Source organism: Folsomia candida, unplaced genomic scaffold, assembly GCF_002217175.1.
Source record: "Folsomia candida strain VU population unplaced genomic scaffold, ASM221717v1 Fcan01_Sc001, whole genome shotgun sequence".
Taxonomy (NCBI): domain Eukaryota; kingdom Metazoa; phylum Arthropoda; class Collembola; order Entomobryomorpha; family Isotomidae; genus Folsomia; species Folsomia candida.
The window spans coordinates 22,139,192-22,263,401 of NW_019091193.1; the positions used below are offsets into that span (position 1 = coordinate 22,139,192).

General features: G+C 37.8%; 28 protein-coding genes and 1 long non-coding RNA gene across 46 annotated transcripts in view; 19 read left to right on the forward strand and 10 right to left on the reverse strand.

Annotated features, from left to right (window-relative positions):
- Positions 1-2,295: 2,295 nt before the first annotated feature.
- Positions 2,296-11,000, forward strand: LOC110844278 (intraflagellar transport protein 172 homolog). Its single transcript, XM_035846975.1, has 29 exons — positions 2,296-2,437; positions 2,498-2,641; positions 2,749-3,062; positions 3,155-3,239; positions 3,316-3,698; positions 3,770-3,951; positions 4,054-4,210; positions 4,307-4,434; positions 4,516-4,790; positions 4,880-5,160; positions 5,276-5,458; positions 5,533-5,647; positions 5,918-6,012; positions 6,082-6,371; positions 6,464-6,534; positions 6,630-6,774; positions 6,877-7,063; positions 7,173-7,365; positions 7,483-7,629; positions 7,716-7,764; positions 7,856-7,961; positions 8,093-8,273; positions 8,391-8,528; positions 8,605-8,924; positions 9,034-9,400; positions 9,519-9,737; positions 9,807-10,001; positions 10,079-10,114; positions 10,184-11,000. Exons 1-29 carry the CDS (start codon positions 2,387-2,389, stop codon positions 10,442-10,444), a joined length of 5,298 nt encoding a protein of 1,765 aa, XP_035702868.1. The 5' UTR covers positions 2,296-2,386; the 3' UTR covers positions 10,445-11,000.
- A 165-nt stretch (positions 11,001-11,165) lies between these two features.
- On the forward strand, positions 11,166-13,900 carry LOC110863191. Of its 3 annotated transcripts, XM_035846978.1 has the most exons (5): positions 11,166-11,362; positions 11,449-11,472; positions 11,917-11,988; positions 12,054-12,152; positions 12,688-13,900. In XM_035846978.1, exons 4-5 carry the CDS (start codon positions 12,079-12,081, stop codon positions 13,484-13,486), a joined length of 873 nt encoding a protein of 290 aa, XP_035702871.1. In that variant the 5' UTR covers positions 11,166-11,362; positions 11,449-11,472; positions 11,917-11,988; positions 12,054-12,078; the 3' UTR covers positions 13,487-13,900. The 3 variants fall into 3 exon arrangements, with proteins under 3 accessions (XP_035702871.1, XP_021968136.1, XP_021968135.1); XM_022112444.2 differs by lacking the exons at positions 11,166-11,362; positions 11,449-11,472 and having other exon boundaries at positions 11,587-11,988; positions 12,688-12,954; positions 13,015-13,900; XM_022112443.2 differs by lacking the exons at positions 11,166-11,362; positions 11,449-11,472 and having other exon boundaries at positions 11,591-11,988.
- Positions 13,901-13,903: 3 nt separating this feature from the next.
- LOC110863190 lies at positions 13,904-17,199 on the reverse strand. Of its 4 annotated transcripts, none has more exons than XR_004833801.1 (6): positions 16,792-17,191; positions 16,378-16,690; positions 16,068-16,274; positions 15,875-16,007; positions 15,249-15,778; positions 13,904-14,140 (listed from the first exon to the last, which is right to left on the reverse strand). XR_004833801.1 is itself a non-coding variant. In XM_035846976.1 (6 exons), exons 2-5 carry the CDS (start codon positions 16,660-16,662, stop codon positions 15,348-15,350), a joined length of 1,056 nt encoding a protein of 351 aa, XP_035702869.1. In that variant the 5' UTR covers positions 16,663-16,690; positions 16,792-17,199; the 3' UTR covers positions 13,904-14,140; positions 15,339-15,347. The 4 variants fall into 4 exon arrangements, 1 of the variants encoding a protein (XP_035702869.1); XR_004833800.1 differs by having other exon boundaries at positions 15,183-15,778; XR_004833799.1 differs by having other exon boundaries at positions 15,153-15,778.
- Positions 17,200-17,478: 279 nt separating this feature from the next.
- Positions 17,479-23,041, forward strand: LOC110844288. The gene is made up of 16 exons (XM_022090461.2): positions 17,479-18,045; positions 18,139-18,509; positions 18,581-18,998; positions 19,077-19,834; positions 19,930-20,098; positions 20,179-20,378; positions 20,455-20,529; positions 20,601-20,835; positions 20,910-21,062; positions 21,155-21,328; positions 21,440-21,637; positions 21,718-21,913; positions 21,997-22,349; positions 22,420-22,556; positions 22,639-22,719; positions 22,798-23,041. The coding sequence occupies exons 1-16, from the start codon at positions 17,581-17,583 to the stop codon at positions 22,865-22,867; spliced, it is 4,053 nt and encodes a 1,350-aa protein (XP_021946153.1). The 5' UTR covers positions 17,479-17,580; the 3' UTR covers positions 22,868-23,041.
- A 164-nt stretch (positions 23,042-23,205) lies between these two features.
- LOC110844296 (integrator complex subunit 1) lies at positions 23,206-32,839 on the forward strand. Of its 2 annotated transcripts, XM_035846979.1 has the most exons (34): positions 23,209-23,296; positions 23,360-23,597; positions 23,678-23,970; positions 24,036-24,360; positions 24,497-25,094; positions 25,180-25,462; positions 25,577-25,732; positions 25,843-25,956; positions 26,088-26,355; positions 26,646-26,841; positions 26,941-27,118; positions 27,195-27,361; positions 27,431-27,481; positions 27,559-27,739; positions 27,823-28,073; positions 28,176-28,374; positions 28,456-28,505; positions 28,613-29,358; positions 29,454-29,764; positions 29,848-29,914; positions 30,056-30,122; positions 30,232-30,311; positions 30,401-30,450; positions 30,522-30,564; positions 30,637-30,823; positions 30,909-31,090; positions 31,186-31,270; positions 31,362-31,393; positions 31,483-31,637; positions 31,745-31,869; positions 31,945-32,159; positions 32,224-32,385; positions 32,452-32,562; positions 32,623-32,839. In XM_035846979.1, the coding sequence occupies exons 2-34, from the start codon at positions 23,384-23,386 to the stop codon at positions 32,745-32,747; spliced, it is 6,267 nt and encodes a 2,088-aa protein (XP_035702872.1). In that variant the 5' UTR covers positions 23,209-23,296; positions 23,360-23,383; the 3' UTR covers positions 32,748-32,839. The 2 variants fall into 2 exon arrangements, with proteins under 2 accessions (XP_021946166.1, XP_035702872.1); XM_022090474.2 differs by having other exon boundaries at positions 23,206-23,597.
- A 1,678-nt stretch (positions 32,840-34,517) lies between these two features.
- On the forward strand, positions 34,518-36,299 carry LOC110863431. The gene is made up of 2 exons (XM_022112738.2): positions 34,518-34,816; positions 35,393-36,299. Exons 1-2 carry the CDS (start codon positions 34,814-34,816, stop codon positions 36,113-36,115), a joined length of 726 nt encoding a protein of 241 aa, XP_021968430.1. The 5' UTR covers positions 34,518-34,813; the 3' UTR covers positions 36,116-36,299.
- A 225-nt stretch (positions 36,300-36,524) lies between these two features.
- LOC118434023 lies at positions 36,525-39,168 on the reverse strand. The gene is made up of 3 exons (XM_035846671.1): positions 38,993-39,168; positions 38,486-38,633; positions 36,525-37,114 (listed from the first exon to the last, which is right to left on the reverse strand). Exons 1-3 carry the CDS (start codon positions 39,143-39,145, stop codon positions 36,759-36,761), a joined length of 657 nt encoding a protein of 218 aa, XP_035702564.1. The 5' UTR covers positions 39,146-39,168; the 3' UTR covers positions 36,525-36,758.
- A 2,697-nt stretch (positions 39,169-41,865) lies between these two features.
- On the forward strand, positions 41,866-46,929 carry LOC118433831. The gene is made up of 5 exons (XM_035846143.1): positions 41,866-42,356; positions 42,429-42,678; positions 42,774-43,206; positions 43,283-44,215; positions 44,306-46,929. The coding sequence occupies exons 1-5, from the start codon at positions 42,170-42,172 to the stop codon at positions 46,730-46,732; spliced, it is 4,230 nt and encodes a 1,409-aa protein (XP_035702036.1). The 5' UTR covers positions 41,866-42,169; the 3' UTR covers positions 46,733-46,929.
- LOC118433832 lies at positions 46,764-51,630 on the reverse strand. The gene is made up of 13 exons (XM_035846144.1): positions 50,367-51,630; positions 50,192-50,288; positions 50,015-50,109; positions 49,732-49,919; positions 49,551-49,643; positions 48,678-49,480; positions 48,471-48,616; positions 48,159-48,393; positions 47,981-48,101; positions 47,728-47,890; positions 47,478-47,652; positions 47,279-47,403; positions 46,764-47,195 (listed from the first exon to the last, which is right to left on the reverse strand). Exons 1-13 carry the CDS (start codon positions 50,594-50,596, stop codon positions 47,132-47,134), a joined length of 2,535 nt encoding a protein of 844 aa, XP_035702037.1. The 5' UTR covers positions 50,597-51,630; the 3' UTR covers positions 46,764-47,131.
- Positions 51,631-53,698: 2,068 nt separating this feature from the next.
- LOC110848001 lies at positions 53,699-54,784 on the forward strand. 2 transcript variants are annotated; one of them, XM_022095091.2, is made up of 3 exons: positions 53,699-53,854; positions 54,029-54,367; positions 54,483-54,784. In XM_022095091.2, exons 1-3 carry the CDS (start codon positions 53,767-53,769, stop codon positions 54,635-54,637), a joined length of 582 nt encoding a protein of 193 aa, XP_021950783.1. In that variant the 5' UTR covers positions 53,699-53,766; the 3' UTR covers positions 54,638-54,784. The 2 variants fall into 2 exon arrangements, with proteins under 2 accessions (XP_021950783.1, XP_021950798.1); XM_022095106.2 differs by having other exon boundaries at positions 53,811-53,965.
- Positions 54,785-54,832: 48 nt separating this feature from the next.
- On the reverse strand, positions 54,833-57,466 carry LOC110847983 (laccase-4). The gene is made up of 9 exons (XM_022095066.2): positions 57,122-57,466; positions 56,961-57,042; positions 56,814-56,893; positions 56,483-56,730; positions 56,050-56,398; positions 55,606-55,905; positions 55,462-55,516; positions 55,149-55,343; positions 54,833-55,077 (listed from the first exon to the last, which is right to left on the reverse strand). Exons 1-9 carry the CDS (start codon positions 57,398-57,400, stop codon positions 54,971-54,973), a joined length of 1,695 nt encoding a protein of 564 aa, XP_021950758.1. The 5' UTR covers positions 57,401-57,466; the 3' UTR covers positions 54,833-54,970.
- Positions 57,467-58,828: 1,362 nt separating this feature from the next.
- On the reverse strand, positions 58,829-59,885 carry LOC110848021. Its single transcript, XR_002547724.2, has 2 exons — positions 59,474-59,885; positions 58,829-59,289 (listed from the first exon to the last, which is right to left on the reverse strand). It is a non-coding gene; the product is annotated as an uncharacterized LOC110848021 (long non-coding RNA).
- Positions 59,245-61,295, forward strand: LOC110847992 (guanylate kinase). The gene is made up of 5 exons (XM_022095078.2): positions 59,245-59,384; positions 59,468-59,566; positions 59,908-60,107; positions 60,194-60,426; positions 60,514-61,295. Exons 1-5 carry the CDS (start codon positions 59,370-59,372, stop codon positions 60,657-60,659), a joined length of 693 nt encoding a protein of 230 aa, XP_021950770.1. The 5' UTR covers positions 59,245-59,369; the 3' UTR covers positions 60,660-61,295.
- Positions 61,296-61,312: 17 nt separating this feature from the next.
- LOC110863637 (methyltransferase-like protein 22) lies at positions 61,313-63,152 on the forward strand. The gene is made up of 6 exons (XM_022112990.2): positions 61,313-61,595; positions 61,756-61,965; positions 62,047-62,232; positions 62,307-62,480; positions 62,546-62,651; positions 62,722-63,152. Exons 1-6 carry the CDS (start codon positions 61,445-61,447, stop codon positions 62,960-62,962), a joined length of 1,068 nt encoding a protein of 355 aa, XP_021968682.1. The 5' UTR covers positions 61,313-61,444; the 3' UTR covers positions 62,963-63,152.
- Positions 63,153-63,652: 500 nt separating this feature from the next.
- LOC110855610 (tubulin beta-1 chain) lies at positions 63,653-84,232 on the forward strand. 3 transcript variants are annotated; one of them, XM_035850533.1, is made up of 6 exons: positions 63,653-63,853; positions 64,039-64,192; positions 64,392-64,616; positions 64,723-65,016; positions 65,087-65,637; positions 83,944-84,232. In XM_035850533.1, exons 1-6 carry the CDS (start codon positions 63,797-63,799, stop codon positions 83,998-84,000), a joined length of 1,338 nt encoding a protein of 445 aa, XP_035706426.1. In that variant the 5' UTR covers positions 63,653-63,796; the 3' UTR covers positions 84,001-84,232. The 3 variants fall into 3 exon arrangements, with proteins under 3 accessions (XP_035706426.1, XP_021959705.1, XP_021959714.1); XM_022104013.2 differs by lacking the exon at positions 83,944-84,232 and adding an exon at positions 65,781-66,216 and having other exon boundaries at positions 65,087-65,705; XM_022104022.2 differs by lacking the exons at positions 63,653-63,853; positions 64,039-64,192; positions 64,392-64,616; positions 64,723-65,016; positions 65,087-65,637 and adding exons at positions 77,546-77,741; positions 79,611-79,719; positions 82,503-82,547; positions 82,701-82,925; positions 83,011-83,304 and having other exon boundaries at positions 83,393-84,232.
- LOC110855562 lies at positions 66,559-72,176 on the forward strand. 2 transcript variants are annotated; one of them, XM_022103980.2, is made up of 16 exons: positions 66,559-66,712; positions 66,849-67,025; positions 67,114-67,416; positions 67,489-67,532; positions 67,612-67,740; positions 67,858-67,951; positions 68,018-68,146; positions 68,261-68,321; positions 68,392-68,646; positions 68,764-69,842; positions 69,915-70,139; positions 70,229-70,435; positions 70,515-70,761; positions 70,862-71,218; positions 71,316-71,541; positions 71,622-72,176. In XM_022103980.2, exons 1-16 carry the CDS (start codon positions 66,658-66,660, stop codon positions 71,880-71,882), a joined length of 3,849 nt encoding a protein of 1,282 aa, XP_021959672.1. In that variant the 5' UTR covers positions 66,559-66,657; the 3' UTR covers positions 71,883-72,176. The 2 variants fall into 2 exon arrangements, with proteins under 2 accessions (XP_021959672.1, XP_021959664.1); XM_022103972.2 differs by having other exon boundaries at positions 66,560-66,712; positions 70,859-71,218.
- Positions 72,403-73,749, forward strand: LOC110855621. The gene is made up of 3 exons (XM_022104033.2): positions 72,403-72,696; positions 72,907-73,043; positions 73,308-73,749. Exons 1-3 carry the CDS (start codon positions 72,590-72,592, stop codon positions 73,406-73,408), a joined length of 345 nt encoding a protein of 114 aa, XP_021959725.1. The 5' UTR covers positions 72,403-72,589; the 3' UTR covers positions 73,409-73,749.
- On the forward strand, positions 74,570-77,236 carry LOC110855581 (acyl-coenzyme A thioesterase 9, mitochondrial). 2 transcript variants are annotated; one of them, XM_022104003.2, is made up of 9 exons: positions 74,570-75,076; positions 75,161-75,421; positions 75,502-75,614; positions 75,676-75,901; positions 76,000-76,232; positions 76,318-76,403; positions 76,492-76,579; positions 76,678-76,837; positions 76,907-77,236. In XM_022104003.2, exons 1-9 carry the CDS (start codon positions 75,010-75,012, stop codon positions 76,978-76,980), a joined length of 1,308 nt encoding a protein of 435 aa, XP_021959695.1. In that variant the 5' UTR covers positions 74,570-75,009; the 3' UTR covers positions 76,981-77,236. The 2 variants fall into 2 exon arrangements, with proteins under 2 accessions (XP_021959695.1, XP_021959683.1); XM_022103991.2 differs by having other exon boundaries at positions 74,570-75,072.
- A 257-nt stretch (positions 84,233-84,489) lies between the features above and the next one.
- On the forward strand, positions 84,490-86,259 carry LOC110861857 (valacyclovir hydrolase). Its single transcript, XM_022110994.2, has 7 exons — positions 84,490-84,979; positions 85,068-85,148; positions 85,261-85,352; positions 85,453-85,507; positions 85,594-85,692; positions 85,785-86,040; positions 86,100-86,259. The coding sequence occupies exons 1-7, from the start codon at positions 84,778-84,780 to the stop codon at positions 86,188-86,190; spliced, it is 876 nt and encodes a 291-aa protein (XP_021966686.1). The 5' UTR covers positions 84,490-84,777; the 3' UTR covers positions 86,191-86,259.
- Positions 86,260-86,606: 347 nt separating this feature from the next.
- On the reverse strand, positions 86,607-88,305 carry LOC110844307 (solute carrier family 35 member G1). The gene is made up of 5 exons (XM_022090485.2): positions 88,010-88,305; positions 87,420-87,934; positions 86,985-87,334; positions 86,867-86,907; positions 86,607-86,783 (listed from the first exon to the last, which is right to left on the reverse strand). Exons 1-5 carry the CDS (start codon positions 88,206-88,208, stop codon positions 86,707-86,709), a joined length of 1,182 nt encoding a protein of 393 aa, XP_021946177.1. The 5' UTR covers positions 88,209-88,305; the 3' UTR covers positions 86,607-86,706.
- A 1,824-nt stretch (positions 88,306-90,129) lies between these two features.
- On the forward strand, positions 90,130-92,457 carry LOC118435133. Of its 2 annotated transcripts, XM_035850551.1 has the most exons (3): positions 90,130-91,298; positions 91,435-91,527; positions 91,609-92,457. In XM_035850551.1, the coding sequence occupies exons 1-3, from the start codon at positions 90,571-90,573 to the stop codon at positions 91,724-91,726; spliced, it is 939 nt and encodes a 312-aa protein (XP_035706444.1). In that variant the 5' UTR covers positions 90,130-90,570; the 3' UTR covers positions 91,727-92,457. The 2 variants fall into 2 exon arrangements, with proteins under 2 accessions (XP_035706444.1, XP_035706440.1); XM_035850547.1 differs by having other exon boundaries at positions 91,435-92,457.
- A 193-nt stretch (positions 92,458-92,650) lies between these two features.
- On the forward strand, positions 92,651-94,234 carry LOC110856543 (aquaporin AQPAe.a). Its single transcript, XM_022105032.2, has 6 exons — positions 92,651-92,936; positions 93,018-93,161; positions 93,250-93,459; positions 93,526-93,606; positions 93,692-93,719; positions 93,788-94,234. Exons 1-6 carry the CDS (start codon positions 92,760-92,762, stop codon positions 93,898-93,900), a joined length of 753 nt encoding a protein of 250 aa, XP_021960724.1. The 5' UTR covers positions 92,651-92,759; the 3' UTR covers positions 93,901-94,234.
- Positions 94,235-94,561: 327 nt separating this feature from the next.
- Positions 94,562-99,744, reverse strand: LOC118435125. The gene is made up of 5 exons (XM_035850514.1): positions 99,276-99,744; positions 98,968-99,199; positions 98,423-98,861; positions 95,943-98,335; positions 94,562-95,159 (listed from the first exon to the last, which is right to left on the reverse strand). Exons 1-4 carry the CDS (start codon positions 99,358-99,360, stop codon positions 96,044-96,046), a joined length of 3,048 nt encoding a protein of 1,015 aa, XP_035706407.1. The 5' UTR covers positions 99,361-99,744; the 3' UTR covers positions 94,562-95,159; positions 95,943-96,043.
- On the forward strand, positions 94,569-95,899 carry LOC110841745. The gene is made up of 6 exons (XM_022087442.2): positions 94,569-94,729; positions 94,815-95,066; positions 95,149-95,184; positions 95,263-95,380; positions 95,461-95,537; positions 95,619-95,899. The coding sequence occupies exons 1-6, from the start codon at positions 94,661-94,663 to the stop codon at positions 95,694-95,696; spliced, it is 630 nt and encodes a 209-aa protein (XP_021943134.1). The 5' UTR covers positions 94,569-94,660; the 3' UTR covers positions 95,697-95,899.
- Positions 99,745-100,692: 948 nt separating the features above from the next.
- LOC110859132 lies at positions 100,693-102,225 on the forward strand. The gene is made up of 4 exons (XM_022108008.2): positions 100,693-100,942; positions 101,016-101,178; positions 101,259-101,353; positions 101,431-102,225. The coding sequence occupies exons 1-4, from the start codon at positions 100,889-100,891 to the stop codon at positions 101,812-101,814; spliced, it is 696 nt and encodes a 231-aa protein (XP_021963700.1). The 5' UTR covers positions 100,693-100,888; the 3' UTR covers positions 101,815-102,225.
- Positions 102,226-102,307: 82 nt separating this feature from the next.
- LOC110855868 (DNA polymerase eta) lies at positions 102,308-105,856 on the forward strand. The gene is made up of 9 exons (XM_022104266.2): positions 102,308-102,698; positions 102,765-102,788; positions 102,865-102,999; positions 103,074-103,461; positions 103,957-104,180; positions 104,271-104,394; positions 104,485-104,550; positions 104,629-104,780; positions 104,873-105,856. The coding sequence occupies exons 1-9, from the start codon at positions 102,580-102,582 to the stop codon at positions 105,654-105,656; spliced, it is 2,016 nt and encodes a 671-aa protein (XP_021959958.1). The 5' UTR covers positions 102,308-102,579; the 3' UTR covers positions 105,657-105,856.
- On the reverse strand, positions 105,855-109,392 carry LOC110855879 (solute carrier family 35 member G1). 3 transcript variants are annotated; one of them, XM_035851074.1, is made up of 8 exons: positions 109,199-109,379; positions 108,945-109,094; positions 108,514-108,841; positions 108,248-108,422; positions 107,871-108,119; positions 106,925-107,182; positions 106,720-106,820; positions 105,855-106,637 (listed from the first exon to the last, which is right to left on the reverse strand). In XM_035851074.1, exons 2-8 carry the CDS (start codon positions 109,066-109,068, stop codon positions 106,520-106,522), a joined length of 1,353 nt encoding a protein of 450 aa, XP_035706967.1. In that variant the 5' UTR covers positions 109,069-109,094; positions 109,199-109,379; the 3' UTR covers positions 105,855-106,519. The 3 variants fall into 3 exon arrangements, with proteins under 3 accessions (XP_035706967.1, XP_021959979.1, XP_021959970.1); XM_022104287.2 differs by having other exon boundaries at positions 108,514-108,823; positions 108,945-109,392; XM_022104278.2 differs by having other exon boundaries at positions 108,945-109,372.
- A 3,337-nt stretch (positions 109,393-112,729) lies between these two features.
- On the reverse strand, positions 112,730-116,898 carry LOC110863476 (NADH dehydrogenase [ubiquinone] 1 alpha subcomplex subunit 9, mitochondrial). Of its 2 annotated transcripts, none has more exons than XM_022112798.2 (8): positions 116,726-116,898; positions 116,367-116,626; positions 116,169-116,285; positions 115,912-116,088; positions 115,499-115,794; positions 115,319-115,411; positions 113,207-113,249; positions 112,730-113,109 (listed from the first exon to the last, which is right to left on the reverse strand). In XM_022112798.2, exons 1-8 carry the CDS (start codon positions 116,727-116,729, stop codon positions 112,927-112,929), a joined length of 1,173 nt encoding a protein of 390 aa, XP_021968490.1. In that variant the 5' UTR covers positions 116,730-116,898; the 3' UTR covers positions 112,730-112,926. The 2 variants fall into 2 exon arrangements, with proteins under 2 accessions (XP_021968490.1, XP_021968488.1); XM_022112796.2 differs by having other exon boundaries at positions 115,268-115,411; positions 116,726-116,895.
- Positions 116,899-120,304: 3,406 nt separating this feature from the next.
- LOC110844319 overlaps positions 120,305-124,210 on the reverse strand; it is a 5,088-nt gene continuing 1,182 nt past the window's right edge. For 2 of the 3 annotated variants that reach the window (XM_035844661.1, XM_022090496.2), the window contains 13 exons: positions 124,146-124,210; positions 123,963-124,054; positions 123,454-123,862; positions 122,796-123,367; positions 122,681-122,710; positions 122,472-122,596; positions 122,217-122,382; positions 121,895-122,110; positions 121,626-121,773; positions 121,378-121,516; positions 121,105-121,253; positions 120,781-120,972; positions 120,305-120,671 (listed from right to left, as the gene is read on the reverse strand). The exon at positions 124,146-124,210 is cut by the window's right edge and continues 102 nt beyond it. In XM_035844661.1, the coding sequence (XP_035700554.1) occupies positions 120,581-120,671; positions 120,781-120,972; positions 121,105-121,253; positions 121,378-121,516; positions 121,626-121,773; positions 121,895-122,110; positions 122,217-122,382; positions 122,472-122,596; positions 122,681-122,710; positions 122,796-123,367; positions 123,454-123,862; positions 123,963-124,054; positions 124,146-124,210 (2,394 nt within the window). In that variant the 3' untranslated portion in view covers positions 120,305-120,580. Of the gene's footprint in view, positions 120,672-120,780; positions 120,973-121,104; positions 121,254-121,377; positions 121,517-121,625; positions 121,774-121,894; positions 122,111-122,216; positions 122,383-122,471; positions 122,597-122,680; positions 122,711-122,795; positions 123,368-123,453; positions 123,863-123,962; positions 124,055-124,145 lie in introns of those variants that run through there. The other variant, XR_004833171.1, reaches the window with a different exon arrangement.

The following is a 124,210-nucleotide window of genomic DNA, read 5'->3' on the forward strand; positions in this document are numbered from 1 at the left end:
CGAACAATAACGGTGTCTAATTTTAGATTTTGGCAAGTGCTACTCCAACCTCTTTGCTGCATTGGTGGACTTTCCTCTGCACCTGGAAATTTAGTGGAAATGGTTCCGAGTCACTTAACCCCTTTTTGTCCTCCTTGCCTTCCGAAGCTTGTTTCAGATGGGCAAATATTTCCTTCAGAGCGGTTTTAACCTCAGTCATGTGAGGTGCCATCTGAATAGGACAACTTCTCAATGCTATCGCTGTCATGCTTTTCAAAACACTGCGAAAATGCTTCTCTCCAAGCTTAAGGAACCTATTATGACGAAAATTTGTCTTCTTGTTATCTTTCCCGTTCCTGATTGGCTTCAAATTTGCAGAGACCTCGTCACTATTGGAACTTTCCTTTGAATTGTCTTCCTGCGAACTTCTTATATTTGAATGAACCCGTCGTGCTGGTGCAACTCCTTGGGCAACATTATCATCATTGTCATCTCTTCCCACATCGTCGTCTTCGTCGTCGTGATCTGTTTCCCAATTGGACCCACGTTTTTTTCGTCCGAATATCGACGAAAATATGGATATTGTATTGTCATACAGTTCAGTAAAGAGGTGACCCACACTGTTCATTATGCTATTCACCTTCTTGCTTGGCTTACGATGTTTGTGAGAAGGTTCAGGTTTTAAAGTTGTAGAAATTGTTGTTTTTGAACTCGGCGTTGGCGTAGACCCCGAATGGATTTCATCCAAACTGGTAGAGTTTGATGGATGATCTGTTTCCACAATAGTTAGTACTGTATTTTAAGCTTGACAGTATCATTATTCATTACTTTGATAGTTACCAAGACTGATGACAGCTACAATGTGCGATTGTTCCACGATTTGAGGTGTGTTTGAATTAAAATCAATATTCTTTTCGTTGAGGTTGGCAAGCTGAATTGCTTTTGCATATTGCTCCCTAATTTAGTTTTTGTATCATAGTATTTGTTTATGCATGACATGAAAAAATAGTGTTCTTGTCATACCTGTTTGCAGCTTCCGTGCTTAACCGCAAACATTCCACAAGTGAATCGTACAGTTCCATGAAATTTTTGCTAATGACGCCACGTTGAGGGGCACCTTCCACAACTCGTTCCACGTAGTTTTTAAAATCTCTTGCTTGGTCATCAACAAAAGCCTCGCATCGATTGATACTAATGTCAACCAACACTTGCGACATCATGGTCAGCTCCCAGGAGGAGAAGTAAATTTTCTCTTCTTCTGACGACGACGACGAGGAAGACGAGGAAGATGCAGAAGTCATAGGAGAGTGATTTGGCAAGATTTCGGAAGATGCATATTGTTGAACTTTTCCTCCTAAAGAAAAATTAACATTTTTTATTGACAACGAGAGGGTGGGTATAAGTAAAAAAAAAAGTCTGCTCAAACTTTGATGGGGTATAAAATTTCTGCGGCCTTCAGCTCCTAAAATGACTCCTAAAATTAACCAAACTAGTAGCTGCATCATTTTGTAGAACCGTTATATTGCACGACTGATGTTCAGTCGAAAAATTTAAAAACTCACCAAATATATCTGACGTGTTTGGATTAACATGGAAAGTGACAATTGATTTTTTCAAAAAGAAAGTGAAAATAAAAACAATCTTTATGCTGATACAATAGAATTGTGAAACACGTGAGTCACTCAGGATAATGCATAAACAAATAAATCATATTTTGTGCCTATTTATTGCGTAACATGTACTCATTTAAATACTTATCACTAGTTCATACGACAAACGAATATTTAATTAAATATTATGTGCAACGGAACTCTAATAATTGATTAATCATCATCATCGGGTCCAGTGAGGCTAGTACAATTGATGCAGAATATTCGAACATCTCATTCTTAACGTAATCTTGTATGAAGGTGCAGTTCGATTTTAACTGTAAAATTATCAGTTAAAATCGAACATAGGCGATTTCTATGAAAGCATAATAAAACTACTATGTTTCGAATTGGTTTGTAAAAGCTGAAATTATGCATGCTAAATGCATGGGAAAATTTTATGCATAATGCCATTTTTCAGAGAAAATGCATACTCGGGCAATATTATGTAAGCTCGGTATAAGGATAAATTTTAACTCTGTTTTACATTTCATGATGTAATTTAAGTTATATCAGACATAAAAACAGTTTTCGGTACGATATAAATTGCATGAAGTGCTGGAAGCGTTGCGTTTGCTCATTCCCCGATGTCTTTGGAGTTGGAGTGTCGGGTCGTCACCATGGTCACCAGCTACAAACACCACGCAATAAATCACCCGCTCGCTACGTGGTCAAAGCTTAATTTTTACACCTTTGCTAAAACAAATTTAGCTAATGCGTGCTAGTGTCAAAACGATTGAAAAAGGGGGAAATAGAAAATGAATTTAAAGTATTTGACCCCACTCATCACGCTTCAGGCGTCGATGCAGGTACACCAACTTCATTTCGTATCACTGTTTATTGGATGATAATAACTTTGATTATCGTAGATGGGGGGCGAACGTGTGAAAGCAATGGCATGGTCGCCGAATAATCAGAAGCTCGCCGTGTGCAGGAGTGACAAAGTCATTCAGCTCTTTGATGAGAAAGGTGGACCACGGGACAAGTTCCAAACACGCGGAGCGGACGTCAAAGTAATGACGGTTTTATGTTTTATTCACTATTTATATTTATTGTTTTTGACAAAGCGTAGATTAAATTGGGATTTGTGTAATTCTTGGACTACTTTTCTTAACTGTAGGCCACATCGTCACCGCAGGCATACATGGTCACATCCCTAGCGTTCTCTCCAGACTCCATTAACCTGGCTGTGGGCCAGTCAGACTGCATTCTATTCATATACAGGATTGGAGAAGATTTCAAAATGAAAAAATCCATCATCAACAAGTTTGCGCAAACTTCAGCAGTCACCACCGTTGCTTGGCCAAGTGACGTTGAACTTATTTGTGGGCTGAGCGATGGCAAAATTAGACACGTTAACATGGTCGGGAAAGGACAAAAACCTAAAACAATTTATAACGTCCCAGACACTGCCGTGCTGACGATGGTGACAAAGTAGGCCTTCCCATACTCACAGATATTTGTGCAGCATATTTATATTTATCTTGCCTTCATTTATTTTCTAATTTTAAGAAATCTCGTTTTAGCTCGGCTGGCACAGAACTCGCAGCATCCTTTTTGGATGGACAAATATTACTGTTTGGAATTGGAAATCCTGATCAAATGTCGCTGGTTAGACGTACATTCATAATTATTTAATTAATGATCATTACTTGGAATTTCTCTTTTGGAAATTTTGTTTTTTAAGAAATCCAAAATCCGTCACACAGTTCCTGCTGTGGCACTAGCCCTCTGCCCAGACTCGATTCTTGCTGGGGGCTCGGACATGAAGATTTTCGTTTATGAAAAATTGGGGAAAGTTCGCCAACAGTTTGATTTCTCGAAGGATCCCTCCAACTGCGACTTCACTTGCGCTGCTGCCACCGCCACGGGTCAAACGGTTGTGTTTGGTTGCCTCAATAAACTCAAGATCTTGCAGTACCAGTCCCGGAAGAAGATGTGGGAAGAGGGGCGGACAAAGAAGGTTGACAATCTCTACGTCCCAACGGCCCTTCAGTGGCGAAAAGACGGGACTTTCCTCTCGGTGGCCACTTGTGTTGGGAGCTTTCACATGTTCGAAGCCGCCTACAAGTTCGCAATCTAAAATATTACCTTTTAAAAGTATTAAGTCAAGCTTTTGTAATTTTGTGTATTAATTATAGACGATCTAAAAGTGACAAAGTTGAGTTGAGCTACATCACGCCGAGCAATGTCATACTGAAAGTAGTGGAATCTGGAAAGACGGCCAATATCAGATCTAAGTATGGTAGTGAAATTTCAGAAGTTCAACTGATGGGCAAGGACTTATTTGCTGTTGCTAGAACAGTTGAAACCATAATTATTTGTGAGAAATGTTATTATAAAAACCATAAATAGATAATTATTTGATGCTCAATTAGCACGTGTTGCAAAAACCCTCTTAATAAGATGCTACATGTGTACTTAGGTGATATTGAGCGCAAGCTGACAAGCGAAATCCCATGGTCAGATGTAGAAGAAAAGGAACGCTTTTACTTTGAGAACCAAACGGTCTGCATGGTTTTTAATGGTGGAGAAATGACCTTAATTGAGTACGGCAAAGATGATGTTCTGGGAACTTTTAGGTATTTAATACTTTTTTGAACTGCTTAATGAATGCCTATGCATGTAAGTATACGAATATAATTAATGGTTGGACCACGTTTTCACATATTATGCAGAACTGAATGGATAAACCCTCACGTAATCAGCGTCCGAGTGAATGAGCGGCTATCAAAGAAAGATTTAGAAAGCGGCGTCACCAACAGGAAGTTGGCGTATTTGTTGGATCTCAAATCCATAAATGTTGGTATGTCACTTGATGAAAAATGCTTCAACTAATCTTCAATTTTAAATATCTAAATTCTGACTGTATTGCACGGATCAAAAGTTGACCTCGAATACAATCTCCCTTTGGCTGAAGTGGTCCATGACTCGAAAGTGGATTGGCTCGAGTTAAATGAAACAGGAACAAAGCTACTGTATCGAGATCGTCGCACTCGTCTCGTACTCGTCGACGTTGGGACTCTGAATAAACACACGTTGGACCAATCTTGCGGGTTTGTGTCGTGGGTCCCAGGTTCTGACGTAGTGGTCGCTCAGTCTAGAAAAACGCTGAGAATTTGGTACAATTTGGACACACCTGAAATCAGTGTGGATATCGAGGTGAAGAAAGTCCCTAAAATTCACTTCATGAATATTATATTTAGTCAGCATGTTAAAAATCGCATTCCAAATGAAAATGCTGATTGCAGTTGAGAGGCGTGGCCACCGATATTTTGAAAGAGAAAGGTCGAACAGTAGTGCTGGTTCGCGATGGAGGTGTCACTCAAGAGATTGAGCTCGATCAAAGTCGAATCGAATTTACTACAGCGATAGACGATGGAGATTTGGCACGAGCAGCTGCATTTCTGGATTCGTGTGAACAAAGCCCAGAAGTTCATGGCATGTGGTCAAAATTGGCAAAAGTGGCCGTAGAAGCACAAGAGTTAAAGATTGCTCATAAAGCTTATGCAGCTACAGGTGATGTTCCAAGGTATGCAAGTGATGAAGAACAAATATCTCAACGGATTTATTCATTTTTTAATCGGGACTTTGTTAGCATCCTTTGTTTTAATTGTTATTTGATTTTTGTTAAATTATGTCCGCAGAGCCAAATTTATACAAAATACAATCGAAATGTGCAAAACAGAACCAGGGGTAAATCCCAATGAGAAGGGGTTCTGGAAACAAAGTTATGAAGTCCAAGCACGTCTGCATCTCATGGCTGGACAAATCAAAGACGCCGAAGCAATCTATTTGAATCAAGGAGATGTCGATAGGGCAATTAAAATGTTGAGTCACAAAATATAAAAAAAGTTGTAGTTAAATCCATTATGAAAAAATCTAATCATTGCATATGTGTTAGGTATGAAACTTTGCAAAAGTGGGATGATGCCATCACGCTGGCCAAGATTAAGAACCACCCACGCCTCACCGAGTTGATGGACCAATTCTTGGATCGTCTGATAAGTTCAGGACAGGTAATTTATCTAATATTAAATTGTTCTAAATTCAAATGAGCACGCAACAAAGCACGATTAATTAACTGACAATCATTTACCATTCATTTATAATAACAGTAGATTAAGTTGTAGTTCATAGCATAAAATTTGCTATGTTTTGTTTATGTTTTATTAAAAGGGTAGAAAATTATTATTTATTTGACTAGCATCCACAAAAATATTTTATAACTCGATAGAAATTAAGGACACGCATAATTATTTCAATATGCTAATAAATATTCCGGACAGTACGACGTGGCTGCAGAATTTCTTGAAAAACATGGACACAGCCAAAAATCAATCGCACTATATTTAGATGGTGGATTTCCTACTAGAGCAGCAAGGTATACATTATTATGACATTTTAATCTTAGATGCTAAAATCTCTCAATTTTGACACTTAATCATACCAGAGTGATAATGAAGCACAGAGCACTTCAACAGGACACGGATCTTGTCTCTCAAGTCTGCGATTCTTTACTTTTGGGCGAATTTCTCGAAGAAGCTGGAGAACTTTACGACTCTGTAGGCCAGAAAAGCCGAGCTCTGGAATGTTATCGTCGTGGGTTCTTTTACGATAAGGCTATAAAACTGGCAAAGCACTCGTTCCCCAATGAAGTGGTCTCCTTGGAAGAAGAGTGGGGTGATCATCTCGTCTCCTGTCGTCAAATGGATGCTGCTACGAACCACTATATTGAATCAGGTGCAAAAAAATCAATTCCAAAAATAATTTGATTCATAAATGTTGGAAAAGGCGATGTAATAAGAATGTAATTGGTTGTGCTTCTGTTTCAGGATGTTTGGTCAAAGGGCTGGACGCGGCATTGGAATCAAGACAATGGAAAAAGGCATTGCACATCATTGAGGTGCGGTACTTTCACTGTAACTGCATATACTAGATGTATTGCAATGTAAATATTTTATTAGTTGTTAATTTGTGAGTGGTGCTAATTTTTTTCAGGCGGTAGAAGACGTTCCTGCAGTGTCCAAACAATGGGTCAAACTTGGAGAGTATTTTAATTCGATAGACGAGCTAAGCCAAGCTGAACGGTGTTTTATAAAAGGTGGAAATCCAAAGAAAGCTGTAGAAATGTACACTGAAAAAGGTACTATCCATTTTCTAGCTCATTCCCGAATTGCAATGTTTTATTAGATATTTCACCGATATCTCAAATTGAACTATTGCATGCAACAAACTAATTTCATAGATCGATGGGAAGATGCGCATCGAATTGCGACTCAGTCAACCGGAATCAGCAAACAAGACCTTCAACGACAGTACATTGACCAAGCAAAAATCATGCAAGATCAGGGTCGTTATTTGCAAGCAGAAAAGTTGTATGTGGCCATTGGGGAGGTGGACATGGCTATCAAGATGTACGCGACAAATAAAATGTAAGCGAAGCAGACATTCACAAATTATTTTGGTTCTCAAAAGTATTACTAACAATAAATAACATATTGCCGTATTTGTACTCTCCGTTTGCACCGTGATTTTTTTCAGGTATGACGAAGTTTTGCGTCTTATTCAAGCACATCGTACAGAACATCTTGGTCAAACCTTGAAGCACTTGGCGGAGATTTGCATACAGGAAGAAAATTATAAAACTGCGGAAAACCATTATGTCAAAGCAGGTCTTTGGTCAGATGCGGTGGAAATGTATGTCGCAAGGGGACTTTGGGAAGACGCATACAGGGTGAGGGTCATGCATATCCATTTATTCATTATACCACCCGCATAATATAATCTACGTTTACGTAGACAACGTATGCAGACTCAATTCTAATGTTGATTATATTATGCATTTGCACAGGTGGCAAGGAATCATGGTGGAGTTCAAGCTTCAAAAAATGTGATTTTCAAATGGTCTGCTGCCCTTTCACCAGATACTGCTGTGAAATTACTCAACAAGTTTGGCTACATTTACGATTGTATAGATCACCATTGTTTGAAAGGAAACGTAAGTTAGTCACTATTTAAACAATATTGTGTCAGTAATAGAAAATGGTTACGTATGATACGACTATGGTTTTGTTTTCACGACAGTTCATTGTAGCGGAGGAGATCGCCGAATTGGGAGCACGAGACAAACTTGGTAATTTGAATTTCTAACGTACTAACTACGGGGCTCAAAAGAGTATTTCTAAATTAGTACTATTTAAAAAATGATGAATAATATTCCTCAGTCGACATCCAATTCCAATGGGCCCAATATTGTGAAGAGAAAAGAGAGTATGAAGAGGCAAAGATACATTATGTTAACGCAAATATGGGAAAGGAAGCTGTTGATATGTGAGTTATTTCTGCTTTGAACATTTTTAATTGGCAGGCAATTTTAAAAAATATTACAATAAAAGCGCAGCACTAAAGATAAGTGAATGTATTTAGTAAAAATGGTCCTTGAAAAAGCAATTTATTTTAAGGTATCTTCGGAGTCACGACCTTCCCAAAGCAATGGAAACAGCGGAGAAATACGCTCCTGAAGAGTTACAAAGAGTTCTTCTTATGCACGCGGAACAACTTTTTGGAAACAAGGATTTCAGTAATTTTGAAACCATTGTCATTCGTGCAGAAAAACCTGAAATTGCAATAGAACTTTACAAGGTAAGATATACATACACATATGTAACGGTTTTTCCCATCAATTTATCAATCTATTTTCAATAACCTCCTAGCTGACTATTAAATAATCGTTAATATTATTCAATTCTATTAATCTAGCGGCATAACATGTGGGCTGAAGCCTTTCGTGTCTGCAAGCAGTATGCACCACATCTCACAAATCAGCTTCAAGAGGATTTTTCAGTTTTCGATTCCCGGAATGAATCCGCCAAAGAGCCAGAAGAATTGATTGAACAGGTGCAGTGTCTTCTCTATTTTTATTTTAAATATAGTCGATATTTAAATTAATTATTTAAATATTTAATTTGAACAGGCGAAACAATTTGAACGCCAAGGAGAATATCGAAAAGCAATTGAGCGCTACTTACAGCTTACCCCACAAATCATGGACAATGACATTGTGCTCGCAAAATGCTGGACCCGAGCTGCCGAACTGGCAGCAAAATTTTTGTTAAAAGAACATGCAGACTACGTTTTGAAATCCTTGGCCCCCATGCTCTCCAGTATTAATCGCTTTGCAGAGGCTGCTTCACTGTACGTGCAATGTGGGCAGTATAAGGAGGCCATCAGGGCTTTGATTGAAGGAGATTTGTGGGACGAAGCGCGACGACTGGCAACGGAAGTTGGACCAAAGTAAGTAAACGGAAAAATACCAAGTAGGACCTCGTGAACTAAAGAATGCGATATCCTCCACGTAGGTATCACATATTCATGTTATAATTAACCTTGGTATTTTGTGTAGGATGGAAGAATACGTGAAAATGAAGCAAACCGAGTCACTCAAAGCGTCTGGACAAGTGGAACAACTGGAAGGTGTAAATGCGCACGCTGCTCTGGAGCTGATGTGCGAGCAAGGTCACTGGGGAAAGTGTTTGGAGAGGGCCAAGCACAATGCCGACACGCTTTCGAAATATATGGCCAAGTATGTGACTCACTTAATCAAGGCGAGGTCAGCCCGGGAGGCACTCAAGGTGTACATGGACTATGGCACTCCCTGCAACCGAGAACACTTTTCACTGTACAGAGCCTTAGCCATGCTCATGCTCACGGATATCAACATGGAAGATTTTGAAACGTGGTCGGAGATGAGAAACATGATGTTTTCTGTGGTGAGCAAAATATTTGCCACAATGTTACGTTAATTATTGGGCTATATCATTCTTTTTGTCTCCCAGTTGAAATAACAATTATGCTCTTTCAACAATAATGAAAATTGTGTATATTTAGATGAATGGACTTAACTCGTCCGGAGCTGATCACCGATCCAACGTTTATGTCCAAATGGACAGCTTTCTTTGGATTTCACACTATTTTACCAATAAGCTCGCTTTTCAAGCATCTACATCTCTGGAACCGTTGGCTGCTAAAGCATCAGTATCTCTCCTTCGCTACTGTGGACTTGTTCCGGTAGAAAGAGCATTTTACGAAGCTGGAATTTTGTGCAGGGTCGGTTAAAAACTACATTTTCGAAATTTTGCACGTTTGAATTTTCAATATATTGTACACATAATGTAGAAAGTGAAGTGGGACAACATGGCGTTTGTTTTCCTAAATCAATATCTCGACGTTCGTGATGCAATCGAAGAGGGGACACAATCTACTGGAGGATTGGACCACTCTGATTTTCTAAATACTGACATTCCCACCGAGTGTGACTTGCCTGAACAAGCAATGGTACCTGACGAATGTCATAATGAGGTCAAAGAGTGGGTGAGCGCGATATTGCAGCTTGTTGGTGTGATAAATGTTATTGTGTTCATAAAATATAATGTATTTGAAATTTTCAGGTGCTATCTGCCTCGATGGACGCCAACATCCAACCGGTTAGAGTACTTGGTCCTAATAACAAAATTACTTGTAGTACTAAATTTTTGCTGTTATTGTGTCAATAGGAATTGCGTCAGGATGAGCGAACCATTTTTGAGGGATCGCTGGTATCTTCCGCAGGAGGCGAAAAGTGGGAACCTTGTGTTCTAACCGGCTATCCAGTGACAGGGACGAAGGTGTCCTTTCGCACCACAAACAGATTTGCGGACAAGGAAGACTGGAACAGATTCGTCGCAGTTTCTAGGAGTGAACCCAACGAACAATTGGCAAATATTAGCGAATTTTTATCAGCCTGGTGTGGATCTTCTCCAAACTATTCGTTGTAAATAAAATACACAAGTTTTTTCTCCTGGTAATGTCGTCAAAATCCGTGTATGTGTTGTATTTGTTCGACTTTAATTACTTAGGGAATCCTACTTAATTATGAATAATTATGTATTAATAATGTATTCATAATTATTAATTATGAATACTAAATTACATATGCACATCAAACTTTAAATAAATATAACTTAATTTAAAAGACAAAATACAATCATATTCCTTTCAATTAGTTGTTTGTTATTGCGATTAATGATTAAGAATAATGCATATTAAACACATTAGAAGTGTCTCCTCTGTTACATACGAATTTAGGTACTACGGATATTGAAATATGTATTTGTAAAAACTATAAAAAGCATTAATTGAAGCATGCAACTGAACTTTTAAAATCATTTTGATCAGGGAGCCGTACTTAAGCTTTACCCTCACGCTCGGAGGAATCGAAACGGGTTGGCGTAAAATTCCAGTTTGATCCTTCTCTCTCGCTTTGCGTAATGCCTTGTAGTGCCTATCTCGGAACTTCGCATCGACCCTGTGGGGGGGAGGAGTCGACCTCAGGGAAATGCATCCCCCGGTCTTTAGAATTTCGTTTTCTGCGTCTGATGGTATTTTTTTCAAATTTTTTGGACTGGCGCAAGGTACACTTATGCCCCTTACCAGTCTCCATAAGATTATCTCACTTGATGGTAAGGGGCATAAGTGTACCTTGCGCCAGTCCAAAAAATTTGAAAAAAATACCATCAGACGCAGAAAACGAAATTCTAAAGACCGGGGGATGCATTTCCCTGAGGTCGACTCCTCCCCCCCACAGGGTCGATGCGAAGTTCCGAGATAGGCACTACAAGGCATTACGCAAAGCGAGAGAGAAGGATCAAACTGGAATTTTACGCCAACCCGTTTCGATTCCTCCGAGCGTGAGGGTAAGCCTTAATGCGATATAATTCCCTTGTGGTAATCTTTTCACAATAACGTTTTGTACAATGTATTGCATTTACAAAATCCATAGGATAGGACGGCTTACATCATCTATGTAAGTAGATGCCTATATAATATATATTTTTATATGTACTTATACAAGTATATAAGTATCATAAAATCCAACCGTCAAACTGATTATTTATTAATGATTGCACATACTTACATAAACAGTAAACAATGATACCTTTATCACTTTTACTTGTTCTATTATCAATTGAAACCCATTTTTTAACTCACATGCAGAACTTTTTTAATCTATGCCAGATACATAAATATTAAACCAACATCAATTTCCATGAACCAAATTCATCATTTTGCTTGTATATTTATTTAATGTATATACTCGTAGGTGAGCCGTCGCTTTGTGTTAGGGATTTATTATAAAAATGTAGGATAATTAATTTCCCCATTTTTTGTGATTAATTAATAAATTATATTTTTGTCATCAAATAAGTTAATATTATCGCTCAATATTTAATATTATGTCAACTGCCAGTTTATCCGCAGTAATTACACATGATCCAGCAAAGAGCAGTTCATATGGTTGCTTCAAGCACCAAAATAATGGGTATTCCATAAATTTATTTGGTGAGCTACCTAATTGGTTATAACTGTTAGCTCAATTGGTTTTAGGGTCAGTGACTCCAAAGCGGATTCCATGCTGCCACTATTTGGCAACAGAGTAAATTTTGATTCTGAATCGGAACAATCCAAAGGACGCAACCAGAAAACGTAAGTCAATAATGCAGTATGTAATTATATCAACTGTAACTACTGCATTCGACAATTTGCAAATCATTTACATATGTCCACAATTCACACTTCAAAATTTTCGCAAAAGTTGAAAAATCTCTCCCCCCCCCCTTCCCATAATTACGCCCGGCCTACAATTCGACAACAACTACTACAAAGTGAGTCTCCTGTCTCCTCCTTTTTCCTCATTCTATTATTGCTCGCTACTACATATTCTTCTAAAAATTTAACTGCTTATATGATCATAGAAATGATTTTATCTTATTTGCCCAAAACCCAAAGTTTTCAAAGTCAAACGTAGTAGACGATATTTCATCACCACAGGGCTTGTCAATTACTCATATTTACACATATTTATCTTTCAGTTCGTTGTATGTATGACATGGACATAGATAAAATAAGTATTTTATCTCTCGATAAAAGACCACCTCACGCCTCACATCATCGCACTTGCACGGCCATTTTAATAATGCTAGTATAATAAATAATGCCCTCTTTAAATATTTACTTTCAGCTATTTCGGTGGCTACACACCGTTCGAAGTCTTCTGCATAATTCTAATCGCTCTATCTGGTCTTTCCATCCTTATCTTGCTTGTGGCATGGGGTCCCATCATGTCCATCCATCTCAAATACTGGAGTGGAGCCACATCAGAAACCCCAAAGAATCCCCCAAACGATCCCCAAACGAAACGAGGAGACTCTGACGGTGTTGGGCAAAATGAAATCGTCCACATAACATCATTAAATGATTTTAATCAAATTGATGAGACCACAGTAACGTTAGTAGTTGACTCCTTGACGGCTGTAGGTAAACGTAACTTAATTTCAAATTCGTTTAGGAAAAGTATCCAAAGGCTTGAATTGCTCGGACCTGTGAGTGAAGATGCCCTGTCAATAATCTTCGAAGAATTTAACTTGATTAGGTACTTGCACGTTGACGTAGACAAGTCATGCAATACTGATCCAAATGAAAGAAACAATAACAAAGCACCTGTTATAGAAATGCCAATGCCAATGTTGACATCAGTTTTTGTCAATAATTCCGAAAAATGTAAAATATTTGATTGGACAATCAGTCTGGAAACTCCTAGGTTGAAAAAATTTAAAGCAGTTGATACTATTTTGGAACTCGATAATTTTAACCTCGTTAAACAGTTCTTGTCACACGCACAGAATAGTTTAGAAGAAATCGAAATTACGAGAAGTTTCATATGCAAGGATTGTGACATTTCAGATGTGCAATATGACAATTTAATCAAGATGACTGTGAACAAGAGAAGAACAAAAGCCAATCTTTTAGAGCCAATTTAATACTTACAACAACAATACCTTTCCAACGATCTCTTTGAATTGCCTATGTCCAAAATCATAGAATTCTTTCAAACAAACCTAAATAATTAATATGTCTTGCATATCTAATTGTATAGAAAAGCAATACTGCTCAATATTGTATATACACGACAATTTCTATTATAATAGCATGAATGGATTTTAGTCCAAGAATAGGTCAAATGCCGTTAGCATGGTCAATGGTCAATGCATGTGCCACATGCATTTATTTATGAGTTTAATAATAAATATGTTTGATAGACATTATTATTTCTTTAGAATAAAAATGAATTTATTGTAAGTATCAATATGAATACTTTAGCAAATATTGATGGCTTAAAGCGTGAAATGCGCTTATTATGTAATAATAACTTGAATAAACTTGCAAAAACTTGATTACGTTTTTTTAGTAAGTTTCTAGCTTTATTTAAATTATAGTACAATTACTTGGCTTGCCTTATTAAGCATTGAGAAACTTGTGAGCTATATGTTCAGTACAATTATACATAGGCAATTATGCCTAAATGTAGCACCTTACAACATTTAATATTAGTAAATATTCTTATTCTTATTATTTTGACATACACCTTATAATGAGATTATTTGATATATTTGATTGATATATAGATTTTTATGCTTTAATAGAAATGTTAAATTGTAAAGGGCGGTTTACAGGTCATGTTTTTCACGTGAAATCACCTTTGCGTGAAAATTTCACTCAAATTTCACAAAATGGTTCTCACGTCAACGGTGAAAACAACGCGTAATTTTCACTGGAGTGAAATTTTCACTCAAGCTCGATGAAATTTCCGTGAAATGGTTGCACGTGAAAAGTCCGCTGATGGGTCATTAGTGGTCATATTGTATATTGTTGGCATAACGACAAATATAACAACGTTCAGAGAAAGTAATATAAATTTTCAAATTGAATGAATGACCTGTAAACTAAGTTATAGAATTTGCGTGAAATTAACTCATTTCTCGCTAATTTCTTTCAAATTTCATTTCGTTGTTGCGATGAAATTTTCACGGAAATTTCATCCCGCGCAAGTTTATGACCTGTAAACCTTACTTAAGGTGAGAACCAAGGCGGTGAACAATTATTGTAGTTATGGAGAGAAGTATACCTTGTACTTCTCTCCATAACTACAATAAACCCTCCAAACGAATATAAATAAGTAGCGTCAGACCGATTCCAGTTTCCTTTAAAATTTCTCCATATATGACCAGAGGTCATAAGGTCAAAAATTTTAACGTCCTTGAAGTCGCGATCAAATTTCCTTTAAAATGACACCCCATATGACAATTAAGTATCTTTTTGACCTTTGACCTTGACCTCAAGGTCATGAGGTCAAAAATATTAACGTCCTTGAATTCCTGGTCAAATTTCCTTTAAAATGACACCCCATATGAAAATTAAAGTTAAATTTAATCTTGACCACACCCCCTGGCGCTGTGGGGTGTGGTCCGATTGACCCCATTTTCGAACTCGACCGAGAACTAAAAATTAGAAGCACAATGGCGAAAACGGGGTTTGATTATGTTGACTCGTTCTGGAGATATCCTGCTTACGGACGGACGGACGGACAAAACGATCACAATAAGTAGCTGACGCTACTTAATAATTGTTCACCGCCTTGGTGAGAACCGTTTTCTTGTTCTAATTGAATCATTCGACTCGAATGTCCATTCCAAGCACAAGCATTCCAAGGGATTAACCGATCCTCTGACATCTGGTTCTCACCCAAGCCAATGTATCACATAATTTATGATTTCCAGTAAATCATGTTTATCACAAGCAAAAAGAATTGATTGATAATTATGTGTCGATTACAACTTATTGTTAGAATTTTCCATCATGCAGAGCTAATAGATACTGAAAAGGGTCCACTGGAGAGAAAGACTTCCCTCCCATAGCGTCAAGCTTCTCCGTACAATAAGCTTTAGGATAAATTCCGTACCACTTTTGGAAAAAGAGCATCTCCTCGTCTTCCCCCAGTACTCCCAGACTGTGCAACAATACAAGTGCAGTGGACATGATGAGGTAAAAGAGTAGGTACACGACTATACTGAGGGCACAGAGTATGATAATTGTGCGGAGAACTGGGGGCAGCTTGGCCGTGTAGACGTTGAGTTCGATGAAACCTTCCCATCCTCCACCGTCTGATAGAATCCATTCCCCCAAAACTTGTTCGACTATGACACCAAAGGCTTCCACCACCTCTGCGACTCCTTCCGGGTATCCAGCTTTCACAGAATCAACTGCTAGTGCTCCTTGGGCATGAAAATACAAAATTTATTAAGACCGGTACACTTTAATAGCTTTATAGTTTAATGGTCGTTGGTGTCTCATCATTGTGTATTATGTACCAGCGAGTCCCAGCAATGCAGCAAATTTTCCCCAGTCCATTTCCAATTGTCCAAATGTATTTTCTACAGTTGACTTGGCGAGTGAGACTAGTATGGTGGATGGCTTCATATCCACTGGTATTTGCAGCTTCACCTATAATTTATTATCCTTTCAAACATTTTAGTATCAATATATACGTTTCATAAAACTTACATTATCTAAAACCGATGTATAAACCTCAGGATATCTTCTCCTCAGGTCGTTGACAATAAACTGAAATTTAGGATAAACGTAATCTCCGTCCGGTTTAGAAAGAAGTTCCACAGCAGATCGAAGGCGAGGTGCAACTTTTTGAATCTTGTTCAACAAATCCTCCTCATGCAGACGGTCAATTATATGACGAGCCGCAATGCTTCTTGCCTATATTGACGCATGAATGAATGTATGACACTCATTAGAACCTATTACTCTAAATCGCAGTGTAGTCAAAACAGGTGAGGGAGGGTGCCAATTATTTTTTCACCTCATCTGCAACTTTTCTGGACTTTGGCGAGGGTGGTTCCAAGAGTTCGTGGGCATGTTGCCAACTTTCGTGGTCAAAGGGGAGCTTGAGGATTTTTGTCACTGGGCTGCACCACTCCTCGTCCTCCTCCACGAACCCCTCATCTACGACGTCTGCATTGGGTCGTCGTTGCCTTGTCGTGGATGATGGGGTCAGACCCTTGACGTTCCCAAACAGCCCATCAGCTCCCTTAGGTTTCGACTGGCCTGATGATGATGACGATGACATCAACCCTGCCAAATCCATGATTTTCAGATGGATGTACTACCTCCCCCTGAAAAAAAATTAGCAAAGTAGTTTATGTTTAATTGTCTAATTTTGGATGGATAAACTGAATAATGTAGATAAACATTCATTTACACATTGTGGCCTTACCCAACAAATAATTCAGGATTCAGGACGTTCAATTGCACATTATCTTATATTTTGATGTATTACAGTCACATATACTGCAGAATTGCCTGATTTATAAGGCAAATTTTACAGAAGAAATACAGTAACAGAATAACAGATGATAATATGATTGTGATATTTTTTAAGCCACCCAGCTTTGCTTTATATAAATCATCACCATCACTTTTTAACACCAATCATATTTGATCGTCTACACGTTGCGTAAGTAATGCAAGATCTTCTATGCATCTTCCATGATACGAGAAATCTGGCAAAATTATAGATCGAATTCTATAACTTTATGGTTAAATAAACTCGACGATGATTTCTTATAAAATAATGGACACAATTTTCAATTTAATTGCATAATTCACATTATCCAATAGTTTTGCATGAACTACGAAAACTTTGATGTACGAAAAGTATTACTCCTTAATGTCTGCATCATGCAGACTCTGCATGTCAAATTAGCATATATGTAAACGTTAACAAGGGTATGATGTCTCAGAGAACTACATAATACTACGGAGACCGAAAGTAATTTTGGCTATAGGGTACCATTTTCTGAAGGATGCGTGATATCTTGCGACATCGTCGTTGGTGGGGTAAAATGTCAATCCGTTATTTGAGTCCATCTGGGTGGGAAAGGCAATGCAGGTACACATTTCTTTCGATTCTCCACATGTGCAGGCAGATGCAATCAGATTACGTCTGTCTATTTAAAATATTAAAGTGAGCTCATCATCCATCATTATTATTATCGTGAGCAATATGGAGTCCTCAGTTCCTTGGCGTTGGCCGACCTGCAGCGGTGATCGGGAAGTTTGGACCTCGCTCCGAGCCGAACTTCTCAGCAACTCAACCCCCGTCGCTCACAAAGCTGCTGCCCATCGACTGAAAAAGCTCATTGCGGAAGCCTGCGCCGACCTGCTTGACCTCACGATTGCCCCCACACCCCAATTCTGGCTCGACTACTTTGAGCTCTTTGACATTTTGGACGAGAAACAGAGCCACATTGTGCAACCTGTTTTGCAGAACAAAATCCAGATTTTTAATAGATTAAGAGTTACACATGGATGTGATGCTGTTGACGATGACCCCTCCACCACCGCTGATGACTTGACTGATTTGTGCAATTGGTTTTTGATAATTTTGGTTAAGATGCTGCACCATGATAATCGCGATATTGTGAAGGAAGGATTTCTTCGCTTCCTAAGTTTGGGGGAGGAGAACTGGGTAACTTTAATTTACCTATACTTTCTTAATATTTTAGGCAATCAACGATTTAATATGTTAAACTGAATTATGCTATGATTGAAATTATTCCAGGAGAAATCAAGTAATATCAAGGACCTGCTCCTTAATTTCATGAAAGATCAAATATTTCCGAAAATCAGGGACCATATTGGATGGGTTCATCCTGAGGCTGAAGACTATATGGAGACTGCGAAAAAGTTTGGACTATTTTTAAGAAACGTGTATTGTCCGTCGACGGGGGTGGACTATGAAGACGAAGCAGTTGAACTGAACTCGGAGCTTCAAATTTTGTTAGTGATACTCAATTTTATGATGGAAGATGGCAAATGTCGAAGCCCAGCGGTAGCGTTGTTCGTGGTCAAAGCAATGAGATGTGGGCTAAGAGACAGAGATGATGGTGACTTATTGTTAAGCAGTAATGATGAATACATGTCAAATTCCTGGTAAGGGTTAAAAAAATATACACATTAATATCTAAATCACGTGGGTAATTAAAAAATTTAAAATTTTACAGGTTGGCACTTGAGGAAATCTTCCTTCTCATGGGCAAAACTCTTACCCAAGGATTAACCTCGGTAGATCCATTCATTCGACGAGAAATTGAAAGAATACTGATAAATACTTTGATAAGCTGCGTAATTCCCATCCTTCAAGCATTGTTCGACCAAATTAATTCTAAAATAATGATAAATTTAGAATTATCTCGGTCACGAGTTATGTACAATGTTCTCACAATTTGTGGGGCTGTACCTTTGAAAACTTTGATTAATCATGGCACAAGTAATTCTATCAACGTTTGGTCATGGATTCATGAAAAATGTCTTAAATTTCTCCCTACGGTTGATGGCTTTTTAAGATTTCAAGAACTGAGTGGACTCCAATTAAAAGGATACATTAGAGTAGCTTGGTTAGGCTCAGGACGTTCTGATACGGTAACACACACATTCATACAAGCTTGTTTATTTAAAACATATATACATATTTACCAATATTATGGAAATGTGTTACAGAGTTATAACATTTTTGACGTGTTGTGCAAAGAACTTCAATCAAATTGTGATCTTGGACAACATTTTATATTGCTCTCTGAAACACTCGCTGAATATCAGGCTTTGTGCTGCGGCGATTCAAAACAACTTCAACATTGCATTCAAATTGAACAGGAAATTCTACACAACTTGACTTTCTTGTCAACTATTGATGATCAAGCAATATTCGTCCGACAAGTGCATAGTTTAGAACTCTTAAAAGTGTTACTCAAGTCAGATTATACATCGTCGGTGATGTGCGAAACATTGACATTGCACGCTAACAAATTTTTTGCGGATTTGACTCATAATTCTTCCGACTATATCACAAGTTCAACTTACTACGAGTTTTTAGCATGGAAATTTATTAGTGTCCTACCCTTGTTCGTGATCCAAGATTTGGAAAATAATTGCGTCCCCCATGTCATAAATCTGTTTTTAAGAGACTCTTCTCTTTCTGTCACGAATTGGGTGATCAACGATACGGATCTAAGAACTGGGTTTTTCATAACAAAATTTAACAGTTTTGCCGATTTCTTGACAAATTCTAAGGAGAGTAAAAAAGAAACAAGAACACAAGAACAACACGATTCTGATATTAGTATCTTGATAAATGTAATTTCGTACATATTTGATAACATGGAAAAGGCTGGTTTTGGCGGAGTAACTAGTGCTGTAAGGTGTGTGCGAGCAATGCTTGATTTTACACTGCGGCGTAATGATGATCAAGCAATTTTCATGTGAGTGTCATTTTTTGATAATCGACACAAGATAATCTTATACACATTGCTAATCTTTAGTAAATCTTAATAATCTTTAAAATGTTTTCACGCAGAAAAATTTGTCAAGACCATTGCGCCAACTCTCTCCTCAAAAACTTTAGCAGCTTGGCCTGGAATTTAATGTTTGAGGTGAAAAGAACAGAATCTTTTTCGCCGGCATTTGATGAGTTTACATTATTAATTTCTCATCCATGTTTTATTGGACAAGGAATACTGACTCCGGTAATCCGAAAAGAATGCATACTATTATTAGTAAATAGATTGATCAACATTTAGCTATAATTTGCTGATTCGTTTGTTAGTTTTCCAGCAAAATTTTCAAAGAAAGTGAAACTCTGATCGGACTTCCATGCGCTCTCGTCCAAAGTTTGCTGTACTCTACCAACAACTATTGGGAAATTTTGAAGTACGAAGAAAGATTTGAATCTTCTATGCTCCAAGAAATTGTAAAAGTTAGCCTTGAGGCATCCTTATCAGGAGTACCATTGCCGAAGAACTACAGGTTTTATTTTTCACTACCGCTTTAATGTACATAGATATTTATTGGTTTTTGATTTCAATGCACTTATTTTCTGCAGGGTAATTTTTGGATTGTGGAGATACTTGTTGAAAAATGGCCAAGACGACTCCGCCTGCGAATCCATTAATAACTGGTGTTACATATTTTTTAACATGTGTCTGGTCTCTTGGTTTAATATACTTCGTGTTTGTGCATTTTTTGCAGCATTTTTACAAAATCTTCAATGGTGCGATTGACCGCTATACAAATTTTACAAACAATACTTGGAAATTTGCAAAGCGGAATTTTGAAAACCAAAATTCTTGAACAAGTTTTATGTTACTTATTGGACAAAAACGACGGAGGTGCAAAGAAACACTATTTTAGAAATTCGGCACAGCATAGAAAGAAACTGAAACTTCTACAGATCCTCTTGATGCTACAGCCCCTGTTCAACAGAGTATGTGATATTATTTATTGAAGTTAATTTAAAATATAATTTTTTAAGAAACATTTTTATTATTTATGTTTTAGGAGCAGAATGTTACTATTCTTGATCGACTATTAGCTTTATTATCGGAAGATAGTCCTCAGCCTAGTATTCGTTACCTCACTGAATGGATTGTTGTAAGGGTGCTTGCCAAGGACAAAACAACATGGGATTCCTTTTTCATGAAATGTATTCAAGTGAGCTTCATATAACCTACGAATAATTTACGATGTTTTAATATTTGTATATATATACACACACACATATATATAATGGGATGTATATTTAGTTTTGGACCAAACGAATTGGCTTCGGAACCCATTTTTCGTCAATTTGCCTTCACACCATCTCAATGCTTTTACATCACGTAGACGTGTCACATCAGGATTTCTTGGAAAAGGCATTATTTTATTTGTCCCAACTGGTTCTTGGGCATCATGTTACAGTGAGAGCTTATTCTCAGGTGGGTACTGTCTCATGACGATTGACAGCTCTTTCATTTAATATGTTTCTATAAGTTGCCATTTGATTTGGCTATTGTCTAATTTTTGTTTGATTTCTTGACTCGTATTAGGTTTGCTTTCAGCGAATTTTCGAATCTGTCCGGCCATTAGAAATATTTTCTGAGCTGGTGAGAAAGTTTGAAATAATGTACATTTCTCTTCAAGGAGCAGAGAAATTTTGCGTTGGTACTTCCGCCAAAATCCTTGAAGGAATATCGAATGATTTTTACATACAATTTTTTAACCCAGTAACTCATTATACCAAAGATGTAAGAATGTTTATTTATGTATATGTATGAATATACCCAAAACTTTATTGTTTAACGATAAACAAAATTTTAAACTACAGGTGATTTTTATACACCTTCCACAAATATCAGAGGTAGCCAGCGACGAAATTCCAACTGAAAATTGTCTGTCAAAGAGTGGAATGAATGTAATGATGGACGAATGCTGCATATCAGCGAAACCTTCCTCTTCCAAGGAACTGAAGGAATTGTATCTGAAATATGAACTGACCGTGTGGCATATGAAGACAACTCTAGGTAATTTTGAGACACCCCACTAATGGTCAAAACTTTTGTAGTTAGCATATTTACCAAATAAGGTTTCTAATTTTGCATGGCAGTGAGTGGACGTGAAATTGGAGAACAATTACAAAACATCAGACTGGAGGCGACTGAAACACCTACGTTAGCCAATTTCCAAAGAAAGATCAACCCTTGGAAGACTCTCTGTGTGTCAGAAACACTCATGGATAGCATGAACGAAAAATTAACTGTAAAAAAACGAGCTGCAATGGAGGATGGGCTCATTGTTGTTGCGTCACTCGTTGATCGAATTCCCAACCTTGGAGGGTTATGCCGGTCTTGCGAAATCTTTGGAATTTCAAAATATGTAATGCCAAGCCTTAAAATTTTAGACGATCAGCAGTTTCAGAACCTAGCAGTGTCATCTCATAATTGGGTTGACATTACAGAGGTGCATTTATTAATCTATAGCCATATGCATAGTTAGTAAGTGTATTATTCAATCATTAATTTGTCTGCAGGTGACTCCTAAAGATTTGCCTTCATTTCTTGCGACTTACAAAGCCAAAGGGTATGTCATTCTCGGTGTGGAGCAAGCGCAAAAAACTACGCGTCTTAACGATTTCAAATTTCCAAAAAAATCGTTGCTTGTTTTAGGGTGAGTTGAGTTTAGTTATAAAAGGATTTATTACATGGTATATAAAAATAAATGCGTCGAATGCTTTTGCAAAATTCTTTAGACATGAGAAATTCGGTATTCCGTCAAATATTCTGCATTTAGTGGACCATTGCTTAGAAATCCCTCAACTTGGCTTCATTAGGTAAATGAAGCACCCTTTCAATCTATCCTGATCCTATCCAATCAAATCAAATCGTTCATATTTCATATAAAATTTCAGATCGCTCAACGTTCACGTCACTGGCGCCTTGTGTATCTGGGAGTATAGCACACAACATGCTCTAAAGTAGAGCATATTAACGATTTCAAACTTTTTGTGTAATGCTTGTTTTGAATCTTGTTACCAAAAAGCTGTGACCATGAAAAATATGATATACTTGGACGTATGTATTCAATATCACTTTGTTTATGTATATTTATTTAGAAATGTGTTTTAAAATAAAAATTTGTAGTAAGGTGGGAAATTTGTGGAAATATTACGTCGGTTATTAGTTACCAATCATCAATACATGCAGACTACAGAATAAATATCAATTTTAATCACACAATTTAGGAATTATAAGTTATAATTTATAACTTGAGAACTTGGGAAGAATGAGATTCTTTCGAGTCTGGCTGAAGTGGTAAAGTGAATACAATTCATGTTTGATTTGAGCCATAATTCTACTCGGCAGATCACGAAAAATGAAACTTTCTTTACGAAAATTAAACCCGTTAAAGTATTAAAACATTTTAGCAGAGAATTTATATTGTTCGCAAATTAATAGTGAAATATGAATTAGATTTTGTCACACTAATCATCAAGTATGGACAAGGGAAAACTTAACAAAGGAGGTGTTGGGAATTCTGGAAAGAAGTCGTCGTCGTCCTCACACCTTCATCCCTCACCCGGTGACCTTATCGCCCTTGGAGTAAGTAAAGGTGGTAGTGGTGGAGGTGGGAGCAGTGCATCGAGCCAGGTGCGACCTCCTTCTTCTACGTCCTCCTCCAAGACATCGTCATCCCTGTCCACATCTACAGGTAAATGATGATAAGTTAGCATTGACAAACAAGGTCTTAATACTTATTACATTCAGTTCCTTTACTTTGGCTATTATCAGGTTCTTCTTCATTAAAACGTGACAATAGTGGAGGAAGTGTTCCACCGCCTACGAAAAAACTACGAACTTCACCCCCCAAGACCTCATCGACGTCGTCTTCTTCGTCCACTTCCCATCATCACTCGTCTTCATCTAGCAGCAGTAGTGGCAGTAAATCTGGAAAGATTCGAAGGGATCCGCTTGAACTTACACCGTCTCCTGGCATAGTTATTTCCTCTGCAGATTTGATAACTGACAAATTCTTTACATTGATTGATAAGGCAAATAAATCCAACAATACAGAGTTGGCCCAGGTATGATATAATCTAAGTTGTCATCATTACATTTTGTGATTAATTGGTTCACTGAATGTTTACAGAATGTGCTGCTCACTGGATTAAAAAGGTTGAAAAGTTCGAATGCAAAGGAGAAAGAGCAATTGCAGATTTGTCAAAATATATTGATGGTTGTGAAGACGTATCCACACTTTTTTAAAACCATTCCGATCCTGGAGTCGCTGGTCTTGCTGATTCAGCCAAAGGTTAAAGATGTCACAGGAGTGAAAGCAAAATTGCTAATGTCCAGTGGGGGCGGATATTCTGCACCCTTTGCAATTTTTGCGTTGGCCGTCGTGTATCTAGTTTATTCACAAGAATCACATTGGCCTATCCCACTAGTTCAACTGTGGATAGAAGATGCATCAGGTAAATACATTATAATATTAATTCCTGTTGTATCATATGCAAATGATAAATACTTCTTAATAATCGATGAATTATTGAGCAGTTTTTCACAATTGTTTTGTGATATGCAAAATTATTAATTTGCTATGATGTATAGGGGATCGTTCCTGGGTAGACTCGCCTTTGATTAAGCCCGTTGTCGACAATATTTTCCTCTCTTTTGGTACGTTGGTTCCATTGACAACATTGTTTTCGAGTGAAGGAACTGTTGGTGGTGGGAGTGGAAGTGGAGGGGGATCATCACCCAATCCAACGCTATTATCATCTGATGACGCTTCTGGGAGTGGACACTTGGCATTCGAACTTGAGCAGCTGATAAAAGAAAATCAGGATCTGGTTGAAATGAAGGACGTGCCATTGAGGAATCGTTATTCTGGTTTGGAGACCAACATCGAAGGCCTCATTTTAGAATATGCCGCTGACGTTATACACAAAAAATCGCCAGATATACCAAGAAATCTTTTAAGGGCGTTAAGTAGCGCATGTGGCCTTAACGGAGTTCGTTCGTGGGTCGTAAGCAGGCTTGAGCAGTGGCTTCACAATGGGAAACTTGGCCGTGTTGCTCAAGAGTTGCTACTTCATCTCTGTGTCAATACCAATTGTAATACTTCATCCGATATTGAAGTAATCTCTAATATCAGCAAGCTAAAGATGAAGACAAAACCATTGACACATTTTTACTGCTTAGCTTTGAGGTAAGTAATGTATTTAATTTGTCTATCATAATTTTCAGTAATTTTGGGGATTTTTTTAGCCTGTTCTTCTTTTGTCGTTATATAGAGAAATGGTTCGAGAGAATGATAGCAACATGCGGCATGTGCTCAATTTGATAATTTACAACGAGCTTTCTCCACAACGCAATCCTAACAATCTGCAAATCCTTGGGACAATAATATCGGGGGTTTCAGACTCAAGATCTGTTTTGGCTGATATTTTTATGGATTTACTTCAAAAGAGAGAAGACTTTCACGTTGCTTTGAAGGCACTCTTAAGAGAAATTTGCCGAGCAGCACGATTTGAATGCGACCTCTCCAAATTCGTTGAAGGACTAGTCAGGCAAAGAGTACGTTAATGATAATGTGTAAATATGTGCATTTATGTTTGTATTATATTATAATACAAACACTGGTATAAAAGTACACTGATACAACAAATGAACTTTTTCTATTTTTTTCAGGACATTACGTGGTTGGGAGATTGTCGCGAAAGGGCATTTTTTGTTATTGCGGACCTCATCTTACTTTCCATGTTCTTATCAGTTTCTCCACAAGTAAGAGAAGCTTCTGCAGTTGCTGCTGTTCGTGGGGAACCAAAAGATATGTCAACACTGATTGTAAGTTTACTTATACAAAATTAATTAAATAGCCCGTATAAAAGAAGCCTCGATCGACATGCACACAACTTGCCTTGTAAATAATTTTTGCCCATTCCCCATTTCAACAGAATTTTCGAAATTTGGTTAGTGGAATTCAATCTCAAGCAGTTACATGGATGTACTCTGTCGTCCCGAAAATGTATCGACCGGTTAAGGCCAATTTTTTATCATCACTTAACAAGGTTTGTACATATATGTATCGGATTATTACCATTTTATACTTTTTCGTTCTGTCTCACTTCTTAAATATGCTTTTTAGCCCGAGCCATGGCTTATGGAACCGTCTAAGTTATTTTATTGCTCATGTATGTAGATATTTCTCAAGGACCCAGTAAATGATTTGGCTTCTAAGGATGGATGGCTTCCAGAGTCGGAAAAAAATTTATTCGGTCGCCTATGTCTGGAAGTTGGTGTTCAAGAGAGCTCCCTAGTTTTTGTCCTAATGATGGGAGTATCCAAGGACCACCCACTTAGTGCTGGCGAAGCATTGGACACTGTTGAACAAATAATTTGTCGTTCGGCTACTCACAAAACTGGACTCAACTTGCAGAAAATTGAAATAATTGAGCTATTATTCCGAGGTTTGTGGTATACTTATAAATGATATATGATCGCTAAAACTGCGAACAATCAAGCTGTAAGAAATTGACTGCGATGTAATTAACACCCACTTTACACTTTTTATAAATAAGTCAGCATTTGACAAACTGTTAAGCTTTTCCATTCTCCACAATAAGTAAATACTAGTTTATGGATTTAGTAGAACAGATCAGCGGTCTAAGACCACTCCGACCAAACAGATCCGAGTTCAATGGTGGATTGATTTGTGATCGTCACTTCGCGTTAATTTGATTGTGTTTATACGTTGCAGGTTGCGAATATCGTCATCCCGATAATATTTCACTTCCTGTTGGGTATGCAGCACCAAGGATGGCCGTAACAAATTTCTACTGGCGAGCATGGGCCCTCTTAACTATTATTTCTGCCTTTAATCCTAATGTGTTTGGAAAAACTGGGTGGGAAGATTATCCTACTCTGAAAATGTTTATGGAAATGTGTATGACAAAGTAAGTGCATATATCAAAAAATTGAACGCATGTGTTTATATGTCCACTTGAACATATAAATTAGAGTTTGTCAGATTTATAAGTTTTATTTTTTGACAGCTCATTCATTTTTCCTACGACATCATCATCAGAGACTGAGTCAAGCGAAGAAATAATTTCTCGTGAGCTACAAACTGTCGCAATGGAAAAGGAGGAGATTTTGGAATTTGAAACTCATTTGGCAGCTGCCTCATCCAAAGCCAATATCACAGAGGCTACTTCGTTACTTTTAAAGCAGGTAAAATGTTTTGAGGGAAATCGAATAAAACTAAAGCAAAGTTTAAATGCTCACCACATATTTCTTTATGTAATAGTTGATGCGTTTGGATCCATTTGGCCCTCCTAGGACTCCACCCGCGTGGATTTTAACTCAATTACAGACCTGGAATGAACAAATGAGTCTGGGTCACCTTTTATGTGGAAGTCGTAATCCCGACTTTCTTTTGGACATTATTCAACGCAATTCTGAACCCATGCCATGGTCTGTTGTTTTTTTAAAGTACTGCAATAAATGTGATTATAACTTTCTACAGAAGAAATAACATTCCAGGTTGGCTCATCTTGTTTCGGAGGGGTCTTTTGAAATACTGCCAGACCAGTGGTACGTTGTAATGAACAGGCTTTCTTGCTAAGAATTCCTTAGTGCGATCAATATTGAGATGTGCATTCATTTTTCAGTCTCTGTGAATTTCTAATGGGACATTTGGACGCCGTGGAAAAGGCGGTGGTACTTGGAAGGAATGACGATGCTGCAGCAGGTCGTAGTCCCCGTAAAGTACACAAAGGACAAAATCTAGCAGCCGAGCTTGGGTTAAGCAAGGAGGATGCAAAATTGTTACAATTGTTGCATTACTTGCAGGTACTCGATTAATACATATTTTTATATGCAAGTCCTTCTAAAGTTAACTGTGGTCATTGTTTCATTCATCCATCCATCCTTAGGAAAAAGCTCATAGTGCGTCAGAGGATGGTGAAGCAAGAAAAGTGTTAGAATATTTTCTAAAGAGACTTTCGGCACCAAAAATGCAGCAGAGGAAGCAAGCACTGAATGCATTAAAACTTTTACTGATTAAAGATGATGAAATCTTAACATCGTCCTCAGACGACTGGCTGCTGGACGGACTTCCATCACTTCCAGCCTTTACGGAAATTCAGGAGAATGTATTAGTTCTTTTGAGACAGGCAATTTTAATGTAAGTAATTTAGTTGTTAACCTCATGATCAAGTTACAGTGTCACACTGCCTTTATGCTTCACTTCGTGGAAATTTGTGCCATGGTATATTATTTTTTATAGTGAAAATGACCCAGCGTTATTGTGCCGCTATTTGGATTTTTTGTCAACTTGGGCTCAGGTATCCGAAGATTTGGATTCCCTTGCTTTAGATGTTGCGAACCTTGTTGTGGAGAGAAATGGACTGGTCTGCTTGATGATGAACAAGTTTGCTTCCTGCTTTGACCCTCTTTTTGATATTTTTTTCACTTTTATGAAAAAGGTAAGCTTATTGTTAATATTGTTGTTTCGTCTTTCGTTTAAATTATCAAGCACATATAATGAAATGACAACATTTATTTAGATTCGTGGACCACACAAAGAATCCTACAAGTGGTCAGACTCACAAGATCAGTAAGTTATTATTTTTTACCAAAAATGAATAAAGGGTTAACTAGCTAATTCTTTCGCTTATTGCCAGTGGCTCGGGTTAAATACTAAAAGATAAACTTTTTTGTTAGAGTGTTGGTGACTTGGTCGGTGGATCGCTTGGAAGGAACAATGAATATTTTAATCATTCATGCAATCGTAATCCTCCTGTCCTCCTACTGTGCCTATACTCAAGAACATGGCAAAACTTCCGTGCAGACAACTACCAAGAAACCTAAGAGCAATAAGGATATAAAAATAAGATGCTCCGAATTGCTGGAGATTTGGTTTCCACAAAATAAGGAAAATAGTCCCAAAGGTTTCTTGCTAAATACATCTGAAGAAGCTGTTTTATTCCCTGATTGGGTTAAGCTGAAAATGATTCGATCCAATAATCCAAGACTTTTAGAAGTTGCTACGCATGATCTAGAAGTGGAACAGTTGATGCTATTCATTCAGCATTTTGGTGTTCCAATACAATCCATGACGGCACTACTCTACATTATGGATACCGTTACAGAAAGAGAGCCAGAGAAAATGGTAGAATGTGTGAGTATGGTAAATGCATCGTTCCTCTATAAACTGGTACAAGCTCAGTGGGAACGTGGTGCCGTGGGTGGAGAAAAGTTTTTCCGCATTTTGAAAACTCACTGTGGCGTTTCTGAGCCAATGGACTCAGATTATCTCGAACCACCAACGACAACGTCGCCCACCCGACCTGCGTTACATGTTGGTTCAGTAAAAGAATCGAGTGCGAGGAAACAAGTCGTAACAAAATCAACTACAGCCGCACATACTCGAATTCATACTGGCACAAGGACTTCACTTAGTGTTGGATGTAAGCATTCGACAGTTGTAAATTATCTCGTATTTATAAATAATGTTGTATACTATTTTCCATCTTTTAATTTTATTTATTGCATTATATTATAGTGCCCGCATTCTCACCAACGCCATCCAACAAACGGAAGAGCATTGAAAATTTATCTAAAGAATTACTCCTTTTGTCGTCTCCACCATCTAATCGAAGACGATCGTCTGTTCCTGCTTCAAAGGGAGTAGATGACTCGCAGGGGGGACAAACGCTCCGACGACATTCTGCTCATTTGGAAAAGAAGGGGACAATCGGATTCGGAGAAGGAGATACAAAGTCGGAAAAAAGTCCTTCAAAATATTTGGGACAATTAGTAGATGAAATCACTCAGGTGGAGCCATGCATTATTCGTAATGCTTTAGAATATCAGGTATTGAAATCCCATAATTTAATAATTCAACGTGGTAAAATGATAATGTTTTATTAACTCAATTGGTTTCTTTTTACTGACAGCTACCTTTGCTGTTTGGAAAGAGTGAGAATAACCCCGGATGTCGTTCCTTCCTCATGACAGCCTTAGGTATGATTTCAATTTTTTCAGTTGTTAAATTGATAATACACAAACTTATAATTACAACATAACTGACAATATTTTATTTATATCTGTATGCATATTTGATACTTATTATTTTTGACTCTCACTTGAATGGTTTTTGTATAGCTCATCAGGCCGGATGGGAAACGATTAATCGTTGCCTTACATTGTTCCTTAAAGAATTTGATGCTGCGTAAGATGAATTTTTTGTCTTGTTGGAAATTGGACATAAAAGTCGCACAATCCTTTAATGTATTTCATTTTAAAATTTGTGTGATTGATTTACCCACTATTTTTTTTAGATATGACCCGTCGGCTATATTAGATCTGATTCAAGCGACCAATTCTAATCCAAAGTTGTTTCAAGGGGTTGATAAATATGGTTAGTTTATTGCAAAAATAATTCATTTATATGCCACATTCACATGTAGTTTTTCATGTGAGAATGATTTTTCGACCTATTTTTTCTAGTGCCAAAACACCAGCCCAATACATCTGTAATGCACTTAACATCTGCACAGGTATGTATGAAATAATGATATCCACGTCAACTTGTAGTTCATCTCTAATTAATTACTAATTTGCTCAACAGCTGAGGGTAATGGCTGATTACATCATTCAAGAGATTAAATATGGTTAGTTTATCACAATAATTAATTTATATCGTCACATTTAATTGATTATTTGAAATCTCTTCACTCATGAAGAACATATGGAGGTAAAAGGTACAAAATTCTCAATCTCGAATCTCCTTGGGCCTGTTCAATCTACATCTGCTGCAACTCCAAAAAAGTCCAAGCAAGGACTCCAGTTCAGAATTCGGTTATGGTTGCAATGTGCTCAACAAGATAAAGATTTGGTTGATTCGGTCATTAGTAGTTTAATGGACAAAAAGTAAGTAATATAATTTTTGTTTAACTAAAAATCTACAATTTATTTTCAATTAATTCATTTTAATTTTTTTTTAAATAAAATTCAGCTGGAGAAATCCTTGCGTGAAACGTTTTGTACATCAAGTTTATGTCGACTTTCCTGAAGTGATTTTGATTGACAATTGGCGTTGGAAGCCAGAAGAGATGAGCATGAGTGAGGATGACTTATCCTCTTTATTGGACAACATTTCACATGGACTAATCACTGCTTTAGCCAACACTCTACCGGGTAAAATAAGTTACCATGCATTTCTAAACCAGTTACGACTACGACATTAGAAATATTAGACTATACTAATTAAAAATCATTGCTTGTATGTTTAGGTAAAGACTGGGCCAAGAAACAGGCACGAGACTATGAAATTTGTTTAAGAAAATTAGCCTCCTTACATCCTACGTTGCTTCTCAGGTCAGTCCGAGTATGAGATTTGTCATTATCTATGATATAAAAAACATTCGAAACTCAAATGTAAGCGTTTTAAAAAATTATTATTTCGCAGACAAATCAGCCTAATGGGATCCATTTTAGAAGGTTGCATTTTAATGTATTTAATATTAAATGTTTGTGTTGCATACAGTAGGAATTAAACTTGGTTTGCTAATTTACTCGTAATTTAATAGGAAGAATTCACCTGGACTCATCTGCTTTCCACCAACAAAACCACAATTTACCTTTTATCGTATTTCTTTCTTTGTTTGACTTGATGCAACCTCACATCCTTAGACATTTCAAACAATTAAAGGCCACGTTTCTTTTATACTTCAAAATGTTTAAGGTTAGTTTTAATGGTATTATGTTGAATATTAATTGGATACTAAATGTACGTACACACCTGACGTTTGTAAAACTTGAAATTTCATATTTTAACTTGAATGATTTCAGAATTATGGATTTACTAAAGATTACAGCTCAAGCTTGAGCAGATTCTCAATTCTGTTGCACAACTTTTTATCTCTTAATTCTCCAGAAGTTAAAGAGTTTTTGACCCCACATCACGAGACACTAAGGTATACTTTATTGATTATTGAAGCAATCGAAAGAGAGGCGTAAATGATAATCAATTTGTAACTCCATTTTTTTAGGGAGCTTGCGACTTTAAAATACTATTCAGAAGTTGTCCCACTTCATAATTTGATTAGCTGTTTGGACCTCAGCGGCTCAGGATCTCAATCATCGTCTAGCAGCACTCCCCCACCAGGCACTAACACATCTCCTGTTGTCACTCCTAGTGGGGACTACCTTGCTCCCATCCTCACGTCCATGCACGATCGGCTTCTACATGCTTCGAATGATGAGGGTTAGTCACTGAAATTATTGGTGTAATGATTCATTTGTTTCAAATTTTATCATTTGAATTATAGAAACAATTCCAGTCCTACAGGAATTAGACGTTTGTTCTAACCGAAATCCTAGCATTCTGAACAAGTTTTCTGAAAATTTGAATCTGCTTTTGAAGTCCGAGTCTGAAAGTTGTCGAACGTTAGCATTCTCACTGGTGCTCAAACATTCCACGTATTTCCCAGGTTTGTTAAATTGTTTGTGATAAATAACTGAAAACCTGTTGTCATTATTAACATTATCTTTAACAGGCAAAAGCGCAACATACTTGGATTCAATTTTACAATTGTTGGAGGATGAAAATGCACATTTACGAGATACGATGATGGATCGTGTTCATGAGTTTGTTATTCTCGCTCAAGGTATTGTACAATATATTTTTTTCTTCAATAAGTATTCGTGTATCATATTCAATCTTTCAGAACGCGGAGATGATATCCTGAACAGAATGTTCCAATTAGGGATCTCTTCCAATGTCAACTTCCTTGGTCCCATACAGAAATCCATGGCTCTACTCAGAAATTACTCGACGCTTACGTTCACTTAGTTTGTCGATTATAAGTTTCTGTATTCTTCAAAAAATCTAACAATTAAATAAATGCAAAATAGGAATTCTAATTCCTTAAATAATCCAATTAATCATGCTACATACAATATTCTAATTCATGTCTTCTCCATCATCCAGTTTTTATATTAATCTTCAATTTTTAATTGTATGTAATTATGTTGTGGTAAAATGCATTCAATGCACAGCCAAAAATTCATACCAATTTCATTTCCGCTACCTTAGCTTTCGTAACGTCGTTCGTCTCATAAAAAGAGTGCAGAATAAAACCGGATGGTAGGACTCCACCCATGCTGCAGATTGTGTTAATTTATTAAATTGAAATCATCTCATGTTTCACTTTGCAGTATATTGCGATAAATAGTCAAGCGTCAAAGCGATCCCCTGCGGATATTGGTACGTTGTTTTGCATATCTACGACATATAGGAGATCTTTATATAAAGGTCATGTATACATATAACCATCTATTTACGCATGCAAGTACAGTACGTACTCCCATTACTGTATGCTGTACTGCGGTAGTCAACTAAAAGTCAATACACAAATTTAAATTTTGTTGTATTGCATAGCTGATGACAATACAACGCCCTTTGCGTGCATCACTACCGACTACAAGAAGTGACGAGAATGCAAGAATGCTAAAATTTCGCGATACATATTTTATTTTACAATTTTGATTATTTTATTCAAAATTATTTTAAGTAATTTATTATAATTCTTAATAACTTGAAACGTTGTTGAGGACGGAGGACAGGACATTAAACATTAGGAATTCCAAGTCGTAATGTAACCTAATTATTTTTGTGACATATGCTCCTACTTAATACTTACTTATGCTTACATATGTATGAATGCAAATTTATAAAGTCATCCATTCATAACGCTTTTGCTTTGGCTGACTCGTTTGATAAATAATCGTTGTACGCGTGAAATGGATAAGTGGCTGCACTAGTTTTTTACCACAACTAAATATACAAATTGTTATCTGCGTTATTGTTATGGTTTGGCATTCAACTTGATTTTTTTGTCTCAACTTTTACAATCCGTTCACTTCCTGTTTTCCGTTAACATCAAGTCAACTAACTTTTAATATGCGCATCCATCCTAAATCATACATATTATCAAATCTGCGTTGCAAGATTAGATAATTCTACATTTGTCTGGTATAAGCATGTAATTAAGAAGAATATTGTGCAGCCTAAAGCGACGTTAATAGGTTAAGCTAAACATGATGAGATTAGAAATAGAATTATTATAAGTACACTTCACATACTCCCACAGAATATAATTGCGTACAATTGCATATGTACAATTCGTGCAATGATTCTATTTCATTCCATTAGAAATATTGGTAAACATGTTCAACTAATATTTCGCTAATATTTCCCAAAAATCTGAAATCTTCTGAGTGAATTACAGTGAAATTTGTGGGGAGTCACCACACACCTTATTTATGTAGAATTAAATAATAACCTCACAAACTGCACTGATAATTATGTGGCGAATTTTAACTGCAAAAGCAACACATGATTGGCGAAATTTTCTAAAGGAACTCTGTAGACGATGCTTTTTACCATCCTTTATACTTAGAATTCCTCATGCAAATGTGAATGGTTAAAACATACGTATTCGAATCGGATGGTTATTGCACGCAGCTACTACTTTCTTGTGTTGTGACTACAAGAAACTGACCCAACCTACTTGTGGTATTTGACTTTTGCACTTTTTACATCTTGCAGAACTAAATTACAGCATCGAGTTGATTCGATTACTGACATTTGTCTCTTGGCAGTTGGCATCACAATTTGTGTTCTATATTCCAACGTTTCGTTCCAAACTTGAGTTGGCGATAAGATTTCGATTTCAAAACCGATATTTAGTAAAAGCCGTGCCTTTTTTAAGCAAACGCCGACAAGTGGCAGAATTGTTTGGATTCTCTGGACGCACGATTGTTTCTCTCTCAAATAATAGTTTCTGCCTTGCATTCAAATTGAAGGGACGATTAATAAATACCAGATCTTCAACCAGTCTCACTTATTTAGCAAAAATGGTAAGACAGTAAGAAATTTGCATTATTGCATAAGCGTTAGAACTTATTTTATAATCATTATTCATATAATCCATTAATGTTTTAGTGCATTCGATTACAACTAAATGCACGTATGCAATCAAAATTCATAATTAGGTATTAACATCATACGGTCGTAGATATTAAAGCCTTTAAAAACGAAACAAATGAGACTGTGTCCATAAACTAAGCCAATTGAAGTGCTTATTAGCAGGTGGACACGAGAAAAAAAATGATACGAGTTGTTCCCGATTCCCAGACACGTCTTTGAACCCTTTCATTCATATTCATACTTGACCTACGATTTTTATTGTCAAACGCCATGAAAAGTTCAGTTCAATCTATTTTAAACCAAACTGGTTATACTATTGCAGGTTTAGTAACAAGTTTAAAAGTGTAGCTTAACAAGTTTACATTTTTTCATTTACTTATACATACCAATAGCTTTGGGTTAATTGCATAGTAAGGTTGATAAAATCCGAAAGACACGCTGCACATTAATTATATTTTTTTTTAATTTGTAAAAATAAATATGTAAAAATGTTTTTTTTTCACCAGCTACTAGAAACCAACGTTCTGGTTTTTCTCGGAGTACTCGTTGGTCTTGTGTCCACTACAAGATCCTCAAAACTTCAACCATCTCCTGGACCAATGTCCACCCCATATCGAAATGATCATCCAGTGATTTACATGAATGCGTTTTATGACCCGAAATACCACGATTCTGGAAGCAGTGTAAATTACATTTCGGACGCAAATCATGAACAGTTAAACTTCATTCCAGATCCTGAACCTAACCCAACAGCTCGAACGTACACACGGGAAGAAAAAGCAGCAATTCTACAAAAGTACAAAATGTTGCAAAACGCAAAATTCAAGCGTGGAATCGCAAATAGCGTTGACTTTGCCGGCGATGGGGATAGCCTTGCTGTAGAGTCAAGTGATAGTTTAGCCGTGGAATCAAGAGATAAAGATTCCCAGATCGTGGTCAAGGTACAAAATGCCTCCTCAAAGGACAAGAAACCTGCCAAGGAGGTCAAAGACCAAGTGAAGACCGAGTCCAAAAAGGAGATTAAGACTGAAATTCCAAAAACACAACCTGCATTCAACCCACACCTGCCTCAGAATTATTATCAAGACGGTAACGAGTACCTTCGACAAGTAAAAGACGAATTTGTTCATGGTAGGAGGAAACTGCGAGCCTATTATGTCAGACCCCATAAAACCAAAAGTCTTGGAAATGCTTTTATACAAATGGGTAGCCAAATTGGCTACTGGTAAATTTTGCATGTAATTTGTTTGCTTATGATTAAGCAAATTACAAAAATTAAATAAATTATACATGTTCAACTGGCTTGGTTTTTAGTTTTATAGTTGGGGAGTGAATACAAGTGTTTAGTATTAGTTATTTCAGAAAACATAAATATGATAATAAATAGAAAATTATTAAAGTGAGACTATTGAATAATTGATAATTGAAGTATGGCGTGATTAATATTACACTGCATTGTTAAAAGACGAGAGAAAATCAGCAGGTCCACTGAATACATTTGAGATAGTATTAACATGGTTTGAAGTTATGAGAAAACAGTAAAACTTGTGACCATTCTTGGAAGCAATTCTGTAAGACTGTAAACGCGAGGTCATAATGTGTTTATCGTACTTACAGATATTGCGCTTTCTACCAATACTAAAATTAGTAATTTTTGGCAATTTTACCAAACATTATTGTTTATTTTAATGTAAGGGAAATATTTTTTCAATTAATGGGGCTTTTAAAATAATTCTTAATCGCTGGTTTGTAACGAACAAATATTTGATACATGAATAGTAGTCTATGCGTATAAACAAGACAAATTGGAAACACATTTATAATACACACAATAAAACTGCATACTGTAAAAATGCACTATAAAATCATCTTCTAATCTGTCCTGTTGAACCAAAGTGAGTTTCGTCCTTCTTTTTCGTCAACAGCAGGAGGACGGATAACCATTTTCGGGGCAAGGATCATAATGGAATTTTTAATTTGGGTGCCGTATCCGGTTGGACGTTGGAACGACGTGGAAGTAATGCTGCCAAATTTTCCTCCTATTGGGGTGAAAGTATTATCTGATGTGAGCGGATTGCAAATTGCAGCACATGGAAAACCTGCAGAGTCTCGGACGCTTTTTCGATGTAGCTTAGCAAAGTCCTTGATACGGTCCCACACCACGGGAGAAAACGAGAGGGGTCTCAGCTCAGCTCGTGGAATATCAGACTCCTTTCGTGATGACAAATCTACAGTAATTTAAAAGTCGGTGGTATCATAAATGGCGATCAACACGCATGAATACAGGGTTTGGCACGTACATGGATACGAATTTGACCTTGAATAACCCCGGAACGGTTTGTCGTAGCGGGTCAAAATTTTGAACAGAGGAGCATGTTATCCTTAGATAGTTGTGTGCAAAAATTCAACTTTCTACTTTCAAAAATGCCTCCCCCACAGCCCCCAGAAGTTCAAACACTCATTTTTACTCTTTCCAAACTTCGTCTAAAAAATTCGGTCTCCGCAGAAAAATTTTTATTTTCAAGTATCCGACCCCAAATAAGTCCATTTGACTTATGTCGGGGGATTGTACAGGTAATTCAGTATTCGAAATGATTTTTATCCCCAATCTAGCTTCAAGGTCCTTTGCATTATCTTGGATCAACTTTGCCGTCTGGGAAGACGCACCGTCATGATGAAAACTCACCTTAATTATTTTTTTACCGTGCAATTTAGGAAAATGTTATTCTAAAAGTGGTTTCAATACACGGTCCACATCATACTTCGAAGATTCCTTCACTTTTTGGGGGACTTTGATAAGTGGGAGGACACCACGACCTGACATTGCACCCACGACCACCAACTGTTTAAAAAAGTTCTACTTACAAAGAAGCACCAACTTGAGTGAATTGTTTTCGACATTTGTCGTGTAGTAAGCTCTTCGAACCTCATTAGTAACTTGTAGAGATATTAGTGCCTCGTCAAATGTCACCAATAACTCACTCATATTCCTTCACAAAAAATTCGAATAATTTTTTTTGTAAACACGGGCGCGATTTTTTTCCTACTTTTCAGTCAGCTGATGCACACGGCTTTTCCGACGAAGTCGTTTCTTCAAAATGTTAATTTCTCTTTTCACTGAACGCTTAGACACCCCAACCTTACGGGAAATTTCCTTTTGGGTCAGTGGATTGTTTTCGAAGGTCAATAGGTCAATTTTCCTATGCACGGTCGAAATTAACACTTTTTTTTGCCTTCTTTCAGGGGGTGGTGGTTGCCCTTTACTCAAAATTTATCGCTTTTCACCTATATTTTTCAATACCCTATTGATTGTAGATTTCGAAACTGTTTTCCATTCACTTTTAGAGTGTTTAGCAATTCTGTTGTACGAGTATTTAAGTTTGGAAAGAGGTTTTATGGGTGTCTCAGCTTCTGGGGACTGTGGGGGAGGCATTTTTGAAAGTAGAGAGTTGGTTTTTTGCACACAACTATTTGAGTATAACATGCTCCTCTGTTCAAAATTTTGACCCGCTACGACAAACCGTTCCGGGGTTATTCAAGGTCGAATTCGTATCCACGTAAGTGCCCAACCCTTCTGTAGTATTTAAGGTATAGATTACCAGTGATAGCGTTCACAGGGTCCGGTTCATATTTGAGCAAACTTTGGCGGATACCACGTTGAGCTTCGTCCATAAGGTGCATTTTCATGACACGTGATCCAATGTCCATAATGATCCAGCACAATATGGCAGTAATTGAAACCAAACCCTATTATTCGTGAATTTACATAACAATGAAATGCAGAATTAATCATATTTCATGTATTAAATATTTACAATGGAACCTTTTTTAGGAATCACGCGACGCTTATCTTTCCGTTGAATGGCCACTTTGAAAAAAAATATTGACGGCAAATACAGGCGCGTAAACTTTGCCCCCAATATTTTTCTTCAAAGGGGCCATTCAACGGAAAGATATGCGTCACGTGATTCCTAATTTTTAGCTTTATTTTTTCATATAACTCGCTACACAATCCCGGTGTAGCTTGAAAAAATGGTTCCATTGTTAGTATCTATCCATCCTTATGTACGACTTGGGTATCATATTTGTTAGCTATTGAAAATTACGATTGCTGCCATTTTCTTATCGTCTTTGGGACAAATGCCCAAGGTCTGAAGATTCTCCACATCATACCTCCTCCGCATCGGGCTTTGAATGTCGTTAGGGATGAGAACATGGGACGGAATCGAAATATTTTTGCATGGATCTCGAAAGTTCATTTTCACATAACGGTAGGCGCACATCTTCACCACCTACATGGATAACAACAAACACAACGTCGCTCAACTTGGTACATATTAGAGTTCAGTTTATATTATTTTCACCGAAAGAAGCAGACTTAATTCATTCTGGTTAACAGTTGCATTAACGTTACAGCTTGATTGCATATACTCTTTTCCTCGATGCCTTTCTTCCACGCCTAGGTTTTCTTCCAAATCCTTCCTAATCCGCACATATCCATTGGGAATTACCACCAAGCTGGATATCGTCAGAAGAATTCCACCCCCGAAGAGCAGAACTCCCAATAATCCGTAACAAGGGTACAACTACATAAATCAGCAAACGAAAATCAGAAATTTAATTATTACTTAATCAACAGATCGCAATTATTTAAGTCATATTCAGCAAAATTATATACATTATCAAGAAATCGTCTGAATTTTGGCAGAATTAAACACGCTGTGACGTGAAGGGATGCTCCAATCACGAAAATAAGCAGGAAACAGATGAAGGTAGTCTCCAAAGCTTGGTTTCTCTGTAAATGAGACTTGATGTAGGAATTGTTGAGGGATGGTGGAAAAATGGCGTGGCACTCGGATAATTTTCTGCCTGTAAAGTAATTTTCTCCTTTGAGTTGCCCCACCCCGTGGCCAAAGGGTTTCTTTTCAACCACAACGTTGTTCCAATCGCGGTCGCCAATATAGGCCAGCAGTTCAAAGTAGATGGATAAAATGGTCAGGATCTGAAGATTGGAAATGTCAAAATAAATCAAACGATTATATTATCCGATTCTATGTGGAATTAAGTGAAGGAAATGCCGATACTCTGCATGCTTACGATTGAGGTTACGACCAGGGCGAAAAAAATCACATAGTGACCCAAGATACATTTTTTCATCTCGGACTCGTCAAATTTGTCCTCGCTTTTAAGTGGGCTTTGGTTATCTCCGATAGCACCGCCATCGAGGACGTAACCAATGTGGGTCGGAACTGAGCTACTTTCACGGTGTTGTTGTGGTTGAGGCGTGACATGTGGTGCTGCTTGCGTCTGTATGGGGTCGGCCCGAGGTGGAGGAGGAGGAGTAGATTCTTCTTCTGAAATAGGCGCATCAGCCACCGGATCAGATTCAGGTTGACCGTCGGTGTTGTTTGGGTCCTCAGATGAAGATTGCTCAGCTCCCATTTTTAATTAAGTATGCACATACAGCATTTGTGACCAGAAAGTGGCTGTTTAGGACACTATTTTTGTAAAACCAAGGCATCTACAGCTCCATCTTGTTCTGAAGCAAGATTGTTTGACACTCTATGGGGCACTCGTTACCAAGATAAACTCAAATAATCATGGAAGAAGGAAGCACCGGAACTTGGCTCCATGGTGACTCAACGTGGCTTGGGGAACTTCCACAATTGGTTGACTTTTGGTATGACTTTTGGTAGAACACTGGCATTGTAATAATAGGGAAATACTACTCAGGGAATTAAAGCCAAGCCACATGAGGGGACGACCAATGTCCTGAAATGCACTAATTACTGTTTGTACAAGAAATAGAGACAAAAAAATCTATGAGATTATGTGGCAACTCATTGAAAGTTTATTTTAACTTTTTAGAAAAATTTAAGGACTTCCGTCTCTATTTTTTGGACAGTAGTCTATATGATTACCAAAAGCAAAAAATTATCAGCATAATTTAGTTAACATGAGTACAAGTTTGAAATTAAATATGCTTTAGAGTGATATTATAGTTTAGAGTGGGGTTCCCTTGGTCATGCTGATTTTGACCCTACTCTATCCAAAGTTGTCATAAACTTTTCTTCGGGGGCAACCACTTTGGGTAGTCTTAATTGCTTAGACACTCAAGAGATGGTGCGTTTGAAGTATGAAAGTATACGTACGCAGAATGACTCAAATAGAGGTTTCACTTTTATAAGTAAATGGATCAAATTTTGCAATGATCACCAGCTTGGTTTTCTTTTAATCAATTTATGCAGAAATCAAGTTTAACCAGAATATTTTTATTGCCGGACAGGATCAAAATGAATACAAACGTAAATATGGTTAGCTGAATAACGAGTTTTATATATTGAATTATAAATCACCGTTGAAATTTAGGTAGTTTACCATATGCAGAGTACTTGAACGATGTGCTTTTTAAAAAAAAAACTTTGATTTTTAGCCCGAGCCAAAGTTTTTGGAATCGTCGAATGCGTTCTGCCGAAGTGCCGACTCACACTGGTTTTTGAAACTGGTCGAAAAAATCTGAAAATTAGTATGCTACGGGAAAAATTATAGAAAATTTACACTTATGAATAAAAACAATTCCGTCTTTTTAACATATTGGCCAGGGAGTCTCGAAAGGGGAATGCTGAGTATTCAAAGTACATTAAAAGTACATTACTCTAGCTCGGCCCATATTAAATATGTAGATTTCTTAATTCTTAATTTCAAATGCCAAAGGTACAATAAAATTAATACAGATCTCAAATTTTAGGTACGATAAATAGGTCACGTTTGCTTTATGACTTCGTTAATTAATCTTGGTTCGTTTACAATGTACATTTTATTACCAAAATATTAAATCATTATCCCAGCACTGAATGGCCAATAAGGGACCCAGCTTAGCCATAATAATAAAGAATAAGGTTTTTGAGATGCGACCAGACTGGTTTATGAGTCGGTCAGTAGTCCATAAGTAGTTTTGAAATAACTTGAGAAGAATCTGCCTACACCACATTTGCATGTAATTCCTCTCGTTTTCTTTCTTGCTAACTTAACGAATTTGTATGACGACAAAACCAAAAGTGCTTATTTCAGTTTCACTTTGATATTGGATAAAGTCGGAAGCAATAGAGGCGTGACTCACACTGAGATACAATTTCACCACCTTATTCCACCGGTCAATTAATTATTCATAGCTGCACATGTGTACATGTGACACATTTGTCCACGACTTTCTTAAATATTTTGAACACAAATTGGATAAAAACTTTTTTTTCTAAAAGTGAAGAGAATGAATTAAAGCAACAATGAAAGTGACGTTACGATTTTTAAAGTTTAAAGCTCGGACGAAATTAAACAGTTCGTTAATTATTTTCTGTCTCGTGGGGTTGTTTCTGCTGCTTGTGGAGAATGTGGTTGTAGTGAATAGTTTTGATTTGCTCGGAACGCATAGGAATGCTGAGTATTCTTCAAGTCTAGTCATTTTATTAACAGGTAAAACATACATAAATTGAGAGGATTGACACAAATTATGTAATTCGTAGTAATTTAAAATTCAATTTGCAGTCAGTGCATACCACACAATTGTAAATGGGGCGGTTGTTCCTCTTGAAACTGGAGCAGCAGCGTCGTTACTTAAACTGCAGTCCAAACAAGATGGACTCCAACTACAACAAGAACAGAGGAGCCCGCGTAAAATGGGATACATTTCTGCCAGCCTCCGAACTATGGGATGTCTTCCAAAATTCTTTTGTGCCATGGATTCTAGAGACCAAACATGGAATGACATTGCACATTTAATAAAATTTGCCATGTTGTAAGTTGTCAAACTCTGTACATAAGTTGCCAAAAAAGTGAACGTGTATTTTTCTTCTTTGAATACATGAATTTCTTTATAAAAATTATATACAGAAACGATGATCCTCAAATTGAGCATAACGAGAACAACTTGGAAGACTATTTTCTTTCTTCTATGCAAGGTTTGCAACCTTTTGAGCCTCCGTCGTCATCGTCATCAGAAGAGGATTCCAAGGAAGACGACGAGTATTTGGCAGTCGAAATCCAAGCGGGGGATACTAATTTGCCAGCGCAACAAGCACCGGTATCCGTGTCAAGCTCGACAACAGTATCGCCAACAGACCTCAATCTCACAAAGCAAGAAAAGTACAAACGAGAAGAAGCTCTCGTTGATGAAATGTTGGCCAATTTGGATCAAGCAATCGAAAATACAAAGCTAAACAATGATGCAAATCTATCAAATATTTTGTCTGGTTTAAATAAAATGTTTAGATTCGGACGAAGTATGAATGAGACTGGTAATCGAGATGCTCGAGCGTTTTCGATGGTATTTTTAAAAAAAATACAAATTCTAACTTGCTTCTTAATCCGATTTGAGTTTAATATAATTTTTTTCTGCATAGAAAAATAATTTCCTGGCACAAATGAAATTGGCTGCCAAGATCCGACAGATGGATGCAGAAAGTGACAAGTACACGGAGCACTGTACCTCAACCTTTAGTCTCTGTCCGTATACTGTGCAGGCAATGAAAACCATGATACAAAAAGGCAGAGAAGAAGCTAAACTTGAGGCCGATTTTATAAACCAGTTTCCAAAACCGCCCCCACTCACGCCTCCTCCGCCCCCACCACCACCAGCCCAATATCACAAACCGCCCCCACTACTGATTCCACCTACACCAATAATGGCAACCAAATTGCCCCCAATTATCTACCCAAGGCTACCCCCATTTGATCATGCAATGAAAGAGCAATTTAATCCTAATCTTCAGAGTAGTAATGCACCCCAGGATATTTATAGGCAGAATGTATTTCGAGTACAACCATCCCTTCAGAGCACTAATTCTCCCGGGGACATAGTAAAATCTTTTGCCCCTAATAAGACAGAAGATAATAAGTTTGATTTTATGGAACAACGTGAGTCTGCACCAACAAAGAATTCAATTGTGCAAAACTTTCTCTCGCAATCAAGATCAGCAATATCAACAGACCAGGAGCCGAACACACCAGCACTTCAGCAGGTTGACAATTATGTAGAAACTGGTTTAGTATCGGCAAGCAATATCAATAACCATGAACCTGTCAGTAAGGATGGCGATGAATCAGAAGATGCTTCCCGTAGATGGCAGGATGATATCGGGAAATTCAAACCCAAATTGAGCAATAAGACAAGATACAGAGTTAGATCAAAAGGAAAGAGAAGTAGAAGATCTTCGACAGAAATGGATGATGAGGACGACGAAGAGGAAAATGAAAGCTGGGAGTACAACGGTGCATCGGAGGAAGACCGGGAAAATTGGCCGTCACGTGTACTTGTACCTCCCCCAGCACCTCCAGTAAGACGATATTTAAAACATATTCAGTTGTTAGAATAATTTCATTGCAGAAATATGTGTAAATGTTGCTAACAATAATTATGATTTCAGCCCAAAAACTCTCCGCAAGCAGATCAAAGAGAAGATCAGGGAACGTCCTCCGAAGAAGACAGTGACGAACTTGAGACCAAGCCGAATCCAACCTTATCTTCCATGCCAAAACCACCACGGCCTAGACCACCAATGGTTGATCATGCCTTTAAAGAGGTCGAGGAGGAGTGGCCAAACGACGACAAGGATTCATCGGAAGAAGATGACGAAGAAGACGATGAAGATGCAGCTGGTGAAAAGCCGCAAAAGAAACAACAAAAGAATACAACACAGCGGCCAGACAACAATGTTACCACTGCTCCAACAACTCCGCCAACGCCCACTAGTACCGTAAAGTCCTTGTTTAACGACCTACATTCCGAATCTAATATTTTGGGACAAAAGTTAACGCATGTGGAGAAGAACCGTCCCAGTTGGAGTATCGGTGGTCAGAAAGGTGAGACGACCACGCCAGTGTCTTTGTTGGGCTCTGTATTTGGCATGTCAACTAAAGCAGGAAAGACCAAGCGTAAAAAGAACAACTCACCGTTCCATCTCGTCATTAAGCATGCATTGACTTCGGATAAAGTAACCAATGTGGTAGGACAAAATATGGGTCTAGCTATTCCAGGCAGCGGCAGTGCTGAGTACGACTACACTGCCATGCATAATACCCAATACAATAGTGGAGAATCCCTTTGGAAGCCGCCCTCTTATCAGAAACGAGGGAAACGTCCGGGAATTAATTGGAAAACACATGGACTTCGCCCTTCGTCCAACGAATATGAATGGGACGCCCAGAAACCCGTTCCGAACCCCGCCACCAATGGAGGGGACTGGGCTGTCCAAAATTACTGGAACAGCCAGGAAACGGCTGGAGCTGGAAGTTCGTATCCTTATGGGGGACATTCCCCAAACGCCCAACAACTTCCCCTTAGTTCCTACGACCAATCTCCAACCTTTGGGTACCATCTGTACCAGCAACCCTACTCATCACCGCAATCTTTAATGTCTAGCAACTATCAAGGACAAGGTCCGCAGCATAGCTTACCACCGTACTCGTTCCCATCTTCAGGACACGCTGCGTACAATGATCCATTATCCACTTTTCCCTATCAACAAGCCCAATCACCGCATTTTTCTTCGTCTTTAAGCCCATACCCACACCAGCCAATGTTATCAGAACCTGCATCACAGTTCCCTCTCGATCCGGCGTCACCATTTCCTTCGTATTACAAAAGGGATGTTGGTGTCGAGGGCAAAGAGTATGAAACTCACGGCCCCAAAACGACATCATTTCATATCAACCGTAGGCCCAAAACTAAAACGAACATTGGTGCGTCTACTACGTCTCAAAAGAAGCTGTACCAACAAAGTCCTGGGCGACCTCAAATGTGGCATCACACTACAACCACCACCACCACTACTATCAAACCAATGGTATTTCGTGCCAATCATTACGGTTACAACACGCAAGATAAATTGTACAGTGGAGAAAGCAATGATCACATGAAACAAGCAGGATCGTATGAGGTCGCTTATGACGAACCAGCTCCATCTCAATATAGTTGGGAGACTCCGGATTCAAATTTGCGGTACTCGGAAGAAGCTGGTGTAATCATCCCGACAAAACAGCACCATCACGAAGAAGAAGAGTTATCTAAAAATTATCCATTAATACACAACGTGACGCCTCATCCAGTGGTCATCACAACTAGACAAACTAGTGCTCCCGGAGTTTTAAATCGTGCTCGAACCTATGCCCAACAACGTTATCATCCCAACAAGCCTGCGCACTCCTCCGCAACGCGGATCATGCGACAGAAAAAACAACCTGCTTCTTTGTCAAGTATACACCAAAGGCAAGAACAACCTGTTTCATCACAAAACTCGGACAGCAAAATGCACAATTTCCAGTACAACAGAGCCCAAAACGTGAATATGCAGATTGCGAGCCAGCAGTATAATTCAGCCCACAATACCAAACAAAACCTTGGTCGTTCTCACCTATCGCCGGTTCCAAGTTTTGGTTCATACTATTCACTGCTTACAAACTCGGCTCCCAAACCTGAAGCCAGACCAGCTACTACGAAACCGTTGGTGCATAATTCATCTGCAAGACGGGCTTCGACGACAGCAACACGGCGGCGTCCGGGGTTCACCAAAGTAAATACCTATTCAGAAAATGGCGCGCTTCAAAATAGGGCAATAGCATCTTTTCAAAAGGATCCAAATCTTCAGACGTCGCAAAATGATGAGGTTGACATTAATGAGATCGATGAAAGCAAACGACCTCTCGTGATGCAGCAACAACAAACCTTGCAGCTATTCATTGCGCAACAGTTGCATCAATTAGCGGAACAGCAATTAAAAATGGCACAACAAATTCCATTACTGTCCAATAAAAAACAAAGCAAGTCATCTAATCATGTCAATAACAATAGATAATAATTCTTATTCTCTTGGGTATTTGTGCACGTATAATAATACAATTATGCGTACGTATTTATTTAAATAATTATGCATAGTTTAGTAGATTAAGTTTGTATTAATTATTTATGCCGAGTTACAAGATAATTATTGAAACGGGAATTGATTAGAGGTCAATTCATGGCCGAAAAATAAATATAAAATTAGCCGGTTCTGAATTCTAAGGCAAATAATTCATCTTTATGACTTACATACATGCACACACAATTTGCGAGTTTAATAATTTTGTAACCAAATGACCATACAATGAGTCGACTGCGTCAACTCAACAGTATGATTCCTCTTTAAAAATGTGGAGAGGTGGGTCCAGTCCCAATCCATGACTTTGTCCCCAGGCATTCTCAACGGATGAAACATCTAAGCAGTACGCCAAATCTCACGATTTTGTAGTAACGCCGACCTATCATCCACATCATTGATGCTACAATATAAAATTTAATTAATTTCAACCTCCATGCTAATCTAACCAAAGATAATAATAATTTCGCCTCTATTGATGTTTACCTTCTCTTTATTCGTTGGTATCCTTTTGACACAGGTTCACACTTTCTGCATTTTCTCAAAATATTATCCATTCCACAGAGGCACGCCCCAGATTTATGTCCTTGAGCTGATACAGTGTTTCCCATCTAAAATATATATTTCCCCCAGAAATATTCAGGAATTGCTCATAATTTTATATATAAGGAATAATTTATCTTACGCGTTGCATTTTTTTGAAAAGTTTACGAATGTCAATATTTGCTGAAGGTACGGATCTACTTTTTATAGCATATCGTAGTGCATCCAACTCCAGCGTTATGTCAGGAAAACGACGTCCATTCCATGATGTGAGTAGCGTCAAATAGACGTTATCGGATATTCTCTCAGTTTCGGTCCTGTTTTTGAAAAAATGCACTTATCCTTAATTTCAGTCCTGTAGGTCGCTAAGTTTTTGAGAAAGCCACCTTTACCATCTCTTGTAGAGATCATCCTGCAGAAATATGGAGGAAACGTGTTTTCCAAATTTAGCGTGGGAATTCATCATCGTCTTGAAGTTTTGATGGCAAACAGTGTAAGCAAGATCAAAAGCCATGAAAATTAGTTCAAAATACATGTGGGAAGTGCTTTGATAACCTATGAATACCATTAAAACACTACATAATTCAATTAATTATGATAATTAAGATTAGCAAAAATGCTATAATTATTAATTATTGAACGGACCCTTTCCCCCAAATATAGATTGATCCATTGAACTGATGTCCACTATTTCAAAGGGTACGTTCTCCTTGTAAGCAGACGTAGATTCATCCCATTCTACGCCCCACACGGTGAGATTCTTGAGCTATTTTAAAAATGTGTATAACCTCTAAAATGATAAAGCCAAACTTGCGGCACTTACTCTTGGCGGACAGACATCTTTATCGTAAGCGTACTCAATCTTCATTTTTGGATAACTTGCACAGTCCTTCAACCCAGTCAGAATTTTCTCAGATTCCGAATGGCTAATCTCCCTGTCTACATTTTTACCCAAGAGCGCAACCAAATTTAACGCGTCTCGAAACATTTGTGGTGGAATGGACGCGGTGGGAAGAATTTTTGCGACGACTTCAACGGAACCCTTCAGCATTTTGTACCTTAACAAGTTGGACAATAAATTCAATAAGAAACTGCACGTAGAACACAAGAAGAATGGTAAATATGATACACCAACCACTCGGTGGAGTAGGAAACTAATGATCCATTTGCGCCACCGGACTGAGGAACAATTTCGACGCCTTTTTTGTCCACTTCTCCAATTCCCTCGTAGACAGTTTGTCGTGCAATATGGACCAATTCCACTACATAGTTGGATAAGTCCTAGAGTACGTTTTATGCAGCAATCAGTTTGTCTAGCCCAAAAATACCAACAATTCCTTACCGCTTTGGCATAGTTTAAAACAACTTCGTCTTTTAAGTCCGTGACTTGTAAAGGAACTATTTCTTCTGTGTTTCTGGTGCGTTTCCTGGCATTCGACGGGCCTTTGTGTCGCGTGGAATGGTTGCTCCCTTTATTTGGTTTTCTCAAAACTTTCTTATTATTTGAGATTTCTGATTTCTTCTTTGTTTTATGTGGAGTTTTATGACCATCATCAATTTTTGATGTACTTTCTTCATTTGAAATGTGTTTAGAAATACTATCGGGATTTGAGCCTATGGGAAAGTATATTTCTGCAACTGGTGCCTCTTCTGTAGTCTCAATAAAAGTTTCAGTTGTGAATTTATCGCTGTTGGAGCTATCAAGGTTTTCAATTTCATTATCTTCATCTATTTTTGTCGCAGTTTCAACATCGTCAAATTTCTGGATAGCAATAAACCCTTTTGGGCCAGTATTGTTGTCAGTTGTTGCAAGGTCGTCATCTTCCTTGGCATAATCTTCGTGTCCATCGTCTGTTCTAGCTTCGACATTCTCAGTGACATTCTCATCGTCGTTAGTTTGTTGAGTTGCCAAATTACTGCTGTCATCCAATTTTTCTCCCAACATTTTTTGGCCTACATCATCATCTTCATTATTTCGCAAGTCAAGAAAAACTTGCTCATTACTTTCGTCGTTCTTCTTTGCGCGCATCAACGCCACGTATGAACTCTCATCATCAGCATCCAAATCTATGTTTCGTGCAGGTTTAGCCATACGTGCTTCTAATGCTAATTTAGAGAATTCTGTAGTGTTGACATGTAATGCATCTATGGTCAAAAATTGTCAGTTTTGAGTACTCATCATATGACTTGGTTTTGAAAAATACTTCCAACCAACCTCGATCAACTAGTATACGAAATCGTTGACCATCTTCTAGAACGACAGGAGTTGTAAATTTCCCACAACCCTTTTTGAAAAAGTTCTTTGAATCTACAGAGTAATAGTCGTTGATATTATTGCAATGATCCAGACTAGATGAAAATATGGTTTTGGCTTGATGCACAAAAAATGTGTTCACCGAAAACTTTGTTTTTGTAGCCCTTAATTTTCACTTTGAAAGCTGATCCCTCGCCATTTGCGACTCCTTTATAACATAACCCTCCGATCTTCATTGGTTGTGTGTGCCGAGGATTGATGACAATTATCACGGAAGTTTCATTTTCGTTTGGGATGTAAGATTTTCTCACAGCAGACTCGACCGTGTACCTGATTATGAAATGGGACTAAATGGGTCAGACCTTTTCCCTCTTTGGAGTTACCTTACATACACGTGTTTATCCACTAGTGAAATGTATACGTACCTCCTGAACCCTTTGAGAAATACCTCGTCATCATAAAGCGTGACTGTGTGAGCCGTTGGATAATCCGGATTGGTCATCGATATTAACGATTGAACCTATACCAGCCAAGAAATAATAAATTTCATGGGTTTTAAATATACGCATGTGCATTAAATATGAATGAAATATACTCGCTACCCTGAGCTCGTGCTTTTTAATCCGAAAACACTTGAAGTTTTCTGCACTAATGATTTCCTCAGCTTTGTTTGAACATCCATTTGATCTTTTTAAAAAACTGGAAATAAAAATTTATGCTTACTTTGATATAATGACGTTGATATTGTAAATTTATATCTGTTAATCAAACACGTACTATCCATTTGGACACAGAAAATCGAGCTTCAGGGGTTTTTTGAAAAATACTCCGCCTGGGCATGTGGCCGTAGAGAAGCTATAAACTTTTCCATTGTATCCGAATTTCAGACCACCTTCTTCGGCAGAACCCAAATTAGTTAGGGACAAGTAATAACCAATAAGAATAAAAACGTTGGAATTAGACAGCAGAGTTTGGCGTTGTGTATGAGCAACTATCTGTAGTGACATTTTAGATTTGTAGAAGCGTTATGCTGGAGAGTGTATAAAAGTTTAAATTATTTCCTGCAGTAACCAAATTATAAAATTTTTATTACATGTGTGTTGACACCGATAGCTTATTCATAATTATGATTAATTTGCACAATTATTAATACTACGCGTGTGCGGAGATAAGACTCTCACTTTCCTGAAAATTAACTTCAATTCTAATCAGCTTCAATTAACTTGAATTAATTTTCAACAATAGCCTCAAACTGTCAAAGATACAAGTGTTAAATTGTTGGCAGAAGTAACCTTCAGGAGAGATCACAAAAACTATGATCGATTAAAAAACTACACATTTTTTTTATTTGGCTTCGGCTCTTACGGGTCCAATGTCTGCAAGGATCAACTATGTACCGCTTTCTTTTGAATATATTTGAACCACACAAAAATTCAGATCGGTGCAAGAATTGATTTGAAAAGTTATCTTTTTATCTTCACGCAAGCTGTACTTGCCACATGAATATACGTACTCCTTTGTCATTTGTTAATTACAACAACTTTCATTTTCTTGCTTTAAATATTTGCCTATTTGTTGTTTTTACTTTCTAATCGTTCTTGAAAAATATTTTCGGACAAACCGTTTTATGCCAAAGCTATTAAAGCATTCTTTAATCATATTACATTAATTACAATTACATTGCACAATGATTGGCTGTATGTAGTATATTTTGATGTTGCTTGCACTATACATAATCAGGGAGACTGGTTATGTATATAGTAGTGACAAATAAATTCATGACTTCATATAATTAAGTAAGTCCAAATAAAAACAGATTTTATACTAATATAATAATGCATTCAGGTGAAATTCAGTAATTGACCCTGATACAATGAAATAACGCAGTTTTATGACCATTCAAGATGAGCCACTAGTATGATTTATGCCCACAGTACTCTAAACACGCAAAAACGAACATACAGTCAATGGAACAAGTATAGGCACCACCCACGCAAGCTACCTAAAATTGCCTATAACTTTGGAACGCATTATCAAATTAGCATGAAACTTTGTACACATTTAGCAAATCTAATGTAGTGTTCGATTATAATCATGTTTTATTGATTAAAATTGGATAAACACAGTTTTTAAATAATTTGTTGGAAAATATGTTAAATTAACCCGCAAAAAGTATTGGCACCCTATAACTTATAAAATCATAAATCAAAGAATCGCCAATTTTATTACGTCACACTGCTTCTAGTGTTACGTGGCACCTCCCCTCGACGCAATAAGAGCATAAATAGGCCGTTGAATTGATTCGACAAGTTTTTTTATAACGCCTTTCTATATGGCTGCCAAAACTTATTCCGAACTTTTGACAAGGTCGTTTTTCGACGAGTGGTTTCCCATCAGTCCCTCTTTTCTCAACCCGGACATTCAGAATCACATCGGAAGACTGTGCGGCCAACGAAAGAAGCTTAATATTTTCAGTCTCCAAAAACTTGCACCGTTAATTTGGCTACATGTTTGGGGTCACTGCATTTTTGGAATATGAAATTCCTTCCTAGGTCAGGTTTTTGTCAAATGATTTCAAATTATGGTTTGTAGTGATTGATAAGACCTCCCTGGTCATGCCTTTGTCGATAATGACCAGGTAACTACGCCGCGACCTAGTCATTTAACCCCAAACCACAATCGATCCTACGCTGTGTTTAACTGCCATATGCACATATTCGTTTTTGTGAGCCTTTTATGGCATCCGCCAGACTTGGACCATTCAATTGGCTCCGAATGACTAATACTGGCCTATGTCGAAGTAGCAGACCGTTCTTTACTCAATGAAAGTCTATTTAGGGTGATATTTACCCCACTCCAATTTATTGAGCTTCTTCGTTTTGAGGACCCTCGCGTTTGTTGGGCAACTGGACCCTAAAACCCCAACGCATGATTTTTTATTGATCACCACATTGCATGATCTGTTGACCCCACAGTTCGTACTCAAATTCAATATGATTTTGGAGGTTGAAATATTCCGATCTCGAGTGATAATTTGCTTGATTAATCCGTTGAGTTTAGGATTAGGCGGCTTTTTTAGCTGGATCATAAGAAAGCAGGAACTAAAATGATTGCTTCATGTTCTTTGGCTACATTTCGAATAGTAAATATCACGGAGCATGTTTCCTGTCTGAGTTTTTGATATCCAAGCTTGTTTGAGAAGGAGGCAAGATTATTTCTCGCTCCGCCAAAAATAGCTCGTTTGGTGTCGCAATTTTGGCTGTAGACAATACCAATCTGGACTTACGAAGCAGATAAAGTTATATTTTGTGATCTGATTAACTTACCGTGACAAAAGGCAGAGGTTTATCGTTATAAAAATTTCGCTCAAATAATTAAGACATAAGGTACCAATACTTTTTGCAGGTTCCAACCTGACGTGTTCGTATCAAAATCAGAATAACGTTACGGTTATATAATTTCAGTCGGGAAAATGATTATAATCGAACACAACATTAGATTTACTAAATGTGTACAAAGTTTCATGCTAATTTGATAATGCATTCCAAAGTTATAGGCAATTTTAGGTAGCTTGCGTGGGTGGTGCCTATACTTGTTCCATTGACTGTAGCAGTACTCTCTCTTGAGAATAAATAGATGATGAACAAATTCAGCAAGAAATATATATATCATTATTTGATAATGTTGAAAATTGCTCAAATTCATGCTAACTCCCTCAGGCATCCAGTGCATACTATGTAATCCTAAGCGATCTAGATTCCCTTATCTTTCGACTCAAAAACTTGCCTTGTTTGCGAAAGGTAACAAAGAACATTTATGTACCGTTTACATATGCACAAAATCTACCATATCCATCGAACCCTGTCGTGGCATTGTATGTATACTTAACCTAAAATAGAAACCGAATTTGTTGTGCATGAATAAATAACATTAAACACAATTAAATACATTTGTAATTCGTAAATAAAATAACCAATGCAAAGCTATGAAGGTTTTAGATAATGGTTTGTCCAGAAGAGTACATTCGGCTCGGCACACTATAAATATGTACATAGCCAAAATACAAATACATACATCATAACATGTACCTCACTTACATCCTTCTAATATCGTGCTTCTTTTATGAAGAAGGAGGTCAACTTTTTCATGACTCACTATCGCATGTTCATTTCCATTTATGAGAAGAAAATTTAGTACATTTTGTGTGCATACGTATAGATTATGTGCATGTATTGATTTCGCTGAGCTGAGAGTACATCCATCAGGTAAATTAAATATTGTCTTTGCATCGGCGTTTACTTGCTTTTGATAAGCAATTTAATAATCTGAGGTACACTTTTATCATTTTTGTCATCGGGTTTATAAACCGGCATAAGGTAACGTATGCCCATTAGTACAAATAAGCATATTGACCTCTACATACGTTTTATTCTTCCTAGGTCTCACAAAAACTATTGATTTTGAACTGGAGACGTTTCGACAATTTTTCAAAAAGTTTGCAAAATATCAGGATATTTTAAAAATAACCACAATGAAAGTGTGTACCCTGACCGCAATTGCTTTGCTGAGCTTGATTCTGGTCTCGTCAGTTTCTACGGGGTCCGCAATGGTCGCCGACAGTAAACAATTGGACAGGATTGATTTTCACTACAGTTATCAGAGTCCACCAGTGATTGTAAAGACGTTGGAGGAATCCACCGTTGGAGGGGCAACTCCATTGAAAAACAAAGTCAAGGGTCCAGCCGACTTGGGACTTTACTACATTAATTCTGCCGGTCGTAAGTCCAATCAGTTATTTATTTGCGATAATTAAGTGTAAACACTTGCGTACGATCTATGCAGTTCAGATTGGAATCGGAACATGTACTCAAATATTTGTTTTTCACATTGCAGGCTCTTGTGGTGGCCTATCTACTGCTCAGTGTTCTCATAATTGTGGCGCAATTGGTTATCCAGTGTATTGGTGCTATCCAAAAGTCTGTTATTGCCATTACGGTACAACCCCAGTGGAGGTGGAGTCGAATGACATCGAACCACCCACGATCTAAACTTTTGTTTCATTCAACAAGTTGCATTGTTTAATTTTATCCAAAGATTGTCAATAATTGTATGTACGTAAATTTTGTTATTATTTGGTCAACCTAATGTGCAGGCCTAAATTAATTCTCTCAATAAAATATAAGTGTTCTTGCAAATAATGATGTCTTCATATGACAATAAGGTAATTCACAACATCAGTCGTATCAACTAATTGTCTGGGAATATTTATTTATAGCTTATAAAATGGATCTTATAATTTGACTTCATAAAGTTAAAAGTTGCTACACATTGTCCACAAATTTTCATGGTTTTATACCAGAATATGCATCATTCAGAATGATTCATTCTCCAAGGAGGATGGGATTCAGGTCACTATGTTCCCAAAGCACAAACATTTTTCCTACCAGCATGTGTGACGTTATGTGGCAATGAGTTAGCCAGATACCCGCTGTCAACGTAAAATTCGGGTGTACTTTAAACAGGAGAGGGCAACTAATTTATGTCAATATTATGGCTTACGATTGTTGGCGATTAGTCTAATGGCCACCCATCCACAGCCTCCACCTGTAGCCAGCGTGCGTTCCGGATATTGGACAAAAACATCACGAAATTGCAGCCGTCCCCCTGACGCTCTCACATTTTCATCAATCAGTGGTCCGTCTCTTTCTGGGTCAAACACGTCTGGACCGGTTGCGGCAACGTAAAAGTAGCGTCCTATTTATTATTATAAGCGACTTGTGTTTAATCCGCACTGGTATTTAACTTGCTGAAGGTACATAATTTATCGTGGTTGAGCTCGTTTTTAATATTAAAAGCTAAGGTGGCCACGAACCATGGAAGTGAAATGGGTGAGTTCCGCAGTTTCCGGTAGGGTTTGTAGCTCGATTCTACAAACCATACTTATTTACTTATACATACTTATTTAGGGATGTGAGGATTTATCTAATTTGTAAATTATGCATGTTCACATAGGTACCTGCATGATAAGTTGAATGTGCTGTCCTTGCAAAATCTCAAACACTTGCAAATTATCCGTCACATTTACGCCATCCCGGATTTGATCCAAGTAAGCAATTTCTGGGCTACGGAATTGGTGGCCATTGATTTGAATTGTAGCCAACCCACCGACGATCTGTGATTGAAAATCTATCATAATTGTCCTGTCTACCGTTTTTGGAACAGGATAGACTCGGCTCTGCTTTAAAATAGGATTGGGCGATAGCTGGGACACGATCCACTCATCCGTAACGATGGGAGTGGAAGCACCTGGTCTTGACTTTAGGAAATTGCAGAAATAATAAATTTGTACAATACAACTTGATAACATATCATTTATAACCAATTCAACATAATTGTAGGCATATCATAGTATTCACTATGATCAAATTGTGTGCAAATAATCAAGTACAAATTTATATACCATTTTCCGTAGTGGCGTTGGATCAGCAGCATGTTCGTAATGCAAGATGGCGACCCCATTTAACGGTCCTGGTCCAGGATTTTGTATGATCTGGGTGAGATAATTTCCTACGGGCTGATCCATCGTGACAAGGACAGAATATCTCTGTCCAGTATGAATATCCACGTGGTCAACTTTGACTGGAACGCAGATTATGCCGTCCATTTCAATCACGGTCAAGGAATGGTCCTCAATCTCAAATCTAAACATCAACTCGGAAGACAAGTTAATTAATCTAAATCGATAAGTTTTCATTCGCTGAACGCTGATAACGGAGTATCCTTTGGCGTCAGAATTGCTGGTTGGCCACCTGCATATTTCAAACCCTATGAGCAGAGGCCTTTGCACGTCACAGGTATCAAGTGGAAAATAATATGACTCTTATGAGCATTACACTCCGAAGGATTGACCATTGATCATCAGACTTTGCGTTGCGGGCCGCGCTAGTCCTGCGGTGGTCAGAGATTGGAAAAAACGTTCAACAGGTTCGTGAAAAAGTTGTTCCAGAATGAGGAGCCGCTCTTCATCATAGTGATACTTGCTCGCATCTCTAGTCTTTGCCCAGATTGGTGGATTGTTATCCTTGACGATAAGCGCCCCGTGAATCCAAATAATATCGATGTTTGTATGAGCGTGGTACATCTACATATGCACACAATTACATAGTGATTTATGCTATTTAGAAGCTCGATGATTCAAATAGTAGCTTCTGATCTAATTGTTACATGAGTTCCAGGCTCATCTTCAATAAACATGCAGTACGTGTACTTTCCATTGGGTGGTATGTCGGCTTGTGTGACGAGAGCTGCCACAGAATATAGATATATGATATAATATAATAGAATATACATATCTAGAGATATCTATTTCACCTGCGCCATCCGCGGCGACAGTTCTTTGTTGATGCAAACCATGCCAGTGGATCGTTAGTGGTACAGAAAGTCTGTTCTCTACCTGAGACAGGAATCAAATCAAGTACACGAAAATGAATTTGATGAAAAAAGACTGTGGCGTAATTGAATTTTGTTTTCACCAGCACAACCAAATGCTGAAATGTACCAATGGTAATTGTGGGTCCAGGAAATTGTCCATTAATTACTTTGCCCACTTGCTCAAAATTGTCGGGAGCCACCACCTGTTCTTCAACGATCCATCGATGAAAATTGGGGCCATTTTCACAGGTATTGTTGCAAAGGATGCAGAACTTGTCGAGGAAGGGAGGTGCCTGTTGAGGGAGTACCCATTGACCCCAAAATAACAATACAAATTGCAAGGAGAATAATATGGGATAAATATTGGAAACTTTCAACATTTTCGTTTATATCGATCGATGTTAAGCAAATCTTGGCATCTTCTAATCGAAATTACACTAAAACCATTCGATAAATCAGCTTTTGCTTTTATTCATAGATAAGTGATGATTTTGCATCAAAATTAGTGCAAGGTGTGTGTTCTTATTTCTTGCGTGCATGATTTTCTCGTAAACTTTTTAAATTACAGATGACAGATATGAAACAAGGTGTTATGTACATACGTACATACGTACATACATGCTTACGTACATAAAACTATAGTATATCAATTTGATTGAATTTAGTAAATTAGTTCAACGAAACTATTTATAATGGTTTTATGCCAAATGGCAAGTTTCAGATTACATTTTCAACAGGCATGTACATTATGTGTGTATACCAGGCCAGATTCAACAATCAACATTCAGCAGCAAAAAACAGAATAACGCATGTTTTGCAAGTTTTACTAAAGTTGCATGCAAGTTGGTTTCTGCTATAGTGCAAAAACAACGTACATATGCTATAGTTTATATTTATAATGCGCAAATAATAATCATTACAGAAAGATGAGGTCCAGCTGTTGAAGACGTTTTATTAACTAATCATTAACTGACTTGAGCTTTTTTGTAAGTACAATTATGTATCTTAGAAAAATGGTAAATTGCAGAAATGCTGCTAAACTTTCAATACAACAAATGAATATTTATTGTTGCCCCGATTTTTCTAGATTGGTTAACATGTCAAAACCATTGGAGGAGGAGGTTGCTCCCATAAATACCGAAACGCTACCAGCGACGACAAATGAGCCACCAGGAGGAGGAGGAAATACTGAGGCCTCGATAAGCTTAGCTCTGAACGTGTCTGCCGCCATCTCGGCGGAAGGTCGGTGCCCCCTCCAGCTCGTGTGCCCATTTTGTAGGCGCGAGATGACCACACGGCTGGAGAAGCGGACAAACTTGCTGTCGACCACAGAGTCCGACCAACTTCTGTACCTCGGCGGATTTCTTATCTGCTGCATTGTTCCCGTCCTTGTGTTTGGCCTGTTATTTCGTTGGTCTGTTGGAACATTGCTTCTCGTCGTTGCTGTTCTCCTTGCAATTGGATCAATATGTCTGGTCCTGTGGTGGAGTATGAAAGGATATTACGACGATTTCGTACATTTCTGCTCAGAATGCGACAAGGAGTTGGGCACGAGTAATGGATATAGTGAACTACGACAGCAACATGGGCGTCCTTCGTGATGTAGCTTTTTGCTTGCAAAGTTAATCAAATTATTGTTTTTGTATTTTGGGAAGACATTCATTATCCTAAAATAAATCTAGCATAGTATTGTGTGCGAGACTGGCAACTGTCGGCTATGTAAATACTACATATTTATTATGTACAAATTGAATTGAGGGCCTCAATTAGTGGCTAAGATTAAGAAGAAATGATACACATGGATTTAGTTTAGTATATATTAAATAATTGATTTTATTGGCTTTCAGAACCGTTTGTTACTTTTATGTTCGTTCGGAGCACATCCAATTACGGCTCACAAAAATAAAGTCTGCAGTCGGATTTGACTGATGGATTATGAATAATGCCATAGCCTATTTCTAATTGCAAGACAATTGACGTACATGCGTGATTGGATATAACTAAATTGCCCTTGATAGAACTTGTAATTTGATTCCGAAAATAATCCCCTATCCAATTATCACTAATTGTATTGTGACCAAACTCGAGAGTTGGGTGGTTTCATATCGCATGGAAATTATTTCGCATTCGTCTGACGTCGAGAAAACCGTTCTATTGAATTGGTTTGCCCATTTCTCAAACTCCAGGAGTGGCGGTAGCCAACTCAGATTTTCCTTTCCAAAATCCATGAAATATTGTACTTTGACTGTCAAAGTTTGACATATTGAAACTGAAATTAGCAATTTAATTAGAAATTAGTAATCAAATCAAAATTAATAGTCTCAAATTATCATAATCCCGTCTGGGTTGATGTCATATTTTATCGTGAGTTACTACAATTTGCTGCAGTGCTAGGCCCAATTTGTACACATTTAATAAAATTTGATCCTTCTGTTGTGAAATTGAAGAAGTACCAATTACTGAAGATGTCAACGTTGGGAAGTGGAGTTCTTGCTGCGAGTAAAATCCCAATTTTAGTTCTTTGTGGACCTTCGGGAAGTGGAAAGGTTGGTATTTATTAATTGAAAATATTTCGTAGCTTGTTTGTAGCCCATTTTCCTGATTTACTTCATTGACAACTGTTTGCGCAACGCTCCTCTCCTATACGCTATACTCCTTTTGCGTCTGTAATTGCATGCAAAGTCGGGTGGAATAAATGCTGAAATGGAAATATTTAAGGTTACGCAAAAGCACAATAAATGATATAGTATGACAGTAATAACTAATAATAAGTAGTGTAATTTAAAAATAAATGGACTTATTTGCTTATTGCACAAGATAGAAGTATTAAATTTGTCTGTCGTATTCATTGTATATTTTTTTAATGAGTTATTATCCGATCTTCTAGTCTACTCTGCTGAAGAAGCTGTTGTCCGAGTTTGATAACAAGTTTGGCTTTTCCATTTCTCATACGACGAGATCGCCACGACCAGGGGAAACGAACGGAGTCGATTACCATTATGTGACTCGTGACGAAATGCAACAAGCTATTAAGAATGGCGACTTTGTCGAGTTTGCAGAGTTTTCGGGAAACATTTATGGCACCAGGTAGGTGAATTGCTTCACCCAAATATTTATATCATGATAATACATCTCAATAATCAGTAGTTTTTGATGGATGATTGTATTTTCAGCAAGAAATCTATCTCTGATGTGTTGTACACTCAAAGAATTTGCATCCTGGACATTGACGTGCAAGGGGTCAAACAACTCAAACAAATTCCGGATTTCCAATCTAAGCAGAGGCTCGTATTTATTAATCCTCCGAGTCTAAACACCCTGAAAGCAAGACTAGTTGACAGGGGTACCGAGACAGAAGAGTCCTTGGCCAAAAGGTTAGCCGTTGCACAGGCCGAGATTGATTATGGTAAGTTAACTATACAGCTAAAAGTTCAGCTCATAAGGATAGTCTCTGTTAAAGTCAGATTAAGAGACTGCTTGCATTTTTATATAGGAATCACTCCAGGAAACTTTGATTTGGTGATAGTAAACGATGAGGTGGACAAGGCATATGGAAAACTGCGAGAGTTTATTTTACCTGATATTCAACAACTAGAAAAAGAGAAGACTCAAACTGAAGGAGGTGACGGAGATAAATGAAAACTTTAATTAACGTGAAATTCTAGTAACTAGTAACTTTTAAAATTTATCATGTTATACCTCATATATTGTTTGGTAACAAGACGGGTGTAGCTCAATGCCAATAAGTAATGCAATACAAGTACATGTAACAAACACGTCATTACTCATTAGTCCTTCGTATATTGCCATTGAACCCTCACAATTGCATTGCTATTATTTATTATGACTCGTGAGTTTATAATTTTATCATCCTTGAAACCAGATAAGCAACTTATTCACATTTATTATAATTTATTAGTAAATATTGTGTGCAGAATCCACTTGACCTTTATTAGTTGTGACCATTTTGTTGTTAGCTTTATAGATTCATTCACTATTTGATGCATGTTTTGAAAACCTCATTCTAAAATCGCTGTTAATTTAACCAACGTAAGACCTACTTGTAATACATGGAAATACCATGTAATTAAAAAATATTACCCAATTCATCTGTACCTGCTTAACTTTTTTAAGACCATGTTTTAATCTATTCCATGTATTTGGAACTGTATCGCTGCTATCTCGTTCGATTACATTAATAAATGACATCCTTTGTAACTGGCAACCAAATCTAAAAAGAAATAAAAATAAACCGCATGTTGTGTTCCCATTGAAGTTGATCTATACTTGTCTCCGCGTGTTTCATACATTTTGCAGCTGCTTTCAAACGCGAGTAAATTATAAATATTGAAAACAAGGGAATTTGAAATATAAGAGATTTTTGCATCTCAAATAAGGATCACGCTATTGATCTGCATTCTACCATGTCCTCTTCTGAGTCCGTGGATGAAAGCACTCCCTCTTGCAACATCAAGTTCATGAGTCCGGACGACAAAGTGGTCTCGGAGGTCAACCCTTTTCTGGTCCAAGTGACTAAACATAATAATGTGGTTAACCCATTACAAAAACCTTCAAGTAAGTCACAAGATACATGTAAATGATGTAACTGTATTGTAGCGTGCAATAACATTTGCATGTGATCTCATCAGTTTGTATATTTATGAAGCGTATTCGGAATCTATGTCCAATGAATGAACAGCGTACTAATAAATGAAAATATATTACTTTTATGCAGATCTCGTTGCCACAATCATATTCAACGTACCAGCAGCAGAAAAACGGTTTTTACAAGATTGTACTGACGATTCAACAGAACATCGTCCTGAGGATAATACCCGTGTGGATAATACCCATAATCATGAACTGCTGAAAGATGAAGACGGGGATTTGATCCTACTCCGTAATGCAGAAGAACGTAACGACAAGGAACTTAACATTCTAATAGGTATGTTATATTTTTGATGCAAGCCAGAGTTTTAAATTTTAAAGTGAAGATCTTTAAATTATTGCTTATTTATTTATTTAGAGTACGAAAATTCAACTAGCCTCGACCTCGTAGGGTTACAAATTTGGCGTGGGGCGTTTCTTCTCTCGGATTTTGTGATCCACAATGCCTCCAAATTTCAAGGGAAGAATGTGCTAGAAGTTGGTTCCGGCACAGGACTCGTTGGAATTGTGGCGTCACTGTTTGCGAAGAATGTTGTTCTCACCGGTAATCATTGCGGAATATTAACATAATGCATAAAATTGAAGTACATATTGTGTATATCGTTTACATGTTCTTAGATCTTAACGAACCATCAATTATGAATCTTTTAAAGGCTAACATTGCTCACAACAAAGATTTAATTGGCCAGGGAAAGACTCCATCCATCCTACCGTTAGATTTCATGGCTGAGACTTGGTCACAGGAACTAACACATGTCGTCTCGTCTTCTGATGTAGTTGTTGTAGCTGATGGTAAGGAAATAACTCGAGATAATTTTGGTCAATCGTGTATGTTCTACTACCTAACCTAATTATAGTAATTTATCATGTGGAAATCACCAATGCTTTTATTCGCACACTGAGGAAAATACTCACTGCTGGAGAAAAACGCTCGAAAGATATTTACGTGGCTTTGGAAAAAAGGTTTGTAAATAAGTCAACCGTTAATTTGATATATGCATCAATTGCGTCCTTAATTATCTTTTGTTCGCAGATACGTATTTACTCTGGCCGACATGGATTCATGTGCTCCCATGCATAACCATTTTCTAGAACAACTCGACACTCAACTCGGCCTCTCTCCAGGATGTTTACCAAGACCTTTAGATTTAGAGAACACAATTGAAGTCACAATGACATGCGTTCCTCTAGATTTTAAACAGTATTTCAATTATGACAGGTGCAAAGAGCTTGTACTCTACCATATACGGTCACAATTTGTATCAAAAATGTAAGCCAACTTTGGCGTTGGCAAAATCTTTTTGGAGACTTTAACTACTCAATTATTTATCCATGCACTAATGACTAAACTAAATATAATGCAAAATGATCAAGTTTTCCACATAAAGCGTAGTAATTTTAATTTAGTACTACTAAAAATAAACCTGAAATTATCAATAAATTAAATATGTTTAGACCATTTAATCCATCCATCCAGTTTTGAACTAAGCATTTCAATTTATATTGATGAAGTAACCGTTAAACAGGTTGATTTTTTTGCATAATTGCATGAGCAGCAATCAACTGTCAAAAATTTGGAAGATGAATCTAATAATATGCAGAGATGATCTTTGAAAGATTGGCATTATTGTATGCAAATAAGTGCAATTTTTCGCTCCCTCACTCACCAAGATAAATTTATCCGTTAGCCTGCCCTCCAATAGGCTACTCAGATTTCTTCCCATCCTCACACGCTATCTCGGCCCTGTTATAATAACTTCTGTCAACCAGGAGCAATGAGAAAGGGCGTACCAGCCATAACTTTAGCACGCTCTCACACAGTACAATTTAAATAACCAACTTTAACAATGGTTGAGACCATTTGAAAATCAAAATTACGAATTTTTATGTTGAATTTATAGAAAAAAGTAAACGTAGTGTCGCCCCTGCGAAATGAGGACTTGTCCGTTTCCCCCGCCGGCGTCCATCCTTCCTTCACTCTCGCTTCGTCTCTCCTGCCAAGTGGAAGCACAGAATTCAACTCCTCGTGCACAAATACTTTTTTGTTTCCAGTTTTTGTTGAAATTTTGAGAAACATTCACCAACCAGACACATTCATTTGTGTCAATATGAGGGAAATTGTACACATTCAGGCTGGACAGTGCGGAAATCAGATTGGAGCAAAGGTAAGTCGAAATTTACATTTTTACGAGAAATTGGGTGGGGTGGAAGGAAGAGGATTGAGGAAGAGTTTTTTTTTGTGGTCGGGAAAAAAATGAGCATGCATACACTTCCTGTTTTAATTACACTAACGGGAGGTTTTTGTATCCATTTTAAAAATTCATTTGGTTGATTGATTTGTTCTACGTAGTTCTGGGAAATCATCTCTGATGAACATGGAATCGACCCCACCGGTGCCTATCATGGCGACTCTGATCTACAACTAGAGCGGATTAATGTATACTACAATGAAGCTGGTGGTGGCAAGTACGTTCCTCGTGCTGTGCTTGTTGATCTCGAACCAGGTACGGAAATTTATATATTTATTCTTTCAAAATCATATAAGCAATATCTCATCCACGTAGATGATGTTTGTCCTGCTGGAAGCAATTAGTTTTGCAAGTTTGACATCCTTGAAAGTTGAATTTTAAACTAAACCCCAGAATCAACCAATCTACAACAGCTGGGAAACAAATTGTACAATCATTTATTGTAATATTTCAGGAACAATGGACTCTGTCCGATCTGGACCATTTGGTCAAATCTTCCGTCCCGATAACTTTGTGTTTGGACAATCTGGAGCTGGAAACAACTGGGCCAAGGGGCATTACACGGAAGGGGCTGAGCTGGTCGATTCTGTTCTTGATGTCGTTAGAAAGGAAGCAGAAGGTTGTGATTGCCTTCAAGGATTTCAAATGACGCATTCGTTGGGCGGAGGCACTGGATCTGGTAAGACAATTTTATTGCTCATTTTTAAATGCACAGCTTTACATTTATGGTGGATGGCGTGATTCAGTTTTTACTCATGATGTTCCATTTTTCAAATATACAATAGGAATGGGAACTCTTCTCATTTCCAAAATTCGTGAGGAATACCCAGACAGAATCATGAACACTTACTCGGTCGTGCCTTCTCCAAAAGTGTCTGACACGGTTGTCGAGCCTTACAACGCCACCCTCTCCGTCCACCAATTGGTTGAGAATACCGATGAAACCTACTGCATCGACAATGAGGCATTGTACGACATTTGTTTCAGGACTCTTAAACTAACCACACCCACTTATGGAGATCTGAACCATCTCGTATCCCTTACAATGTCCGGTGTCACGACTTGTCTCCGATTCCCTGGTGAGTAAAATAATAGTATTTCTAATTAAATACATGACAGACATATATTAATTGTCCATGTTACATGTAGGTCAACTAAACGCTGACTTGAGGAAATTGGCCGTGAACATGGTACCCTTCCCTCGTCTTCATTTCTTCATGCCAGGATTTGCTCCACTCACGTCGCGAGGTTCTCAGTCATACCGCGCTCTGACCGTCCCCGAACTCACCCAGCAAATGTTTGACGCCAAGAACATGATGGCTGCCTGCGACCCTCGACATGGGCGTTATCTCACAGTGGCCGCCATCTTCCGTGGTCGCATGTCCATGAAGGAGGTGGACGAGCAGATGCTCAACATTCAGAACAAGAACTCGTCTTACTTTGTGGAGTGGATTCCCAACAACGTGAAGACGGCCGTTTGCGACATTCCTCCCCGAGGACTCAAAATGTCGGCCACTTTCATCGGCAACTCGACCGCCATCCAAGAGCTCTTCAAGCGCATTTCGGAACAGTTTACTGCCATGTTTAGACGCAAGGCTTTCTTGCATTGGTACACTGGGGAGGGCATGGACGAGATGGAGTTCACCGAAGCAGAGTCCAACATGAACGACTTGGTCTCCGAGTACCAGCAGTACCAGGAGGCCACCGCCGATGAAGAGGGCGATTTTGATGAGGAAGCTGAGGGTGATGCTGAGGAAAATTAACCAAAGTGAGTAATTTTTATTTGTATGGAATAAAAGTGAAACTTATGAAAATGATGTTAAATCATGCAATTTTATTGCAGGAATTTTCAGCAACAGCATCTTGACCAAACCAAGTCGAAAATATCACAATCTGCATCACCTTATAGTCTGCCTTTATGGAATACCTGTCTGCCTCACTCGCATAATATACTCTAGATTTAAACGAAATTTCGCTCTATATACCGACCATGACTTTATTTGAAGCGAATTGATTGATTTTGCATTTGTATTATTAGTGTTTGTAATTGTAAAAGTCATTTCATGGATTCTCTAAACAACGGAACTACTCAACTCATATCCGGTACAATGTGACTAGCAAAGCATTAAAAATATGTATTTGTTGCCACCCATGTTAATTTAATTTAATGATTATGCTTTTTGAGTGACACTTTGTTGATTATATGTCATTCTTTTTTTGAATTTTGTACCACTTTTCTCTTTAATTTTGCATTGCAATAAAGCACAACACAAAAATAACCTGACGTCCAAATTGTTTATTTTCACACTTTTTAAACAAATCAATCTTCAATGATTTGAATTAGTAAATAATCATTTATTATGCACATTGAATTGAATGTAAACCACATGCAGACAATAAATGGTATTATGCAAATTCAAAATAATCCTTGAATGGCTTATCTGAATGGAATACCTAACCTAAATAACTAACTATTAAATGTCCGTGACTGCAGTTTACACCACAGAGTATTGAGTTAGACTCTATAAAATCAATCATGGCAAAATCTCAAGTTGGGCAGGCACTCGAAATTATTCTCTGGGTTTACTCTCGAGGTTGTGACGCGCACAACCATTCAATGTCTCATTTCAGTCTTATTTTAGGAAATTTTCAAGAAATTTCCAATTAGTTACTGATCAATTAATTAAATTGATAACACAAGTATGTGAACTGCGACTAATATGTCTCTCAACGCCGAGTCATGGAGCCCTTTCGATGTGGCGTATTGGATTGCTGGTGTGTCCATAAAAATATTAAATACAAATTCTACTCGTGTTTGCACAGTGCTAGCAGTTGTATTGTATTACACTACAACTTATCCTGCTCAATATTCCTGATAACAGTAGGCTAATAACATTTTTTCGTGTGGTAGGTTTGGAGACGAATGCGAATCCAACCCCAACCGAACGTGGATTTGCCTTCTACTCGGCCTGTTTCCTCCAACAAAATGTTTCTGGTCGTCTATTACTCAACCTTATGGCTGGGGACCTGAGCCGTTACGGCGTCGAGAAGGTTGGTGACCAACTCCTCCTTCAAGATGCAATCCAAGGTAAATGAACGTAAACTTCTACCATGCAATGGATTAAGCAAGAACAGAATGCCTAAAAACATGTTAAAAACTTTCTACGTCTTTCTAGCCCTCCGATCCGAATTGGACACACCACGAATGACCCTGCAGTCCCTGGCATCCACCTTGGCCGTGAGATGTCGCAATTATCGGGGGGAACTGTCATTGTTGTCAACCTCACGGGGTGGAGGTGGATCAAGTGGACCCCCAGGGACCCAAAATAACTACATCCCAACAGACTCCCTCTCGTCAGCTAGTCATTTGTTGGATTCCTCAAAAATCTTGATACGATGGCTCACAAGGTTCCCTTTCTTGGGAAATTCAGAGTATGATGTGGTCACGGTCAAACTAACCAAACACTGTTTCGAGTTGGGTGAGTTGGATGTTATTGCAAAATTTGAAAATGGCCAAGATGGTGAAATGTTGAATCAAAACTTTGTTTCAGCCATGTTGAGTCAACGGGACTCCTTTGCGGATAATGCAATCGAGGTAATGAATTGATTGATGGAGAACAAAGTCACAAGCTATAATCAATTAGTAATATTGTTTTTTTGTGATTGCTGTGCAGGAAGTTCAATATCTATGTACCAAGATTATTGAAATTTGCGAAGAGCTCATTCACTCTAGAGATTCTCTCGTCATTCAGCCTGCAGCAGTGGATGTAATAACATTAAGAAAGCGGACAGAGCAAGAGCTGGTGAGACGATATAAATAAAAATTCATTGAGGCATTAAATCTAGAACGACTGCTGGGCGATCAATGTAATGTTAATTTGTCGCGTACTAAAATGGTGTCGCTTTTTGTCACGTATCAGGGACTCCATGTGGAATCTAGTTATTTTGGATTGCACCAAGTTTCTGCAGTAAAATTATCCAGCCCCGCACAACAGTCGGGTCATTTAGAGAAAGGTTTGAAAAATATCAGACATTTAATTTTCCTCTGATTTTAATGCACCCTTTAATGTACCGACACAGGAGATGAAATTCTGCAAATCAATTATCAGACTGTAGTTGGATGGCCGCAAATAAATGTGATTAATCTTCTCAATGAAGATTGCAATGAAGTGATACTAACTATTAAGAGACGACCCAGACATGCTACAGGTAAAATTATAGTAAATACGGTCATATTAACATGCACTTGTATGAATATATACTTGTGAAGCAAATATATTTCACAGTGTGTAAAAAACATTTTTCTATTTATGATAATTATAGCTAATATTTTGGCCCACATGTACCTTAGACCAAGTAATAAGCTTATGGGTAGCACAAACAGGTAATACATACGCTCTTGCACACGAGCATAAATTTTTTATCAAATTTTGTATCCAAATATAATTTTTCAGATCTCAGAGACGTCACGGTCGACATTCAACTGATAAAATTTGCAACCACTTAACCGTGTCTCCCGGAGGTGGCTTGATTCCAGCTCCAATGTCTCTACCCTCGTCTCGTCGTCATCAAAAATCAATGCCGATATCTCCAGTCCCAGAGGATGAGAATAGTTCCTCGTCAACCACAAGTAGCAGTGGAAATAGTCCTGTTGTCCTATTGAATGTTAACATGGGCGAAGAAACAAGTGTACTTCCGCCTAATTTAAGGTTCATATTTAATTTTGGAATTTCTTCGCATTCGAGATATGGTTATAACACGGATATACGTGTATACATTACTTTGCTTTGCCACTAACTAAAAAAATTTGCTTCTATTTTATTTAGCAAAACTACTGGAGATTTGATTCCTGGTTCGGAGGCAGAGGATTCTTCGTCTACCCCTCAATTAACCACGGGACAGTCTTTGGACACAATAGATTCGGATGACACTGGCGAGATTGGTGCCAAATCGCCCGGTTTAAACGTTGGTGGTGGCCTAAATTCTGGTTCCGGTTCCGGCTCGGATACCCACTCTGGATCAACCTCTACAAAAAGTCCTAATAGTTCCTCGGCGCATTCTCGCTTTTGGAAATTGTATCCTAGACCAAGAAATTTAATCCGACGCAGGGCTACCGTCACTGGTGCTTCTCCCACAAGCACAAGGCCACCTGTTACCTTTTTTGACGACGATAATGCTGACTCGAGTAAATTACGACCTCCACTAATCAACTCAAAATCTGCTCCTGAGAAGATACGTGTAGGGTTGAGGAAACAGGGCCATGTAGAAAATCATATTAATACAACCTTGCACAGACAAACTATGCCACCATCAGTTTCGGTAGACATGGACATTACCAAAGCAGATGCATCAGAAGCAAAGCTCTCTGCAATTAGTTCCATAATTGCATCTAATAAACCCGTTGTAGAACCGGTGATAAAGACAACTTCGGGAATGCAAACTGTCCCAGAAATCGAAAGACAACAAGAAGAAGTAGACCAATCAAAATCAGCAGACATTCCTAGGCCAGTTCCTCTACCAAAGCCATCATTACCTAGTTCTGGGGTTACAGTATCATCATATCCTACGCCGGCTCCACGTTACAAATCGCCAACTATTCCAAATAAACTAACTCAGTCAGAATTTAAGACAACTGTCGACGAGAAAGCTTGCTCACCAGTAGGACAGCCAATTCCGTTGCAGAGAAGACTGCCAAGCCCTGATAAGCCTTTGTCCGCAGTCCCAAGGAGATTGTCTGCGTCAGTATCACCAGATAAAATTACAGAAATGTTGCCCAGTTCAAGTTTGGGAATCACTGAACCTACTGTCGTGCTCAAAGGAATTTTACATTTACGTCAATCTCCATCAAACCTGCTTGTAAAATCTAATAGTCTGACGTCGACATTGAATTCCGGTACTGGTACTGGTGAGTTGTAACTCATTAATTATTTTTCATGCACATATGCAAGTTCGTTTTTCATAAATTTAAAATTATTAGGATTCTCTCCACATCCACGTTGGACAAGACATCCAGCAACTCTGAATTCAATAAAAATTCTTCAAATTGGCTCAGATCCCGAAGGCTCACTTTGTATCAACATGAATCAAGATAATATTTCAACTTGTGAAGTCTCTCTTGCTAAAGAAGTGCACTCAAGACCATTCGCCTTCAAAATCGATATTAAAGGAAAGACTAAAGTATTTGATGGAACAGATGCCGATGGTATGTTGTGAAACTGCATATCTCATTTTTTCATTTTTTCATTCATGACTGCTTTCAGTAATATAATGCATACTGACTGTCTATAATAGGTACCGTAAGAGCTTGTGGAATATTCTATCTTGCGGCTGAATCCCAATCTGAGTTTGAAGTGTGGATGAGACACTTAATGAAACAGGATATTTGTGACTCTTTGTTCCGCACACCTGCTTCATCGTCTGGGCCAAAGGATTTAATGTATCAGAAACTACGATCATCAGCTCCGCCAGTTTACAAGAGGTCTATCTCATTGGGAAATTGTATGTAAAAATATTCTAACTGCGTCATCAAATATTTGTTTGAAATCGAATTTTAGAATTTGATTTGTTGTTTTTGTAGCGCCGGCTTATTCTAGAAGAAATTCCTTAATTACTCACGGTACTCGTGGAAATGGGGGCGGCAGCAGTTCTTCGTGTTCTATAAACGACTCTCCAATTTATCACAACCGCTCCTTCGTCTTGAGGAAAAATAATTTATTACGGAGTGCTAGACTGGTGGGAAATTCCACACCTAACGTGCAAGCCTCAATTGTAGCAACGGCCACTACACCGAGTACCGCATCCAATTCTGTGACAAATATTAGCGGGTGTGTTTTTATTTTGTAATTTTACGTTTTTGTTTATCAACGGTTTTTCTTACATAATATTATGTATTTATGCTAATTTATTCCTGCTCTTCTGTAGCAGCAAGCCAACCCCCAAGAAAAGCAGCGAAATTGTCAAGTCTGAATGGTTCAATGCTCCGACCCCGACGCAAGTTTCTTCATCTCCCAAAAGATTTTTCACTCAAACTGCACCTCCTTATCGAAGCCCTTATTCTACACCTCCATCTACGTCGTTTTCTGTTTTGCGGTCAGGTAGCGGATCAGGTTCTTTATTTCAGGGATTTTCCAACGGGAAAAATATCAGCGGGGGCAGCAGCAGTAACATATCAAGCATTACAATCAAAAGTGTAAAAAAATCTGAAGGTGAATTAACATCACCTACAACGCCGGGTGCTGGTGGTTCGTTCTCCAGACCCTTTTCTCCCGACAATATGGGCAGGTACTTTATTAAATGCATATAGTATGTACGTATCACAAAGTAATTACTGAATTACTGTATACCAGAAAATGAATTTGTAATTTTTTTGTAAATCAAGATCACGAACTACCAGTGGGACCAATAAGTTACCTAGCATGGGAGTCAGTATTATGCTTGCTAAGCAAAATAACCAGAGTCCTTTATCTTCGCCAAAGAAGGTAATTTCATCAATGTTTGCAGTTCCAGCCACCCCTAGCGATACACCCGCAAAGGATATTTCCCCAAAGAAAGATAGATTGTCATCATCAACGTCAACATCGTCTTCTTCTGATGTTTTCATAAAGGTACCATCCGACGAACGATGACATGAAAATAATTTATTGATAGTTATGAAAAATCATGATGATGATGATGAATTTTTCAGGCCGAAGCTGAACAATCATCAACACACGAAACTAAGAGGAAGCAGCGTGTAGTCAATTGCCCATCTTGTGGAGGATCGACTTCATCATTTTCCAAATCGGACAAGAACGCACCCATGCGGGACATGTCAACACAGACGGCTGAGAGTGAACAGAATCATCATCTGACTCTGTCTGACCCATTCACGAGCACTATTCCTGTGTCACCCAACTTGGAACTCATTCGACATCTCATCAATGAGCAGGAAGGAAGTCGAGTGTAGTTTTACATACATATTATTTACATATGTTACTTACATATGTAAATGTACTTTACCTTTCGATACATTCATTTTTTACCTGTTATTTCTGTGATGTTTGGTGACTTCGCTTAATGGTTAACGAGCTCGAGTTTCTCAATTGTCGACATATCCATCTCCTACTACTTTCCTGTTTATTAACCTTTTTATGTATTGACTACTTCACTGACTTTACCGACTTTTACTACATGTGTATGTCGAATATGCTAACCATATTAGCTGTATTCCTATAACTTTAATAAATACTTTTGTTTAATATCCGCTTCCATAAAGTAATTTCTTGTTGTAAGACTCACCTAAACATGTATGTACATATGAGAGAAACTATTTTCGGTGAGATTGTCCAAGGAGCATTTGCAGCTTTGTTCTATCACTTTCTCTCTCTCTCTCCCGGTTTGCGCATACATTACATGCGCTTTCCCTCATTTTCAGAGATTCTGGGAAGAAGACGTCTGAGAGAGAGAGACTCTGTATCCCCCACATTCTCTATCTATTCTCACAGGAAATAATCTCACCGATCAATACTTTCAGTACAGAAAATAATCTACTGTTACCTTTGACTCGTATCTGTGTACATTTTTGAAATATATTTAACGGTTCTTCCATTTAAAGTGGCATCTCATAGAACGCGTTTATCGTGGAGCATTTGCATATACACATAAATAAAGGTCATGGATTACTCACACAACGACATAAACTCTTCAACTAATTATGACGACGAGTCCCACGTGCGACAAAGACGGGTAGATTTGGAGGATGTCGATCACTCGGATGCTGGGTAAGTGTGTTAGTGGGAAGCCTCCATCAATGATAGCATGCAAACTATTTGATTTTTTGCACCCAACCCCCAAAATTTATCACATGTACTCCGATATTATTACCCCTTTAATCCATGGCAGTATTCCGGATGACAAGTGAATTAATCTTTAGCATGCAATCCCATTTAACATACAATAACATAATTGGTTATCTTGTGTGGGTTATGCAGGGTGTACAAGGAGTTGGAGCGACTCCGAGGTCTGGTCGATGTTATCGAGGGGGAGAGAAGTGGGGGACGACATGGAGGAGGAATTGCCTCTTGTTTTCCAATGACTGTGGACAATAACGTTATGTCAACCGTATTCGGTAATTCAAGTGGAATTTTATTTTCATAGATTTCTTCATAATTTCGAAAGTGTCACCCTTTCGGGAGAAAGTGAACTTTTGTTGTGCATCAATTTCTCTATAAATTTCACTTTTTTCTGGTGACAGTGTGGGTCACCTTATTAGGTCTTCAATTGAAAAAATATTTGCAAACCATAAAATACTTGACTTCATAGTCGTAATCTTTAATATTAATCCTAAGTGATGTGTTCATATTTATTAATAAATATGTGATTCCATTTCCAGGTCTCGTCTTTTTTACCATCATCACTGTCACTGTGTACGCGTTCCACAACCTTTTCAGAGCTATTTCCAAACGGTTTTTCGAGGAAAGGGAATCAGTTTAGACGGAGGATGGCATTCACCGACAACCCGGTGATGAAGTCTCTTTGGAAAATGTTGTCTTTGTAATTGCAAAATTTTTGCTCACTTTGAATCAGTTGGAGTTTAAATTCTCATAAAAAGCTAAGACGTCCTGACATATTACGTAATTGTGCAAATTCCAAAATAAACATCAAAGCTGTGGAAAATGTAATTTTGTGGGACTTTTTTTGCAATTACATTGAACATTAAACTAAGATTGAAATAGATTTATAGAATTGTAATGTAATTGTAACGACAAAGTTGCTAACACTAATCCTAAAACTATTTGGACCAATAAATATTTATATAAAAATCATTGTACATACATTCACTTGCTCATTTAAATTACAAAATTTCCAACCGATATGATACAATTACTATTATCAAGAGAGATCATTCAAAAATTAATCAGGCAGCCATGAATAATTTTTGTGCTATGAACCGTGAATTTTCCTTTGTTCGTCGTCTGGTGGGGGGTAGACAGATTGTCAATTCGGGGAAATACCTGGAAAAGTTTTCTTTTCGAAAGTATAATAATTTACGTAAATTTAATGAACATGTTTTTCTGGTTCTGACTGGTTTTGATTTTATTAAAACGCCATTGAAGGAATCATTGTGCGAAACATGTAATATTCAAGAAATGCTTTCATTATTCATTTATAATATTAAATGCATTTGATTTTAGACTTTGGTATCACCTTCTTCTTAGGGTTTGTAAAATTGTAACTTTATCCACTGATTGGTAATGGTAAACCCACGCTCTGTCTGAAACTATTTACGGGGTAAAGTTCTGGTTTTATTTGATAACTGTGTGATAAAGAAGAATCCTCGTTATTTTCATGTAATGATACTCTCGAAATTTTAACGTGTGGATGAGGGTACACAGAGAATATGTTGTCATATTTTGTTATTGATTAGCAATAAATATGTATTTTTGACATATTTTTGCGTGAATATGCATTTTTTTTACTACCCATTTAATATCTGCTTCGTTGTGAATCACAACTTGTGATCCTTCGCATCATTTCGGAAAAACATTGCATACACCGAATTTCTCTTCGAAAACACAATATGTATGTCGTATATACTTTAGTGTAGTACAATACCTGAAGATGAACATGTGTTTCTGGGTCTGACTGATCTTGATTTGATTAAAACATCGAGGCAAACATTGTGCGAAACATGTAATAAATCCTCAAGAAATTTTTCAGTTTATAAAATTCATATACATAAAATTAGAGCATATACATATGTGCATAACGTACATTTTCATATTCCCATAATCTCGTCTACTTACGCAGTGACTAACTGTGCCCTTACTTAAATCGTGTAGCCTATAAACTTGTGTCATAAAAATTTTATGACAAAATTTTATGATAAAATAGAATGATTCCAGTAATACGACGACTATTACTTGCGTCCTCGCCAGGTCACAGCAATACTTGTACGAGCAGTATGTGTACCGTACACAGCTTTAAAATGTTCGGAAACAAACAGTGTCCAGACTTGCTGACACCCCGGCCCAATCAGGACTCGACGAGACGGGGATATCACAGCGAGACTCTGTTCATTGCCCCACCCATGAATGATCAGGGTCAAGAAGGAGATGTCAATCGCCACGCTCATCCCAGACTTACCACAGTGGACCGTAAGTAAATACAACATTTCGCTATCATCACACCTATTCAACAACATTTAGCATGGAATATAGAAAATACAAACATGGAATCTTTCAGTGGTCAACATTTTCGCCAGTGAGATTGGTCAAGCAAGAGAGTATACGCCGAGTGGTGCGGCCGAGACGCGTCGCGAACGTCAGCGGCTTATGGAATATTTGCCTCAGTCCGTAGACGAGCTGCCTGCTCGAAGGATGGCGGATAGTTTTGTGACAGCAGTAATTCCGCTCAAAGACCAGTGGGACATCAGGGAGAGGTACGTCACGCTGGAGGGGAACGTTCGGATTGGGAGAGTTTTGGAGGACATGGACATTTTCAGTGGTGGGTGGTCAGCTAAAAGCATCAATTTTGTTCAATGTGACGTGTTGATATAAAAAACGATAATATTCTGTAATGTATAGTTTACTGCACATTTCGACACATTCAAAATCCCCGTTCTGCTGGAAAGAAAAATCCATACTCTGTAGTCACAGCGTTGGTTGACAGCATACACGTTGCAAATGGGAAAATGAGGGTATATCTTTAGTCACACTTTAAAAATGTACTAAATATTTATTGCATTTGACTGCACTTAGAATGACGAGGACATCCGCCTCTCTGGTCACGTAACGTACGCTGGTCGTAGTTCCATTGAAACTAGTCTCGTGGTCGATCAGAAAGACGAAACCGGCGAGTATCAGAAAGTGTTCGACGCAGTATTTCTAATGGTGGCGAGAGATCCCATGAATACGGGAGGTGCATTAGTCAATACACTCATTGGCGATACTGATGAGGAGAAGAGGTTTCTTCGCCTTGGAATAGGTACATATAAATCCATCCCCTTAGGAATCCTGTACTTCAGCTGAAGTGTATGTACTGGGCAAAATATTAATAAAGTCGCGTTGGGTCAATCTGCGTAGAACGACAAGCCGTTCGCAAAGCTCAGGAACTGGACTCACTTTCGAGGAAACCTCCGACAGAGGAAGAACGACACTTGATTCACACCATGTTCATTCAGCAATTGGAGGGTGGAGGCGAGGGTCAGGCTTTAGCCGGCGGAAGTTTCGGCCTCGGAAAAGGCATCCCCACTCGAGGAGGAGAAATTAGGATGGACGCCACTGGGTTGAAGACAGTTTTCATTTGTCATCCACAGGTTAAAGAAATTGCATGGGCACACAAAGTATAATTTTACACATTAGTTTAACTTAATCTATTTTTGCTATTTCGTTCGTATACAGTACCGAAATCGTTACAATAAAATCTTTGGTGGATTTATTATGCGGCAAGCGTGTGAATTGGCTTTCACCAACACATTCTTATACTCGTAAGTAAAATTACAACAAACTTTTACACTAAACTTTCAAAGCAGTTTTGCAGTCGTCTTAAGTGATTACGATTTCATTTGTTTATAGGAAACACCGTCCTCGCCTTGTGAATATTGATGATATTATTTTTCGACGACCCGTAGATATCGGATCTATTTTGCGCTATACTTCTCACGTACACATTTTATAATTATCTATTACCTATCTTGACTATTCCGATGTCTAAAAGTAATTGTTGTGGTTGATCTGGTATACTAATTAAATAATTGACAGGTTGGCTATGTGGAGAAGAACTACATTCATTGCCCGGTGAGGGCAGAGGTAATAAATCCAGCCTCAGGTGAATGCAAGCTCACGAATGTCTTCCAGTTTACCTTCCGAGTGGACGATGCTCCTGCAGATGTACCGCCACTCATTTTCAACACATATCGAGGTAAAGATAAGCACGAATTGACACCTTCAAAAGGATTTTTATAAAAGTTGCTCGTTTCTTTCTTTTCAGAGGCAATGGTATTTTTAGAAAGCAGACGCCACTTCAAAAAGATGATGAACCAATTCTTCCCAGCATCAACTTAGCCTTATTTTAATGCTAGTGACAAGATCCGATTATATCGGCTTACCAAAGGACAAGGGAATATAAGCGCACTAAAGTCATTTTATTTTGTGACCACATTTACATATAATACGCATTTATTGAGATGCCTGTGACTCTTTAATCTACAATATTTAATTTACGAAGAATATAATTTTGCAATAATAATTTTGTCAATTGAACACATTTTTAGATCCTGATTAAGCGTTTAATTGTCGATAATTTTATGCTCAAATGGCATGCCAAGTACTCAGTCAGTATTATTTAATTTACTCTAATGTATTCATTATGTTTACTCTAATCACTTTTGACGCTATAATAAACAATGCAATATTAATGCTTGTGTATATGTATGTCTGGCTGTTCAACTCGATGATCTGCATATGTATGTAAGTGCACATATTTTGTTTGACCCTAATGAATAGTAACTCTGCCAGATACTTGCATAATTCTATTCACTGTATTTCTGACCATGTCAGTCGAAGTGAATCATCATCCAATGGGAACTTGGCAGTGATTGGTGGATTGGGTACCAAAAGTTGTAGTATTGTCGGTTCAGTCAGTGTCCGGCGACTCAGAGGATCGCATCTCTCATCTCTCCTCAGGAAGATTACCTTTAAAATACAGTCGCCCAATTTTTCAAATTTTTTCTGGTAAACCAATTTTCCAATTTGTCGAAATAAGCATTATGAGGGAAATTGTTCACGTTCAAGCCGGCCAATGCGGAAACCAGATCGGTGCTAAAGTAAGAAGCATTCGTTTTAATACTGAGATTATTCTAGCATATTGACTAAGGTTGCCAATATTGTAGTTTGTAAAAGTGTCAGATAAAGCTATAAATTGCATGGAAATTTTGAGGATTATAACTAAATAAGTCAATGTTTTATGAAATTGATGATGGCTTATTGCACACCTAGCGATAAGTCCCTACTAAAAGGATAAGCTCTAGACAATCTCAGTCATGGCGCTATCGCCTCTCTTAAGCGTGCCTTGTAATAAGTCCATCTTTTCTTCCACCATTTAAATAATAGGTGGAATAACAAACTTGGTATGGTTAATTCGTCATCTTTTCAAACCAACAAAAACATGTACCAAATATAATTTTATTTGGTACATGCAAATACATTTAAGTGGTTTCCAGGAATTTGAATGACTCAAGTATACACAATATTGTCCATAATTTGCACCTTAATTTGTTCGGCCAGTATAAGTAAGTAGCAATTTATGGTTCTACATTTCTCCTACATACTGGCAGTGTTAAAACTTTGAACTTCAAAGCAAATTAAAGTTTTTTGTCTCATCATTTCATTTCAAAATTACCAATAGAACAAACACAAGCCTTTTTTGAAGAAAAAAGCCTTCTCTCCTACAAATTTAGTAAGTGGTCGGTTAAACCTGAACTTGAATTGAAATTCTGAAAATATGACCAAAAATAGAGCAGCAGTTAGTTTCATAGAATCGACTAAAGCACCTGCTGCATTTATGAGGTTGTTTGTCTCAAGAGGAACGCCAACCTGCCTCTGAGATGTCCTTAAATGTCAATGTCAAGGATAAATGAGTTCACAGCAACTGAGTATTTGTACGTATTAGGTGAACTCGTGGAATTGAAGGGGCGGATTTTTAGGACGAGAAATATAATCTTCATCCGCGTTATCAAATAATGTTGCACATGCTTAAAAACTTTAAGCAGCTCAACTTTACAAGCCTTTAAATCTATGTATGAGCAACACTGACTGTCAGACCGTGACGAGAATTTTGTGGTTTAATAACTAAAAATACGGGTACCTCTGCCAACCTCCCACTTCCTCTCATTATCATCATTAGCAGCTTGATTCTATGAAATCGGCACAAACAAGCGTCGATCCCTTATTTGGATTTTTTAAAATTCTTCGACTTTGCCCACGACTGTCCATGCAGTCAGGGGGTTACTAAACCAGCTTAAATAAATACTTATGTCACTGCCTGAAATATTGAATGACCTCACCTTTCGACACCCTATTAGTACTTTTAGTACTTGTGTTTAATGCTACACATGTGTATGTATAATTGTCCGGCTTTACCTTCTTCATATTTTTGTAAGAACAATAATTTACTACAATCATTAGCCTCCACCAAATCTTCCTGAGTTAGTGAACCAGAGAGGAAAAGTTGTAATTAATTACAATTAGTCACGTATCATTATGAAGTGCATTCTCTCTGCTCGCTCACGTCCTCTTAATTCACTCACATCCTGACCTAAACTGGCAAATGGGAAAATAAATTTAAACTCAGATTCATTCTACGCTAGAAAAATATGGCAGAGGACTAGGTTGGGAAATGTGGGTGTGAATATAGTGTCACCCGTTGTTGGAAATGTTTCTTATTGTCCACCACATGAATAGCGTAATAAGTGGGTGCATAAAATAGTCATGACGTTGACCGATATTGAAAGGACAATATCTTTTATGTATAGTTGACCATTTTTTGTATGTAGCTCGCATTTATTACGTAGTTATGTATTTATGTACAACTTAGCATCATGGCTTCATAATAACGAATCACCCACTTATCAAATTCTTACTATTTTACGAACAGTTTTAAAATTAAATAATAAAGCTTAATGTATTTTTTGTAGTTCTGGGAAATCATCTCTGATGAACACGGAATTGATCCTAGTGGGTCCTATAATGGCACTTCCGAACTTCAACTTGAGCGAATTAACGTTTACTACAATGATACCCAAGGTAATCAATCGTTATTCATAACCCCTTTCCCATGTCCAATAAATCCAACTGTTCAATAAATCTAACTAATTAATCTGGCATACTTCATACTTAATCCAAACCAAATTAAAGCCCATTGAGAAATATCAGGTTCAAAAACCACTATAGGTCCCCAACCGACTTCTGTATATTCCCCACAGCGGTCAAACCGATCATGTCCATCTTCGAACTAGATTCCTAATTTAGACCGATACTATTTAAGTGAGTGTCAAGTCGATCAGATATGCAAGTTGTTAAACGGCTATTTCCAGATGGACATAACAATTTCATAAGTCCTTGTCAGGGTATTCCGACCCAGGGTTTTATTGGGTTGGGTTTTTTGGGTTTTAATGGGTTTTAATGGGTTGTTAACGAATAAAACCCATTGGGTTTTACCATGTTAAATGGGGTTTATTTGGGTTTTAATGGGTTTTATTCGGGTTTTAATGGGTTTTAACTGTGTTTCAGCTTAAAACTATATTCTAAAAGCTGAAAACAGCTGTCGTACGTTAGACGAAGTTGTTTCATGGCAGATGGCAGCTAAGCAGTTTATTTGATTAATACTGTAAGTTTTAAAAACCAGGAATAAATCAGCGAGTGCCATTACAGGTTTCAAGTGACAAAAATATTTAAAAATAATAATTTCGGAACGAGGTATGTTTAACTGAGCATACATAATTTAATTACATTTAATTTACATCTTGCTGTCATAATTAATACTTTTTTCCCGAATACTTCCTTTCATCTCAGCGAATAAATTAAACAAAATACTGTAGTATTTTTTAATTTATAAAGTTTTTTAAAATGTTTCAAGGCGATCTTAATTATCACCTCTGGAAAAATCGAGTACTTATGGACAGCGAAGTACTTTATTATGAGCAAAAGAAGTGTGTCTGTAAAAAGCACTTATTATATTCTCGATCATAATACATACGTACTTTCATTGTTCATAAGTACTCGATTTTTTCCAGAATTGATAATACACGTTAAGATCGCATTGAAATATTAAATTTTAAAAACTTTTAAACAACTTGGATTTCATTATGATGAGAGGAAGTATGCGAGAAAAAGGTAATATATATTCTCATAAAGTATTAAACTATGATCAGTTAAACAGGACTATTTCGAAACGGATACAAATTCTAACATGGACAAGTAGGATTTGCATATTAATTGAAATTGGATTGCAATAGTAGTGAAAATTGTTGTTCAATGTATTACTTATGTAAAACCTAATAAAACCCAATAAAACCCATAAAACCCATTAAAACCCAAAAAACCCATTAAAACCCCTGGGTCGTTACTTTTTGATTAAAACCCTGGGTTTTTCCGAACCCTGGTCCTTGTGGTGTACAAGATGCATTTATATAAATCGGTGGAGGTCCTCATAGTTTTTTTTGCCACCCAAAAAAAGTGCATCTCTTCGATTTGGTTCAATCTTTCATCAAAAACTGGATTGTATGCACCATTTATGAATTGACGTACGTTGATTAATGCAGCTTGTCTTCAATCTGTTCAACATGCGATTGCAGTCATCATCAGTCAGAGTCTTAACAATGAAGAATAATGACCTTTCCTCCCTTCTTATTTCTTAGCTTGTTTGTACATGTCGGTTGAGTTAGCGGATTTTTTTCATTTTTTTGTTCCACCAACATGCACCGTAGCCTTTGAAATTCACCTGCGTCGTACATATTATCATATTCGTGAATGGAATCGAATTGCATTTCGGTGCTGCAGCAGCGAATGTGCATTGCTGTACTTGGTTCTCATCCATCATGCTCGTCTTATTTTACGGCTGCGGTATTTTCTGGTCCATGAACTTCACAATTTACTTTGAGCTTGTGCTTTGAGCAGATCGTGACTACGTTTGGATGAGTGCATCGGATGCATTTATTTTTTGCGGAGAGTTCTTTCATGATACAATGACTCTAGATTCTACCTGTAGTTGTTCGCCTGCTGCATAAATTCCTCAGCACTAGACTGAACCCCAGTTAGTTCTGCTTACGTTATATAAATGCATAATAGTTATGAAACTTTTCAACAACTACAATGCATTTCAAATACAACCATCGCGTTCATGCGTTGATCCTGTTTCATGTACGAGGCTCATGCATATTGTAGAATAACGACGGGATAGAAAATATCCTTTGCACGTAGCGTAATATGTACAGCTTGATACATCTATTTGAAAATGTAGGTTTGCGAATTTCTTCTCTAGCTAGATTTATTTTATGCTCAAGAACTTTTATCCGTGCCTCCATGCAGCATAACCAACCCTGAGTTACATTTATCTAATGCTTGATATAGAAAGTCAGATACTGGTGCTACTTTAGGGTTGGGTCGACGAACCATTCTTGCAACTTGGTTTACTTTATATAGTCATACGTAGGAAGGAATCGTAGGATAAGACAAAGATGGTTTGCAGTCTTCGAAGCTAGACGTTTCACTGGAATCTCTCTACACTGACAGTACAAGGATGGAAATTTGGAAATGATCATCGTTTTTTACTTTAATTTGGGTTCTTGGGACTATAATTGCATCGTACAACACAACACCCTAAACTGTTTCATACCAAGTAGACCTCTTGAGAATCCGGACAGAAATGCTAATCGCTTTTATGTACATATGTATTTAATAAAACGACCGATAGACAGAAGGAGATGACGATTACATAAGCCCAACCCGATGATGTAATTCTATGCGAGGAAACATTAATGAAAAATTTCTATTATCACAATTTTTATAAAACCTTTGATTTTTTCAAGGTGGGAAATATGTCCCCCGCGCAATCCTACTGGACTTGGAGCCAGGTAAAATAATCTTATTAACATAAATAACTTATTTATGGAATCAATTTATTTTTGGATTATATGGGGAAGATAACGTTTATCTAGACCCAATCTAACACAATGTTAATTTAACTGGACAATAAATTAGTTGTAATTATTGTCACAATATTTCAGGAACGATGGACGCTGTTAGATCCGGGGTATATGGAAAACTCTTCCGTCCCGATAACTTTGTGTTTGGACAATCTGGAGCTGGAAACAACTGGGCCAAGGGGCATTACACGGAAGGGGCTGAGCTGGTCGATTCTGTTCTTGATGTCGTTAGGAAGGAAGCAGAAGGTTGTGATTGCCTTCAAGGGTTTCAAATGACGCATTCTTTGGGCGGGGGTACTGGATCTGGTAAAATTAGCAGAAATCTACAAATATGACACCAAATATGAAAGAAAAATTATTTTAATCATAACCTTATTTCTCAATATCACAGGAATGGGAACCCTCCTCATTTCCAAAATTCGTGAGGAATATCCCGACAGAATCATGAACACTTATTCCGTAATGCCTTCTCCAAAAGTGTCCGACACGGTTGTCGAGCCTTATAACGCCACCCTCTCCGTCCACCAATTGGTTGAGAATACCGATGAAACCTACTGCATCGACAACGAGGCATTGTACGACATTTGCTTCAGAACTCTTAAACTAACCAACCCCACTTATGGAGATCTGAACCATCTCGTATCCCTTACAATGTCCGGTGTCACGACTTGTCTCCGATTCCCTGGTGAGCAAAATATATGAGTAAAATAATAGAGTTGCTAATTAAATACAAATTATAACAGACATAAATTAATTGTCCATGTTTTGTGTAGGTCAACTAAACGCTGACCTGAGGAAATTGGCCGTGAACATGGTACCCTTCCCTCGTCTTCATTTCTTCATGCCAGGATTTGCTCCACTCACGTCGCGAGGTTCTCAGTCATACCGCGCTCTGACCGTCCCCGAACTCACCCAGCAAATGTTTGACGCCAAGAACATGATGGCTGCCTGCGACCCTCGACATGGGCGTTATCTCACAGTGGCCGCCATCTTCCGTGGTCGCATGTCCATGAAGGAGGTGGACGAGCAGATGCTCAACATTCAGAACAAGAACTCGTCTTACTTTGTGGAGTGGATTCCCAACAACGTGAAGACGGCCGTTTGCGACATTCCTCCCCGAGGACTCAAAATGTCGGCCACTTTCATCGGCAACTCGACCGCCATCCAAGAGCTCTTCAAGCGCATTTCGGAACAGTTTACTGCCATGTTTAGACGCAAGGCTTTCTTGCATTGGTACACTGGGGAGGGCATGGACGAGATGGAGTTCACCGAAGCAGAGTCCAACATGAACGACTTGGTCTCCGAGTACCAGCAGTACCAGGAGGCCACCGCCGATGAAGATGGCGATTTTGAGGATGAACAGGAACAAGAAGTTGAATAAAAACTGAAAAATTACTTGACTCGATGAATTTGATTACATTAATTTTTTCTGTCATTTCGTTAGAACCTAAACTATTTATTAACCGTACATATATACAACTGTTTCGAAAACTCGTCCATTATTTTCCTTGAAAGCTACAATAACAAGCTTTAATCTTTTACAGCTTTGTGAAAAATAATAAGATGTGAATGACTCAATTAGTTAATGAAATGAAAAAATCATGTCAAAATTGTGCATTTCGGTTGTAAAGTTATTTTTGCATGATAGACAGTCTATCATAGACTATCATATTCTCATCATTATCATAGCATCGAAGGATGAGGCTAACAAAGTCTGGAATTTTGATAAAGCATCATCATTTAAAAAATAAATAAGAGTGCATCAATTGAACCGAATCGAGTAGGCATGCATGAACTCCATAAGGGAGGCACCAAAGTAAAAGCATAGATCAAGATCAATGACATATAAATAAATAAATATGTTATATGAAAAAACGATAGAAGATTGTAGTTCATGAGAAATTTTTAAATTAACGAAGCTAACTTTTTAGTTAACTTATTTGTTAACTTATTAGTATTATTTGAGTTAGTTAACATATTTGTTCCACTTTCCACTACTGGTATTACAGATATTCCATGATCCAGTTTGTTTGTATGCAGTCAGCTGGGAACTATAAACAGCAAAAAATTAAAACTTGATAGAAAATAAAATCGAAAGTTATAAGAATCATAATTAAAAGTTCCGTTTCATATTCAGTTGGTTGCACTTTGGTCAGCCATGAAAATTCTGAATGACTTGTTCACAAAATATTTGCGTCCTAGGAATAGGATACTGACCAATCCTGGTGGTAACAAAAGATATATCCATTTACAACGACCGGTAATGGTCCAGTCGAAAATACTCGTGGACAGTTTGCAGATAAATTTTGATAAACTTGGGAATGGACCTCATCCTGTTCTTTGCATGCCCGGTGCTTTAGGTAATGAGATAATATTTCGTTTGAAAATTGGCTGACCATATCTGTTTGATTTGTTATTTATCTATTATCGTAAAAAAAATTTTGACAGGTTTTATTGAATCTGATTTTGGACCAATTCTTAATAAATTTGATACCCAAAAGTTTACGATCATCACATGGGACCCTCCAGGTATTAAATACTCTACAATCATAGAATAGAAACAATACTACAATTCATATTATCTGATATTTTAATTTAATCTGTAGCTCTGTAATTTATTTGATGTTATAATTTGCGTCAGGTTACGGAAAAAGTCGTCCTCCAAATCGAGACTTCTCTGGGGGTGCAAAATTCTTTTATCGCGATGCAAACTGGGCTAATAACTTGATGCAGGTGATATTATTTTTCGGTGACTTGACAGCGATTTCATGAAGCACGATTCATCATGGTTCATGATTACTGTGTTCGACATTCATCTTTTCTTGAATTGTAGGCTCTTGGCTATAAAAAGTATTCTATACTTGGGTGGAGCGATGGAAGTAATACAGGTAGAACTTTCCTTAAATTCCCTATTATGTACGTAGCAGTTATTTTATGATATACAATTTTAATAAAGAAGTTAAAATTATTCTAGCAATGGTTATGGGCTTTAAGTACCCGGACGCTATTAAGAAGCTAGTACTTTGGGGTGGAAACTCATTCATCACACAGGAAGATGTCAACTTATACAAAAGTAATGCATCAATTTAAAATTATTACCCACAAAATTATTAGTCAGGTATGTATCTGTGTTAGAGTTTACACGTATAAAAAAATTTATATTAGAGGTTGAGAACATCGATAATTGGTCAGCTGGAATGAAAGCCCCGATGATTAAAATGTATGGCGAAGAATATTTTCGCCAGTCGTGGTCGGCATGGACAAAACTTTTTGTCGACATTTTTGAAACAGAGAGGGGCGATTTGTGCAAGGAAGGCATAAAACAAATCTTGAAGCCAACTCTTATCCTTCATGGCATGAAGGATGCTATGGTGCCATTTGAACATGCAAAGTATATCCACAATAATATTAAGGACTCCCGGTAAGTACATTTAATGTCACTTGAAATAAATTGAAATTAAGAGAAATTTTAATTTTTAGGCTCCATGTAATGCCGGAAGGGAAGCACAATCTTCACATCAAATTCGCAGATGAATTTATTCCAATAGTTCAAAAGTTCTTGGAAGAATGAAACTTTTTCTCCGTAAATTGAGCAAATAAAATAAATCTGCACACGATTACCGTTCTGCTTCACCCATCACTCCAGAATTTCGCGATAATTTAATTACCTTAATACAAATACGTTGTAGTATCGTGAAAAGTAGTAGTTTCAAATTAGTTGATCTTCAAATGAAAAATGTTTTGGGCTACTGAATTTTGAATAGCTCGGCTATTCAGGGAACTGTTATGGGTAAATATCACATTTGGTCCCCGTGACATTTCATGATCATAATGCTGTTAGAAATCTACGATCGCAGAGCTTCAACATTTTTTTTCAAGAGATTTGAAATACTAGTATTATTTTACCGGTAACAAAACCACGTGGAGCAAATATAGACAAATCTTTATAACATAAACCGGTCCTATTTTGTACGGTTAGGAAGGACATATTTTTAAAAAATAATTTATTCGGATCTTCTTGATCCTTCTTCAAGTTATTATGTATGACTAGAAAATCATTTTTATCTAGTGAATTTAAAAAATCACATCACATCAAAATGAATCGCAGTCTTCTCCGTGTTGGGTTATCCTTTGGTAGCGTGCCCACCCATTTCCTAAGAGTAACTGCACGAACACACAGAAAATTAATTATTTATATTACCTTATAAATAATCAAGGGATAATTAATTCTCAGTCAATTCACTCACCAGAAATTACACCCGAAATCACCAGAGTTGCTCCCACCATGCTGAAATTGAAGGGGACACTAATAAGTTCTGAATTGTGTTTATTAAATCACGAAATTGAGAGTCAATGAAGCTATACCTTATGATATCTGGCTGAGTCCCCACAATTACCCATTGCCAAAAGAATACGAAAATAACCTCACTCGTCCTCACAAGAGCAACAACTCCAGCTTCCTCGTTCTGCAGCGCCAAAACTAGAAAGGTCATCGCTAGTCCGAGACAAAGTCCCGAAATGCTTAATCCAAGTATATCGTCAAACGGTGGAATTTCTAGATGGCCGAACGCCCAGGAGAGGATCACACCTTGAACCAGGCCCCACACCATTACGATCAAATTACCCACGCCATGATGAACCTCGCTAAGGTAGCGGATGACGACGAGATGTATGGCTATGATCACCATTATCCCAAATGCCAGGCTAATTCCAATCTTACGTCAAGGAATGCATAATTAAGTACATAATTATAAGAGTACAAGCTATATAATACGTATGTATTCAATGATAAGTACTCACCAAAGTACCAGTGTCAAAAGACTCAGCCCCCGTTAGGATGGGCGGTCTTGTCATGATCCCGATACCACACAGTGCAACAAGACTCACGATTGTGGGTACCACTCCGCACTTTTCCCCCAAGAACATCCAGCCAAAAATAAACACTGCAATGACCACGGCACTGATGACGGTACGAAGGTCTGCTGCAGTAATATAATAGAATGCGGCCACCGTCAGGTAGAATATGATTGAGGTCAGGACCCCCCTCAGCAGAATGAGGAGGACGTTCTTTTTGTGGGTGGAGAGAGGGAAGAGTCCTTGGCTGACGGGTTGTTTCTCCCACCACGCCGTGTACATGATGCAGATCACGGCGACCATGATGGCCGTTGGCGAGTACCAAATCCCCACGTTGAAGGGGTGAACATGAGAGTACTTTTTCATAATGGTGTTGGTTAAAGCCAACATGTTCACAGCCAAAAGAGTGTAGCCGACGCCAAGGTAGCGTTTCCATATTGAGACAGGAGTCGATTTCTCTTCTGTTGCAGAGAATAATTGTCACGATTCTAGTGAATCACTTGAAATTGAAATACATAAATTTTAATTGGACAAACCAGAAGAACATTTCCTATTTGTAGCTGTACCCCCTTCTTCTATGAAAACGTGCAGTGTTGCGGAACAAATAGACGCTGATCGCAGTGCTTTCCCGTCAATCACAACGGGTAGTTGAAGTGGAGGTGGGGCTAATCCCAAGAAAGGAGTTGCACTGTCGCCTCCATTATCAAGGTCCTTTTCTTTGGTCAAATAACTCATACTATTTCTTTTTATTTTGTGTCGAGAAGTCTTTGCCAATATAATTTGTATTATACATAATGTGCATATGCATATATATGTGTGTAAGTAGGGTGACTTTTGTGTCAACCTTTGATTTATACATTGGTGAGTGTATCGTCAAGTCAGCAATTTCGATTATACTTGAAACACATGCACGAGGGTGTTTCAGTAAGTTCTTACAAAAGGTAGGTGAGACAGTGTTATGGACCAATTTTTCAATTTGAAACATTTAGGATATTGTCATTTTTTAAGGGTCATCTGTCAAAAACTGGGTTCGAAGAAAATCCGCAAAAAAATAACTCGAAAAACTCAAGAATTTACGATGTTCTTTCGTGATGTCTAATAAATCTCCCGACCTTGTGCAAATAACAATTGCTGAGGGTTGGGACTGAACTATTTTGCGAGTGGCTTCGCCCTCTGAAGCGTTTCTCTGCCATAACAGTCCTAGGAACAAGTGACGATTTTCGTGGATTTCCATCGTTGAAAAAAACTTTTCTGGCTTCACTTTTGGAAGCACAGAGCTAATTCCAACTTGTTACATAAGCTGTACGATTTATCATATTATTACTAAATTAAGTTGTTTTTGAATGAGAATTATTCAGGAATCTCAGAAATTTAATTTAGAAATTTACTTTGAGATTTCTTAATTTTTTTACTCGCTAGAGCTCTTGACCCCCTATAAGTATATACAGCATGTGAAACCAATTCGAGACCAACGGGATAATATTGATCGCATCGGGAATTGTAATATTTAACTCAACAAACAAATGGTTATTATTGGAATATGCATATCCTTTGCTACTTAAAACAATTTGGATTTTAATTAGTAGTTTTCAAGTTTTTTGAGACTTTATGCAGAAGAAACATTTTTTGCATTCAGTCGAGCTTGTCAACATTTAAAAACATTAACCAAAATATGCATATGAAATTTTAAAAGACTCATTTCCCAATAAATTTTAAGCCTTAGATCAAGATCACATGCGCCACGGATTTAACCGTACAGCACTAAAAACTCGACGATGCGTTAATTTTTGATTTGAAAATCTACATTTTTTCCGGCTCTATGCTAATAAATATGTTCAAATTTTAATTTAATTTTAGAATGAAAAAGAATTGGTCCACAAAATTGTCTAAATACAAATACTACATACGCTTTCTAAGGACTTGTTGAAAACCCCTCGTACGCTCATAACATGGCCAGAGCACTCCACAAACTCATGTCTGATTGACAGGTGAAATGCAATATTTGCAGTGAAATGTAATGTGCGTTTATCTATTATCCGGGCGTTAATCAGACTTGACGAACTCATAATAAGGTGTCCCCTTATCTCTTTTGCGAACAGCGATCACCTGATGAAGCAACTAATAATTTGATTATGATTTCTCTAGTTAGTTACAGTCTGATGTATTGAGTAAATATTATGCATGACGTAATAAGAACATAAATGTACGACACTTATTTCCACTTCAGTAGAAAAACTCACCTTCCTTCCATCAATCCATGGTGAAACTTATTGTTATTTGGCAATTGACAAATTCATAGAAATGTTTACAAATGGTCGGAATGACCTATTACTGTACATATTGAATAAAACGGGTGGTTCATGAGAATGAATTTTAATGTCCTAATTGTTTTCTGACATCGACATACAATTTTGCTAAACGGGTGCAGGGCAATGCTAAGAGTCGAAGTTGATGAGACAATTGCATTAGTTTGTTAATTAACTAAAATTTTTCTCAATATTTATACATGAAAAAGCTATGTCCGAGCCGACCCGACTAAAAAAATGCCGTCGTCAGAAAAATGTGAGTTTATTGTTAATATAAAATTGCATTGCTTGTCGTGTTGCATGTAAATACATATACATATGCCATTGATGTTTTACTTTATTTTGATAAACTACATACACCATCCAATCCAATTTCTATAAAAAATCATTTACTACATATTTTGACAAATTTAGTCGCACTTTGGATTTATTATTCATAATTTATTATTAAATAAGACTGCAGTATAATACATAAAACATATTCAGTTTATTGATTCTTGGTTTTTTGGTTGTTTACAGTATCCTCAATGTACGTGTACATAAATGTATGTGTAGTTATTAGAAAACAGCAATTACTATATACTTCCTGATCAAAGGTTTACTTAGCCCTGACACACCGACTCTGGTAGAACATAAGGCAGAAAAATTCCTCCTGTGTATCTTACGTACAAACAATAGATCTTTAATTGCGAAATATCTGTAAACCCAGGACGTTGCACTTGTTGCATAATTTTTTTAGTGTACACAAAATAGCTAATCTACATCCTTGGACAATTTTTATCCACTGCACAATGCATTTTCTATTATCCACCACCATACTCTTATTCGTGCTCATCTCACAGAGTGAATGTGAGGAAGATAAGGAGCTCGAAACTTTTTTGCAAGCTCTAGATGATCCAAAAATTGTGACAGTTGGGATTTTACTATCCGCTTACAGCAACAGTCATCTTCCGAAAAAAGCATGGGCCAAATGCGAGTACTGCACCCAATGCCCAAATCTACAAGAGCCTTTTCCTGACACGGCACCCCAGAACAACAGCTTCGTCCCTTGTCCCAAGAGAGTAGCCATTCTTGCAGAGAACGTAAAGCATGAGCACGACTACATTCAAGATGTTTGGGACAGATACACCTCAGAGTTCATGAGTTTTTGCGAAGACGAGGTTTTTATTCTGAGAAGGGTGCACTCTAGAAATGGAAAAATGAGACCAATTTCTGAAGAACAGATATTAAGCTCTGAAATGAATGTGACTACGAGTAGGTTGAAGTTGGACAAGGTGGATTTTGATGCCGTTGTCAAACCCTCAAAAGACGCTAGCGGCAAAGGGGAGGATGTTACTTGGAACAAATTGTCATTTGAAGATCCAATTATGGGACCAAGACTCAAGTTTGGCGATGCTTCTTTTCAAGGATGGCAGGGAATGGCAACTGAAACCACAGCATTATGGCCCATCAAGGATGAAAAGCCCAGGAAGACGGTACTTTTGTACTTGCTCGAGTTACTGGAATTGCGTGATCTGGGGTAAATTGCTTTGAATAGACTCTCCTATTTTCTTATTGGAATCTCCTATTTCTTTCTGGTCATTCATTTAGCAAAGCCAACAATTTTGACTTCATTGAAATAAACACTGTTTAATTATTATTCATTTTTTATGCAGATGTGCTTGTATAAAAAAGTTGTTGGGGTCACAATTTTCTGGTACGACTCAAGATTTAGTGGACATCTGTCGAGCAAGTTTGAAGATTGAGACGTGCGTAACTAAATACATATTTTATGTACTATCAAAATGTGCAGAATTCAAACTTCAAAATTGCATTTCTGTGTTTGTTAGTGAGGAGCTTCGGCCGGCCATCAGATTATCTACTTGCTTATCTCCTGAGGAAGAAAAGGAGTTGCGGAACAAGAAAAATTTGAAGGATGAGGAATTAAGTCTTCACAATGAATTGTGATAATCTCAATTTCGTAAAATAAAACAGGGCATTTTCACGCAATATTAGGTTAAGTGCATAAGTAGAAATAATTGTTCTCCATGCACATAGGTATTTAGACATTTCCAACGTCTATTTGAATTTATTGTCTTGTTATAAAATATGTATGTCAACCGTCATCACTTTGATGCATAACCATTTTCTCAAAATGACATCATCATTCAGCATTAAAAGTGAAACTTATCTTGGTCGTATTCCTATAAATATGTTTATGTAATACCAGGATTTGTCATTTTGTTGTTAAATGATTAATCCAGCATACATAACATAGACATTGGAACTGCGTGTGTGTATTACCAATATGTGACCAATAAATTTGAATTTAATGGTTGCTTGATTTTGTTTAAGTGGGCTTCGTGTAAACACACCTTATGAGTGAGATATTAACAACATTGAAGATAAGCCAGAATAAAGGTTGACAATTTACATAAAAAGTTATGCTCGTACAAAATGATAAATCTCACAACATTTAAACATTATTGTGATCGTGTGTCCAACATGCACAACGACACATTCCAATTATGCAACAAGCATGACAAACACTATGAAATGCTTCTTAATAAGTAATGCACTAAATTATTGAATGAGCGATACTTCTGGTACATTAATAATTCGTAAAACAAATCAAAATTTGCATTGTCCAGGACAATGGACAATAGGAAGGGACAATCTGCATAGGACAATTTGTCCTATGCAGATTGCTAAAATAAAATATGTTGCGATTTGTAAATGCACCCAAGACGACCCACCGCTTACACCACCGAACCATTTCAGATAATGTTTACACACTTATCCATCAAAATGTGGCGAGATAGCAATTGGCGACAGTTCTTACTCTGATTAACTATGCGATACCACATTTAAAAGGGAATGTGAAAAATATGTCAAAAATGTCTCATTCAATCATCTCATTTTGCCGTCAATCCATTCGTTGCATTGATTCATACATAGTACATTATATTTTTTCACTGTGCTTGTAAATTAGTAATTCAAAATGTCAAGCAATATGTGGAAAGATAAGAAAACTTACGCTGCTTTACTTGCCGAATTTTTGGGAACATTGCTTTTGGTTTTTATTGGTTGTGGTTCTGGAACAAATTGGGGGGACGGGTCTGGGTCCATTATCCAGATTTCGTTAGCAGTTGGCTTCACCTTAGCATCCATTGTACAAGTAAGCGCAAAATTCCAACTGTTCTACTTGCACAAGTGGTCAGATACAATCACACTAAATAACTAATTTATACTACTCTAGACTATCGGTCATGTCTCCGGAGGTCACGTTAACCCCTCTGTTACCGTTGCAATGATGGTGACCCAGAAAATCAACCCAATTCTGGGATTTTTGTATATCTTGGCGCAATGCGGGGGTGCTTTAGTTGGATCGACTCTTCTCAAAGTAAGTGAATAATAACCTTCCTCAAACTTGCCCATTTGCAAACAATTAAAAAATAAAACGAGTAAATGTACGTAAACATCTCGGTCAGTCCGTGTTACCCGAAGAAGTTCGGGGCAATCTTGGAGCCACAGTGCCTCACCCTAGCCTTTCGGCACTTCAAGCTTGTGGTGTTGAATTTCTTGCCACGTTTGTTTTGGTATTTACAATTTTTGGAGTCTGTGATAAAAAGCGAGACGATGTCAAGGGGTCAGCCCCACTTGCGATTGGATTCAGTGCATCAGCCTGTTGTCTCGTTGCGGTAATATCATGTAATTTGGTAGTTAGCATTGCAAATAAGTATTTACTGAGACGCTGTTTCCGGCAGATTAAGCTGACTGGTTCTTCCCTAAACCCGGCAAGAAGCCTAGCCCCAGCTATTTTGTCGTCAACATGGACACTGCATTGGGTACGTGTTTCTGCAATACGTACTTACTAATTTTGCATCTGATGAATTAATGCATATTATAGTTTACTTTTTCACTGATAAATAGGTGTACTGGGTTGGGCCTTGTCTTGGAGGTATTAAATACATGTGGTTGATCTCAAGCAATTTGAGCACAAATTGATTTATTCGTGTCTCTTTGCAGGAGTATTTGCTGGTCTAATTTATCAATTCGTGTTCCGAGCACAAGGACAACGTCCTACACCCAAAAGGCAGGACTCTCGTGATTATGAAATGTGTGCCAAAGGAGACCAGTAACTAAATAATTCACTATCTGCAGTATCTGCAAACAAATGCAAACAAATGTGTATGCTTCATGAAATTTACGATGCCAAAATTATCAGTATTAAAGTATATGTAATGCGACGTCAACACAATAACACATACGTACATAACAGAAATGGCTTGCAAATTGTAATTGCTTGGTCTGTTATATCAATCACAATATTCACAATCACATGCCATTATTAAATATTATGCATTATACATACTTATGAATGTATGGGTAGTGTGCACATAGGTACATAATAGCAGCATGTAAGATGAGGCTCGTACAATACACATCCGAAATAAAAGTCCACATAAAACGAAATGCTATCTTTTGTTTCTTTTTATAGTTGCATGAATGAGTCACTGAACAAATAAATATGTGTAGTTGCCTCATCATTTTTTAGTTCAGACTTTATCTCGCATCGCATAAAGAATGAAAATAATTTGCGTATCGTGTGCATTTCTTAAATCTCAAACGTATATTCAAAGCCATTCACATGCACGGACAAAATGACGCAGATCAATTTTATCTCCTTATCCCCACAAACAAAGAAAATTATGAAAACTTTCGTGCAGCTCGACATGTATTATTTACGTATTATTTATAAACGGTACTGGACATGGAATGAATGAGACATGCAAACTTTGAAATTTAAAATTTGATATTTATTTCATGCATATTCAATTCTTCCAGTTAGTTAAGATTTTTTAGAGCTTCATTCTCCACCTGGATCATAGGACTTTCAAAATGCAGCTCAGGAATAAAATATACATTGTATTGGCAGCAGCCATTTTTCTCCTCTTGACCACGGTTTCGGTAAGTCCGTTGAACCGGACCAATTGCAGAGAAGTTCTGCGCATGCGTGTGCCCCCATTATTATGTACGTGTTTGTATCTTTCAGGCCGGAAAGGGCGGCAAGGGCGGAAAGGGCGGAAGGGGCGGCGGCGGATGGGGCGGAAACATGACGTGCAAGGGAGAGGCGGTGAAAAATATGGCGACCAAGGAGGTATGGGCGGCTTGTGCGAAGGAGATGGGAGGAGGTGCGAAGGGTGGGTCCACAACTGCTGCCACGGTCGAGGACGATGGCGCTGAAGGCGACGACGACACCCCCAAAAAAGGCAAAAAGGGCAAGAAGATGTGGAAGAAGAAAATGGTAATTACATGTTCCGTATATTCAATCACCATGCTATTTTTGTTGTTTTATGCAATTTTCCTCTTCTTGTCTTCTGTGATAGTGTATGCACGTCTGCGTATGGAAAAAACAGAAAGTTGTAAGTACCCATGCTACCATAATAAATACCTGGATTTGCAAAGAATATTCTCATTTTTTTTACGTTACGTGCGATTAGCTTGGCGACGATGGAAAATATAACACTGCTGGGGCAGAGGAACTTATTACTAATTCTTTTCCTACGGCTGTCCAAGCTGATTTGAAAAAAGCGTCAAACGAATGTGCTTCAACGAATGGTAAAGATTTTCCTCATTCCATTGACTTTTATGATTATTATTGCTCCAAATAAATTTTTAATTGTTATAAATACGTAAAGGAGCTTCCTTCAGCATGGACAATAACTGTGAAGGGTACCAAAAATTCCAACACTGTTATTTGAAGAAGACTGCTGAAGTAATAGATCAATATAATTTTAAACAAATATTCATCTCATTAATTTTTATCCTGATGCTTAATTTATTCGTTATGGTCTAGATTTGTGGGTGGGGAAAAGGAAAGAAAGGTGGAAAAGGGAAGAAAGGTTCCACGACCGAAGCCCCTGAAGACATTTAAGTCATAATTTTCTAAAATATGCAATACTTTGGCTTATAAATAAAAGCTGCTTAGTTATATCATAACTTGATACACACAAAAAACGTAGCATTGATATAATATATATAGTGTACGTATGTAGTGAGGTTGTACCAGTGGAACTTATTGTTAATTCTGCCCTATGATACCCAGACTTTGAAATATCATAAATTTGGTCCGATTTAGAAGCTTGTACTTGTCATTTAAAAGTCTAAAAATAATGCATACATGCATATCACAGTTCGTACATACGTATGTACATACGTTGCAATTGACATCGTTTTTCAGTGCTAGAACATCTTGGTCTCCTAAATTATTTACACAGAATATTAATAGGAACTTTGTTCTTCATTGAGCTGTTGAGACAGGATCAATTGATGTTTTGCTATTTCCTGCAACCGTTGCATAGCTTGAATTTGTTGTTGTTGGATTTTCAACTCATTACTCGGACTGGGATCAATGAGAAGACCATTCGAGTGGATGTTATTATAATTTGAAAAGTCCGTTTTTTGTTGCATTGTGTTTGAAATTGGGGGTCGGCCAGATGTCCGAACAAGATTTGCCATTGAATTATGTATTCGAGTAGGAATAGCACGATTTGAATGAGATGTTGGTTTATTCTGTTGGAAATACTGCTTTCCATGAGGAACTTGGGTGGTGGGGATGAAAAACGACTGGTTGTAATAAACCGTTTTATGCGAATGGCTGCTTAAATCCTCACGTGGAGAAAGTGGAGTGTAATAAGTTTGTTGATTTTTATTGGCGTTTTGGACTTGGTTCAGATACTGACGATTAAATGACCAGTTGTCCAAGTTGCTATGTTGCATGTGAGGCTGGTGGGGAAGGTTAGGCCAAACACCGTGAATGGGGAAAGATGGATGTTGAGGCTGCTTATATTGTTGATTATAATTATTCGAGTTTTCATATCGGAGAAAATTCTGGTTAGGGTTTTGAGAGTATTGAAAATAGTCCAATTCCAATCTATGAGGATAAAAGTTGAACTTTGCATTTTGTAGATGCGCTGACTTGTGTTGCGGCTTAGAATAGGCTATATTCTGTTTTATTCTGAGCTTATTCTGACCTTTTGATAACTTTGGCCTGTTAACTTTGTTATTTTTAGCAACATAACTGTACTCCATAAGATGATGAGACTTTGGAAGCTGATTTTGAGTTCTAGCAGATTTCGCAATATCAGCAATTAATTTCATTGTAGGGGACAATACTGGCTTCTTATCCCCAAGTTTTGACGTGTCTTCCTTGTCAAAGGTACTCTTCATACTTTCTCGCAAGTCCCCTACTTTCTGCCATTCACTACTGTGATCCTCTTCACTCTGATGGACTATTGTCGTCGCTTTCGTCTGTGGAGGCTGCATTGTGGTGGTTTTTGGCGAAATCGTAGTAGCAGCGGTCAATGCTGATGATTTGGATGTCGGTGTGGGTTTTGATTTTCTTATCTTTGGTCGTTCAACATGTTTTTCGTCACTCTCTTCCTCACCCTCCTCCTCCTCCTCAGAACTTGGTTTGTTGTAGTCGTCCTTCTCTTCTGAGGAAGATATCGAATCATGCTGCGGATCTCGTTTCTTTTTCGATTGTTTCCATGCATTAAAATATTTGCGATAAGGTTGGCTAAGTCTAAAGAACAGGGAAGGTTTTCTCTTCTTAAAACTCCTTCTTTGTGCCGGTTTAAAATTGTGGTTCTCTTTGTCCTCATCTTGTTCTGATGTAGTGCTAATATCATACTCAGGCTGTTCCGGTGTAATTGCTGGTCTGCGTTTAAAATTTGAAGCTGCTGGTTTGCTACTATGTTTTGCCAGCTTGGGTCTGATTTTATTTAGTTTGGAAATCTCATCTTTTTTCTTTCTCTGGTGTACTTGTCGTAGACTTTTGGTTGTTTTTGACGATGTTAGAAATTTGTTCTTTATAATTTGCACAAGTTCTTTTCCAAGTTGTTGTTCGTCTTCGTCGAGATTCATTGTCTGTGGTACTGAGGGATTATCCCCTGGCAAATTGATTTTAACGTGAATAAGTCCCTGATTATTAGCAACCTTATTTTTCACTCGAGTTGTGTTTTGCCGAAGTTTGTGTCGTTTTATAACTTTCATTATTTCTCGACCAAGTTTTTGTTCCTCATTCAAATAAGTTTCTGATTGCGTTAGACGAATTTTATGTGGGTTAATAATGCCCTTCTCATTTGCTTGTGAAGTTGTTTGGGGCTTAGGGAGAATATTTTCGATTATTTCAGTTGGCTTAAATAATGGGGGTCGTGGTTTAGTTACGTATGATGGATGATGAGCTACTGCTACTGCTGTAGGTGCAGGATAAAGGTTGGTCATGGGGGCAGCAAAGGGATAAGCCATAGCTGGGACAACGGGCATGACGTTGTGATAGCTCGGAGGATATGGATAGCCATTTGCCATAAATGGAAGTGGTGACATCAGGAGATTACTTTGTTGCGCTTGGGGTTCAGGGTCACCCCGTACAAATCTTCTCATCTGGTCCATCGTGTAAGGACACAGGTCAAATGTGGATGCACAGAGGGCATCAGACGTGCTGTTGTCGATGGACAGATTACTTTCGCCCACCTTTGCAGCGAGGAGCATTTGTTGTCGAAACTCTTTGGTCTGTAATTACAACCAGATTGCATATTTATTTAATGTTAAACACAATTCATGACGTAGATATGCGTATATGGAGGCTAAAAATATTACCTCCCAAAAATCGTTTGTCCCTCTTTTCATGTCGGCATTATCATTTAAATGTCGTCGTCCAAGTCCAAACATGTGTTTAACTTCAGAGATTACCCTTCTAACCTTGGATCTAGGTCGTGTCACCTTTTTTGCTGAAATTGTCTCCTGCCTAGCCATATTTCCCAATATTTCGTCGACTTTTCCTTTATATTTACGTTTACCATCTAAACGCATAAAATTTAGGTTGTTGAGGTCTGGGTCTCGGTCAATGAGGAGTTCTTCTGCCATTTGTTCAATGCCTTGTTTTTCCTTTTCCTCCTCAGAAGGAGTTTGCAATTCTGGATCAATGTCTTCACCGGAAGACGCATCATCCACAAGTTTCTCATTCTGGTCCTTTTCCCGTTGTTTGTCAACAACTGTCGCAGTAGAATCGTCATCATCTTCCTTGTCGTCGTCGTCCCTTTAAGGAAAGATTGCATAAAAATATTTACTTTATAAATACACGATTTTATATACACACGGAATAACGGTAAATTAAAAATAAACAAAAATTTAATTGTACTTACGTCATTGCAAATTTGATGAGAAAAGCGAGATCGTTAAATGTAGAGCTGGATTGAGTCGGACTTGTGGCGTTCATGGCACAAAAGAATTTTGGAAGACATCCCATGGATCTGACGGTTGATGCAATGACGCTAAAATGTCTTGAACGTCGATAATTAAGTTGGGTTGGTCCAGTTTTGTTCAATACGGGAATCTGAACCTTTGTTACAACAATGTCGTCGTGGCCATTGCTAACTGTTTTATTTAAGAGGAGCTCTTACAAAATTCCACAATGGTGATAAATAAATAATAAAGAAATAAATAAGCGAACCTCCAACTGAGATGACTAGAAAAAATACACAAAGACTCAGAGACCTCATTTGAAGGAATCCGACACCTGTAATACCTTGAGGCATAATTTTGCATAATAATAAGACCCCTTGAACTCCGCACACTTTACCACTTATCGAGTTTGTCAAAATTTAAATCCTCTTCAATTTAACTATTTAACAACATTGGTTAACAATGGTTTGCATTTTAGAGCACATTTTTTTAAAGTTTTACTCTTATCTTCATTTTGGAGCGATATTTTACAAAAGTAAGAAAGTTCTATGTATTACACATTTGTACCACCGCTCCGTACTGCAGTAGTATTCATCCAAGCTATGTATTTAGAATTAACACTGGATCGCAATGTACGGAATCCTACTGTAATTCAGTAAAAAACTTACAATTAAATTTGCGCAGAATTAAGATCAGTTAAAATTAAAGTTTGCGTGAGCAGTTACGATGTCTCAGTCAATTTTCTCACAATTACATCTCAAAAGGTGAAAGTAGTTGTAGGTATTTGAAACTTGTTTTAAATTCACATGTTCATTTAGTAAGATTTATTGTAAACAAGTTGAACCTGTCATTCAGCTTCTACTTTTTATCTTATGATGAACATTAAGGCTTCAAATTAAAATAGATAATGAAACCTAAGTTTTTACCAATTACGAAGCATACCGTATTGATTTCTCATCGAATGGGCATTTTATATGACCATTCCTCCAACTTTCCAAAAGTGGTGAAGCGTATGCACGCCTACTGGTCATCCAACCAATTGTCATTTTTGCACATCCCATTTGTGACCAGCATGAACTTTTTTTCTTGCAAATCCTGCTCAATTAATTGCTACATATTCGTACTTGATGTAGTTTCATAAATTCCGAAAACGACTGAATTCTAAACTCGTGTCTAATTCCTCTGAAAATGACTAATGGTACAAAATCCACCCATGATGATGATCTGCAAATGAGATTCTCCAGATCAGCTAAAATGACGTCGTAATTTCGGAGTATGCTTTGTGGAAATAGTTAACCGACGATCATCTGCCATGCAATAATAGTAAATCAAGATTATTGATGGTATTCCATATATTCCCATTTTCATATACATATGTACATTTCTTGCTATTTAGAGATTTTTGGAATATTGGAGCTTTTCATGAAGCTGAGGTGGCCATTTGCTTCGGTTTTAACAAGACATGAATGCATAACAATTTTCTGTCGTCGTGAGCTATACCAGTCCTGAAGATCTGAACTAAATTGAAGTCTATTCATCCTAATTTTAAAGCATTTGCTCGGGTATCATTTTGCATGCCCAACAACATCTTACCATATGTTCATCTTCATTTTTTGCTCATTCCTGGCGTTTCATACGTAAAGTTTTGTTAGCCTATATTCTTGTAGACTGGAGGTTGTGTAACCCAATTCTCAGTACGTCATACCTACATCGATTCCTTGTTTCCGACTCGTTTGCACACAGATCTCCAAGGCCTAGTATGCACATAAGAAGTAGATTAATGGGCTTTATTTGACTTTTAAAAAATTACCAAAAATATTAAGTACTTCCAGTTCATTTATAAAACTTGTGGAATTTGTATTTGGTGTAATACTTACTGAAATGGAAAACTTAAAGTATAGAAGAGGAGCTAAAATCGTGGCTATTGTAGATTTGGTAAGTCACATTACAAATAAAATATGCTGACTTGTTTACACTTGTTGCTGACAATTATGTGATTTATTCACAGATAATAACGTGCGTTATGTTGTGGGCTGTAGCAATGCTATTTTTCCTCATTATTGGCATATTCACGGCAGCACCAAATCAAGCAAAACCTTCAGAAAATAAGGACTTCAACGACATAGAGGAAGACTTTGAGGGTGCGAATGACAGGAAAACCTTCATTTTCAGTAAGATCCCTTGGTCAGACCTAAAATAATAATTATGCATAATGTGATATGTTATCCATCATCTGCATATCTCTGTCTAGTTGCTACTCTGGCAGTTGTCTCCTTCATAATTTTCTTGGTCCTGGAGATTCTTGAGCTTGTCGCTGCCATTAAACTTTTGAATTCGACACAACTGGTAGGTACTCAAAGTGACCTTTAGTCAAAATTGATATGTGATCTAATATGTAACGTAATATGTATCTTCTTATTCAGGGAATAGACTTTGCAGATGCAGCAAAAAAAGCCAGATTTTGGCGAAATGTGACGATAGTTTTTGTGGTTTTTGGCCTCCTTGGTTCGATGGCTCGAGGAAGAAGAGGAATGTCCCTTCAAGCACTTGCTGTACTCATCCTCAGAATCGTCGGAATTTTTATCGTTCACAACTTTATAAAGCAGTTGGATTTTGCTGCAACACTTCCAAGAACGCACGTGGTGTACAGCTCGGCGCCCGGTGGCGAAACTCTTGCGCCGGGTACCGTGGTTCTAACAATGCACCCTACACAGCAACAATCCGGCTTCTACCCCAGTTTAGCCCCTGTCTCACAAAACTTGTATCCTGACCCCCCAAAATATGCTGATGTCGTTGAAAAGCGTTAATCGCAGAGATGATAAAAATGCTACATAATATTTTTGTGTGTCACATATTACTTTATGCTTTAATGAACTACGTAGGACTGTGAATGAGGTGTACTAACTACTTCACATAGAATATTACCTCATGAGTATCGCTTAGACAAGAAAGTCCAACTGATGCCCATTTTCAATCTCTTACAAATAATCATATATTTTATGATGTAATAAAATAATAAGGCATATTGGCAATTCAAAAATACATAGTACATATGAAACGTATGGTTTCTTTCTGTACCTACCATATTAAAGGACTGGAATAATTTTACGTAGGCAAATATACAGATACAATCTATTACCTATCCCGTTTCGTTATATTCTAATTCATTGTTAGATTATTAAACTGCATAGATATCAATAAAATTAATTAAAGATCAAGTTCGGTGTATGACATTGCATTGTACAACAAGAGACAAAATGCAAGCGCAGTATGTTAAACTCTCAGCGCTAACGTATTTCATGTGCACAACAAAACAACATATGCAAAAAACAAAACATGTCCTATCGTGATTTACATATATGAGGTTTCTGCACTAGTGTATTAGCAACTTATTCGTAATATGTGGTTAATTGTTGACCATACTCGTAGGTATCAAGAAGAATTGTGTATGAGGTGGTCACTCACTAGTGATTTTCTATTTGAAATTTTTGGTGTGCACGACAAGATTCTTGTCACAAGAACAAAAATTATTAATTAGCCGAGTTAATACCCTCCCGTTGCTGTCACAGAAAATGGAGACATTGACAGGAAAGTCGCGAATAATTGCACTGGTGGACATGGACTGTTTCTATGTCCAGGTGGAAGAGAGGGACGACCCTTCCATTAAGGGAACTCCTGCCGCTGTGGTCCAGTAAGATATCTTTTTGAAGTAGTTTATCAAAGAGTTTCAAGTATTGTAATTAGTGTAATCTCACAGGTACAAGGCGTATAAAGGTGGTGCGTAAGTGATGGATCAAGGGTTTCACAAACGCTATGAATTTGTATCAAGTATTAAAATGTAATGTTTAAATTTGCAGGATAATTGCAGTGAATTATGAGGCGAGGGCGAAAGGTGTCTCAAGAAATATACGGGGGGACGAGGCAAAAGCGTTGTGTCCAGAACTTACCCTAGTCCGTGTTCCAGAAACACGAGGCAAAGCAGATCTACAAAAGTACGAGAAAACCTCACAATTTCACCATTTTAATTATAAGTTGTACTAATAGAGTCGTCATATTTGGTTTTTAGGTACAGAGACGCTGGAAGAGAGGTTATCCAAGTGTTGACGGATTTCAGTGACTGTGTGGAGCGAGCCTCGATTGACGAAGCATATATTGATTTGACGACCGCAGTTGAAGAACGGCTTAATCACTTTTTATCAGCGCAAGGGGACCCAACCGCTAGCTGCGAACAGAGCAATATATTAAAAGCGCTGGACAAAGAAGCTTTTACTACTAACTTTGTTATGGGCTTCGAGTCCACGACATCATGGATGGATATGATGACAGATAACGAGATGATGATGCCTCTCGATGACGTAAAATTGGCCATTGGCGCAGAGATTGTTGGAAAGATGAGAGAGGCTGTGTTTCAAGAGACTGGATTCCGATGTTCGGCTGGTATTGCACATAATAAAGTATGCGAATTGATAATAATTTCACTTTTACTATTCAATGTAATAGTCGAGTAAAACACCAGATTTAAACCCAAGATTTAAAACACCATGTTTTAAATCTGGGCAAAGACAATTTTCGAAAATCAACGATGGTCACCCTACTGGGTTCCTAAAAATAATTTGGTTAACGACATAATATTCTTAGCCTAGGACGTAAATCTGACCTATTTCCCAAAATACCAACCTCCTATGACCATTCTGAATATTCTGTACAAACGACCCCACCAGACCTACGTGACCCCCCCACTTGACCGATTTTGCTCGTCTTCAAAATTAACTCCTCATTTGCCCCGATACTGCATGTGTACAAAATTTCAAGACGACAATTAACGCAAGACAGACAGACGGACAGAGAGACATAATGGTACATCAGCCCCGACTCGTGCTAAAAAATTGAGAACTAAGTTAATAGTAAATAATAATTGGTTAGTAATAGTCCTTTGTTGAATATGGCAGGTTCTGGCTAAACTTTGTGCTGGAATAAATAAACCAAATAAGCAAACCGTACTACCACATAGCTCAGTTGCTCAACTATGGGCTGAAACCAAAATCAAGAAGGTTAGAAATCTTGGAGGAAAATTGGGAGATTTTTTAGTTGATACTTTGAAATGCGAATTGATGAGCGACCTTTTGAAGTATTCGGAGAAAGAGTTACTTAATCATTTGGGAAGCAAAGCGGGGTACGGCTTGATTTAACCATTTTTACTTAGGATTACTATTTTTTAAATGCTTTTACCGTTATAATTGATCATATATTACTGTATGTATAGGTCATGGATTTACCACTTAGCACGCGGTTATGATACCGAGGCAGTGAATCCACGTCAACTTCCAAAGTCCATTGGTTGCAATAAAAACTTTCTTGGACCAGAAGTTTTAGTCACTAAAGATAAAGTATAAAATAAATATATAAATAATGAATGTACAATTATTATTAATGTGATTAATACAGAACAACGTAATGCATCATATATTTTTATATAGGTCAAACATTGGCTTCAACAGTTGGCAGCAGAAGTCTCTGAAAGAATCCAAAAGGACTTTGAAATGGCAAGCATTTTGTATATTTAATACACGTTGTTTTCCCACGCTATAAAATTTCTTACATTTTTCATGTTTCCTGTACAGAATAATAGAAGAGCACGTACATTAACGTTACATGTTAGCTTTGAGGATAAAAACTCACTCTCGAGATCATGTCGACTTCACCCTCAATTTAACTCCGAAAGAATTAGGTCAGAAGTGTGGGTGATGATGGAGAAGTTGTACAAAAGTCTTGGGTATGATATATACATATTCATATGTTATATCGTGTAGTATGATCTGTATTAATGCATTTTTGATAATTGTGATCTTATTGTAATTCATATAGAGTGCTTCCTGTGAATATGCTAGGCCTTGTTGCATCAAAATTTGAAGACGAAGCTGGCGTATCGGGATACTCCAAGATCAGCAATTTTTTTGAAAACTGTCCCCGATCAGAATCATCAGCTTCGACAACTTTAATTAACTCCAACAAAATTCCGTCTTCTTCTACTACTTTTGTTACTTCTACTGCTGGGACTAGTAAAACCTTGGGGAGCTCTACTATCGCTAATAAGAATAATATTGTCGTGGAGAGCAGGGCTTCTACAACTAAAATGTTGCCGTCCTGCAGTTCAAGCAATGACAGTTTAGACGCTGTACAACCTGAGAAAACCGACCCTCCTTTTGAACTTATTTCAACTGCTATCGCAAATGAGACAAGTCCACACAAAAATCCGAAATCTACACGCTCTCTCGGCCCTGGTGTTGAATCATCCCCAAAACTCCATTTGACCCAAGAATGTGAACGCTGTGGCAAACAAATTGCAATATGGGAATATGTAACCCATATGGACTTTCATGTTGCGAGAGACCTGTCGCGAGAAATCAACGGGCTATCACCTTTGGGGTTTGATGTGCGACCAGAGACTTTAGAGGACAAGGAAAGACAAAAGGACAAGATTAATCGAGACAAAATAGCTCTTCAAAGTCCGGCCAAGAGAGGCTCGAAACGTCCAAGAGGGCGTGGAGGGGGTGGGACGAAAAGAGGTAGACCTGGTACAACAACTGGCTCCCCAAGCAAACCACCCGTGAAATCTATTGATGCATACTTTATAAAAAAAATTAATTGAGTTTAAGCAGGGCTATATATCTGGATATAATTGATACATGAATGAATATTGAATCGTGAATGATGCACAATTTTAGGCACTAATTTTTCTGTGATATTGTAATCAGCTGTCGAAAATTTATTATTATGACGTTAAAACAACATTTAAAATTTTGCCAGTTGAGGGTATAAATAATAAAGTCAAAACGTAAAATCCTTGTACTTTTACACATGTATGCATCAAATCATGATACTTTATTATAAATATTTTAAAAGTGCATTGTGTGCATTGGAGTCAACTCCAAAGTTTACATAATAAAACATCCAAAAGTGGTGAGTGTATCGCTGCTAGGTCGGCACTCGGCAGCACAGGTCAGAAGGGGGCACTCTCCATAGCTCTGGAGAAAAATGGAGAAATGGTGGTGTCCACTTCATTTCATTTCTCATTCTTTGCTGCTCGTCGATTGAGAGGTTTATAAACTAGTTTTTACAGTAAAACATATTTACATACTTATTTACTCATGGCTCTATACATTGTGTACGTTAAGTTTTTAAATCCCCAACGTTTTGTCGTCGTTTTTCTCTTAAATTAAAACCATACGAGGTATATACCTTGACTTAAAATCAGTCATTTTTGTTTGTAAAAGTGGCAAAAAAGTAGATAAAACCATTAGGTTTGACCTATTTAAATCACAATAATTTTCACAACGAAATATCACAAATTTCTGTTGATTGACACGAACACGACATGCATTCCTTGGTGCTTTTGATTAACCACCATAAAATTCGACATGTGTACATACGCAGATCGATTTCGTGCATGAAGTCAGTCAAAATTAAAACAAAATCCTACGATAATTGAACAAACAGCAAATTTCTCAAACTCTAGTATAAAACCCAACCAAAGCATTTCTTTGCACAATGATCATCATCCAGTGTGACGATCCATTTTCTTGAAGCAATGATTATCACTCCAGTTAGCACGATTATGCCGCCAAGCGAACTATTAAATAACATTTTATACAAATTTAGTAATGTGACTCCGACACGTAATACAAATTGATAACATTTTTGTTTGTGCATACCTCCATTCGTCAGGAACGATGTGGAGGACTAAAAACTGGAGAATAAATCCGAAAATTACATCACAACTCCGGAGCAGTGCCACTGGTCCCGCTTGCTCAAACTAGAAACATAGGGAATGGATACATAAATAAATAGTAAATGAATTCATAAACGCCATTCGAATGTCAGAGACCACAACTTGTGGTAGTAAATTGTGGTACTCACTTTGAGAGCCAGCACGATTGCCGATTGCCCGAAGAACGAGAAGGTCGCAACACCCACCGTTAACAGCAAGTCTTCCAGTTGCGTTGGTACATCAAGGTGACCGTGGCCCAGAGTGTGTGCCATAATTGCGGCTTGGGCCACTCCGATGATGCCAAATACACAAATCATGAGGGCGAAATGGACTTCACGGATTTTTCTGGTGATGATGACAATCAGGGCGGAGCAAAATAAAGACCCACAAGCAAGTGCGGTTCCAATCTATTAAAAGAAAACTCGTTTAAAATATCATAAGGTCATCAAATGAGATGAGTAATTTTGATGAGATGACTTGCAATTTCATTTCGCCGAATAATGCTCATTTTGACAAAAATGACGACCTTAATGTACAAGTTCATGATTCTGTCAAAATTGTACTCTTGAATAGAATTGCAGCAATTCCAAAAAATTTGCACAATGCAAAGATTCAATGAATCATTCTGCATGCCATTCAATCATGCCAGTCTCATTTTCGTGTTACACCATTAGGCCTGGAAAATGCTCAGCTCTAACTCCTGTTGTGGTAAGTTGAACAGTTGTTTCATGTCTATCATACCTGACAGGCTTACTTTTGTCATCATTTAAACATTCAGTAGTTAGTTAGGATTTTCCAATATTAATTAAATTGTACAAAAATAGTTTTCCCCTTTATTTTAAATGCATGCTTATATGTGGCCGTACGCTTGCTAGAAAACAATGTCAGAACGCAAAATAGATACAAAGACAATGCCGCAAAAAAACTGACAAAGCTGTTTATGCATATGTACGTAAATACCTAAATACATATGCACAATATGCATCTGCTCGCATTTAATAATTTAGGGATGCCATGCAAAAAATGGCTCAACATGCAATGATGAGAGCATTTCCGGCTATAGAATCATGTCTAAGGAAATCCCCAAAGGCTTACCAAAGTGTCCGTGTCAAAGGACTCTGCTCCGGTGAGCAGCGGCGGTTTCGTCACGATAACCACACCGGCCAACGTTGTAAAGGACACAATGACAGGAATGACCCCACATCGTTCACCCAAAAAAAAGTGAGCCATGACCGTTACTAGGACGGGTGTCGAGTAGGTAATAACGCTTGTATCGCCAATAGATAGGTACTGAAGGGCATAATAGCGCAAAATCACGGAACTCGACCCAATTAATCCTCGCATCTAGATAAATAAATGGAAACATGGTTTAAAACTTATTAAATAAAACAAATGAGACTGTAGGAGGCAAGTTGAGAATTTTCTCAAAATGGCCCCATAAACCAAACACATTATAGCAAACAATGACTCACAAAAAGTCCAATGCAGGTTTTCCAGTTGTCATCTTTAAAGATTGGCCAAACGGTGTCGAAGAGTGATCCTGGACTTCCTGTTTCCTTGATGCTCTTTTCTCTTCGACTTTTCCCCCCTGGACCACACTCGTAAAACGCGAAAATTGGGATTGTTGGGATTGTGATTCCCAAATATCTTTAGAATAAATAAATAAAGCAAAAATATTATTCAAGCCCTTGTCTCATTAAATTGTCATCTCCCTCGTCGATCTAAAATAAATACGTACCTCCAAAAACTGGACCCATACTGGTCAGCTCCGTAAGCGCTTAGCATTTTCACCATGAGAGTGACTAGCGAGAAAAAGACCGAGGCCGTCACTGTGAGAATCATCCCCCCGTATCGTTTGACCCCCGTGTACTCCTTGCTCTCGCCCCCTTTGCCCTTGGCCCCATTCTTCTCACCGCTTTTCTCTGGGTCCACTCTGCTGTCCTCTTCTCGGGCGTAATATGACTCCTTGTCCTTCGTTATCGTACTGGGACACAGCTCCGTTTGAGACTGGAAATCTGCATAGGAACCAAATCCACTGGACGCCGTTCCTGTTGACCGAGCATCATCTGGTATTACAAACAATTAGCGTCAAAGATTATAACTCGATGGGAAATTCAAACCAAAAAAACCTGGAAGGTTATCATTTCCTTATCCCAATTAAGCACCTACCTTTGTCATTAACTATTGAGACGGTATTATTAACTGTTGCATTATTCAGGGGGGTGGATGTAGGATTGGGCTTCTCAGAAACTTCTCCGCCGTTCTCCAACTCATCGGGAAGTCCAGCAGCCATTATAATTAGCAGTCGAGCTAGGAGTTCTTGGTAATGATTTAAAAAACCGAGTCCAGTTTTTTTCAACACAATGAATGAATTCTGAGAGATACTTGAGAGTAAAATTTTTAAAAAATCTTATGATAAATACCGTCTCAATTAAACCCCTGAAAATGTATGGACAGAAAAAGTGGTCGGTTTGGGGTCTGAGAGCTTGAAGCTTTAGATGAGGACTAAATTTGTTTCACTCTCGTGTTCTAGCTTAAGATCAGCGTTTGTCAGCTTTTATATATATTTCATTATGACCGAACTCAGCCCCTAACCAAGACCACATTAAGTCAGGGTTTGTATATAAATATGTCTGTTTGTTTGTTATACATTTGTTACTGTACTGAAAGTGCTGATGAGATCGTGTTAAGTAGTTCTGCTCCCTGTTGGTTACTTCTACTCATCATTTAATACAGGATTTTAAAGTTTCAGTGTGGTTTCAACGTCCAGTGAAACCGTTTTCACACAATGTACGTACATAAGTATGTACAGATGTATCAAAAAATCTAAAAACCACGATAGATTTAATTTCATTCAATACGTAATGATAAAGTTCTGTATGACATAACTATGTATTTACGTATGTCAGTAGATGAGCCAAAAATAAGTTAAATATTGTTGAATTGACATAAAGTCTTTTCGAGTTTTTGTGTAGCACTTTCGAGTGCAATTAGTGCATGAGTAGAATGTGAGGCGACCCTTTTATGTATACTTTGCTTTTATATGCCTTACATAAATATGTCCATGTAAATATGTTAACTAATTCCAAGTTTTTACCCTTGTGCAACAAATTCTTCTGACCACTTAAAACAGACATAAAATTAATTTGTTTTCGTAATAATGCATTAGTAAGTAAGTACATACAGATATGTATTTACATATACATACAGATGCATGTAATTTTTCCCGATGCTTGCATGACCATGGTCAGTTTCATTAAAAGGTGGGAATTTCACCTGCATTCCAGTTCATAATGCTCCCAAAAGTGTGCAAAAAAGTTAATTATTGCCAATGAGTGTTTACTGGAGAGTGAACATTAATGAATTTAATGGGTTTTCAGGATTTCAATGAATTCATACATACTTTTTTTAGTCAACTACATAACATACTTAATACGAATCAGAGCATCTTATCGAAATATCGAATATGAATTCTAAGAGTGACGATGATGTAATGTCGCAAAAAACGGACCAAGATTTTTTTACTGTCCGCAACAAATTGATAAATGGTAACAAATGATTTTATCGGCGCAAGTAACAATAACGCACGTAGTTAAAACGGATCGAGATTTCATTGGTTCAATAATATCACATTAGTTGATCCTGAACTGCTTCTGCTGGGATCAATGCCAAGGTTGCTTTTGCATTGCCAACATGCAGCGACAAGTGTATTCCTGAATATGTTTAATTTAAGTATGGGTTCCGGTTGTTGTAATCGCCGTACATTTCCGTCACAAATTTTATAACACGTACACGACCAAGACGTGTGCGCACGACGAATCAGTACACATTTTGTTACTCTGCAATGGATGAATGAATGAATAAGCAACAGCTTGCCAAAAGTGTAATCACTGTAATCATCATTGTTGAATTTTTCGGTGTAAAATGGAATATCTGCAGCTACGCAAATAAAATGAATCTCATTAATACATAATTTATTTTAATATAAGAAATCAATGTAATGACGAATTTCAAGTGAACTTTCGACAGTTTCGAACGGCTTATGTGCATCAAGAAATGAAATTTGTACCTACGTAACTAAGCTCATATCTGCGTCCGCAATTTCGTAATTTGACCTTGTTGGCGTTACCCGGAACCAATGTACGTACGTGAACGGAGTGAAACCGCATTGTAAAATTGACATCTACTTAAGTTTTGTAATGGAAATAATTAATGAACACCTGGAACATTTACCATTTTTCGCGATACAGCTATTTTTATCTTTTATTCTCCAATTGCTGAAAATGTTGCATACGCTCTTGAATTTCTCTGAATTGAATATTCACTAGCTCAACCTAGACTATCCTGATAGTTAAGAATGCAAAGGCGATTATTATTTTTTCTCATCGTGACATGGTCAACATTATCGAATGATAGATGGATGATAATATAATGTCATACAGCACCCTTCGTTCGTACGTTACTTTTTATTCGTATTTGTGCTCGTTCCCCTTCCAGGAAGGTTGAATGAAACTTGGTGAAACGAAAGGCGACCTATTACCTAATCTTCTTTTTCTTCTTAATCTTGGCCTTTTCTCACATTAAATTAGTAGAGAAAATAGACACTGAATATGCAATTGAACCAGTCCAGTTTTATTTTTATTCATTGAAAACGTGGTGTGACAATTTTTTGCATGTTATCCGTTTTTTATCAGATACGAATACATGACAAATGGCATTGTGTTTTGGCCTCTGCCCAAAGTCAAATTAAGAGCCAGCACAATAAGTATTTCAACGTGCACTAAAGAAAATACTAAAAAAAGTTCTAGGGTTATAAATGATATGATAAAATACTTTTGTGAGAATATACGATTAAGGATTCCCAATCTGCGAGGAGTTACTTACATAATGTTTATTCTGGTCCACATTAACAGCCAATAAGTACAAGTAAGAGTTACTGCATACATGAAATACTTTAGCTCAACCAATTCATTTCAGTTAATATGCATGCTTTGCACCTGTTAACTGTGTTGCTTCTTAAAACATTTGTGTGAAGTGCACAATAAATGCCAATTAAGGAAATGCTTCATGATAATGCATGGTGAATTTTCGTTGTCAATCTTTCAGTTTCGGGACTGATTTTAGTGGGCTTATTTTGTCACACATAGAATTATGCATTTGTCTGTTTTGGGTCATCCTATATATTGAAATACGTGGTAGTCAAATAATAGTTCTTCTCTCTGAAGTACTGGACTAATGCACTTAATAAAACCTGTTCTTTGTCTGAGAATCGTTATGCTATAATTTATATATAATACATTGAGAGCATAATTGCATGCATTTGAACCACCTCGGACTGTCGGGTAGTAAAACCTTAAGTGTAAAAATTTTGTGCAACAAGCACTTGTGGCTAATTTTTACCTGAGTGGGCAGTAAACATAAGTTGATCTATAAAATTACGTACATTCGAATGAAATGAAATGAAAAGATGCATAGGAATTAAGTAAAGGGGCAATTTGTCAGACTCTATCAGAAATATGACGCATTATTAAACGTGTGTGTATCTATTGGAAGATTATCTATTGTATGTGTGAAGTAATATATTTTGTCTCAGCCCAATTCTACAGATAATGCTTAACGCCCTCCTCGTTAATAGAGCCCTTTGCTTATCAATTGTTGTCGATCGATCCTCTCTGGCTGGGATGTTTACTTATTTTGGTAGTAAATAGTTTCAATGACGTCAATGGCCCAAAAAGGGACACACATACATTCATTCATTCATTCAAATAGTGTACTGTTATGTTTGACTGTGGATTGAATGTCAAATTCCTTATCTTATCAAAAATGTGCATTCAATAGTTTCTTAGAATTTTAAAATAAGTCTGGAAAGGTACAGGCAGATGTAGAAATAGAACAAGTATAAGTATAGCTGGATGGCAGGCCTATGAGAAAGTTGGGCTAAGAACACAGAAGGGTTTTCATACTACACTCTTTATTACTCTGTGATTTATACATTTTAAATATACGAATTAAGCGATGTACTCACTGTTATGTACATGACAATTAACAATCGATAATAGTTCAAATCGAATCAACATTTCAGTTGGCAGTTAGTTATAGTAAATTATTCTTGTTGTCTCGAAGTCGAACGAATTTGAAAATAGATAGATTTTTAATACTCCACAACTGGCTTAGGTGGAGAGGGTTTCTCAAATTCGCCAAGGGTCTCTGCATAATAAGAAGCGGCTCTGTATGGCTTAAGTTCCCACTCTGCATGATGCTCTACTACATCCGGAGTTATCCCCAAGTCCTGAAGGTTTGGTGCTCCAAGGGTTGGTGTATCAGTAACATGATCCTGCCATCGCAAATGTCATATCAAATTATGAAAATTCTGAGACATAATAATGTACATAATAATTGAGCAATAATATCCTGTTGTATATATATTATACCCTTTCAATTTTATCCCACCCAAGGTATGCGATGGGCCAACCACTGTAATAATAATAATGAAAAGGATTATCAGCGGTCGTTGACCTGTTCAATTGCGAACCCACACCTCCACACACACACACAACAATTCCACTCAACTCGGTCGCTCCCTTTCTCTCGCATTGTTGTTCTTTTTTTAAATTAATTATCACCAATTAAAATTAGTTTGTTTTCGTTAAAATGTTGTCAAAACATGCGTGTTCGAAGGTAGTCCCATACAGAAGAAGAAAGTTCGATTAAACTTCACAGTGTATCAACCCCCTCCTGGCTCTTCTATTCAAATCTACGTAAAAAGCGTAGATGGAGAACTCCAAGAAATTGATGGTAAGGTTTAAATTACTTTATTAATTCTCGTATAGTTTAGTCACTAATTTTAATGAAAATGTTTCTAGAGTGTTCACCCTTCAACTCCCAAGAGACTCAGGCTACACGCTTTCCGTGGAAAACCGCTACTTCCCCCTCCCCTCCAGAAGCTCAACCATGGATTCCACCCACTCCACTCTCAATGGCGGATTTTATATTCCGACACGTGAAGAACTACCTGAAATATGAAGGAGAAGACAGGCTCATGAAAACCTCAGATGACATGAAAGAACTGCTGAAATCCGGAAGAACCATGAAGATCACAAAAGAAGCAAGGAAGGTGACAACCCAAACTACACAAAGGAGAAATAGAACACCTAATAAAACTAAATCTAAGACGGAAGTGACCACTAGTGCGGATGTGACGTTTTCTGGAGGAAGAATAACGTGGAGAACTGATGGTGGAGGGGGATGTGGAATATGTAAAGACGGGGATTGCTGGAAATCACGAACAAACGATGGGGCATGTAATGAACACGCCGACTGTTGTGTGACCCACTTTCTCCTGACGGATGAAAACAACCCTTCAGCCACTTACACCATCTTGTCAACCAATCCCCACACTACAAAATTCACCCACACTTTAGATGGAGTTCTGCAGACAGCGAGGAACAGTCCTAAGAATTCTGCCGCTTTTTGTAATTACGAGGAAAAGCAGAAGAAAGCACAACTTTCTCCTAAATGGAAGCTGGTGACGCCACGTCCTTGGATTGCGAAAGATTTGGACTTGTCCAAAACATTCCATCAAACCGCCAGCGTTACTCTCGCCATTATGTCCACCATCAATTCACACGAAAAGAATGCAGCCAATCCTGTGAAATTCGTCAAGGATCAAATTTCCTTAACCAAGTCAATTGGGCAGTCGTGAAGACTATTTTGGAGAACTGTGGCTTCAAACTGGAACTAGGAGAGACCTCAGAGTATGCAGAATCGAAGGAATCCCCCTTGTTGAAAAGAGCAGACCTTAAGTGGAGAGACGGAGATAAATGGATCTATGAGAAATTTGGCACTGCAGGAAGAATCTACGTTGGAACGGTTACCCAACGCAAGGTGGGTACTAGAGCAGGTGGACCCATGCAGGGTCCTTCATCCACCCAACTCACCCTCCTACGGATAAGGGAATCCCTCTCTTCCAGTGTGAAGGTGAAGATGACTTATTATAATAATTATTATTAACTTGAATTTATATTAACTGTAAATAATATAGAAGGTGACGCTGACTTCATAGAGAATGAGACAAAGAAGATGGAAGGGGTTGGACAATTGGGAGTAATCCTTTGCGAGATGTTGGGAGGAACGACTGACGATCACCCGATCAAAATTGATTTTGAGAAGTACGAGAATTTATCCGAATGGGAGGATCGTCATGTGGATAGACTGAAGAAGCTGGTGGGATTTTGGACCAGCCAAGAATTGGAGTTTACTATCCCGGAAGGTGTTGATGTTTCATCCATTAATTGGGGACCCTTAAAAAAATTGTATTTGGGACCTCCCTCAGCCGCAGATTCATCAAAATTTGATTTTTAACCATCCATTATAAATCCATCCATCCATTTTTTTTCGATTTAAGTGATTTTACTTTGTTAAATTAAATTCTTGGTGCAGATTTCCGCCTGTGATATTTGTATACTAAATTAGTGTAAAAAACTATGGCTCACATGCAGAATTTCTGTGTCATTGATATTCTGAGTTGGAAAAGGGGACTCCACCTCAAGTCTGTACGTCGATAACCCCATTCTTCATCTCTTCTCATACATCTGAAGAAATAATCTGCCAGCTCAGACAACTGATATCGGTGCGGGCTGTTGCAAATTCAAATGATGATAGAACATTAGTTAGAAACATACAAAAATAAAGTATTAGATAGCAAAAAATAATGTCCTCCTAACCCAAGGATGTCATAAGTCTTTCCAGCCGAGTCGGGATCCCTCAAGGCATTTATGACAGCACCAGCTACATCACCGATGAAAACTGGCTGTTTAATTGTTTTTTCTCCTCTGTTCCACAGCGGAAGCCATTGGAAGGTTCGGCGCCAGAAATGAGCGTAGTATCGCATAAATCGATCTTCTTGGCCGTAGATATCTGCCGGCCTAAAGATGGTAGCGTTTGGAAACTCACTTTTAACTGCAAGTTCCCCTTCATATTTGGTTTTTAAGAATTCTGATCCGCCATTCAAGATAACGCCCTGCAGCATAATAATGATATCAATAATATGAAATGGCTAATAGCAATAAGCTCGACTAAACTCTAATTGTAAACCATGTTAACCAAAGAGCACTCGATTTAGGAGGAAGACTATTACCTTTGGATGAGGATCACAATTCAAGCTAGAAAAGTGGATAAGTCGTTTAACTCCACACTCTTTCGCCAACCTCGCTATGGTTCGAGCACCAGTAACATTTACATCGTGAAACTTAAAATTCATTGTCTCCCAGTCCCGTCCAATTAAATTAATCACCACGTTCGAGTACTTCATAGCCTGATGAGAAGGAAAAATGCAAACTAATTTTATAAAATACTACTAAAATAAATTACACTCGAAAGAATCAACTTTCTCACCTTGCGGATACTATCCTCATCTCTGAGGTGAAACGGGAAGAACAGCACTTGACCTAAATCCCCAACAAGCTTGAGCCGAAGTACATCGTAGTGATCTCCGCGATAAGGAACGATGACCTATTTTTGTAAATAACCATTAATATTTTATTACTACTTGTCAGTTAATAGTGTTAATACCAAACAATAATAAAATCCGACCTGTGTGCCTATTTTCCCCAGCCGATTGCAGACATATTTCCCCACGAACCCGCTGGCACCGAAGACGGTGGCGACAACTCCGTTGAAGGAGGAGCGGCCTCCAGTCCCTCGTTTCAGTCCAGCCAAGTTGATTGACCCGTCAGTTACCGGCAGGTTTTCGTCCTTCCGCCTTGTTCCAGTCGTCGATAATCTTGCAACGGCCACATACGCTGGTCGTACATTGGAAGGTTTCGATAGCACACGGACTAGTTTAACAGACTCTGAAATTTAAAGAACCAAAAAAAGTTTTTATTAAAAACAAAATAAATAATATGCCAATCATAAAGCAATAAACCGATCGTGCAAAAGGGCCTACTTACGCATATTATTTATCCGTCGCCACCACCTCGATCAACGATATAAACTGAGGCGGGGTGGGACTGATGACAATCAACTTGGATGTATTTCGAAAATTATTTGTCGCAGAAAAACAGAGGACGAGAACGAGAGGCGAATGGAGAGCAAATCTTCTCACGCGTTTCAACCTGTCCCACTGCCTCCGAACCCAAAACTCTATGTCTCTTGAAATAGTTATGGACAAGAGCTTATTACAGTGAATGATAAGAAAGCGTTATCTTACTAATGTAATACAAAATGTGGACGACACTAGTTTTATTTCCTAAACAACGTTCCTCATCTAACATATGAATAATACATAGTACCATACAGATAACTATTTGCTAATGAAGCGTAGGTTAGGTAGATAAAAAACAAGTATGTAAATCATGTGTCATCCTGTCACACCCCCAATGAAGAAAAGCTGTCGACAATACATTATTTTTCCAAAAATTCTTTGTTGTCTAGGGTGTGTCATCCAACTTTTATTGGATGCTTTTTTTGTGATCATCCTGTGAAATATTATGCATAGATGTAAAGAAAATGGACACCCTGATACCAGAAGAACAAGACGAATTTCCAGCTTCTGGTACGAATGCATCACAACTTCCAAATGTAGCTGGTGAGGGACCAGAGTCATCAGATAGTCAAGTCTCAGAAAGTATTTGCAATGTGGGCATCAACAATTTGCTGCTGAGTGGAGAGGACAAGTCATCAGGTTTTAAGGGGACAGGGGAGGAGGAGGGTGGAAATTTTAATGGAAACACACCAAATTCGCCCCTGACGACTGATGATTCCATCGAACCTCGTGAAAGAGGTTTATGGGGACTGTCTCAATGTGAATTAATATGCAAGGCATGACCTCTTATCATCATTTAGTATTGAGTGTTATATATACTCGATAATATTTCTAATGCGTACCAAAATTATTGCTTGAAAAGTAGTTTCTACAATCGCAGTCAAAAGTGGAATATTTGGAGAACCTGTGCCATCAATTGAGACGTAAATGAAATTTAAACATTGCTACAAAGCTTCAGGCAGAGAATAGATTATTCACTTCATCCTTATAAACTTTCAGCAAAAGACAACGAAAGTGACAATGTCGAAAGCCGATCGTCTTCTGAACCAAGAACTGCAAGTGAAACGAAGGAAACGCTGTTAGAGACGGCGGAGTCATTCGAACTGGTCAAATCTCCACATGTCACAACTCCACCTTACGAATACATTGTCTTAACAAAAAGTAACGAGGACAAGTTTAGAATCTTTGTTAATCCGAAGATTAATTCTGCATTTAAGGAAGAGTTGGTCAGACTAAAAAGTCAGGAGACTGGAAGCTCACCTCCACCTCCACCACAAGTCTTGCCGTTGCCTCATAACTGTAGCGACGCCACGATTGTTCACTGCTTCGATCCTTCTGACGTTGATGTCGAACTAAAAAATATTTTAAAAGCAAATCCTCCAGTAACGCACAGAATTGTGAGACGAAAGTCTCGCTTGGAGAGAGGTTTGAATGATTAATAATTAAATTATAGTAAAACATTAATGTCACTTGTCGCATTTGGCTCCAATTTAAGTTCTGTGTTTATATATTTAAGGATCTTCTGTCCCAGCAATCGATTCCTATTATGGAACTCAAGATTTGGAAAGAGTCGGACATGCTTCTTACTTCATCCCAGATTTGACACCGTCAGAGAGAAAAAGTTTGTGCAGAAAAAATAGGATTCCAGTGATAATAAAACAATGGTAAAGATTGTCTCATTTTACCTCTCTGTAGTAATTGGATGGAAAGAGCAGTACAGTTATGGCTTGTGGAAGTACTCCAAGCAGCTCATTCCTATTCCTGGAAAATCGTTCTTTTCTCGAATGAGTTTGAAAGATATCGTCAGGAAGTCAAAATCTGGTCATAAAAATAAAGCCTGTGTAACGACCCCCGCCGCTGCAAAATTTAAAATCCTCGAGGACGGTTCCAACGATGTACAAAAAATTGAATCAATCCTTGAAACAAAAAAGCTTCGAGCCAATAAAAAGGCGAATTCTATTCAAAATTTTGAACAGGGAGAAATTCCGTCGGCTGTGGCGTCAGAATCTACAATTTCGTCTGAGAGTATCATTTCGTCTTCTCGCCATTCTTCTTGTTTTTATAGAATTGTTCGACTAAATCCAAGTCGGCACTTTAGCTTCCATAAAAATGGGAGAATCTTCCAGAATTTCGTTAAATGGCTTATACCCTGCTACAGACCTCAAGAATCCCCAAACGAAACAACCCGTCAGGATGGATTAGTAGACTGTGCAGATTGTGGAACTACAACGAAGATCAGTACCGATCCTCTTTCAACGGAAACCATGGAACATGACATTGATTCTTGTCCTCTGGTTACAAGTCCGATAAACAATTCAAGTCACTCATGCAGTGGCCAACAGAACATTTCTGAACCTGGTGGAAAGACAATAGTAGAACATCTCCACCATCGTCATCATCATCATCATCATCGTGACAAAATGCTTCTTGGCTGTTTCCATTATCGACAAAGCCATAACCAAGTGGACCAAGTCGTTGTTGGTGGGGACGTGGTTTTGTCTGCCGATGACAGTGTCATTTCTGTAGCTCCCTTAACAATAGAATCTCCAGAAATAACAGCAATGCAAAATCCGGATCCAATTCAGGGTAATAATATTGCCCCTCTAACCTTCAACCGTCTTGTTTCATCTGCCGACGACCCTAGTTCCTCTTACTCAAAACTTGAATCAAATAAGTTTATGGATTTACATAAATCATCGCAAGTTGGAAGCTCGAGCGTTTCTCACTCGAGCCAGATTGGTAACAACAACAGGTCCGCTTCGAGCGATACTACGATGTTCAAGAAGCAGGAGCTAATGGACTCCACATTTGAAATTGGGTCGTGTTCCGCAACAGTGTCCACAATTCAATCACCTTCCATGCAAGTTTCCACAAATTCGTTTTGTTCAGGTCACAACGAGAACGACAATTATTTAGAAGATGAGGAGTATATTGACGATGATTATTTTGATATTGACGATTACGATAACGATGAATCGCCATTGTCATTCATGCTAAGCAATGATGACAAGAATTTCAGTCACACCCACACCTTTGGCCAGCAACAAGGATGTGCAACAAGTGAGGATGTGTTTGAAACATGTCCTGAAACTCGGTTTCTCGATGCGAAAGACTTGGCCCTCCCTCGGTATCAGTATAAACAAGAACCCATCACCTTTGACCCGAATGCAGAGTATGATGAAAATTATGACTACGAGGATGACGACGAATATGATGAATACGAAGGCTCTTATGAAGACGATGCAGACTATATCAGTGAAAATACACATTATGACCATATTTTAGACGATTATGCCAATAACTTGGAAACCACTTCAGGATCTACACTAAATAATAATAACGCCGCCAAGAATAAGCCTTACTGCAAATACAACGCCAAGAACTGGAGTGGAGGAGGTTCGGGTTCGAAAAAGAAAACGCCAATGGTGGTGCAAGATTGTAAAGTCGTGTGATGCATTTCTATTGAATGTGAATATCAAAAATGTTTATTTTGTCTGATCAGTCTGTAATCTGCATCCATTTTATTGAAGATTAGATGATGGCGAAGTCTACTTTTATGTATAAATAAATTGGCCAACAGAACACTCAAATGCAGATAATGTGTCACTTAATTACTAACGCTGTACGTGTAGAAATAGAAAAGATGCATTGATTCTAGTCTGGATATTTCACTATATTTGTACAAGGATGTATACTTAATTATAGTACTTAAAACTAACTAATGTAGAAAACCATTATATATTATGTCTCAAAGATAACACTACAAAAGACGGCTCAGATCCTCCTTCAACCTTGTAAAATTAGGTCTTTCATTTGGATGAAATGCCCAACACTCGTCCAAAAGATCAAGTCTGCAAAATAGGACATCAACAAGTTTGTATTTCAATTACATTATATCTCGCATGAGTACGCTCATTTTTTATGTAATGAACATATGTATGCATTTGTGTAAATACGTACAAGTCATCGGTTGCGTATTTTGCTTCCTCCAGTCGCATTCCCCCCTCCAAATCGCTTACAAACTGATTACAAAATGTCAAACCAGCAAAAGGCACGTCGCCCAATGTGAAGATTTCCCAAATGGTTACCCCAAAGGAAAAGACGTCGCTCTCTGTTGAGAACACTAGCTTGCGCAAACTCTCGGGAGCCATCCTAGTCAGATATCGCCAAAATATGCAGAGAAAATTAGTATTTAAATAGCAAATTACTGATATTTATGAGATTCATTTAGTGTAGTAGTTTTACTAAGAAATAACCATATAAATATTTAACATAAATATGTACCATCGCCAAGGGAGGGGAACATCGCACTCAAACACCAACGCTGGAGTTATTTCAGAATACAACTTTCTGGATAAACCAAAGTCGGTAATTTTAATGGTCATATCACTGGTTAGTAGAATATTTCTACATGCGAGATCAGCATGGACGACCTAAACAGTTTCCAGAATATTAATAAGTATGTAAACTATGCAATAATCAATTATATAATCATTATATAATCATTACATAATCATATAGTCAGTTATAGTTTTTTTTCTATCTTGACTCATTTACCTTTTTACTTGCCAAATATTCCATCCCATTTGCAATTTGGTAACTCCATTTAAACATGGTCATTAAATCAAAAGTGATTGGTCTACTGGCTTGTTCTTCGTCGTCGTGATCTGACGAGGATGCTAAAGACGACGACTGGCTTCACAATAAAAAGTAACAATATGACAAAAATTATTATTACGGTCAAACATATTCAAATGGAGAAAATATTACAACTGCATAGATGGAATTGCGTTATTATTGGATACCTTCCTAAACAGGCTGTTGTGACGTAGTTGAGATTTTCACACTGTTCTTTGATACTGGTCGACTCATGAGACGCGTACTGGCCCTTCCCCAGTAGAAATTTATCTAAGCTTCCAAGAACGCAATATTCGAGAGCCAAATTGACAATACCTAAAAGAACGAACTATAATTTAAAATAATGCTGTATCTACACAATGTGGGAACCTATAATCAACCTATAATTCAACTTTTGCCTATTCTGATTGTAAAAATAAAATATCTCAAACCACACCTCTCTCCAATTTCTCAGTGTAAGCTCCAATTAGACAAACGATATTTTCATGGTGCCCAATGTAACTCATAATTTTGATTTCAGAGAGAAAATTTTTAATGTCTAGAATACTGTTTGAGCTATCAGAGGACTTGAAAGCGATGGGTCCCGGGTATCCATCGATCTGCCCAAGATAAACTGTTCCTGACTGGCCTTTTCCGATTGGATTAGACAAATCTGCAACATTAAATTAAATCTTGATATTTTTGCGTAAGTAATCATGTCACGGCACTTACTTATTTTTTTTGTGAAAATGTTTATAATGTGTACGTGTGTTAAGTACCTATTTTAAAACTTCCCTTGGCCAATTCATATTTCCTCTTGTCGTATGGAAATTGAAGCGCAATTATCTGGTAGTCGTCGTTTTCTATCAAATTTTCTTTGCCCCCAGATTCATTTCCATGCAGGAATATTTCTAGATATTTTTGGCTGAGTTGTAGATGGGAATTCTAATAAAAGTCATAACAAAATACCCATCATTTCACTTTTTCAAAACATCATTCAAAATCTGAAATTTCAATAAGTAATTTACAATTACCTTTTTCATAAGTTTCAAGCGGAAAGCCATATACCCCAACCCGAAGATCATTAAACCAAACACAATTCCAGTAATGCTTATCGCAATTATTAGAACTTTTCCACGAGGTGAGTCTACATTTTCCTCTAAAAAGAAATATTGCATATGCAAATCATTGCTGTTTTCACTCTGATTGATGCTATTCTATCAATGCATCAATTAAGTATTACCAAGCTGGCATCCTTCAGGAAATCCTGGCTCTAAGTACATATCGCGTCATTTTAGCATACACTTTTATGACATAAATCTTATCGCTTTCAAGATTATGTAAGTATAATTACAAACCGATTATAGAATGAGTGTAGTTTGTATCATAAACTGTAAAGTTCAGCAATGAGCCGCCCTTCATTTGATACTCGGCCGGAATTGAGTTGTCCTTTCTTCTCCATAATCCATAGTGATCCTCCGACCCACACAAACCATTGCTTACATTTCGTCCTGACAAGGTCAGATCAGACTTCCAGGGCTCGTCAAATGCCTCAAACATAAAAATCCTTAGCCGCTGCCTTACGGCCCACTTGATCATGTAGGCCCAATATTCGTGCATATTTTTCACTGAATTTGGGGATCCATTCGAACTTGTTCCTTTACTTGGCCAGCCAGTTTCAACCATGAGTTCAATCTTTGGATTGACTTTCAATAATGCTTTCTTCACCTCTTCCAATCGATGACCAAGTTTTTCCGTAATTTCACTCATTGTCAACTTGAGGTTTTTAGCAGAAAACATTTGACGTTGTGGGCGTGTAAAACAGATCACGAAATGAGCATTTTTTACGAGGGGCTCAAGTATCGGTTCGAGTAAAAGCGGACGATCAGCGGTACAGCTCAGGTCAGACGGTTTGCAATACAACCTCGCCCTGCGTGCATACAAGACGTAATAATTTATAAATCAGACGTCTACCCGACTGCCATACTACATAAATTTACACCATATTTCACCAACGATTCTTCACTCCGGTTGTAAAGCTCCTTGAAAGCAAGGTCGCATTCTTCCAATCTGACCCCAACTTTCCCACCAGTTTTAGTGTATCCACGAGCAGAGGTCATACTCCTTTGCACGAGACGCACATGTTCTTCTGTTTGCATGGTAAGCACGTTGAAGTGAATCGAAATCCCAGAGATGGACCCAGGAAAGGAATTTTCAGCATCTTTTGCAGCCATCACGGCGTTGTCAACCTCGGCTTGGAACTGTTCACTGGTGTACGACTCGTGAGAGAATGCTCCAACAATGATCTTTAATTTGTGGTATCCTGCATCCTTATTTATTTCGGCAACGCTAAACGGCACTTGAGCGATCGGGAGTCCATCTCGCCAATCATGATTAAATTCTGGCGGCTCCAAAGATTTGGCAACTTTTTCCAAATAAATTTTTATTTTAAATAGATCAATATCATTCAGCCTCCTTAATTTAAATGTGACAACAATTGCTTGTTTTTGCATATTATGTAATACCCGTTCCAATTCCATACGTTGATATCGTCCTGAACTCCGTTGCAACGAGTTCCAATTGTCTCATTATTTCTGCTTTGGAATAGTCCCACCAACTACGAGCATAAATACAACGTCAATTTGTAATAACTTGACGATTGGTTCAACCGCAAAAATAGTTTTGGAACCGATGCATGCAATTCTCACTTGACATGTTTCTTTCGGTCCGGATATAGACAAGATTTTTCAGTTTCGTCCGTATCCTTGCACTT

What these genes read in the sequence shown, in the direction of transcription:
- LOC110844278 (XM_035846975.1), top strand. Translation starts at nt 2,387, where the DNA reads ATGAATTTAAAGTATTTGACCCCACTCATCACGCTTCAGGCGTCGATG. An exon ending in ATGTTCGAAGCCGCCTACAA is followed by an intron (nt 3,699 to 3,769) that starts GTTCGCAATCTA and finishes TATTAATTATAG; the next exon opens with ACGATCTAAAAGTGACAAAG. An exon ending in GAACCACTATATTGAATCAG is followed by an intron (nt 6,372 to 6,463) that starts GTGCAAAAAAAT and finishes CTTCTGTTTCAG; the next exon opens with GATGTTTGGTCAAAGGGCTG.
- LOC110863191 (XM_022112443.2), top strand. Translation starts at nt 11,903, where the DNA reads ATGTCAACTGCCAGTTTATCCGCAGTAATTACACATGATCCAGCAAAG. An exon ending in TTCAAGCACCAAAATAATGG is followed by an intron (nt 11,989 to 12,053) that starts GTATTCCATAAA and finishes AATTGGTTTTAG; the next exon opens with GGTCAGTGACTCCAAAGCGG. An exon ending in AAAGGACGCAACCAGAAAAC is followed by an intron (nt 12,153 to 12,687) that starts GTAAGTCAATAA and finishes ATTTACTTTCAG; the next exon opens with CTATTTCGGTGGCTACACAC.
- LOC110863190 (XM_035846976.1), bottom strand. Translation starts at nt 16,662, where the DNA reads ATGGATTTGGCAGGGTTGATGTCATCGTCATCATCATCAGGCCAGTCG. An exon ending in ATACATCGGTTTTAGATAAT is followed by an intron (nt 16,008 to 16,067) that starts GTAAGTTTTATG and finishes AATAAATTATAG; the next exon opens with GTGAAGCTGCAAATACCAGT. An exon ending in TGCATTGCTGGGACTCGCTG is followed by an intron (nt 15,779 to 15,874) that starts GTACATAATACA and finishes TTCATGCCCAAG; the next exon opens with GAGCACTAGCAGTTGATTCT.
- LOC110844288 (XM_022090461.2), top strand. Translation starts at nt 17,581, where the DNA reads ATGGAGTCCTCAGTTCCTTGGCGTTGGCCGACCTGCAGCGGTGATCGG. An exon ending in GCATATGAAGACAACTCTAG is followed by an intron (nt 21,914 to 21,996) that starts GTAATTTTGAGA and finishes TTTGCATGGCAG; the next exon opens with TGAGTGGACGTGAAATTGGA. An exon ending in ATTGGGTTGACATTACAGAG is followed by an intron (nt 22,350 to 22,419) that starts GTGCATTTATTA and finishes ATTTGTCTGCAG; the next exon opens with GTGACTCCTAAAGATTTGCC.
- LOC110844296 (XM_022090474.2), top strand. Translation starts at nt 23,384, where the DNA reads ATGGACAAGGGAAAACTTAACAAAGGAGGTGTTGGGAATTCTGGAAAG. An exon ending in TTTTCACTTTTATGAAAAAG is followed by an intron (nt 28,375 to 28,455) that starts GTAAGCTTATTG and finishes ACATTTATTTAG; the next exon opens with ATTCGTGGACCACACAAAGA. An exon ending in TGGTCAGACTCACAAGATCA is followed by an intron (nt 28,506 to 28,612) that starts GTAAGTTATTAT and finishes CTTTTTTGTTAG; the next exon opens with AGTGTTGGTGACTTGGTCGG.
- LOC118434023 (XM_035846671.1), bottom strand. Translation starts at nt 39,145, where the DNA reads ATGAACTTTCGAGATCCATGCAAAAATATTTCGATTCCGTCCCATGTT. An exon ending in ATAAGAAAATGGCAGCAATC is followed by an intron (nt 38,634 to 38,992) that starts GTAATTTTCAAT and finishes CACGAATAATAG; the next exon opens with GGTTTGGTTTCAATTACTGC. An exon ending in CCCTGTGAACGCTATCACTG is followed by an intron (nt 37,115 to 38,485) that starts GTAATCTATACC and finishes AAATTACTGTAG; the next exon opens with ATTTGTCATCACGAAAGGAG.
- LOC118433831 (XM_035846143.1), top strand. Translation starts at nt 42,170, where the DNA reads ATGAAAGTGACGTTACGATTTTTAAAGTTTAAAGCTCGGACGAAATTA. An exon ending in ATGCTCGAGCGTTTTCGATG is followed by an intron (nt 43,207 to 43,282) that starts GTATTTTTAAAA and finishes TTTTCTGCATAG; the next exon opens with AAAAATAATTTCCTGGCACA. An exon ending in TACCTCCCCCAGCACCTCCA is followed by an intron (nt 44,216 to 44,305) that starts GTAAGACGATAT and finishes TTATGATTTCAG; the next exon opens with CCCAAAAACTCTCCGCAAGC.
- LOC118433832 (XM_035846144.1), bottom strand. Translation starts at nt 50,596, where the DNA reads ATGTCACTACAGATAGTTGCTCATACACAACGCCAAACTCTGCTGTCT. An exon ending in ATCTATATTTGGGGGAAAGG is followed by an intron (nt 47,891 to 47,980) that starts GTCCGTTCAATA and finishes TGGTATTCATAG; the next exon opens with GTTATCAAAGCACTTCCCAC. An exon ending in GATGATCTCTACAAGAGATG is followed by an intron (nt 47,653 to 47,727) that starts GTAAAGGTGGCT and finishes TTTCAAAAACAG; the next exon opens with GACCGAAACTGAGAGAATAT.
- LOC110848001 (XM_022095091.2), top strand. Translation starts at nt 53,767, where the DNA reads ATGAGAAGAAAATTTAGTACATTTTGTGTGCATACGTATAGATTATGT. An exon ending in GCTGAGAGTACATCCATCAG is followed by an intron (nt 53,855 to 54,028) that starts GTAAATTAAATA and finishes TATTCTTCCTAG; the next exon opens with GTCTCACAAAAACTATTGAT. An exon ending in CTACATTAATTCTGCCGGTC is followed by an intron (nt 54,368 to 54,482) that starts GTAAGTCCAATC and finishes TTCACATTGCAG; the next exon opens with GCTCTTGTGGTGGCCTATCT.
- LOC110847983 (XM_022095066.2), bottom strand. Translation starts at nt 57,400, where the DNA reads ATGTTGAAAGTTTCCAATATTTATCCCATATTATTCTCCTTGCAATTT. An exon ending in TTCAGCATTTGGTTGTGCTG is followed by an intron (nt 57,043 to 57,121) that starts GTGAAAACAAAA and finishes TTCCTGTCTCAG; the next exon opens with GTAGAGAACAGACTTTCTGT. An exon ending in CAACGCCACTACGGAAAATG is followed by an intron (nt 55,906 to 56,049) that starts GTATATAAATTT and finishes AATTTCCTAAAG; the next exon opens with TCAAGACCAGGTGCTTCCAC.
- LOC110847992 (XM_022095078.2), top strand. An exon ending in GGAAACATTTATGGCACCAG is followed by an intron (nt 60,108 to 60,193) that starts GTAGGTGAATTG and finishes TTGTATTTTCAG; the next exon opens with CAAGAAATCTATCTCTGATG. An exon ending in ACAGGCCGAGATTGATTATG is followed by an intron (nt 60,427 to 60,513) that starts GTAAGTTAACTA and finishes ATTTTTATATAG; the next exon opens with GAATCACTCCAGGAAACTTT.
- LOC110863637 (XM_022112990.2), top strand. Translation starts at nt 61,445, where the DNA reads ATGTCCTCTTCTGAGTCCGTGGATGAAAGCACTCCCTCTTGCAACATC. An exon ending in GAAGAATGTTGTTCTCACCG is followed by an intron (nt 62,233 to 62,306) that starts GTAATCATTGCG and finishes ACATGTTCTTAG; the next exon opens with ATCTTAACGAACCATCAATT. An exon ending in TACGTGGCTTTGGAAAAAAG is followed by an intron (nt 62,652 to 62,721) that starts GTTTGTAAATAA and finishes TTTTGTTCGCAG; the next exon opens with ATACGTATTTACTCTGGCCG.
- LOC110855610 (XM_022104013.2), top strand. Translation starts at nt 63,797, where the DNA reads ATGAGGGAAATTGTACACATTCAGGCTGGACAGTGCGGAAATCAGATT. An exon ending in GAAATCAGATTGGAGCAAAG is followed by an intron (nt 63,854 to 64,038) that starts GTAAGTCGAAAT and finishes TGTTCTACGTAG; the next exon opens with TTCTGGGAAATCATCTCTGA. An exon ending in GGGCGGAGGCACTGGATCTG is followed by an intron (nt 64,617 to 64,722) that starts GTAAGACAATTT and finishes AATATACAATAG; the next exon opens with GAATGGGAACTCTTCTCATT.
- LOC110855562 (XM_022103972.2), top strand. Translation starts at nt 66,658, where the DNA reads ATGTCTCTCAACGCCGAGTCATGGAGCCCTTTCGATGTGGCGTATTGG. An exon ending in CTTATGGGTAGCACAAACAG is followed by an intron (nt 68,322 to 68,391) that starts GTAATACATACG and finishes ATAATTTTTCAG; the next exon opens with ATCTCAGAGACGTCACGGTC. An exon ending in CTTCTGATGTTTTCATAAAG is followed by an intron (nt 71,542 to 71,621) that starts GTACCATCCGAC and finishes TGAATTTTTCAG; the next exon opens with GCCGAAGCTGAACAATCATC.
- LOC110855621 (XM_022104033.2), top strand. Translation starts at nt 72,590, where the DNA reads ATGGATTACTCACACAACGACATAAACTCTTCAACTAATTATGACGAC. An exon ending in GTCGATCACTCGGATGCTGG is followed by an intron (nt 72,697 to 72,906) that starts GTAAGTGTGTTA and finishes TGGGTTATGCAG; the next exon opens with GGTGTACAAGGAGTTGGAGC. An exon ending in CGTTATGTCAACCGTATTCG is followed by an intron (nt 73,044 to 73,307) that starts GTAATTCAAGTG and finishes TTCCATTTCCAG; the next exon opens with GTCTCGTCTTTTTTACCATC.
- LOC110855581 (XM_022103991.2), top strand. Translation starts at nt 74,811, where the DNA reads ATGATTCCAGTAATACGACGACTATTACTTGCGTCCTCGCCAGGTCAC. An exon ending in GGACATGGACATTTTCAGTG is followed by an intron (nt 75,422 to 75,501) that starts GTGGGTGGTCAG and finishes TGTAATGTATAG; the next exon opens with TTTACTGCACATTTCGACAC. An exon ending in GTTTCTTCGCCTTGGAATAG is followed by an intron (nt 75,902 to 75,999) that starts GTACATATAAAT and finishes CAATCTGCGTAG; the next exon opens with AACGACAAGCCGTTCGCAAA.
- LOC110861857 (XM_022110994.2), top strand. Translation starts at nt 84,778, where the DNA reads ATGAAAATTCTGAATGACTTGTTCACAAAATATTTGCGTCCTAGGAAT. An exon ending in GGGCTAATAACTTGATGCAG is followed by an intron (nt 85,353 to 85,452) that starts GTGATATTATTT and finishes CTTGAATTGTAG; the next exon opens with GCTCTTGGCTATAAAAAGTA. An exon ending in GAGCGATGGAAGTAATACAG is followed by an intron (nt 85,508 to 85,593) that starts GTAGAACTTTCC and finishes AAATTATTCTAG; the next exon opens with CAATGGTTATGGGCTTTAAG.
- LOC110844307 (XM_022090485.2), bottom strand. Translation starts at nt 88,208, where the DNA reads ATGAGTTATTTGACCAAAGAAAAGGACCTTGATAATGGAGGCGACAGT. An exon ending in CTTTTGACACTGGTACTTTG is followed by an intron (nt 87,335 to 87,419) that starts GTGAGTACTTAT and finishes CCTTGACGTAAG; the next exon opens with ATTGGAATTAGCCTGGCATT. An exon ending in GATTTCGGGTGTAATTTCTG is followed by an intron (nt 86,784 to 86,866) that starts GTGAGTGAATTG and finishes GTGTTCGTGCAG; the next exon opens with TTACTCTTAGGAAATGGGTG.
- LOC118435133 (XM_035850547.1), top strand. Translation starts at nt 90,571, where the DNA reads ATGCATTTTCTATTATCCACCACCATACTCTTATTCGTGCTCATCTCA. An exon ending in CTGGAATTGCGTGATCTGGG is followed by an intron (nt 91,299 to 91,434) that starts GTAAATTGCTTT and finishes TTTTTTATGCAG; the next exon opens with ATGTGCTTGTATAAAAAAGT.
- LOC110856543 (XM_022105032.2), top strand. Translation starts at nt 92,760, where the DNA reads ATGTCAAGCAATATGTGGAAAGATAAGAAAACTTACGCTGCTTTACTT. An exon ending in CCTTAGCATCCATTGTACAA is followed by an intron (nt 92,937 to 93,017) that starts GTAAGCGCAAAA and finishes ATACTACTCTAG; the next exon opens with ACTATCGGTCATGTCTCCGG. An exon ending in GGTTGGGCCTTGTCTTGGAG is followed by an intron (nt 93,720 to 93,787) that starts GTATTAAATACA and finishes GTCTCTTTGCAG; the next exon opens with GAGTATTTGCTGGTCTAATT.
- LOC110841745 (XM_022087442.2), top strand. Translation starts at nt 94,661, where the DNA reads ATGCAGCTCAGGAATAAAATATACATTGTATTGGCAGCAGCCATTTTT. An exon ending in TATGGAAAAAACAGAAAGTT is followed by an intron (nt 95,185 to 95,262) that starts GTAAGTACCCAT and finishes ACGTGCGATTAG; the next exon opens with CTTGGCGACGATGGAAAATA. An exon ending in ATTTGAAGAAGACTGCTGAA is followed by an intron (nt 95,538 to 95,618) that starts GTAATAGATCAA and finishes GTTATGGTCTAG; the next exon opens with ATTTGTGGGTGGGGAAAAGG.
- LOC118435125 (XM_035850514.1), bottom strand. Translation starts at nt 99,360, where the DNA reads ATGCCTCAAGGTATTACAGGTGTCGGATTCCTTCAAATGAGGTCTCTG. An exon ending in TCTAGTCATCTCAGTTGGAG is followed by an intron (nt 99,200 to 99,275) that starts GTTCGCTTATTT and finishes TAAATAAAACAG; the next exon opens with TTAGCAATGGCCACGACGAC. An exon ending in CTCATCAAATTTGCAATGAC is followed by an intron (nt 98,862 to 98,967) that starts GTAAGTACAATT and finishes CTTTCCTTAAAG; the next exon opens with GGACGACGACGACAAGGAAG.
- LOC110859132 (XM_022108008.2), top strand. Translation starts at nt 100,889, where the DNA reads ATGGAAAACTTAAAGTATAGAAGAGGAGCTAAAATCGTGGCTATTGTA. An exon ending in CAGGAAAACCTTCATTTTCA is followed by an intron (nt 101,179 to 101,258) that starts GTAAGATCCCTT and finishes ATCTCTGTCTAG; the next exon opens with TTGCTACTCTGGCAGTTGTC. An exon ending in TTTTGAATTCGACACAACTG is followed by an intron (nt 101,354 to 101,430) that starts GTAGGTACTCAA and finishes CTTCTTATTCAG; the next exon opens with GGAATAGACTTTGCAGATGC.
- LOC110855868 (XM_022104266.2), top strand. Translation starts at nt 102,580, where the DNA reads ATGGAGACATTGACAGGAAAGTCGCGAATAATTGCACTGGTGGACATG. An exon ending in CATTTGGGAAGCAAAGCGGG is followed by an intron (nt 104,181 to 104,270) that starts GTACGGCTTGAT and finishes CTGTATGTATAG; the next exon opens with GTCATGGATTTACCACTTAG. An exon ending in TTTTAGTCACTAAAGATAAA is followed by an intron (nt 104,395 to 104,484) that starts GTATAAAATAAA and finishes ATTTTTATATAG; the next exon opens with GTCAAACATTGGCTTCAACA.
- LOC110855879 (XM_035851074.1), bottom strand. Translation starts at nt 109,068, where the DNA reads ATGGCTGCTGGACTTCCCGATGAGTTGGAGAACGGCGGAGAAGTTTCT. An exon ending in CAATCGTGCTGGCTCTCAAA is followed by an intron (nt 106,821 to 106,924) that starts GTGAGTACCACA and finishes CTATGTTTCTAG; the next exon opens with TTTGAGCAAGCGGGACCAGT. An exon ending in ATCGTTCCTGACGAATGGAG is followed by an intron (nt 106,638 to 106,719) that starts GTATGCACAAAC and finishes GTTATTTAATAG; the next exon opens with TTCGCTTGGCGGCATAATCG.
- LOC110863476 (XM_022112796.2), bottom strand. An exon ending in TGGGGAAAATAGGCACACAG is followed by an intron (nt 116,286 to 116,366) that starts GTCGGATTTTAT and finishes TTACAAAAATAG; the next exon opens with GTCATCGTTCCTTATCGCGG. An exon ending in ATTGTGATCCTCATCCAAAG is followed by an intron (nt 115,795 to 115,911) that starts GTAATAGTCTTC and finishes ATTATGCTGCAG; the next exon opens with GGCGTTATCTTGAATGGCGG.